Here is a 144,179-nt window from a genome sequence, read left to right as displayed (position 1 = left end):
AATTTACTTATTCAGTGCCATACCAATCAAACTACCAAAAACTTATTTTATAGAGTTAGAAAAAATAATAACGAGATTCATTTAGAAGAACAAAAGGTCCAGAATATCAAGGGAACTAATGAAAAGAAATGCAGGGGAAGGTGGCCTAGCAATTCCAGATCTTAAATTGTATTATAAAGCAGCAATCATCAAAACTGCTTGGTACTGGCTAAGAAATAGGGAGGTGGATCAGTGGAATAGGTTAAATATGCAAGACACAGTAGTCAATGACTATAGTAATCTATTATTTGATAAACCCAAAGACCCAGCTTCTGGGATAAGAACCCACTCTTTGAAAAAAACTGCTGGGAAAACTGGAAAAGAGTATGGCAGAAACTAGGCATAGACCCAAATCTCACACCATATACCAAAATAAAGTCAAAATGGGTTCATGATTAGATATAAAGGCTGATAACTTAAGTAAACTGGGAGAACAAGGAATAGTTTACCTATCAGATCTATGGAGAACAGAAGAATTCATGACCAAACAGGAGATAGAGAACATTATGAAAAGCAAAATGGATAATTTTGATTACATTAAATTGAAAAGTTTTTGCACAAACAAAGCCAATGCAACTAAGATTAGAAGGAAGGTAGAAAATTGGGAAAGAATTTTTACAACCAGTCTCTCTGATAAGGCCTCATTTCTAAAAATATAGAGAATTAAGACAAATTTATAAGAATACAAGCCATTCCCAATTGATAAATGGTCAAAGGATATGAACAGACAGTTCTCAGATGAAGAAATTAAAGCCATCTATAGTCATATGAAAAAATGCTCTAAATCATTATTGATTAGAGAAATGCAAATCAAAACAACTCTGAGGTACCACATCACACCTATCAGATTGGCCAACATGACAAAACAGGAAAATGATAAATGTTGGAGAAGATGTGGGAAAATTGGAACACTAATGCATTGTTGGTGGAGTTGTGAAATGATCCAACCATTTTGGAGAACAATTTGGAACTATGCCCAAAGGCTATAAAAATGTGCATACCCTTTGACCAGCAATAGCACTTCTAGGGCTATATCCCAAAGAGATCAAAAATGGGAAAAGGATCCACATGTACAAAAATATTCATAGCAGCTCTTTTTGTGGTGGCAAAGAATTGGAAATTGAGAGGATGCCCATCAATTGAGGAATGGCTGAGCAAGTTGTGGTATGTGAATGTAATGGAATACTATTGTGCTATAAGAAATGATGAACAGGCTGACTTCAGAAAAACCTGGAAAGACTTATATGGTCTGATGCTGAGTGAAATGAGCAGAACCAAGAGAACATTGTACACAATAACAGCCATGCTGTGTGATGACTAATATTGATAAACTTAACCCTTCCCAGCAATACAAGGATCTAAGACATCTCCAGAGGCCTCATGATGGAAAATGCTATCCACACCCAAAGAAAGAACTATGAAAGTTGAATTGCTATCTTTTTTCTCTTCTGTTGAGTTTTGTTTCCTCTTTCTGATGGTTCCTCCTATTGGTTTCAATTTTTACTTACAACACCACTAATATGAAAATACATTTAATAGGAATGTAAACGTATAGCCTATATCAGATTGTGCGCAGTCTTGGCGAGGGTGGTGAGGAGGAAGGGGGAGAAAAAATTTTAAACTCAAAAGCATATGGAAGTGATTGTTGATAAATCAAAATAAATTAATAAAATTAAAAAACAAAAACACAAAAACAGAAAAAACCCAAAAGATATTTACAAAAAGGCATGTATTTAGTGACTTTTTGTCCATAGTTCCAAATTGCTTTCCAGGATGACTTGGACCAATTAACATGCCCATCAAGTGTAACCTACATTAGTGTGCCTATTCTCCTACATACCTCCAGCAATTAATATTTTCATCTTTTGTAATATTGGATAATCTGATGGGTATGAGGGAAAACCTTAGAAATGTTTAATTTTCAGGGCAGCTAGATGGTGCAGTGAATAGAGTACCAGCCCTGGAATCAATAGGACCTGAATTCAAATCTGGCCTCAGACACATAACACTCACTAGCTATGTGACTCTGGGCAAGTCACTTAATCCCAACTGCCTCACCAAAAAAAAAAGTTAATTTTCATTTCTCTTATTTAGAGCATTTTTCCTTGTAATTATTGATAATTTGGATTTCTCCATTTAAAAGCTGCCTATTCATCTTTTGATCACTTATTTATTAGAGAATTACTCTTATTCTTACATATTTACCCTCTGGTGTTGGATGGACACAGCATCCTCTTGAAGTTAAATGACACATACAAAGATGAATATGAAACAAAATTATACATTACAAGTGCATAAGAAAAGAAAAAAGCAAAGTGTTACATAAAGTCTTGAGATTGGGAGAGGAGGTTATTACCAACTGAAGGGAATTAGGGAAGACTTCCTGGAAGAGGTGGCTTTAAAAGAATGAAAAGGAAGAATTCAGCAAATAGATGGGTAGAGGGGATTCTAGGCGTGGATACGAAGGCAGGAAAGTTTGGGAGTCTCTATGGGTAAATCTCTTACTCTATAGAGCAGTTCAGTTTGGCTACAGCACAGTGTGCATGGAGAGTAGTATAAGATAGGTAGTTAGCAGCATAAGATAAAGCCAGATAGATCAATTAGCACTAGATTGCGGAGAGCCTTAAACAACAATTTGAAAGAAGGTGAACATTGTGAAGTAGATAATATGAAGCCCTGGAACATTTTTGAGCAGATGAGTGACTTATCATATTTCTTCATGAGGCAATGGCATAAGGAATGGATTGGACAGTAGGGTGGAGTCTGATTGGAAATAAAAATTTGTGAGTCATCTGTGTAGAAAGAATATTTGAAGCCCCTGAAAGGGATGTAGTTTCTAAAGTTCTGGGAAGCTCTTGCATTAATAACTCCAGCCATGTCTTCCTACTGACATCCTCCAGATACCTCATTGTAGCATGGAGATGGCTCTGCATTCTCAAAGACCAAGCCAGCAGAGTACAAGTCTCAGCAGATCTTACCAGGCTGGAAAGGCTTCAAGTACAGACCTGGCAATAGTCTAGACATTTGAATTTAGAAGACCAGCCTAGGTAAATTTGGGGAATCTCACAATCAAAGGGTTGGCCTCCAGGAGCTGAATTTTCTCAACCACAGCTACTCATAAAACTGTTTCCTTAGGCATAATGGGATTGGGATCTGAACTTCAAGAGGGCATACCCACATCAGTGAAATCACATATTCATAATATTTCCCCACTAAACCCTTTCCCAAACTTCACCATTTCCTTTAGTGATACCACAGCCTTCCAGTCACTCAAGCTCATAAATTTGGAGTTGTTCTTGATTATTCTGTCTTTCCCAACCCCCAAACCAATCATTTGCCAAGCCTTATTGATTCTACCTCCAAAACATCTCTTTTATCCATCTCCTCTTCACTCATACAGTCTATACCCTGGTTCAGGCCCCTATCTCCCCTTTCCTAGACTGTTGCAGTAACTTCCTAATTGGTCTCCTTGTCTCTTGTCTCAGAAATCTATTCTCTACACTGTCAAATTGATGTTACTACAATATTTACTTGTTTCATGTCTTATTCTTCATGACTCCATTTGGGGTTTTCTTGGCAAAGATACTGGAGTGGTTTACCATTTCCTTCTCCAGCTTATTTTACAGATGGGGAAACTAAGCCAAACAGGGTTAAGTGATCTGCCCAGGGTCACACAGCTATAAATGTCTGAAGCCTGATTTGAACTCACAAACATGAATCTTCCTGACACTAAGCCCAGTACTCCATCCACTATACCATCTAGCTATCTTGTTACTAAAATATAGACCTGACTGTAATTACCCTACATATTCAAATGCCTTCCTATTAAAGGACAGGATAAAATACAAACTTCTCACCTTAAAATTTAAAGCCCTCTACAATCTGTCTTTCTTTCACCTATCTTCCTGGTTACATTTCTTACTGTTCTTCATGCGTGCTACTTTCTGATCAAACCAGTTTGCTCTCATAGACAATATACCATCTCCTAACATCTACTAGTCTTTGTACAAGTGGTTTTGCCCATGACTGGAATGGAGAGATTGGATTAGATTCAATTAAGCATTTATCAGTCCCTTGTTATGTGTCAAGCATAATGCTAAGTAACCACTTGGAATACAAATAAACACAAAAAGAAAGATGGCTCTACCCTTGAGGAGTTTACATTCTAATGGGAAAAGATAGCACATATAAGGTGGCAGGAAAGGGGTGGTAATCTTGAGGGGGCAAGATAGAAAAGAATAAGGAGCAGAGCTGAGGTAGAGCTGAGCATGGTTGGTATGGGTACTTCCTCAAATGGAGGTTCCAGGAGGCACTTCCCAGCAGGAGTGAAAACATAGGGACAGAGGTAGGGTGGTTAGAATGTATCAGCTCCTCCCCTCTACATCATAGAATCCCTAGCTTTCTTCCAAACACATGTTACAACCTACATGGAAACCTTTCCTCATTTCCACTGATATTAAAGCACATTCCCTTTTGAAATCATCTTGTATTGCTTTTATTTGATTTGCATTTAGTAACTTGTGTTTTATCCCTCCACTTTCCCTGAAAAAAAAATGCAATCTCTTTGAAGGGACTGGTTTGTATTTTGTCCTGGTTTCCCCAGAACTTAGCATGATTCTTGGCACACAGTCACTCCTTAAGAAATGTCTGTTGAACTGAATACTTGAAGTGTGGATAGGGACAAATGCATCCCAGAGAAATAAAAATAGTGTCACTTAAGTCCCAGAAGTAGGTAGGTGCTGTGGTAATAGATTCATTTGTCTCTATAGTTCCTGTCATCATAGTATCAGTCTAAGATGAGAATAGCCAAATGTCTTTCCTCCTTGTGGTAATCCAAGATACGCTCAGTTATCTTACATAGATCCGAAATGACCTCACTGCATTGAGGACCGTAGCCAAGAGCTTCACTTTCTGTTTCAAAGTCTTCTACTCAAGTTCCCTGAGGCTGCATCACTTCTCTTATCTTTTGCTACATTCCTGCCCATCCCCTGTGCTCCTCACGGGGCAAACATGTTCAATGCTCTCTTTGTCTAATCATCTAATTTCCAGCACTGAGCTTTTTCCCAAATTACATCTTAGCTTTGAAATGTATTGCCTTTCTCTGCTCACTTTCCAGAAGAAATGTTCAGCCGAATTCTGCCCAAACCCAGAACTCAGAGTACCTTTCCTTGAACCCTCATCCTTAAAATCTTCAATCTCTGGAATGCAAATTCAGGCTCATTTTGCAGTCCTGAAAAAAGTTGCATGCAAAGTAAATATTGGAATATTGAATCACATTTTCCCACTTATTTTGCTTATATTTGCAAATATGTCCTCAAAACAGTTTTAACCCCAACATTCTTCAGCCATCACATTTGAGAATATTAGTATTTACTATCCACTTTCAGTTGTGTAAGAATGGAGAAGTCACTTAATTTTTCAGTGTTCTCATCTGTAAAATGGGGCTAGGAATATCTATTCCCAGGGTTAATGGAGATGTGTATAGAATCCTTTGTAAAATTACTATTGATTTTATTTTGTCTTTTTCATTGCTTAGTCTAGATACACACATTTTTCCCACCAAATTTCTGTAAAAAGTCCATCAAATAGAAAATCAATCCCCATTTTTCACATACTAAATATAAGTACATACACATACATGAAAATGTACCACACAATTTATTAATTTCCTTGTTATTCATTTAATAAGCATTTATTAAGCAACTGCTATATATAAGGCACTGTGCTGGGTGCTAGGCATTATTGTCATTCAGTCATGTCAGACTCCTCATGACCATTGGGGGTTTCCTTGGCAGAGATACTAGAATGGATTGCCATTTCCTTCTCCAGCTCATTCTACAGATGAGGAAACTGAAGCAAACAGGGTAAAGTGACTTGCCCAGGATCACACAGCTAGTAAGTATCTGAAGCTGGATTTGAGCTAAAGTCTTTCTGATTGCAGACTCAGCGTTCTACCCACCTAGCAGACCTAGGTGCTAGGTATACAAAGTCAAAAACGAAAGAGTGCTTGTATTCCCCTGAAGTGATACAAAATTTACAGCAAAAAGTCAATATAATATGAAAGCTTAGAATTTCATTTAAGACTCTGTGTGTGTGTGTGTGTGTGTGTGTGTGTGTGCGCGCGCGCGCGAGCACACGCACGCAAAATAAACACAAAGGAGCACCAAAAACTCAATAGATCAGGAAAGGCCTTGTGCAGAAGATGGCACCCGAGCTGAGCTCTAAGTGGAGCCAGGGATGTCAAGAGGAAACATGCTAGACATGGGGAAACAGCCTTTGCAAAAGTATGGCGGGAGGAGATAGAATTCCAAGGAGCCTGACCAGCAGCCGGTGGGCTTGTTGGGGCTGGAGCTTAGCTCGCTGTTCTTGGAAATTCTCATTGTCTCCATGAGATTTGAACATTTGAACTGCCAGGATGAGTATTCAACTGCTTTACGGAACTCAGTAGCTCGAAGAGTTGAACCGAGTTCACTAATTTATTTAAAGCTCGATGACTCACAAAAGGATGCTACTGTCTCTTTAAGAGCCCCTGCTCACTTCCAAGCAGTCAGGGACTAGATTTTGTTGACTGATTTTCATCAGTTTAAGCACAATACGTATTAAAGCACATTAACATAGTTGCCATGGGTAGTGATGTTTTGAAGTCCTACCAGCAGCCCGGATTCCAGCAAACCCTGAAGTGGCTCGCCCGCGAGTATTTTTGTTTGTTTTGGCTCCTGCAGGCAGAGAAACCAAGATGACAGCCCTTGAAGACCGGGATCAAAAGGCAAAACTGGGTCACGGCCATCGTTTGGTAAACACGGGAAAGTGAAGTACATTAAATAAATATGTCAACGTCAGAATGATGTCTTACCGCTAAGAGGGAGGCGGTTAGATTGAATACAAAGGGCAATTACTATGATGGAAGGCAGGAGACTTAGGGTCTGGTCCTCATTCCGCCATCTATTAGCCTTGTGCCCAAAGGAAGCCATTTACACTCTCTGGGCCTCATCCGCTCATTTTCATGCTCAGAATACCTGGGTTTGAATCCTGACTCTGCTTTTGACCACGTGCCTGACTTTGAGGCACATCATTTACCATCTCTGAGTCTCAGTTTCCTCTTCTGAAAAACAAAGGGGTTGGATTATATGGCCTCTAAGTTCCTTTCTGGTGCTGTCTGTAATTCTGTGATAATATGATCTATAAAACAGATAATACTACTTTATCTTTGATTCTGTGAATCCCAGAATCTTAGAGGTGGACAGTGGATGAGGTCAGCTAGTTCAATCCTCTCCATGACACTCCCAGCAAGTGCTCATGTAGCCTGTGCTTGCATCTTCCACAAAGTAGCCTGTTTAATTTTTTCGACCATTCCCTTCAATTCCACCTTCTGACCACATTTGCCTTCTGGAGCCAAGAGAGTAAACTTGATCCCTCTCCCACAAGGCAGCCCTCCAAATACTTGTTTTCATTTTCTGCTGCTAGCTTTGTGACTTCATTTAAATCACTTTCCCCCTTGGGCTATAGTTTCCTCCTCTACAAGGAAAGGAAGATGGATTAGATGAACTCCAAGGTGACTTTACTGATCAAACATTGTGTGATTCTGAGGTTCTATAGAACCCCTCTGTTTTCTCTTTATATCGTAGACTTATTGTAGACTTAGTGATAGAAAGGACGTCAAAGGCCACCTAGTCCAATCCCTTCATTTTAAAAAGGAGGAAACTAGGGAAGCTAACTGATTTTTCCAAGGTCACACAGGTAGTGTGCATCACAGGCAGGATTTGAACCTAGAGTCTGTGCTCTTTCCCCTGCCTCCTTCTCTAGACTAAACATACCAGTTCCTCCAGGACTTAAAGCCTCATATGACCTGGTTTAGAGTCTCCATCAGCCTAAACATTCTTCATATAAATCATGTTATCAAGGAGAAACCAGATGCTAGAATAAAAAACAATGTAAGAGATCCTGTTCCTGGGACCTAACGACCATTGATTCTTTCTCTGTTGCCAATATCTTGCTGAATCCTCAAAGCAGAAAGACCAGAAGAAAATCAAGTCCTCTCAGTTCCTTCAAGAGCTTCCCTCAGACCATGGAAGAAGAGGGCCAAGTGATAGGTAAGAAATAAGACTAGGCTTATTCCAGAAGATCCCTCTCAAATTGAAGATTTGTGTTTTTGATCAATTTGGCACACATTCTTTGATTCTATAGTTTATATATAGGTACCACTCTTCCTTACTGTCTAATTAGAGGAGACCAGCCCAGTTTTCACAACCCTATGTTATCCTACTTAACTCAGTCACCTAATGCTCTGCGAACTCTATTCCTGGTTCTGTTTCCACTGAGCCCTGTGCCATCTTCCTACAGCTATTGTGACTGCTCAATCTGGAGGCCACATCCCTTTACTAGAAGCCCTGTAGTGAAAGGGAATCCACTACCTCCAAGGTAGACAATTCTACTTCTGGATAACCCTGATTGTTAAGAAGTTTGTTTGTTTGTTTTTTCCTGTGGAGCAGAATGATTCTGAAAAACCTGGAAAGACTTACATGAACTGATGTAGAGTGAAGTAAGCAGAACCAGAAGAATATTGTACATAGTAACAGCAACACTGAATGATGAACAACTATGAATTACCTAGCTATTCTCAGCAATACAATGATCCAAGATAGTCCCAAAGGATTCATGATGAAAAATACTATTCACCTCCAGAGAAAGAACTGATGGCATCTGAATACAGACCAAAGCATGCTATCTTTCTCTTCCTTCCTTCTTTTATTCCTTCCTTCCTTCCTTCCTTCCTTCCTTCCTTCCTTCCTTCCTTCCTTCCTTCCTTCCTTCCTATCTTTCTTTTTTTCCTGAGTTTTATTCCACAAAATGACTAATAGGGAAATATGTTTTACATGACTGGACATGTATGACCTGTATCAGGTTGCTTACTGTCTCAGGGAGGGAAGGGATAGAATTCAGAACTCAAAACTTTTGTTTTTACTTGTAATTGGGGGTAATAAGATATAATTTTTTTTAAAAAAAGATGAAGTTTTCCTTCCACATCAAGGAAATTTTACCTCTTTATACCTTTTACCTTTTACTCCTAGTCAGCCCCCTGGAGCCATTAATGTATAAACACTTTATTTTTTTTTCAAACTTAGATTTGAATGTCCTGAGTATCTTATAAAAATACTCTTTGTTCTTCTCTAAATAAAATCAGCTATTGCATTTCATAGAGTATTCTAGAAAATCACTCCAGATTTGCCAACACTGTAAACACTCTTTGCTGAGAGACAGCCTAAGGTGATTAAGTTGAAACTAAAGAAAAATGGGAAAAATCATGTGCAGAATCTTTCTCAGAACTCCATATTAGCCAGAATGTTAATGCCCCCATTGTCATGAAAACAAAATTCAGCCTCAGGTTTATAAAAGTCTCCTTTAATGTGTAATTATTCTGTTTGATGTATAATCTTTTGCACTGCTTTGATCTACTGGCTTCTGCAATTTGCCATCATTTTGATTAACAACACTTTATGGGTAAATTAGGCAAATATGGGTGAATTCTCTTGCTGTACCTAGTCCAGAAATCCTTGGGCTAGTAGAATGAGTACATGAGTGGTATTCACTAGGAAACAACATGCCAAAATAGAACAAAGAAGTAGAGGCCACACACAGGCAAGAAATATTTGGGCAACAGAACTACAGAATTTCAAAGTTGGAAGATTCCCCTCTCTTGAAATCATCTAAATAAATCAACTATACCTGAGAAGAAGCTTTCATCTAGTTAAAACCTTGAAGTCTGTTTCACAGCAGTACTAGTGCAATTAAATTTTTTGCCCCCAAGTATATTACTTTACATTTATTCTTATTGACTTTCACCTCAATAGCTTTAGCTCAACATTCCATACTCTGGATATCTTTTGACATTGTTTTTTAATCTATATTTAACTAGCTAGCTAGCTAGCTAGCTAGCTATTTGCTTATCTATCTACACATATACATCCATATAAATGTATATATAAATGCATACATATATATCCATGTGTGTATTATTGTTCAGTCATTTTTAGTCCTGTCTGACTCTTTGTAACCCCACTTGTGGTTTTCTTGGCAAGATATTGGAGTGGTTTGTCATTTCCTTCTCCAGTTCATTTTACAGATGAGAAACTGAGGCAAAAAGGGGTGAATAACTTGTCCAGGGTCACACAACTAGTAAGTCTAAGGCCGAATTTGAACTCAGGTCCTCTTGACTCTAGGCCCAGTACTTTATCCCTTGTACACAGAGGGTTCTATATAAATGTTAGCAATAATAATGATGATGAATGAAATGATACATAATAATTATGAAGAGATGCCTACACTAGGGGAAGAAAATCACTCAGGTACAATGTAAGTAGGCTGACTTCACTTTGAGACTTACAGATTGTATGTGAACTTTCAAACTAAAAGTAAACAGAGCTCTGAATACCTAAGCTTCATTATCATAATTTTAATAGTAATAAAATATAATTATTTTTTACTAAAACATGTCTGATGAACCAAGGACAGAGAGTATCAGTCAGACTTGGAAAACCTTGGGTTTCCATCTTGCCTTTGAGCAAGTTACTTAAACGGTTTCAGTCTGAGTTTCCTTATCAATAAAATGGAGATCTAAAAAATACTTGACTGACAGAAGCAGGGTACAGAGTGGATGGAAGGCTGGACTAAGTCACAAAGATCTGAGTTTGAATCCCGCATCCTATATTTATGCTCAGATTGACCAGGAAGTCACTTTATCTGAGTATTAGTTTCCTTTCCTATAAAAAGTCAGTAACAGAACTTTTAGTATCTAAGCTCATAGGGATGACACAAAATGCAAATGAGATGATGTACACGAAGTGTTTTGCAAACCCTGAGGCACAATGTAAATGGAATCAGTTGTGCCTTTTGGAATCTCCAACTGACTATTGTACATCTGGAACTGGATATCCCATAGACATTATTAGGAAATTATTAATAAGTAATTAACTTTGTCAGTAGTATTAATAAAACATCTTGTATTGAGAAGTCTCTTTGTACTATTTTCTTAACTATCATTTAACAATAATTCCTTTGTTGATTAAATTGAGTCTATTATTTCGTGAGTTTCATCTGAAAAAAAAAATGAAAGGCTTAGACTAGAAGATAGTAAACTCCCTTTAGCTTCTAACTTCACAGTAGGGAAGGTATTTGACAGGTAGGTGGCTCAGTGGATTGCATGCTGAGCCTGGAGTCAGGAAGACTCATCTTCTTGAGTTCGGATCTGGTCTCAGACACTTACTAGCTGTGTGACCCTGGACGAGTCACTTAACCATGCTTGTCTTAGTTTCCTCATCTGTAAAATGAGCTGGAGAAGGAAATGAATGGCAAACCACTCCAGCATCTCTGCCAAGGAAACCCCAAATGGGGTGATAGAGTGTCAGACACAAATGAACAACAATAAGAAAGGCATTTCTTTTGCGTTCATTTATTCATCCATCCATTCAGCAAGCACTTATTAATGCTTATTGTACTTACCTACTGTTGTAAAGTACTATGTAAGGTACTGAAAATACAAAGACAAAATTAAAAGGACAATCTCTACTTTCAAGAAGTAAGTGCAACATAATTTGAAGAGAAAGAGAACACTAATAATTAGGGTGATAAGGAAAGTCTCCTAGGAAGTGGAACATGAGTTGGAATTATTTCACCTAAAGTAAAAAAAATGTAATGAGGTTTTATTGCACATGACCAAATCACTTAATGGGGCACTAATGTAGGAGATGGCAGGAAAATGCTTCTGGAGGAAGACATCCTTGATTCTGCCACCACAGGGGTTAGAACAACCCCTTTCCATTGGCCCTGTGTAGCCAGAACAAACTGCATCTTTAAAGCTACCAGACCAGGACACACTCTCTCTCTCTCTCTCTCTCTCTCTCTCTCTCTCTCTCTCTCTCTCTCTCTCTCTCTCTCTCTCTCTCTCTCTTTCTCTCTCTCTGGCAACACTGTGGCTCTGTGAACTAAATTTGATGGAGGGAAAGACATACCTTCCCTGCTTCTCCTCCACTTTAGGCCATGTGGCCCTGAGAAATAGGTTTCAAATTCGGATCTGTTTCATTTGAACCTTTCAGTTCTGGGTGCAGGTGGTAGGAGATCATGTTTACCTTGGAGGCAGAAGCCCAGGCCAGATGTTGCTTCCAGTAAACTCTGAAAAGCCTGGGTGTGAGGTGCAAGTCCAGGGATACTTTGGACTTGGAATTTAGTGGGGCCATTCTATAAAGCTATAAACCTAATCCAACTCCCCTCCCCAGAGACTGAGATGGCATAAGGGGGAATCATGCCCCCCACATATTGATGGGAATGTTTGTATATTTATTCTTTTTATGCCTTTAAAGAATATATTCTTTTGTAAAAAGCTAATCTGATTGAAGTGGTTAAATGGGACTGGGGTGCAAGTAATCCCTAAAACTGGTGAAGGCTTGAGCCAATGGCAGAGATTAGATACCCCAAAACTCTTTTAAGGGGCTGGAAAGATGAAATGTGAGATACCTGGTCTTCAGGTAGTAGGGGAGGGAATGAAAGGGAAGGGGAGAGGAAGGGAAGGGAGGAGAGGGTGGGTGAAAAAGTAGAAAGGAGAAGAAAGGAAAGGAAGATTAGAAAGGAAAAGAGAAGAGAAAAGGAAACAAAAGGGAAGGGAAGAGAAGGAAAGGGAAGGGAAGGAAGGAAAGGAGAAAGGAAAACAAAGGAGACTTCCTGGTTTAGTATCTGTTTTCAAGTATTAAAGAACACAACCTCATTCGTCAGTGGTGATAATAAAAACCAGAGAAAATAGTTTAAATTACAGCTAAAGAGATTTTAGATTGGCTCTAAGGAATACTTTCTTGGCCTTCAAGATTATCAAATAGTCATTCCCCAGAAGATAAATGGTTAAAAGAGATGGAACAGGCAATCTCAGAAGAATAAATGCAAGGTATTAGCAAACATATGAAAATAATCCTGCAAATCACTAATAAGAAGATAAATGCCAATTAAAAGATGTCATCTCACACCTAACAGATTGATAAAGACAACAACAACAGAAAGAAAAACAATTGCTAGAAAGAATGTGGGAGAACAGATACACTACACTACTTTTGGTGGATCTGTGAATTGGTCTACCCATTCTGGAAAGCAATCTGGTGAGATCAAATGTAATGACTGAGACACTGAGAAAAAACCAAACAAATGATGGTATATGAATGCAATGAAATACTATTGTGCTACAGAGAAGTAAGCATAACTAGGAGAATAATTCATACAATGACAATATGATAAAAGAAAACTTTGAAAGATAAGAACTTTGATCAGACCAATCATGACTCCAAATGACTAATAATGAAGAATGTTCCCAGCTCTTTGCAGAATGGTGATGTCCTTTGGGTTTGGAATGAGACCTACATTTTCAGAGTTGACCAAGGTATGAATTTGTTTTGCTTGATTATATTATTTGTTACAAGGGAAGGCTTTTATTTGGGGAATGGGAAAGAGTTGGGGGGGGAGGAAGTGGAGTAATAGTGATATGAAAATAAATGAAAGAAAATGTGAGATTTGAAACTTTTAAAAATATATAAAAGAAAGCAGAACAAAATTTAGATGAAGATGTTACCAATAAGGGCACTGTGATCACTAAATTTAATATATACTTAACAAATTAACAAGATGTACATAATAGACTTTCACAGTTTCATATGCAATCCTCTTTTCTGTTCTTCACTGCATATGGATGTTCATGTTTGTTAATGTTTGGCAAGTTCATAATCAAAAAATAAAGTAAGATTCAACTATAAAAAGGATAGCAAAGGGGATGTTTCAGATAAAAGAACAGATAGGAATTTGAGATGGCAAGTTGAAATCTTGCCCAACTAGATGACTCCATGTTATAACAGCCTTATTATGATTCTCCAGATAATTAAATTTATGTAGAGATGGTTCTTTATATCTCAATATTTGGTAAATTTTTGGTTGTCATATGTTGCTATCTTTATAGCTTTAGAGAATGTTTTGCAAACAGCAGATGATTCAGGAGTATCTCTGAAGAACATAACTTTAGACATTTCGATTTATCATCTCTCTTTTTTTATTCCCATCTTTTTTCTTGAACTAATTTGAAGGAGGCATTCATTTTTATCTTTCCCTGAGCTTTCAGGTTTAAAACAGACCGTAATAGTCTGGAGTATATCATTTAATTCGATAACTACAGTCATCATTACAACTAAGATGTATTATATCTATCCATTATGACTTAAATTGTAGACTTCACAATGAAGACATTAAATTTTAAATTCTCTCAAGTGAGTTTATCTAAGCACGTTTTAACCTGCTCAACACAGTAGGAGGGCAAGAATGAGATTCTGTAAAGAGATATTAAAAGCTCTATAACTCAGTGCAAACAGTAATCCACATTTAGGGTTAAACCCTGTGTTTCCAAAAAGATTAAAAGGCATATATAGTTATACCCTCCCATTATGTCAATTACTCCCCCTATTTTTTCACTCTGTAAACTATTGCTGGGTTGGATGAAGGAGAAGTAAATTTCCAAGAAGACAAATACTTTGGGATATAAAGAATTATCTCTACACTATACCAGATGTGGAGAAACTTAGTGTTGTTGGTGAAATTAGGAGTCAACTAGTCAAACAAGGCTGTAAATAATTAGTATTTCCAGTACAGTCTGGACTAAAATAGTGATTCTCAAAGTATATGTCATTTGATACCATGTACACCACAAAACTTTGCATGTTATGCCACTGCAGATAAAAAGATATTTATAAACATTTTGTTTAATGTATTTTACTTACCACATATATTTTACTTACCATATATATATATATAAATATATGTAAACACAAGTTAAATAAAACTTTCTTGTTACATATACATACTAATCTCAAAATACATCAGATCTTGAACTTACAAAAAAGTCAATAAAAATGACGTTTCTTTTTGAAGGGAAAATGTGCATGTAAAAATCTCCTGATTCTCCTGTAGTGTTGCCAATGTAAGCATTTGGTGTTTTGGGATTCCTCACAGTAAGGAATACTCTTCTGAGAACAAAAAACATTTGAGAACCTCTGACTTCGTAGGTTCCTTCCAATTCTGCTATTTTAAGAGGCCATTCTATGGAAAGGACATTGATAAGCCAAGGACCTTTCCAGAGGGCAACTGGAAAAGTGAGTAGATGTTGTCATCTGAGAATCTGCTGAAGGAACTGAGAACATTTAGCATGGACACGAGAGAACTTCTATCACATAGAAGGGCAATTCCATTTTCTTCAGTTGGTCCTGAGAGGGAAGAATTAGGAAGAACAATTAAAAGTCACAAGGAAGGAGATTTAAGCTTGATTGGGGCAGCAAGATGGTAGACTGGAAGGAGCTCTGGCCCTAGATTCAGGAAGACCTCAGCTCAAATCTGGCCTCAGACACTTAGTAGCAGTGTGACCCTGGGCAAGTCACTTAACCCCAATTGCTGAGAGAGAGAGAGAGACAGAGAGACAGAGAGAGAGAGAGAGAGACAGACAGACAGACAGACAGACAGAGAAAGATTTAAGCTTGATTTAAGGAAGATCTTGCTAACAGCGGTGTCCTAAGGTAAAGTGTGCTGCCTCTTATGGTAGCAAGCTTCTCATCACTGACCATCTTTAAGCAGAGATCAAATGAGAACTTGTTGAGATGTAAAAGGGATTCCTGAGATCAGGTGGGGATTTCATGAGATGGACCCTGAGGTCCCTCCCAACTCTGATGCACTGTAAGTCTTAAGCTATATTTGACAGTTGCCATTAGAAAAGAGGTAAAATTGTTCCCAGCAAAAATGGGATGATCTGTTGACTGTAAAAAGAAATATTTTCTTTTTGTATGTGTGTATGTATGTTGTCATTACAAGTATTATTATTAAATGTCAATAAATCTGTTTATCTTCCCAGATCAGAGTATGGGTTGAGTTTGCTGCCCCACCTGGCTCACACTCTATGCTCATCTATGCTTCACAGTAATATAAAATAGATGACAAGAGTAGAACTTACAGCTAAATTTTGCTTATGTAAGGGCTTTTATATTCCACCTCCCTCCAAAAGAGTTTTCATATCACCCCCCCTCCAAAAAAAATATGTAGCACAATGCCTGTATGTAGTAGATTCTTAGTAAATACTTGTTCAGGGAATGAATTATGTGACCTCTGGAAGAAATGGATGGAGCTTCACATGAAAGCTTTCTTTTTACTCTGAGAAGTTGAGGTGGTGATGGTAGAGTACAATAGATATCTGAAGAATAAAATAGGGGATACTTCCATTTGAGATCATGTAAAAATCTGTGATATTGAGAACCATGGAATTTTGGAGGTAAAATTATTTAGAGATTATCATGTCCAATCCCTTCATTTTACAAATCTACACCTGGACTGTAGTTGACTCTCCTATTGGAAATGAGGTCCACAGAAATTTCAACATGACCAAAACTATACATGGAATGGAATCATAAAATAATAGAGGTAGTAGAATTACAGGGCTAGAATACACTTTAGAAATCACTTCATTCACCGTTGTCTTCATTTTACAGGTCAGAAAGCCAGGGTCCAGCAATAGTAAGTGACTGCCATGACTAGAACCCAAGTCTTTTCAGAAAACCACAATTTATAAATCTTACCACTAGGGGTACTTTTTTTTCAGGACAACATTTGGCATAAAAAATAATGACACGCTAATTCAATTTGAGGGTAGGTCTCTCCAAAAATATGAATTTGTCTTTAAGTGAATGAAAAAAAAATTTTTAAGAGCTTACTATGTGCCAAGCACTAACAATGCAAACAAACAAAAAACAAACAAAACAAAAAACCAATCTCTCTTCTCAAGGAGTTTACACTCTAATTGAAATATGTAACATATGTAGGAAGGTTGAACTGTATTGTGGATGACAAAGCCTAGTAGTTCTTAGGGTATATTGAAGTGTCTTCCCTTCACTGTGGGAAGCCTGGAGGGTACTGGCTTCCCACCAGTGGGAAGGTAACAGTGGGTCTAAAGGTTGAAGTCAATCAGGGATTCTGGCTCCAGAGTCTAGCTGACTAGTAACCCTTGTTTTTGTTCAGTCATTTTTCAGGCACTGTGATCCTATTTGAGGTTTTCTTGGCAAAGATACTAGAGTGGTTTTTCATTTCCTTCTCCAGCTCATTTTACAGATGAGGAAACTGAGGCAAACAGGGTTAAGTGACTTGCCCAGGGTCACACAGGAAGTATTTGAGTCCTGATTTGAACTCAGGAAGATGAGGCCCCACTCTCTATCCACTGTACCACTTAACTGCCCATCTAGTAGCCTGTTACTGGATCCCAGAAGTATATGCATTTTCCTCAAAAAACAAAAACAAAAAACAAAAAAGCTTGTTCTAACACATACAAATTAGTAAAAATTTTAGATAATGTAAAAAATAAATAAAATAAGATTCAGTCAGCATTTAGGAAGGCATTTGGGCAATGAGGGTCACCAATGTAGGCAGTCAACTGGAAGACACCTCCATGTCTTAGACCAGGGACTTTTATAGAGGCTGACAAAAATATTTGTGATGATTGTGCCAGGATAGAGCAGATTTCTTGAAACATGTGATTGAGGTATGTCACAAATCCAAGCCAGACCCAGAATATAAACACTTATACGTTAGAATAAATATTTTTGTTTCTGTTTTTTTGTGCTAAGCCAATTCTTTGGACACAGTTAAGAAAACTCTTTGCTTCATCAACTTCAGGAAGAGGGAAAGAGGGAAAAAATAACTTTTCTCATTTGATCACTGTTCTGAGAACTATCTCAAATACAGAGAAGATCACACAGAAGAAACAGGAGAGGAAATGAATGTTATGGTTGATGAACACAATACAGTTAAAATTCAACCAGACTGAAATCATTGCTGAAGCAACACAGAAAGGATGTCAAAATTAAAATCATTATAGCAAGAATAGAGAAAATTAGGTTACTGCATATGAAAAGTGCCTATAACCTCTACAATCATTTCCTCAACACCTAGGAAAACAGAATGGTTGGAGACTCAGTTCTTACTTAGCAAGCTGTATTTGATTTTCAAACAAACTTTTCTCCTCAAGGACAATAATACATGTCTGATGGAAGTATTCCTCTTCTTACTGGACACCTGGAATTGGGGACAAAGTGAGATTTAAGGTGGTGGTTACAGTGCAAAGTGTGTTAGAATAGGAGCCAGAGGACCTGTGTTAAATTCTTCTATCTGAGACTTAGTACTTGTAGGACAACCTCTCTGGACCTGAGTCTCATCTGTAAGATTAGGAGGTCAGACACAAAATTTCCTCCCAGTTCTAAATCCATGATCTTATGAGGTCTGATTAGTCAAGGCTCTGAGTAAAACAGTACAAACTCTTTTCTCCAAATTCCTTCAGTGGTTTCAATAATCTTTAATAAAGACAAACTTCTCAATCTTGAAATCCCCCTAATCCTGCAGCCTCCTGCCCCTGATTGGTCAGGTTTTTTTTTTCCCCCAGAAACTCCATTTTAACAAAGGACCCCAGGCTAGCCATGTTCACTGTTTCATTTTTCTCACTCTTGATTCTCCAGATTTCTTCTGTTACCTTGTCCGCTACATGCACACTTTTCAATTTCCTTTTATATGCTGTCTTCTCTCATTAGAATATAAGCTCCCTGAGAGAAGGAACTATCTTTCTTTTTCCCCCCTATTTGCATTCCCAACATTTAGCGTAGTGCCTGACATGCAGTAAGAGCTTAATAAATGTTTTTGATTGATAAAGAACACCATGGCCAACTACACATTTGCCCTTTCCAGTTTGAGAATCAACTCTCCTGAGCAGCAGACTCAGCAACTTCAGAAGTAATCTGTTTGCTCAGAGGAGTCAGTCATGCAGAGTATTGGACCTGCAGTCTGTGGTCTGTAATGGCTATTTCCTCTATGTTGCTGAGTCTAACTCAAGGAGGGTGATTTTAATCTACAAAGCTCTACATTGTCTGAGAAACAATTACCTTTGAGATTGTTTGGCTCTCTTTTACCCTGTCCATGTACTTAAGATCTTAAGCATGCTTCTGCTAATGATGATAAAGATTTAAATTTTAGGGATGCAGACACAGGAAGTTGCCTATGAAGTTAATATTTAAATTTGAAGACACTCTCATATAGGACCCACTCAGCATTATCTTGGAGATGTCAGATGGGAGTGTCTGCAAAACAGAAAAAATAGGAGGCTCTCTCTCTTTGGAATGATTTGAAATAGAAGGAGCCAATAAGTTAATAAATTTTGCAAGAGAAATTATGAGGCATTATAAAAAGCAGGCATGACAGGAAAACAATACAAAGGAATCCAGAGATGGAATAAAAATAGAGCCTACATATTACAAAATAACACTTTGGGGAAAAAATCAATCAATAAATATTTATTAAGTACCTACTGGGGCAGCTCGGTGGTGCAGTGGAAAAGAACTGGGCTTGGAATCAGATAGACTCGTTGTCATGAGTTCAGATCCAGCCTGGCACACTTCCTCACTGTGACCCTTAATCTTGTTTGCCTCCTCACCTGTAAAATGAGCTGGACAAGGAAATGGCAGTATCTTTGCCAAGAAAACTCCAAATGGGGTTATGAAGAGTCAGACACAATGGAAACGACTGAACAACAACAAAAAGCACCTACTACGTACCAGGCGCTGTAATAAGCAGTGGTGCTACAAAAGGAGTTAAAAGATTGTCTCTGCCCTCAAGGAGCTTACATGGAGACAGCAACAACAACAAAACTCAAATGTACACAAAACAAGCTATATACAGGAGCAATAGGATAATAATCAACAGAGGGAAAGAAATTAAGAAGGGTTAGGGAAGGCGTTGAGTAGAGGTTAGAATTTTAGTTGGGAGGTAAAGGAAGCCAGAGAGATCAATAGTTGGAGTGGAGTAAGGAGAGCATTCCAGGCATGGGGGATAGCCAGAGGAAATGCTGAGAGCCGAGTGATGGAGTGTCTTATTCATGGAACAGCCCGTGTTACTGGATCAAAGAGAAAATGTCAGGGAGTAAGGTATTAGAAGGCTGGAAAGGTAAGAGCAGGCTAGGTTATGAAGGGCTCTGAATGCTAAACATTCTAAATATAGAACATTCTGTATTTGCTCCTGGAAGTAATAGTGAGCCACTGGAATTCATTGAGTAGAGAGGTGACATGATTGGACCTGAATTTTAGGAAAACCACGTTAGTGTTAAATTCTTACTACATGCCAGGGAATACAAAGAAAGGCAAAAGAGAGGGAAAGCCCCTGCTCTCAGAGAGGATATATTCTATTCAGAGAAACAGCAAATTAGTAGGTGCATAGAAATGTGTTCAGAGTTGATATGGAAGTTAATTTTAAAGAGAGAAGTAATTATCAATTAGGAGAACTGGGAAAGACCTTCTGCAGAAGATGGGCTTTGATCTGAGTCTTGAGAGAAGATAGATAAACTAAGAGACGGAGGTGACAGGGGCAGAGCATTCCAGGAATGGGGGCCAGTTAGTACAGATGAATAAAGATGGGAACTGCAAATGTTGGAATAAAGTGTTTTGTCCCTGATCAAAGGAATTGAAAACAACAGTTGAAAATAGAAGACTTTGGTTGGAGGTTGGGGTGAAGAGTATGATGGATGGAAGGAGAAGTACAGGGAGCTTTTCCTGGCTCCCTGCAATTACTCCATTCATGAAGCTGCCCCTGTTAGGTGAGTGAAAAGGTCTAGCAAATTAACTATCACACTGAAATTTGATGCAATAGCTTGAGAGAAAAGTCCTAAGTTGGGTCAAATTCTCCAAGTAATTACATCATGAAACAGTAAAGGAACATTTTCTTTACTATCCACTTCTCCAGAGACCGGTTGGAATGCTCTGTTTTTATATCAGGACAATATCTGATAACAGAAGTAAGTTGACATATTTGAGAGGGTCCAGATCCCAGGCACCATAGTGATCAAAGGGAATGACTTAAGTAGTAAGATCAAAAGAGCTTGGTCAGGGTAGGGTGGCCAAGAAGTGGTGGAGAGGGGATATACGGGTACTGATAAGAGTCTACAAATATTTAAAAGGTGTTAACACCAATGAAGGAGAGTTTCCTGATTTTGCCTTCTTGGAGGGTACACAGCTGGGAACAGAAAAAGGCAATTAGGGGAAGGAACATTTAGCCTAAATAGCAGGAAATTTTTTCTTACAAATAAAGATTACTGCTGCTATTAAAAAATAAAGCCATATCATGCATGATTAGACCAGCCAATCAGTGTGAACTTTCCTTCTGTACAATTCTGGCATTCTCTAGCTGCTTTTTGTGTTGATCAATCTAATTCTATATTCAACCATACTTTTACTCCTATACCTCTCATTTCCTCCAAAAATAATGTACCTACTTTAGACTGCTTCTGTTTCATAGTGAATTTTGTCTTGGAAGAAAATATCTATATAATAACAATAATAATGATGAAACTAATAGCCACCATTTTAATAACACTTTAAGGTTTACAAACATTATCTTGTTTTGTCATCACAATAACCCTTGGAAGTAGATGCTGTTGGTACTCCTATTTTACAGCTGAGGAAACTGAGGCAGATTGTGGTTAAGTGACTTGGCCAGTGTCACACATCTAGTGAGTGTCTGAGGCTGGATTTGAACTCCAGGTCCACACTCTAGCCACTGTACCACCTAGCCACCTGTCTTGAAAAGTGAGACTCTGCAGACAAAGCATGTTCCTTGTTTTAACATAATGTATGTATTACATATTAAAATAACAAAGATATTTAGAGACCTTTGCCACTTCCGTGTATGTTTACTAACATTATACTCTTTATTAATCAACCAGCTTGCTATAACTAAGACTCTTAGACTTTTAGAGTTGAATGTGACCTCAGAGATAAGTTAGTCCCACTCTTTCAGTTTACAGTTTGGGAAACTGAGACTCAGATGAGAGAAGTGACACAGGTAGTGGCAAAGCAAGAATTAGAACTTGGTTTTCCTGACTCCCAGTCTGGCAGGCTCCTTACTACACTAGAATGGGTAAAAACATTTTGTGGTGGTTAGATGCATTTTGTTACAAAATGTTTTTGATTCTTCATCATAATAACTCAATAATGGAATGAATTATTCTGGACACTAATAACCACATCCAATGGCAATACCCTTTACCTTCAAGAATTAAAAGGCAATTTATCTTTGCATGTCATTCTAAAATGATTTGTCTACAGAAAGAATAATTAACTAATACTGGTAGTTGCCCTTTGTTTATGAGATTGTCCCATGACAATTTTTATTTGGTTTGTATGGATTCTACCTCAATGATAATAATAATAGCTGGCAAGTTGCAATTAGAAATAGGTTTCAGGGGCAGCGAGGTGGCACAGTGGATAGAGCACCAGACCTGGAGTCAGGAGGACCTGAGTTCAAATTTGGCCTCAGACACATAATGCTCACTAGCTGTGTGACCCTGTGCAAGTCATTTAACCCCATTGCCTAGCCAAAAAAAAAAAAAAGGGTTTCATTGTGTTATTTCATTTGATCCTCCAAACAACTTCATGAGACAATTAGTCAACAATCATTTATGAAGTGCATATATGTTGGCAAAGCATTATTATTAGCCGCATTTTCTAGACAAGGGAACCAAAGTGTAGAGAAGTTAAATGACTTGCCCAAGGTCACACAGCTTACCAGCCTGGATGCTGAGATTCAGAAAGATATTCTGATTCCAGGTTCAGCGCTCTTCTCACTAAGGCCTGCTGTCCCTATGAAAATTCATAGTGAAATTGGGCTCCCTGATGCTTTTCTCTTTATTACAAAGTTCTGATTTTAAGATTTTGGGTCTCTAAGAACTTAACCACTGACTGTAATGAGTTCTAGAAAATTACCCTCAATGAGAAGACACTTCGCAATTCTCTATACTTTAGAATGATGATCTTCTTACTACACAAAGGTAGTTCACTGGATAACCATTAACTGTGCACTACATGCTAAGCACCATGCTCCACTATGTGTGGAATAATGGAAAGGGCACTAGACTTTCATTCAAATGCCTAGGCTCTGCCAATTACTACCTATATGACCTTGGGCAAGTCACTTAAACCTTCTGGGTCTCAGTTTTCCCATCTGTAAAATGGGAGTAATGACACCTGCTCCATCTGCCTAGCAATTCAACAAGCATGTATTAAGCACTTACTATGTGCTAGGATTTCTATGAGGATTAAGTGAATTAGAAGGTGAAAACACTAGGCCAATTGTGATATTCTACATATTTATAAGTTATCACTATTACTGTTGTTCCTCAATGTTCATGCCTTTAGCTTCTGTCCTGAAAGAGCTGCTCCGATTCCTTACTGTGGCTTGGAGGTGACCTTGGGTTCTGAGAGGCTATGCCAACAGAGCACAAAAGCTGGCGGGTCCTATCAAGTTGGAAAAGTGACAAGTTCAGGCCAGCAACAGACTAGCATAGCTAACTATGAGGAGGCTTACAGTCAGAAGGTTGGCTATCAAGGATTTTTTTTTGGGGGGGGGTTTAGAAGGAAGATAACATAGTAATCCCTGAAGAGCCTCTACCTATAGCTAGGGGTTAAACAAGGCATATCCTGAGCCCTGATTCTGACTGACCATGTTTGCTGGCTCAGCATATGAGTCTCTTAGGGGTAAACAGTCCCTCACTACTTTTGGTTATATGTGACTCAGTCCTGAAGTGCTTGTATACTGAGATGACAAACCAATGATCTTATTAGCTACAGCGTGGGAAGAGCTAATAACTCTATGGATTATTTAATATCCTTGACCCCTTTTTAAAAATATGTTTTATGTTTTTCACCAATTGCATGTTAAATCAATCTTGTTAACATTTTGGGGTTTTTTTTAACATTTTGAGGTCCAAATTCTATCCCTTTCTCCCCTCTCCCCTCCTAAGATGGTAAGCAGTAAGATATAGGAAGTAGATATATCTATATAGATATATCTATAGATATATCTATATATGTATGTATATGTATATGTATATATGTATGTATGTGTATGTATATGTACATTCAAAGTTCTTCATCCTACAATGGTACTGTACTACAGTCTTCTGGTCCTGTTTACTTCTTTGCATCAGTCCATACAAGTCTTTCCAGGTTTTTCTGAAATCATACTGCTTGTTATTTTTCATAACACAATAATATTCTATTACATTCGTATACTACCACTTGTTCAGCCATTCCCCGGTTGATGGGTATCCCTTTAATTTCCAATTCTTAACCACTATAAATATTTTTGTACAAATAGGTCCTTTAGCCTTTTTTATGTATTTGGGATATAGACCTAGCAGTGGTGTGTTCTTGATGCTTTCTTCAGTTTTCCCATGTGGCAAGCAGCACCTTCTTACTAGGCTTTTTGTGAGGGGGTAGAGAAAGGTATAGCACCCTTTCTCCCACCACATGCCATATGGCAATCATTCTTATATGGCAGAACAGAAAGATTCAGTTAGATGAACTTAAGCCTGGGGCCTTAGCTGCCTCATTCATTTGTGTTTCCTTTCTTTGAACAGAAGGTGACCAAATACTGGTTTTGACGTGGGAACATCCAAGCTTAGTTTCACCCTACAGTTAGAGGTCCAATGGCTGTGGGTCCATAGGATGGAAATGGCTACTGTCAGCAGGGCAAGTGTCTGCACCAGAGAAGATGACTAGCATCAAGGAGGAGGAGCCCAAGTTCTGGTCTAGCATCAGAGGAGTAAGAAAAAGGTGAAAATGCAGCAATGTCCATTCAACAGCTCTGCAGATTGCTTTATGTTCTAATGAGGTTTATGCTAAGTAGAGTATAGCAATGGTTGTACTGCTACTTGTTTAATTTAGTTAAGACTTTCTGTGAATGTGTACGTTGGGTTTTGTATTTAGCAATTGTTTTGTACATAGGAAATAGATATCTGTCCTATATATGATTTATATTGTATGCTGAGGATTTTTTTTAATCTCTTCTCTGGGGAGACCCTATACATGAGCCAAACTAAGCCTAAAGCAATTTTTATAGAACATCAGCATAGGGGATATAATGAGCCAAAAAATATGAGAAAATGAAGACTAACCTCTTTTATTAGAAGCCAGACTCTTCTAAGACTGAACCTAATCTGGACCTCATTTGTAGGTCCAAAATAAATGAGGCCCGTAGAGTCAGGAAGATATGAGTTCAAATCTGTCCTCAGACACCTACTAGCCACATGACTCTGGGCAAGGCTCAATCCCTATTTGCCTCAGTTCCCATCTCTAAAATGGGGGGACATGCTGGAGAAGGAAATGGCAAACCACTCCAGTATCTGTGCCAATAAAACCCTATAGACATGAAGTCACATGGAGTAGGACACAACTGAACAGTAACAACAGTAGAAAAAAAGTAGGTACACTGCCCTGGCAGTGGTTCTATTTGTTATGCTGTAATAGTAATAACCAAATAGCAGACATTTATTAGGTGCAATACTTCTAAGCATTATCTTGATCTGTATCTGGCCACTGGACCCAGATGGCTCTGGAGAAGAAAGTGAGGCTGGTGACTTTGCACAACCCTCCTTCACTGTTATTTCAATTCCCTTGCAAGCCGTGGCATCATCTTCCTGACGTCATGGTCCTCTTCAAGACCAAAGGACAAACCACAACCTGCGAGCATTGGGACAGATACAATTTTAAAATTAGCTGCAGTCCTTGTCTTCACGCAGCTTGTAATCTAGTAGGAGGATAGCATGCCAACACAAAATCTATAATGCACAGTATTGCATGACAAATGTATTACAGAGTTACAGAGCAAAACTTGATGTGAGGTATGAAAAGGAAAGACATTAGTAATTGTTGGTGCTAAGGGTCTAGTTGGACATGGAAGGTTTCTTGCAGTAAGTTGAATTTGAGTTGTACTTTAAAAGATGGGGAAAATCTTAATAGGCAAATAAAGGAAGGAAAGGCATTACAGGAACAGGAATAGCCTAAGCAAAGGAATGGAGGCATGAGAGCCCAAAGTATGTTTAGGAGCAGAGTGACATAGTTTGGCTCGAGTATAGAGTACTTGGATGGCAGTAAAATGGAATAAGCCCAGAAAAGGAGTGTGATACCCAGTGCCAGAAGTCCTTGAATGCCATGAGAAGAGTTTGAACATTTCTTAGTAGGTAATGAGGAGGTACTGGAGGCATGATGGCTGAAACACCATCTGTTATTTTTGGAAGATTGCAAGTAAAGGATAAATTGCTGCAGACTAGGATAAGGGAAAATGAAGTCCTGGTGTTCAATAAAGGGAAGAGAGAAAGGTATGCAAACTATTAAGTAGTGAGTTTGGCTTCAATTACTCTCAGATTCTAGAACATAATAAAGATAAGGGAATAGAATAAGCATTTATATAGCACCTACTATGTGTCAGGTACTGTGCTGAGCGCTTTGTAATTTATTATCTCATTTGATCCTCACAAAAACCCTGCAGGGTGCTATTATTATCTTCATTTTACAGATGAGAAAACTGAAGCAAACAGAGATTTAAATGACTTGTCCAGGGTCACACAGATAGGAAATATCTGAGGCTGAATTTAAACTCAAATCTCCCTGACTCCAGGACCAGCTCTCTGTCCACTGTACAACCTGGAAGGTATAGTTATTGTGAACATGCAGAAAATGAATGGTTAACCACTGCAGGACAGCATGTTGCTAACACATACTGATCCTGATAAATTAATCTCATTTCCTAGACTCCAGTAAGCACTTGACTAAAACCTTTCATAGGTAAGATGAGAAGGTGTGGGCTAGAGGAAAACACAAGAAGGGAAATTCAGAACTAGTTGAATGACCAGACCCAAATGCTAGTGTTTAATGGCTAGCTGTCAGCTTGGAATGACGTCTCCAATGTTGAGGCCCTGAGGTCTGTGTTTGGCTATGTGATGGTTAACCTTTTGATTGATGACTTGGATAAAAGCACAGATACTCTGCTTATCAAGTTTGCAGATGATATAAACCTGGCAGGAAAAGCTAGCATGTTATATGACATACAAAGAATCCAATGAAATCTTAACAAGTTAGAAAAATAGACTAACAGCATGGAATTGAATACTGATATTAATAACAAGAAACTGAATAGGTATAAGTTAAAGTCAACACTAATAATAAAAAAAAATCAACTCTAGGGGCAAGATGGGGGACAGATAATTAGACAACATCTTGCAGAGATATCCAAGAAAGGGGTATCTAGTATACTGCAAGCTCACTGTAAGTCAACAGTGAGGCACAACAGCCCCAAAATTCACACCCTTCTAGACTACTTTGAGAGTCATCATAGACCTGTAGAACCCGGGATGTGATCATTTCATGTGCCTCTTCCCTGGTCAGAGCACATTTGGAGTGTTACGTTAAGGTCTTAGCACCATGCTTTAGGAAAGTCGTTGACAAACCAGAAAGACTCCAGAGAAGGGCAACCAGGATGGTGAAGGGCATTGAGTATGAGCCATGCAGGAGTCATTTGACAGAGAAACAGGACAAACAAGTATAGTATGGTCTTACAAAGATGTATATGACTGTGTATGTCTATATATGAGTATAATTATAGATATCTAAGTCTATGTATGTGTAAGTTCATATATATGTATTTATATATGGATATGATTGTATGTATATGCATATGTGAATATATACATGTATACATGTATTGTTATATATGTGTGTACATGTATGCACACACATATATCTACACTTAATTGTAGCTTTCTTGGGAAAGCAGAGGGAGGAAGGGAGAAAAAAGAACAAAGTAAAAAGAACACAGCAGAGAACAAAAGAAAACTTACAAGGAAGCAAAGAAAAGATAGGCAGCTCTGAACACAGTGTGTAGGTTTTCTTGAAATGGAAATTTATTGCCTTATATTTTGAATCCTCTCATGTTCTGCTGTGCACATGGCAATGCTTTTTTTTCTTTTCTTATTTTGTATTCAAGTTTTGACATTTAAGCTTATAAAACATTACTTATTTTCTTATTGTATATTTTAATATTTAAGTTTAAAATAAATTAATTTTTAAAAGGGGGCAGCTAGGTGGCACAGTAGATAGAGCACCCACCACCCTGGAATCAGGAGGACCTGAGTTCAAATACAACCTCAGACACGACACTTGCTAACTGTGTGACCCTGGCAAGTCACTTAACCCCAATTGCCTCGCTAAAAACAATAAATAAGTAAAAGAATCATTTGAAGGAGGTCATAATTTTTAACTCCAAGAAGAGAAGACTTAAGTGGAATATGATAGCTATCTGCAAGTGTTGGAAGGCTTCTCAGGAGGAAAATGATTAGACTTGTTCTGTTTGTCCCCAGAGGGCTGAACTAGGAATGATAGAAGTTGCAGAAAAACAGATATCTGTTCAATGTAAGGAAAAATTCCCTAACAGAACTACTGAAAATGAAATCTTCCTTGGGAAGTATTCAAGTAAAGGCCACTTGCTAGACATGATTTAGTGGAGATTTTTGTTCAGTTGAATGGATTAAATTGCCTCTGAGGTCCCTTCCAACTCTGAGATTACATGAAGGAGTTATGAACCAGTGACAGCAACAAAGAAGAATTCTTCTTCCTTGGATTTTGTCTCCCATGAACTTTTTGGGTGGCCCTATTACTATCTTTCCTACATTGCATCTATTCTTTATAACAGCAGTTCTCCAAGTGTGGTCTGCAAATTCCTGAAGGTCCCCAAGACACTTTCAGAGTGCACAAACAAAATAATTATCATGATTATACTAAGATATTATTTGCCTAGTAATATACTCCATCCTTTCCCAACTACAAATCTGTGTGAGGCTGGGTCCTCTTCATATGCTTCAACCAAAATAACATATCTCAACAGACTGAATATAGCAGCAGATATGAGAATCCCACTATCCATTATTAAGGCAGATATTAAAGAGATTTGCAAAAACATATAAAAGCATGCCATTCTTCCTATTCATTTTTTTGTTTAGGAAAATATTGTAATTTTTTCATAAATAAAATATGCCATTTATATTAACATATATAGGTATGTAATTGTTTTAAGTAAATTAAGAAATAGATATTTTAACTGATCAATTATAATTTCTCATTTGGTAATTATTGATACATATGACCTACATAAACAAGAACTCTTTGGGGTCTTCACTAATTTTTTGAGACTGTAAAGAGGCCAAGACCAAAAAGTTTGAGAATGGCTATTCTATGGCATCTGGTTTGATAGATTTACATAAACAATTAGGTATCAACTCTCATTCTTAGAAGCATCTATTCCTTCTGCTTCAAGTGCTGTTTGTTCTGTGTTATTCCTCACTCATATCTCATTCAGTTTATACCATTCTTTAATCTGAGACAAAGTGCTAATATCAAAATAATCAATTGGTTCATGGACCAGAGAGATTTTTAAAGTTGAATTGCCTCAACAATTCTTTGAAAGACTGTTTCTCATTCCACAATCTCTGAAGATTACAGCTGAAATGTGTATTTTCTTTCTCTGAGCCTTCTTTCCTAAAGCTTTGATAGTAACTTCCTCTTTGCAAAAGGCTCCTGGGTGATTTTAGTCTGCCCCAGCTTCACTGTATCCTTCAGCTTGGACAAAAAGATTAGGTTTGCCTGTAAGACCTCAGGAAATGTGCACCTAGTAAATAAGGCGTGCCTGTCTTTTGAACTCCCTTACTTATTTAACTCTCGCATGAAATGGGCAAATAAGACTTTTTTTTTTGGTCCAGACCTATGATGTCATGGAGTAGGGCAAAAGTATTAAACAAGCTGCCCTCATGCAGGTCTCAATACTCCCAAAGTGTTCCTGAACCAGATTAAAATGTAATTGAGAAATATTTAACAAAATAAACAAAAAAACAATAGGACATGAATAATATCACATTTTAAAACTAAGTTAACATGTAGCCAGCAGGGATCTTTATGAACAGATTAGTGATCCCCATTTCTGCACTACTGGTGTGCAGAATTCCCTCTTCCAGGTAACTCTAAGAAGACAAACTGCAGAAGACTTTCCCTTCCACATTGGAAGAGGGAATTCCCTACACCGGTGGTGCAGAACTCAACTCCAGTCCCTATTCCTTTTCCTATCCCTAATATCAATAGCAAATAAAATATTAACAGTAACCAATACAATAATAAAATAATATTTATCACTTCAAAGAGTATCTTTTGTCTAAAGAACTATGATTCCTTTCCAAGCATTTATTTATTAATGTTCAACTTCATGCTAAGAGAGACTGCAAGGGATGTCATCTTCATTTTATAGATAGATAAGTGAAGGTGATTACAGCTTAGCTCTAATTAGGATCAGAGCTGGGAAGGATCTCAGAAATCATCTACTTCAACTCCATAGACTTTCCTAATGATTCAGAAATGGAGAAACAAAGGAAGAAGGAAAGAAGGCCATGAGAAAGAAAGAAAAAAAGGAAGGAAGGAAGGAAGGAAGGAAGGAAGGAAGGAAGGAAGGAAGGAAGGAAGGAAGGAAGGAAGGAAGGAAGGAAGGAGGGAGAGAAGGAAGGAAGGAAGGAAAGAAAGAAAGAAAGAAAGAAAGAAAAGAAAGAAAGAGAGAGAGAGAGAGAGAGAGAGAGAGAGAGAGAGAGAAAGAAAGAAAGAAAAAGAAGAGAAGAGAAGAAAGAAAGAAAGAAAGAAAGAAAGAGGAAAGGAAGGAAGGAAGGAGAAGGAAGGAAGGAAGGAAGGAAGAGCAAGATTCTAGAAAATCCCTGCACCAGGCTTCTTTCTTTAAGTCAGATCTTTAAGGAGGAATTAGTGTAATATCCTATTCTAATTCCAACATAAAAGATCTTTTTCTTAGGGAACTCATTTGGAAACAGCCTCTTTTTTTTCTGTCTTTCTACCAGAGAACAAAGCTGTCCTCAGAAAGCAAAATAAAAGAACTCATTGTTAGTGTCTTTGATTATATAAAACTTTGCATATAGATACAATTGTTAGATAAGACAGCAGCAACATATTTCATGTTTTAAACATCACACATGGGTAGCACTGAAGATATGAAACATAAGGTTAAATAAATAAGGAGAAAAGGGAGAAAAGGCTTGGCAGAAGCCTTTATCTATTATCTATTTTCTCTGGACTGCATATGCCAGCAACAAAAATAGTAAGGGCAGTTTTCACAGATAGGAATGGCTAAGCTGCACATTTTGTATGCCCAGTTATTAATTTCCTCATTTTAAAACCACCTGAATGCCTCTGTTTTTTTCTTTCTTTCTTTTTTTCATCTTGGAGATGGTCACTTGGGATATCATAGAGGAGTTTTAAAAAGTAGGTTATCTTTCCAACAGGAGCCCTCCTAGGAACTCTACTGCACAGCATGATTCCATCTGAAACTCTCCCAACTCAGATGGGATTTGTTCATCCTGCAGATCTGCAATATGTCATATAGCAATACCTCCAAAAATAAATCAAACCTATCTTCTTGCAAATTCTATAAAACATAGATGTTGCCAAATTTTGATCTATCTTTTGGCTTTTTGCACAGATACTTACAAAAGACAGAGCAGCAGAAGATCCCCATATATATTTTCCTGTACCCAAATATAAACTCTGTCCTTTTTCACCTGCTATCATGCAAAATAAATCAGATTTATTTAAGTAAAGCCATAGAGGGAAAAACATAAATCTAAAGACTGTCATAAACAAAGCCAACTTCTACAAATAGCAGTTTCAGTAATAAACCAAAGGATAGTTTTCCTGCAATATAGTCATTCATTAGACTTTTTTAGAAACATCTACATAGACTTATTCAGTCTTCAAGTGGAAGGAGCCTTAGAGATCATGCAAAAAGGGCATGGGACAGGGCAGCCAAAAAAAAAACAAAACCCCAAAACTTATTTGGTCTTGAGCTGCATTAATAGACTCAGAATACGGCAGGTAATGCCCTTACTGCACCCTAGCCTGGTCAGACTGTATCTGGAATGTTGTGTTCAGTTCTAGGAACTGTATTTTAGGAAAGACATTGTTAACTTGGAGAGCATCTGTAGGAGGGGTATCAAGATGTTAAGAGGACTGGAGACTATACTGGTGAAGACCAGGATTCATTGAAGGAATTCTGGGTCTTGGGTTCCTCACTTTTTAAATAAAGAGGTTGGACTGGATGACCTCCAAGGTTTCTTTTAACTTTAAATCCTGTGATTTATTATTACAAAGTGGAAACAGCCTGAAGAATAGAAAGATTTGAATAGGACAAGGACACCAACTTCAAATATTTGAAGGGCCCTCATGTGAAAGAGAGATTACACTTGGTCAGCTTGGCCCCAGGAGCCAAACAAGGGACAGTGACTGGAAGATACAGAGAAGTTAACTTCAATTTAATATCAAGAAATACTTTCTAACAATTAGAGCTCTCCCAAAGAGGAATGGGCTGCTTACAAAAAATATTTTATTCTTCATTGCATCCTTAAGTAAATGGTAGAAGAGGCTGGAAATTTGGGGGAATGTTACATATACAGAGTGCTCCAAAAGTCGGTATCTTTAAGCTTTTAAAGCTTAAAATTACAGTAAGATTTGTACATGTAAAGGTTTGCTTTGCCAACCTTAAAACACTATATAAATATTTATTATTATTATCATTCTTTTTGGGGTTAGACTGGGCCTCTAATATCCCTTCCAGTGACTGATTCTGAATTGGGGTTAAGTGACTTGCCCAAAGTCACATAGCTAGCAAGTGTCAAGTGTCTGAGGCCAGATTTGAACTCAGGTCCTCCTGACTCCAGGGCCAGTGCTCTATCCACTGTACCACCTAGCTGACCTTCTGATTCTGTGATCTTGAAGTAATTTACTCATACCTTCCTCTGGATACGTGAATCTTTTCCACAAAATTTCTAACTCTGCTTGTATACATACAATGCTAGAGAACTTATTACTTTGTAAAGTAGACTGGATACTTATCAGGCCTTCTTCCATATACAAATGGCCAGTTTGTTCTAGATACTGATGCTTTAAGTAGAAAATTGTGGGAGTTGAATTAGATTTCACCATAAAAGCAATTGTATAATTGGTTATTCCTGAAAAAGGATTTTATGTATCCAAATATGTGAAGAATAGAGTACATTTATATAAATATAAATAACACAAAAATAGTATAAAGTTGTCTAAACACAACCAAATCAATTGAATGAGGCAACTATTTAAGTGATCTACAGCTAATCACATAAAATATATGTGTGTGTGTGTGTGTGTGTGTGTGTAGGTATATATGTATGTCATAGAAAGTCCTTTTCGACTTTTTGTAACTCCTGCCAATTTTCACTGCTACAAGTCTCAAGCCTTCAGCAAGGTTGTGAAATTCAGGAGGGTTTATTTTGGGAGCTTTAGACATTTGGGGATATCTTCTAAGGAGACAGAAACATCTGATGGGTTTTTGAGGATCTAATCCATAGATGTCAGTTTTGTTGCCTTCTCGCTGTCTTTAAAAACCTCCCTATAGCAAACAGACATCACACATCCAGTCATGGAGCCTTCTGCTGGCTTCAAACATGAAGGTTTTTCTGCTTTCTTAGGTTGCTCAACAGCCCTCACCACTTTCCCAGTACCTTGATGCTGTGCAAGGCATCTCTACCTTTAAAATACCTACACCAATTCATATTTGCATCGGATTTTCTATCCTTTGATTCTTCCCCACATTGCTACTTAATATAACAAAGCCTCAAAATTTTGGCTTGAACAATCTCTAAAACAAAGATAGAGAGCAGTGTGTCTGATCCTGGATCCACAAAGTAAAAAGTGTTTCCATTTCAGTTGTCTTTCACTTTATTTACTATTATGGATCACAACCGTTACTCAATCGCCATTTTTCTTTTTTCCCATAGACTTTAAATGACTCAATAAGGAAGATGACTTGGTAATGAGGTTTGCTTTTTAAACCAACATTCCAAAATGTGTATACCCAAATGAGTATTGTCTTCAAAGCAATCACTTAGCAAGACTCTATCATTATTCCAAGGATGCTCCTTAGAGCTGCTATCTCCTCACCCAGCTCTCTTCTGATCTTTCAAAGATCACAAAGTCATCCCAGACATATGTCAGCATGGGTGGGGGTAAGTAGCTGCCTCTCTCCCTACCTGAACGCTTACTGAAGGTGTTGCCTTGATCACCACCAGAAAAGAAAGTCATTTAGCTAATTATAAACTTTTAATATGCATACTCAGTCTGGCTTAGCAAACCAATTAAGTGTCTTTGCTTCACCAAGCAGTAAGTGGACAGGAAACACTTGCTCCCATTCAGGGAGGTCCCTCCACTGTACATCATGTACTTCCAGAAGTAAGCTCTCAGACCCCACTTATCGAGAGTCCACTGTGAATATTCTCAGAACTAGGCTTTGATTGGTTAGTTACCCCACCCCCTCACACACAGACAAGTAACAGGTAGAACCAATGGGTGGAAGTTATTTGGTAGCAGATTAGAACTGGAATGTCATGTAATTTGCAATGCTTCATTTCTCACTTGGGTTGTAAAAGGAATTAATGCCCTGGGTAGGAGTTTGAGATACAATGCTTTTTATGTCCATAAACAAAACTCTGCAGATGATGGTCATCAGATGATCTCCATCTCCACTGAAGTCAGAACAAGAGGAAATGGGCATAAGTTGCAGCTCGTAGAATACTAGTTAGGTCAAAGAAGAGTTCATGGGAGGGAAGTTGTCAAATAGGAGAATATGTTATCCAGAAAGACTGTAAACCTTCTCTGGAGTTCTCTAAAAATGAGAGAGCTCCTCATTTGACTTAGATCATTCATATGGATTCCTTTCTGGATGCTGACAGATCAAGTGTATGCTTAATCAAAGGAAATAAACATGATAATCTTTCTAATCACATAATTCTATGGTTCTGTGAAATTAATGTACCATGTTAGATTTAGGGAACTATCTTCAGATATACTATCCTTTTTACCAAATACCTTAGAACTGTGAATGGGGTGTCCAGGCAGGACTAGCACCTCTGGTGTGAGGGCTTGCTGAGCCCTTTTCAGGGCTCCTTTGGTGTCCACCTATCACCTAACTCTCACCTCGTGTCTCCAAGAAGCTGTAGCATGCACAGCAGCCACACCCTGGCAAAACCATTTTGGCACACGGGTTAAACCAGGTTGAAGTTAACCAAGAGACCTGAAATCTGTCAGTGAGTTAAGGGGATATCTACCCCAAGCATGTGAAGACCTCCCCCCAGGCAGGATGGGCAGATAAGAATAATTTGTCCCAGTGGCCCTGAAGACAGCTGAAGCAGGTTCTGTGGAGCACTTAGAGTTTGGTCAGACATCAAAGATGCCAAGGTCATCCACCGCATCCCGGACCATCACCAGTCATCCTGATTTTTGTCTTGCCATTGGACTTCGATGACTCTGGAAGAAAGAGTGAGGCTGAAAACTTTGCCCAACTCTGTCTCATTTAAATTCATGCACAAATCAAGATATTACACCATAATATTATTGGTCCTCTTCAAAAACCAAGATAAAACAACAATAACCACTTTAGAAATAAGGTAGTGTTTGCTTGTTGTTTTTTTTTAAATGTTCCCTGGATTGGAATCATGGAGTTTTGAGAAAGTCATGAATTTCCAGCTGACTTGTATAGTCCTTCTCTTCTCTGATAAAAAATTGAGCTCTCCCTTTTCTTATTCAACACTGATAAAGGTTTCAAAGCATATTGTCATTAAACTTCATCATCACAGAGAAAGGATTTTTGAGCCTCACATGAAAGTCAGTGATTTAACATTTACAGTTTTGTATACTTTTGAACTTCCACAGGAGACAAAAATGAATGAAGGGCCAAATTGGAAGGAGAAATGCTTATTTGTCAAGGCAAGAAAGAAACCTAGCAAAGCTCCAGGAAAAAAAAAAAGCTGTCCTCAAAATACTGTTATCTTGCTGGCCAAAAATGAAAGAAAAAATTGTCCCACTCTCCCCAGGAAAAGCACATACACATGCATAACTAAGTAGAGAGAAAAAAAAATTGAGCAGATATTATCATAATACTCCATTCCCCTCAACATGTCATAGTAAACGGCATTCAACTCATAGGGAATAAAAACTGTATTTTTATATTGTTACAATTAAGTAGCAAAACATCAATTTTTTTTTATCATGAATCTCAAATTCATTATTGGAAATATTAATGAGTTGCTCAAAACCAATGCACATTTTACATTTTCAGGAAATGTATATTTCTGTTTTGTATATTTACGTGCAATTTATACACTCCATAATTTATAATCACCAGTATAAATTATGATAATCTTATATTTTACATATATCATAATCTTTGTTAATTTCAATATTAATGTTAATATTATATTGAGACATAATTATAGTTATAACTCTGTATTTCTAAAACCATATGTTACAATAGGTGTATTTATAGAAATCTTGAGGATTGCAAAGTGCTTTGCCATCACACACAAATGCCTCTGCTCAGCATTTAAAGCCCTTCATAGCCTGACTCCATCCCACCTTTCCAACCAAATAATACATTAAACCCCTTTACAAATCCACAGTCCACTCAAAAGGGCCTACCTGCTGTTCCTCACATATGATATTCCATCTTCCATGTTTATGCTTTCATACAAACTGTCACCTGTGCCTGGCAATGATGGGAATGCACTTCCTTCTCACCTTATCTTTTGTAATGCTGAGTTTCTTCAAAGTTCAGTTAAGGCAACATTTTCTGCGTGAGACTTTTCCTCACCCCCTCCAGCTTATTAGTGCCCTTTTCTCAATTACCTTTATTATACTGTATCTTGCACTGTTCAATTGTTTCAGTCATGTTTGACTTTTTTTTTTTACCCCCATTTGGGATTTTCTTGACAAAGATACTTGAGTGTTTTAACATTTCCTTCTCCAGCTCATTTTTACAGATGAGGAAACTGAGGCAAACAGGGTTGAGTGACCTACCCAGGGTCACAAAGCTAGTAAGTGTCTGAGGTCAGGTTTGAATTCAGGTCTTCCTAACTCCAGGCCCAGTGATCTATCCATTGTGCCAGTTCAATATATGTATATACGGTTTCTCTTGATAGAAGGTAAGCTCCTTGAGAGTCCAGACTTTCATTTTTGTCTTTGTGTCCCCAGTGTCTAGTACAAAGTAGGGGATTAATAAATGCTCACTGATTATTTTATTTGAATTTCATAACAACTCTGTGAGGTAAGTACTAAAATGCATTATTGTTATCCACATTTTACAGATGCAAAAACTGAAACTCAGAGTGGTTAAGTGAGTTAGCCATGATCATAAAGCTAATAATGTCAGAGGCAGAATTTGCACTTAGATCTTCCTGACTCAAAGTCTTGCTCTCTTTCCACTATACTACATTGCTTCTTAACATAAAAGCAGTGCTTATACTTCTAGTAACAACTTGAAAATAAAATTTATTTTCAACTCAAAATGCTTTGAAAAATGTATACTTCTTATATTCCATATTAGGGCAAGGAGGTGGCACATTGGATAGAATACTGGGCCCGGTGTCAGGAAAAACTGGGTTCAAAGTCAATCTCAGACACTTACTAGCTATGTGACCCTGGGCAAGTCATTTAACCCTATTTGCCTCAGTTACCTCATCTATAAAATGAGCTGGAGAAGGAAATGGCAAACCACTCCAGTATCTTTGCCAAGAAAACCCCAAATGAGGTCACAAAGAGTTAGCAATGACGGAGCAAGAAGATTCTATATTGCTATGAATAAATAAATAAAGACAAATTTTTTATAGTATGGTATCGTCTCAGTTTTCTCAATTCTCTGTCTCCTGCTGCTGTAACTAAGTTCTTCAATGATCTAAATTAAGTTCATGTGACATCAGGAACTGAAGTATTAGAGACCAAGAATCCTCGAACAAGTTTGCGGGAAGATATTTTCAGAAAACATGATAAAACTTCTGGAATAAACCACTTCACGTAACAATAATAAAGGCCAACAATAGGTTTGTGCCATCAGATTTGTTGAATATAACTGAAATGGGTTTATCTACAGAAGGAGCCTATGAAATGGCTAATATCATAAAGTGAAAGCTAGGTGGTGCGGTGGATAGAGCATTGCCCATGGTGTCAGGAAGACCCAAGCTCAAATCTTCCCTCAGATATTTATTAGATGTCCGACCATGGGCAGGTCGCTTAACCTCTAACAGCATCTACCTCACCGGGTTTGTTGTGAGCATCAATAATATGTATATAAAGAGCTTTGTAAACTTTAAAATGTTAACTGTTATGAGGGGAATCAATAAGCTTTCAATGGGCAATATCCACATGAACTCAATCAAAAATGTATCAACAAAAAAGTGTTGGACAAATAGCTAGCTAGGCTATGCCAATTTGTTTACAGAACTAGAAGGGTTTATGATAATGATTTAAGATCATGTTATCAGAAATTATAGAACATATGGATCAATACTGATGATACCCAAAAAAAGGTAGGAACTGTACAATATATCACTGCAGGTGGCAAAAATTTAGCACCTATCAAATACCTAGTGAGAAACAAATGGGTAGCTAGAATGGTACACTAGAAACTTACCATTCAGTAAGTTGGGAGACTTACTCTCCCAACCTCCACTGGCATAGGCCAAGTGGGTGCCCAGAGGGTAACTACTACATCCCCATAGGGAATCCCCAACTCCCCTGCTCCCCATAATGATTACTGGTTAATTTTATTTAGTTACCCAGATTTAATCAGCTTTTATAAAGTGGCACTTACTGAGATGGTGTAGTAAGAACAACTAATACAAAACATTCTCCCCAAAAGTATGTGACCCATTCTCCCACAGTACAGATAGAGTCTAGAAAGAAGTAGGCTCAAGTTTAGAGAGCACATGGAGTGAAAGGGTAGCTTGCTGTTCTTGATTGCTGAAAATCCTCTTCTCTCCTCTGTGATGTACTCAAAATGTTCACCTTTGGCATGGTGCAGCTTCTTTGCTAGAGGCTTCTTGTGATGCCGCAAATCTGGCTTCTCACATCATGTTGTCTATTCTTGGCTCCTGAGGCTGACACTGCCTCCAGTCACTGCTATCCTGGAAAATGAGAGTTAGATGGATGTCAATGGGAAGTCTCAAGTCCTCTGAACCTTTCGCATCTTATAAGGTTCTCCCATAGCCGAGGAGTAGGCAGATGGAGACCAAGGTTCTGGACAAAGCTGAGGTGCTCGCCTCCTCATGCTCTCTCTTCTCTTGTTCAAATATCTTCCCCCCCATCAGAAATTCAAATAATTATTGTTATAAACTAATATTTTATCTTTTATATGACCCACAGGACATGACCAAATTTTCTTCAACCAATCTGGACATTGTTTCTATCAACATCATACCAATTTATCCAAGTACTTTTCATGCTGAAGCTAAAGTGATTGATTGATTGATTGATTGATTGAGACTTGTTCCTGCCTGATGAATGTATCGGGTATGTCATTGTATCACTTACTTTAAATGGGGTGGAGTATTAGACTGATTCACTTAATTGAGCCCCACCTTTACAGAGACCTCAAAATATCCATGAGAATAAAACTGTCCTAAAACCACAGCACTATCATATGAAAGCTGTTGCCCACAACTGGCCAGATAACATTGCTCCATAAAAACTGAAGAACATTTTTTAATAGATGTTAGTATTCCTAGTACTCATAATCTTCAAGCTACTTGGAATGAAAAACTTTCATAATATAAAGACCAATCAGAAGAAATCAAAACCATCTGGGAACAAGATGAAGTACATATCATCCCCATCATCCTGTCTGCTATTGCAGCTCTCCAAAGGACACTTTCAGTGAGCCTACAGAAGATGAAGTTATAGCCTTATTCAGTTGGGGAAAAAAGTCATTTTATCTACCTGTGCCACAATCCACAGAACATTAATCATAAATAAAAATAACAACAAAATAATAATCTCTCTCAAGACTTTTCCTATCTGAACACCATCAAACTAGATAATAATGAAGAAAAAACAACAATAATCATGGTAAACACAGATTTATGTGGCATAAAATTCTTTTACATATGCTGCCTCATTAGATCCTCACAACAACCCAGTGGGGGTAAGTAATGCATGTATGATTATTGACTCATTTTACAGGTGAGGAAACCGATGCTCTGAGATGTTAAGTGACTTGCCTAGCATAATCTAGTTTCAAATCTAATCTTTTTTCTACTATACCACATGATCAGAAAGTTATTTTCAGCAATTGTCTCTTTAATTTATTCATGAAGAATTGATCACAAATAATCATCCACATATCCAACCACCCTTTTTTTTGAGGAGTAGTTGTATTTAGAACAAGTTTTCAGTGATTTTCTTTTAATGTCTGCCCCGTTTTATCTCTGTTCACTATTTATTGTACATCAACAATATATTTCATGCTACCCCAACTAAACACTTTATTTCATCTTTAAATAATTTTAATTGAGGTCAGTACTTCTCAAAGTAGCTCATAATTAGCTACTTCAGATTCAACTTTCTAATAAAATAAAAATATTTCCAATGTATGTTAATAAGCTTCTCCTGAAGTTTCTTCATGCGCTCACAGTTCATGAATGTGATTAATTGGGTATTCCTTTTTTTTTTGTCTTGTTTTCCATCCCACAAATTGTTTTGGTTAGTACTGTCACATTCAGTTTCTAGTCAGTAAGAACATGATGTTTAGGGTCTTAAATACTGTTAGGACAAATAGTAATACACTTCTGGCACATTTGGGTGAAATGTTTTTTGGGGGGGGGTTATTGTTTTTTTTTTTTTGTGGGTTGGCCTGAGATTCTAACCACCATTTGAAAAACTTTTCTATGGGAAAATGTGGTGTTTCAAATAATCTATGTACAAAGGAACTGGAGGCATGTGAAAACTAGCAGGAATCTCTGTTTCCTGCCTTCCTGAAAGCAAGAGCAGAGAAAGGCAAGTGCTGAGCTGGAATCCCAAAGTGGGAAATGGGCCTCAGAGATCTGGTCCTACAAGTACCTGAACAGGAACCTCCTCTACAATATACAATATTCATCTGCCTTTGCTGGAATACCTCTAAGGAGGGGAAATCTACAACATCTTAAGGCAGCCCATTCCACTTTTCATAGGATCCAAGAACTAGAGATGGAAGAGATGGAAGAAGCTATATCTATTGTTGTTGTTGTTGAGTCATTTCAGTTATGTCCCACTCTTCATGATCCCATTTGAGGTTTTCTTGGTAAAGATATTGGAGTGGTTTGAAACCATTTCCTTCTTCAGCTCATTTTATGGATGAGGAAATTGAGGCAGACTTAAGTGACTTGCCCAAGGTCACACAGTATGTGTCTGAGGCCAGATTTGAACTCAGGAAGATGAGTCTTCCCAAGAAGCTGTCCCAAGTTGCCCCAAGAAGCTATTTAGTACCGTATAATGGAATGGAGACCCAGAGAGGTCAGAGAGGTTGTGACTATCTCCTAGATAGTGTTGGAGGGGAAATTTGAACCCTGGTCCATTGATTCTGGACTGACGATTAATTATCAGGATGTTTTTCCTTATTTCAAACCTAAATGTTCCTTCTACCCTTTGCTCTGAGGATGTTCCAGTGGATAATAATAATAGCTAGCATTTATACTGTGCTTAAAGGCCTGCAAAATGCTTTACAAATATTAGTGCATCCTCACAACAATCCAGGGAGGTAGGGGTTATTACTATCCTCATTTTACAGATGATGAAACCAAAGCAGAGGCTAAGTGACTTGCCCAAGGTCACAGAGCTCGTGTCTAAATCCACATTTGTTCTGCCTCCAAGTCTCACGCTTCATCCACTGTGGCACCCAACTGCCATAAAAGTGGTTTAAGGAACAGTGTGTGTTTCTCTAGTTGCAAAAATCCAGGGTAGTTTCAAGGCATGGGGCAAGAAAAGTTTAACTCTACTTTCGTCATAATCAGCTCTCCTTAATCAAGAGATAGGCTTCCTGAACTATCCCTTGAAAAGGGGAATGCATAATCCTATGGATAAACTCCAGTTAGAAATAAGAAAAAGATCTAACTATGCCCCATCTGATGCATCATAGGCCCTGTGTGTTGGGTTACATGAGACAGCAACAGCTACAGGGGAAACTTAGAGAGACAAAGGGAATGGCAACTATGGTGGTCTAGCAAGCATGGCCTGTGCTATTAATAAACACACATCAAGGATCAATCAGAGTCCCAAGCTGTGTAGCCCATGAGATTGAGACACTGAGAGAAAGAGTGGGAAGGCAGAACTGGAAGTTGCTGCCTATGACTGAGAAGCAGAGACATGGGGAAGCAGTCCTAGTTCCTAACTGATATGCAGGGACTTTCAGGAGGCTTTGAACGAGAAAATCAGATGGAGGTTGGGAGAAGCAGCAGAGTACATTTGACTATGTCAGCACTGGATACACTTCCTAGCTCCCAATGTGAGTGGACTGATGAGGAGCAGCTTGGTCTCCAAATATGAATTATGTCCAAGAATTCTTGCATTGGGGGTGTGCTATAAATGAGTTACATGCTGGCTAGCCCCACAGTTGCCATAGGTATAGTGGTGATGTTAATACATATTTGTTTCTATTACTTTTCCTTTACTTCTTCAGTCATGAGGAAAGAACTATCTCCAGTCAAACCATGATTGTGTGATCACCATTATATCATGTTCACATGATTCAGGTCCATTGAAACAAAGCACAAAGGGTAGAGGGTTGTTGCTTTCATTGGTGGAGGCTCAAGCCAAGAATTTAATTGGAAGAATCTACATTGATAACATCCTAAACTAATGAGAGAAGGAGCTGCCACCCACATTTACAGAAGAGTTGGGTTAGAGGCAGGAACTCTCTAAGAATCGTTAGAGAGTCCCCTATATTGGGTAGAACAAATAACTACTTTGGTGAATGTGGGATAACCCCCCAAAGTGTCTGTGAACAGGCTGGTCCTCATCATTGAAATGGGTCAAGTAACTCCGTAGTAGCTTACCCAAGTGGTTAAATTCACAAACATACATACAGTGCATTATGTGTACATACATCAATATACAATACATATATACATATCTGTAGATGTATATTATATTATGCTATACATAATTTATACATAATATACATATACATGTATGCATATACACACGTGTATAGCATACTATATATGTGTATGTATATATATATATATATAAATTTCTTTTACAAGATATTTTACAAAGCTTAATTTGGCACAACAACCAATTAGGTATTATAATTAGAATTAATGATTTGTATATGGTTGGACTAAACAACCTTGAGGATCCTTCTAACTTGGCAGTAAGAATCTGATTTTTGGATTCATGTAGTGTTATTCCCACTTGACTTGTCAGAGGACACAAAGTTCATAAAAGTTGGAGATAAAAATTAATATTGTCTGGAAATTTAGGAATTTTGTAAATGTGTATGTTCTCCAAAATCTGCTTCTCACTGAGTTGTTTAGTAAGCAAAATTTCATGTTGTTAGTGCAAAGTCATAGGACTTTAGATCTCCAAGGCATTAGCCTCTTCGTTTCTCAGTTTTCTTATCTCTAAGTTGAGAGTTTGGTCTCTCTAGAAGGCCTTTAAGTCTCTTTCCAGTTCCAAATCTATGATCCTATGAATTGTATATGCAAGTTTGACTTCCCTAATAAAATTCTGATAGTCTCTCTAATGTTCTTCTAATCTCATAAAAAAAGTTTGAACAGTGTAGCAAGTATAGCAAGTTCTCTCTGGTATGGCTATCCTCTTCCCTATGTAGCCAGGCAAGCTATAAGTCCCTTTCAGGATTCTAGGGTACACAGAGGGTTTTGTGGTATCTCTGCTTCCACTGGCTTTAGCACCCATTGGCTATGTTCTACTGACTATTAGGTGCCCGTAGGTAGCACCCCAGCTCCATTTAACACATTAATATCAATTAGTCTTTTTTAATTAGTCTTTATTAAAGAAAATTTACTTTGGAGATATAGCAATGACAAAAGTACAAATATTTCTTCCTATTACCTCAAGCATACTGTCTTCATCTCTCAATGATTTTTGGGGAAAATGATCAGTTTCTATATAGCATTGGTCCCACTGAGTTCGCATCAAAATATGGCATCACCAGATTCCTTGTCTCAGCTACCACTATGCTGGGTTGTGAAGTTACTCCCCTTGATCTTTGGGACATCAAAGTGGAGATGCTTGCATAACCCATTCTTCTTTCACCTAAAATGGAAAAGAACAAATTCTGAGGCCAACCAAGAACCCAAGCTTATATTCACAAGGCTAATTGGCCTCAGAAGAAGAAGTCCTGAGGCCTCTTCCCTTACAGCATCATCCTTCACTGAATGCCATGAGTGAAGGAATCAAAAACATCCACCAAGATGGAGGAGCCAAACAAAATGTCAAAGATACTGAGCTAAGATTGACTCAGGCCTTTTTGAATGTCTCCGCAGCATCAAAGAGCTTCATATTCACTGCAGGGTTCTCCAGCCAAAGTCAGTGACAGAATATCTGCACGTGTTCCCCTATCTCTCCAAAGCACTTCATTATATGTCATCATAACTCCCTCTAAAGTAAGCTCTCCAGCCTTTTCCGTGAGGGGGAAATCGCATCAGCTGACACTGATATACTCTGTACCTGTGGCAGTCTCCTATTATACAAGTATTTTGTCATGGAATCCATAAAAATAGAACCTCATATTATTCACATGTTGACACAGTGAGCTTAATGAACAATGAAACTCAATACCAAAACAACTTGTACAACCTGAACCAATAACTCATTGCCATCGTAATTCACGTTACCTACAACATATTAAAGTAAAGAAGGGGTAGAAGTGTGTTCCAGATACTGAAGAGAAATTAGCACAGAAGGTGGAGACACAGCAACCAAAGCACAACTATTGAAGGGAGAAAGAGAAGTTAATTTTGTATGACAAAGGAGAATTACAAGCAATCAATTTGAGACTGCATCTCAATCTTTAAAGGGGAGAACTTTTTGTATTCTGTATTTAAGTTGCTCCTGTCACTATACTATCCAACAGAATTTAGCTCATCTAAGGTACTTTGGGGCAAGTTTCTACCAAGGTCTTTACCGAAATGCATCGATCAAAAATAACAATGAGACCAGCAGCATCCCAATAGTGGGTGGGCTCAGTTGGCTTGGACTGTGGTACTGATGAGGCCAGCATAAACTCAATCCCTGCCTATGTGAAACAGACTTAATTTCACTCAATTTTATGCCAACATATTGTAGATCTAAACTTTACCACCATCTTGCAGATGCTTGTCATTGGTTGCAAGGGGCATTAGGTCACCAATGGCAGATGAATTAGCCATCAAACTATCATCATACATGAAAAGTGACTCCAAGAATACATGGAAAAGCTGGCTAGCTTTTCAAATTATTTTGAAAATGATTTCTTACATTACAGATAATACTGGGCTTCTCACTATGTCTTGAAATACTTCTTTCTCCTTTCTGGGGTGCATGTGTATATGTTTGTGTGTGTGTGCTCGTGTGCATGTGCACATGCACGCACACAGATCGAACATCCTATGTCTAGGTTTCATTTGGGTCCCTGTTCCCAAAAGACTGCTCTGAGCACGCTAAATGTTCTTGGTGGAACTTCAGGAATCCTGAGTTCATCTCATTGTAGACACACAGACAGAAGATGAAAGAAAGATTTTGCATGCACCAAAATACTTTTTTTTGTGGTAGAAGCAATGAATTGGAAGCAAAGTAGATGCCCATTTATTAAAAAAAAGTTACTGCTTCATAAGAAAACAATGAAGAACCCAGAGAAGTATGGGAAGATGTGTATGAACCAATTGCAAAATGAAGCAAGTAGAACCAGAAAAACAACATACACAATGACTACAATACTGTAAACGGAAACAATAACAACAATAAAGAAACTCACCTCTTTTTAATCATATTGCTCAAACATAGTCTTGAAAATGAGAAGAGAAAATGTACCTCCTCCCCTTTTTTATAGAGGTGAAGAATCATGATTAGTTTTTCTGAAATGTTTTTTTTCCTCTCTTTAATTTTTTTTTTTTTTGCTTATAAGAGGTGGCTCTCCAGGGAAGAGAGGAGGAGTGATAGATTTAGAAATGGAGTCAATGTAAAAACAAAGTATATCAGCAATTAAAAAAAGAAAAGATTGCATTTAAAGTTACGCAAATTTGGAACATTACCTTGTTAAAAAAATACATCTTCTAAAATGTATTACACAATGAAAGGGGTACCTTGTAAGGAAAAGAAAAGTCAGAGTATTTAGAGACCAGTTGACCTGAGTTTGAGTTCCAGTTCTACTACTTATCACCAATGTGACATTAGGCAAGTCACCTTACTTGTCTGGACCTCAGTTTCCTCATTTGTAGAAGAGAAGATTTATCTAGATCTCTTTCATTTCTAGATTCTATGAAGAAAAACTAGTCTATGAGGGAGGAAGGGCAGTCAGTGAATAAACACTTACTCAGCACTTAGTATGTGCCAAGCACTGTGGTAAACCCTGGAGATACTAGGAAAGACAAAAGACAGTTCTTGCTGTCAGAGAGGAAAGAATCAAATTCTACTTTTCCCTTTCAGTTTTGCACAAAAAAATCATTAATGATTTTTTTAAAGTTGGAATTTTTTTCTTTTGCAAACCAAAATAATTTCCCTTCCTTCCATGATTAAAAAAATAAAATAGCGACCTCAGACAAGTCACCTCTCTTGGTCTCCAGTTCCACACTGGTCAAATAAGAGAGTTGAACTAGATGACCTCTCCGGTCCCTTCCAGCTCTCAGGCTATGACCCTATGATCTTCCAACCACAATTTGCTGTGGCCTGGTACTGTGTTACAAAGGAAAATATGGCCCTGTAAAAATTAGATTCTCTGCAATACCACATTATCTTACTTCATATTTGACCACAAAAAGAAGTCAAATTAGGCCATCATGAGTTTTTGTTCATAGATCATAAGAAATAAACAAAAGGGGAAAAAATTTACTGTGCAAGCATTTTATATGCTCATTCAAGATTGGCAGTGAAGAATTGGACCAAAGTATGGCATTGAGTTAAATTTTTCATTTATTGAAGGTCTCTGATTATAAAATTCTAGGTGCAGTTTAGGAGAACTGTCAGCTAGGTGGTGCAGTAGATAAAAAGACCAGCCCTCAGAAAATCTGTGCTCAAATCCTGCCTCAGACTATTTTTAGTTGTGTCTGGCCAAGTCATTTACCTGCCTGCCTCAGTTTTCTCATCTATAAAACTGGGGATAATTATAGCAACCTACCACTTAGAGCAGTCATAAGGAAAAAATGAAATATTTGCAAAGTGCTTTGCAAACTTTAAAGCACTAAATAAACTGCATTTAAATAAATGAATATTAAATAATGGGCAGCTAGGTGGCACAGCAGCCTCAGACACTTACCAGCTGTGTGATCCTGGGCAAGTCACTTAACCCCATTTACTTTCCTTTCCTCATCTGTAAAATGATCTGGAGAAAGTAATGGCAAACTACTCCAGTACCTTTGCCAAGAAGAGTCTGACAGGACTCAACAATATTATTTTTTACCTATGTGTGGCTGTAACATCACCCCAGAAAGACCAATTAAAACATATTTTTGGACCATCATTGAACATGAAAGTACTCTCTCTTTCCATATCATATGAAAATCCTAAAATACTTAACAAGTATTAATGAATTAAGTCTAATAACAATGAGCATAAGGAGTTGTTATTAGATCTAATTTACAAAATCAGAAACTAAGGCAAAGACAAGCTTGAGTCCAAGCCAAAGGTCACCCTGGGAGTTGGTGGTGGCAGATCTGAGAACAGAATTCAAGAGACTGTTGTCTGCTGATTTAATTACTTGTTCAGACAGCCCCGTTTTAATTTTGAATGCCATTCTCTAATTGATAATGGGTTTCTTCCATTTTGACTTTCAAGAAGAGGATAATTTGCTTGAATTCTTAGAGATCTCTTTCTCATTCAGTTGGGTTGCTATTGATGCCATTCACCCAGTCCATCTGGCGATTTGGAGGCATGTTTGTTTCGTAATTGCTTGGCAGCTATATTAAATTGCTCTGAACCGTCGGATACCCTAGTCTTTGTGGGAACGGTGACTTTTGTCAAAGATAAGGTCTTAAATGCTCTTATTTGGCACTTATCAAGGATCTTATCACACATAAAAGCTCTGGCTGTATTCTCTCTCCCTTCTCCCTAGGAAGCAGATAACAGGAACTTTGAAATGAGCCCTGTGCTGGTTACAATGGACTAACCTGATTAGAAATCTTGCAAACTCTTGTTTCTCTCTCTCTCTCTCTCTCTCTCTCTCTCTCTCTCTCTCTCTCTCTCTCTCTCTCTCTCTCTCTCTCTCTCTCTCTCTCTCCTGCTCGCTGTATTCCCCCACAGGCTGAATTATAGCTCTCCTACCAGTCCCACAGCGTTGAATGATGTCATGGGATCTGCAGTTCGCCTAGATGAAAGGGATAAAGCACAACCCGCTGGCACTAGGAAAAACTCCCAACACACAATCCACAACACAGCTTGGGAACTGAAAAAGCTACAGATCCAGCCACTCAACTCGGGGGAGCCAGGAAGGAATCCTCCGCATTCTCCCGGCCCAGAAACGAGGGGAGAAGCCAAAGTGAGCAACATTTAACAAAGCCATTTAAGGACCCAGAAGGCAGGGAGGTAACAACCTGCCGAAAAGAGAATTTTCTTTTTAACACATATTTGAAAAGAAAAAAAGCCAAAACAACTTAGCACTGCCTTTGATGCAATGGCATCTGATCACTGATCAGATTACAGGCATTTGGTCTCCGTGCTCGTCTGCCTTTGATCTGCACGGTTAATTTTATTTTCCTGGATTTGGAGTTTCGTCCGGACTTGTGCTGACACACATTTTTGGGGGAGGAAGAAGCATTTGGTACAGAAGTGGTGCCAGTGTGAAACTAAATTACTGAAAGGGCGGAGACTGGAGAGATTTCAGCACGTTGCAGGTACTACATTTTATATCTTGTTGCAGGCTTTTTATTAGTAGTATTTATTATTACTATTATCCTCTGTGTGTATGTGTGTGTGTGTGTGTGTGTGTGTGTGTGTGTGTGTGTGTGTGTGTGTGTGTGTGTTGGGAGCAAATAAGTTTAACCCTCTCGATCCAGAATCTGCCCGTCGATGCAACGCCACCCTTCTAAGTATAAATGTCAGAGGAAATGTAATAGTTGATTTATGCAGCAGGCATTGTTTGCAGTGGTATGTTTGCACAGTTTGCTGTGAAAAATTTAGTTGCAAGCAACCAGAAGAGACAAGTTCAGCTAGCCAAAGTAAATGGCTGTGGCAACTTGAGCATGCAGCAGAAGTAGCAGAAAGAATACCTCACCCAAGGAGTAGATGTAGTTTTTAGTATATAGATACGTGTAGATTAAGTATGGAGATGTAAAGATTTTTGTTCGTTTTAGTTTTTTGTTTATAAATAGCTATATCTGATTTTTTTTAAAGGCAGGGGAAGTTTACCTAAAACAAATTTACTTCCTTATATAAAAGAGCAAAGTAAATCTCTTGCATAAACTGTATTTTGCTCGTGTGCTTTAATAAATAAATATATACACACACCATATGTAATATATGTTTAAGTAAATATTTATACATATGTACATATAAACACTACAACTGTATGTCCTCCTGCAGTTTGCTGAGAATCTTTGAAAAAATATATTATTCAAGCTTTTGATTTGTAAAACTAAATATCATTTTTTTCTCTTTTAAGTGAAGCCAAGTTGTCCTAAACTTGGTTGGAAGCCCTGTGCAGATACTGTGTGCCCTTTTGAAAGATCAAGACCCATTCAAAAGAAGACTCAAAAATGTTTTATACTAATTATCAAGTTAGCATTATACTAATTACCAGTGATAGCTGCTGCCAGTTAAAATCTGCCACTTGTGTTTATGAAAATTATCTAAATGTCAACACTCAGGATTTCACATAAAATAGAAGTTTGAGTTTCACTTCAAGTTCAGTTAAGGTACACACTGTGGCAAAGCACAGATCTAACCCACGCAGATGAACTGAATTTGAAAAGAGAAAGTTGATTATTAACAAAACAAGACAGTCTCAAGTACCTTATCAGTTCATTAAGTAGCAAAATAGTGAAATCTTTTCATTTTGAACATAATCACAAAAAGGCACTATGAAATGATGGAGAGATCAGTGTTTTTCACATTGATTCATTAAAAACATCTCCCCCATCCCACTCCTTGTTTTATTTGGGTAGAATATTCAGTTAACATACAATACTCTGTTTTGTGTTACCTAAAAGAAACCAAGATCATGTTAAATGGTGATAGGGCCAGTTACCATTTACCCTGGCATTCTGATGAAATAAGTATGGCCTAATGAGGCCTGATTTCATCTATCATTAATTTCCCCAAACCAATTAATTTGCATTCCTTTGTAAAGCAGCTGCCTGATATTAGGAGGAGGGCAATTATCACTGTAGGTCTGATTTTCCTACTTCGATAGTTGTCAGTGGAGGTTATTTAAGACCATGCCAAGCTGACTGTGATTTAAAGGGCTGTCAGTAAGAATTTAATCTTCCAGTCTTAACTGTTGCTTTTACTGGTGCCAGGAGAGGTATTTAAATTTTTATTCTCCTAACAATGCAACAAATTATGACCATGACCTCCCAGAGCATCACTTTTTATTTTTATGTAGTTTACTTAATGTACTTCAGACTACTCCAGGCTTACTGTACCAGGGTGCAAAGAAAACTCAAAGAAAGGGCTATGAAGTGACAATTGAGAAAGCAGCCTGTAGATATACTTTGCTCTGGCCCTCAGGATTGTCTCGGTCATTTTCCCCCTTTTAATTCGGTTTCACATAGTGATTTATCCTTTTGTTAATCTCATTATAACAAACTTGAGCTGTCTACACAGAACAAAATGGAAAAAAAAAAGTTGGCAAATATGTGGTTAATTCAGGCCAGAGGGCCAGAGCAGGCAATTCAGGTCTCCCCCTCCCCGATCCATTTTACCTGAATTAATTAAATTAAATAAATAACTGCTGACTTTGTATAGACACAGCCTCAGGCTGAGAAATTACACAAGTCACAATGTTTAAAAAAGAACAATTGGGTAGAGCTGTAATTATAGGTTTCCATGTCAATGAGCTAGCAATTCTCAATTTCAGAAGTACAGCGTGATTGATAACTACTCAAAGATTGCCCTGGCTGTGTGCTGTGGCGATGGTGGGGGTGAATGTACCAGATAGCATAGTGAGTAGCATAACTGTCTAACAACTGTTCTAACAAGTGTATTGTGTAGCCGACTGGGGAACAATGTTAGTCTTTGAGATACAAAGATAGCAACTTCCCCTGGTGTGCATTTTCTGCTACCAGACAGCTATGTCAAGCACTTTTGTCTATCAACATGGCAGCTCCAAATTACTTCTCAGCTATCCCCTTTTTGCATCTCTACCACATGAATCGGTTTCTACATTCCTACCGGAGAGTATCACATACACCAAGTTAGTAGGCTTAGCAAGGCAAGCAAAAGTATGCCTTCTAAAAATATTATCATTATGGTTATTTATCACCACATTTAAAATAGTTTTTGTGAATTTTCTAAATGCCACTGAGAAATTGTATTTAGCCAACTGTCTGGAGAATTTAAGGAGAATTTGGAGTTTTCCTAAATATTTCCAGTGAGCTCCCCAGACACTAGCTTAAAGCTTTGGCTGCATATGCTAAAACTCCCATTGATATTATTGTGAAACAACTGTGAACAAATCTCATTATCTGTTCCATATATGGAAGCACTTATGATTTTTTAAAATCTCTTTCCACATTACTGGGAATGCTTTTCAGTAGCCTTTCCTGCCTTTTTCTTTCTTGAAAACAAAATGCCTAAGCAGAAAAAGCAAATATTCCAGATAAGGAATGTATTAAGGTATTTGCCAGTGCCAATTAAAGTAATGTGGGTAATTTGCTTACCAACTCTAATATGTAAGACCTATATATACACAACATTTTCTAGGTAAAACAGCCATCATCCACAAGTTGTATTTGATTATTACAAAGGATCACATAGAACTCAAGAAAAATTCCAGATTGACAATAAATTATTTTTTATCAAAGGTGCTACAAAGAGGTAACAACCTTATTTTCAAAGCTTAGTGTGGTTCAGATCTTCTAACAATCTTCTCCTATAACACTTTTGCATATTATATTTGAACAGATAATTATGGGTGCCATAATTCTGCCAGTTATCACACAATCCAGAGACAGTGCAGTATAGTGGGCAGAGAGTGGGTCTCAAGGATGAAGGAAGGCCAAGGGTCCAAGTTCTTTCATGTACAAACCTGCTTCTTGACAATCTTTCAGTGCCCTCCAAGCAACTCTATAAACTGAAGAGCAGGTATAGGACACAAGTGAGGTCCAACAAATATCACAGAGTTATAGAGTTTAAACATGTATCCATTTGTCCTCTTTTTCAGGGTAGAACTAACCATATCTTGGTCAGCCACTCGGTTGGCCTGACTCTTTCCCCTCTGAGTAAGGAAAGAAAGATCCCCCAAGATGGCATGAAGATGCCACAGGCATCCACAAAGATATAAAAACACAAAGTTCATACCTGGGGCATTCTGATGGAGGAAGGGAAAGAAAAATTTTTGAAAGAATTCATTCAACCTAAAGTGAAACATGGAGAAACTGGTTTTATCAGAGTTGAAAGGAAGTTGGAACTTCCAGAGAGGACAATCTCTGTTCACATTCACAGCACAGACTTCTGCTGCTACCTCATACTTCTTCCTTTAAATAGATAGGGATTAGAAAAAGAGAAGCACGAAGGGAGAAAAATGAGAAAAAGAGGAAGCACAGGAAGCTTTTCTAGCCTCCAAACCAAAGATGACTCCAACCTATCTTTTTCAAAATTCTAACTTCTCTATCATGGAAAGAATAGAATAGACTGAGTTTGAATCTCCTTCTTTTCATATAAAAAGTACATGAGTTTAACCATCCAGGAATGCTTGGGGCAAAGATTTTTTTTTTAAAGGAGGTAGCTTCTCAGTAGCTAGGCGGCAGATGGATAGAATGCTAGGCCTAAAGTCAGAGCACTCATTTTCCTGAGTTCTAATCTGATCTCAGACACTTTACTAGCTGTGTGACCCTGGCCAAGTCACATAACTCTGTTTACCTCAGTTTCCTCATTTGTAAAAATGAGCTGGAGAAGGAAATGGCAAACCACTCCAGTGTCTTTGCCACGAAAACCCCAAATGGGGTCATAAAGAGTTAGACACAATGGAAATGACCAGACAAAAACAACAACAAAAGGTTCTCAGCACTACGCTCTAAATCATGACACATTTATTTGCATCATTTCATTTAGCAGACATCATATATGTAAAGTATGATGTCCAAGCAGCCTCCTTATCCACTATATGTTTATGTGTGTGCATAATGTACATGTGTACCTATACATATGTGTGCATGTGTGCACATATATATATGTCTACATGGCTATATGTCTGACCTCCAATGCATTGATTAAAGTCAGTATTTCTCCAGTCTGCCTTTCCAAGCTTATTATCTATTATTTCTTCTCATGCACTCTATCTATATTCCAGCCAAACTGTCCTAGTCACCAGTGCTTGATAACATTCCAACTCCAGATTCTGTGCACAGGCTGTGCCCCAAGGAACATTCTCCCTCATTTCTGCCTCTTTGAATCTCTATCCACCTCCTCCAGAAAGGCTTTCCTATTTTTTCCATTTGCTAGGCTCCTTCCTCAGGATTTACTCTGTGCATATTTTGCATTTATTTATAAGAAGATGTATTGCTTCCTTTAGAATCTAAGCTACTTTAGGCTAGATACTATTTTATTTTTACCTTTGTATTCATAGCACTTAGCAAAGTTTGGGGCACATAATAGGTACATAATAATAATAATAATAATAACATTTACATAGCAATGACTATGTGCCAGACACTGTGCTAAGTGCTTTATAATTATTATCTTATTTGGTCCTCAAAACCACTGTGCCCATTAGGTGCTATAATTATGTGCATTTTACAGTTGAGGAAACTGAGGCAAATAGGGTTAAGTGACTTGCCCAGGGTTACACAGCTAGGAAGTGTCTAAGGCCAAAGTTGAACTCAGATTATCCTGACTCTAGGCCTGGGGCTCTATCCACTGTGGCACAGTGTGTTCAGTAGTTTGTTGGATGAATGAATGGATTAGGTGAATCATCTATACATATATATGTATGTGTATACACATATATACACATATAAAACAATATTTAAATGCTAACTATATGTAGATATAATGTGCAAGATAATTTGATACAGAAGTATTGTCACTAATAACATGGCATTTCAAAATTATATAAGGCCAGTTATCTGCATGTAGCACAAAAATGCCCTTTTATTTGAAGGTATTTTATGAGTTTCATGATGAGTTCCAAATAATGTAGAAATTTTAACTTCATGTTACAAACTACCTTAAATTCAATTACATAATAAGTGTTGGGGCAGCTAGGTGGCACAGTGGATAGAGTGCCAGGCCTAGAGTCAGGAAGACTCATCTTCCTGAGGTCAAATCTGGCCTCAGATACTTCCTATTTGTGTGACCCTGGGCAAGTCACTTAATCCTGTTTGCCTTGGTTTCCTCATCTGTAAAAATGAGCTGAAAAAGGAAATGGCAAGAAATCTTTGCCAAGAAAACCCCAAATAGGGTGAGGAGTCAGACTACTGAAAAGACTGAACAACAAATATGCGTTGACTCAGCATCTATTTATATGTGCCTGGTATTATACTTGATGGTACTGTATATGAGACATGATCTGCCCTCAAGGAACTTCCAGTCTTCTAGGGAAAGACAAAATGAGCACATTTGAAACAGAGATTAATTGCTAAACTGTGTTTATAATTATAAATACAATGGAATTCAGAGATATCAATGAGAACTGAAAGATCAGACAGAAGTCATGAAGGAGGCAGGATCAAGATTTATTTCAAGTAGGGGAAACTATGAACCAAAAGGCACAGATGCAAAAATGATCATGGTCTGTTTATGGTTTGGAACAGGGAGGATAGCAGACCAAATGGGGCAAAGCATATGACTACAGACAAGGTCAGGTTTCCCTGTCCTAAAAGGGCCTTCCCTTGACATTTTTACCTTATGCAGTATCCATCCAGAATCTCTTCTCTCCTCCCCTGCAAAGTTCTTGAAAATATACGTATTTTCTATACCCATGTGTCTGTTCCCTCACTACCCACTCTCTCTTCACCCCTTTTCCATAAGGCTTCTGTACTCACAACTGACAAAACTTCCTCCTTATAATGAAATCCAATGGCATTCTCCTGTCCTCACCAGATTCTTCTTCCATGACTTCTTTGCAGTATTTTTTAACTCTTGATGATTCTCTCTTTCTGCATACTATCTTCTGTTTCTCCTCCTAATCCTCTGGCGATCTCATCTCCTTCGCTGCCTCCTCATTCTTAAGTTGGGTGTTCCCCAAAGCTCTGTCCTTATTTTTTCTTTCTGTTGACAGTTTCATTTGCTCTCATGTTTCAGCTATCACCCTCTATACAGATGGTTCCCCAATTTTATCTTCCTGAGTTTCGCATCTGCACTTCCAGCTGCCTACAGAACTTTTTTACCTTGATTCTATCACCAACAAACCTCAACTTCTCTATGTCCAAAACCCAACCTTATTATTTTCTCCTTCAAAGTGGTACCTCCTTCTGACTCCACTAGTGGCATTACCATTAATCCATCCAATCTCTCATGTTTACAAGCTTGGGGCTATCTTTGACTCATACTTCTCCTATTCATTTATTTTTAATCCAACTTGAGCTATATCCCTTGCATTTGTCCCTCCTCTATTCCCATTGCTACCACACTTAGTACTGATCCTCATTACCTCCCATCTGTAGTACTGCAATCACCTTCTTCCAGGTAGGCTTGCCTCCACTTGTTTTACATCAGCTAGACAGTGCAGCGGGTAGGGAGCTGGGGCTGTAGTCTGAAAGACCTGAATTCAAATAATGGCCTCAGATACTTATTAAATGACATAATTCTGGGCAAGTCATTTTCCCTCTGTCTGCCTCAGTTTCCTCATGTGTAAAATAGGGATAATAATAGCACCTACCTGTCAGGGCTGTTTTGAAGATTAAATTTGATAACATTTGTAAAGCTCTTTGCACAGTGCCTGGCACGGATTAGGCACTTAATAAATTCTTATTTCCTTCCTTAATCTGTCCTTCACACTTATGCTGGGCTAACACTCCCTATGCACATATTTGGACATATAGCTACTCTGACCAAAATGGAGAGTGAATATGGTAGAAAGGACAGTCAGAAGACCTAGCATGTAGGCCAGGCTTGGCCTATTATTATAACTTTGCTCAAGTTACCTGCCCACCCTGAAACTCAGTTTTCTCATCTGTAAACTGGTAGTAACAGTGTCTCTCCTCTCTTACAAGGTTGTTGTTGTAAGGATCAAATGAGGTCATGAGTAATGAGGAAGTGCGCCTTTGCCACTGGGGCAAGCTTGATGGCAATGGCTGCCAGCTTTGCTCCACTTCACCTTTTAGGTTCCTGGTTCTCTGTTCAGGCTTCTTCAAGTCTCTGGATAATGTGCATGGCTTGGGAGTTGGGGGACTGAGAAATGATGGGAATTGGAAAAGTAAATAAAGACAGTGTTCAAACCAGCCTCAAAGAGATTCATTTTCTTTGGAAAGGTGCTGATCTATTGGGGCACATTACTTGTACTCTGAGGCTGGGAAAAGTTGAGTGGAATTTATTCAATTTAGCTAAGAGTGAAGGCTCTGAATGAAGATCTTCATAGCTACCTGAGGGGTTTTTATGTGTACAGAAAGGGTGCAGCTGTAAGTCTGACTAACAAAGGGGATGGAGATTTCTTAACTAAACCAAAGGCATATTGGCCCAGGCTGTAACATTTTCCAGAGGGAAGGGAAACACTTGGCAATGGTGGAAGCAGCAATGTAAGGCGGCAGATTGAAGTGGTGAATGCAGAAGCAATGGAAAAGTGAGGAGTTCTTGGACAAAATCATTTGCTATAGGAACACAAGTTGACAGCAGCAGAGTAATAAAGGAGGGGGTTTTTTTGGTTTTTTTTGTTTTTTGTTTTTTATTAAACAGAAGAGTTTCTGGTTCACAACAGGGGCTAGAACTGAACTTGAACAAGGAAGAAAGATCACCCAGACAAGGATCACAGAAGGAGCTGAACAATGGGGCACACAGACATAAAGTGGAAAAACAAATTTAGATAATATCCTTAACTGGTACTGTGAGTGATATAGATTCTCAAGGTCTGGGAGGCTTCTTTCTGTGCTTTGGGGGGTGGAGTGGGAAGAGATTAACCATAGGGTGTCACCATAAGAGTAGAGCCATGATGTAGGTCCCTCGAGATCATGGAACTCACTAAAGGGGTTGTCTATGGACTCAGTACAAGTCCTTTTTGTTTTCATGATTGAATTAATAAATGTCTTTTATGTTTGATTCCTTGTTTAGTATGGAGTTTGAAAGAGAAATTAGCCCAATTCAGATGTTCTCTGAGCCCCAAGGGGCAGAGGCAAACTGATTATACTTATTGGAAAATCTCCGAGGTTGAACTCAGGTCCTCCATAATAGGAAGCTATAGTTCTGAGCTATGAGTACATATTTTAAACTGTTTAGTAAGCTATAAATGTAGGAGACGCAGTATGGTACAATGGAAAGAGCAGTGACGCTGGAGTCAGAGAATATGAGTTCAAAGCTCCCTTTTGATACTTGGTATCAGTGTTGCTTTGGAAAAATTGCTTAGCTTCCCTTAGCCCAATTTCCTCACATGTAAAATGAGGGCATTGGACTAGCTGACCTTTGAGTGGTCTATCTATATCATAAGACCATGGATCCAGAGCAGAAAGGGACCTCATAAGCCATTTAATTATGAAAGACTCTTCTGAATTCTCACCTTTTCCATGTATGGTAGTAGTAAGCCATCATCTTCAGTCAACCAGCCAGTGATTCAACAAATATTTGGACAGTTAGTAAACATTTATTAAGTGCCTACTATGCACCTGGCACTGTGCTAAGTACCCAGGGATACAAAGAAAGGTAAAAGACAGTCCATGTCCTCAAGGAACTCATAGTCTAATGGAAGAGACAACATTCAAACAACTATGTACAAACAGGCCCTTTAGACTATAATAAATTGTCAATAACCTAGAGAGAGAAGGCAGTAGAATTAAGGAGGACTGGAAAAGGCTTCCTGGAATAGGTAGGATTTTGCTAGTACTTGAAGGATGCCAGGAGACAGAGATGAGAAGGAAGAAGGTACCAAGTTTGCTGAGTCATGTGCTTCATAAGTAAAGAAGTATAAGGCACAGCCTTTTGATTTCAAAAGCCTAAAAAGTATCTGGAGAGCTTTAACTAGCACACACCAAACTGTAAGGAGCTAGAAGCGGTTTTACATGTGTGTTAGATTCCTTTGGGACTTTGGTGAAACCTTCTCAGAACAACATTTTTAAATACATAAAATAAAATGCATAAAATAAAAAGGAAACTTAGTATATTGAAATAGTTATCAAAAAAATCACCAAGGTCATATACCCCATCTTAAGAACCACTGACACTAGTCTTATTATTCAGCCATTTCTGACTCTTCTTGACCCCATTTGGGGTTTTCTTGTCAAAGATACTGAAGTGGTGTGCCATTCTCATTTCTTTCTCCAGCTCATTTTATAGATGAAGAAAGGAAGGCAACCAGGGTTAAGTGACTTCCCCAGGGTCACACAGCTAGGAAGTATCTAAGGTCAAATTTGAACTCAGCAAGATGAGTTTTCCTGTTTCCAGGCTCAGCACTCTATGCACTGCACCACTAAGCTACCAGACTAGATGCTAGTCCTACATGTCTTTGGATCACACCCAGGCACTAGCACACTGCAATGCATTTATAATAGGTGTTCAAAAATCTTTTTGAATGAACAGGGTGGGTAACAATGATCTCTCTGACCCACCATGCCAAGCGGCTTTCCTCAACCAAGGATATCCAAAAGCAATACTTGGGCTCTTGCTACTAGGGTAGGACCCACAGAGTAGTGAGATCTGAAGCCTGGCAAATGAAAATCTGAGTTTTTTCAGAAATAGCCTAGACATTGGGGAAAGAGCCCTTTTAACTATATTTAGTTATTTGTGTTTGTGTCTTATCCCCAATTAGATTATGAGCTTCATGAAGGTAGGAACTATTCCTTACCTCTTTATCTCCACCTGTGTCTAGTAGTTCTCTGCACACAGTACACACTTAATACATTTTTGTTTAATTAAATGGGGGAAATGCCAAGAGCAGAAGAGAAGCCTTCTACCTAGGGACAGTTAGGTGGCAGAAGTTGGATAGAGCCTAGTCTGGAGTCAGCAACACCTGAATTCAAATCCACCCTCAGACTCTTCCTAGCTGTGTGACCCTGGGCAAGTCACTTACCCTTTGTTTGCCTCAGTTTCCTCAACTAGATAATGAAGTTTGTGAGGTTCACCTAGCTCCCAGGGTTATTGTGAGGATCAAATGAGATGTTTGTAAAGGGCTTGGCACAGTGCCTGGCCCATAAGTGCTTAATAAATGCTTATTCCCTTGTTTCCCCTCACCCACTACAATCTTTCTCCCCCCCCATCCCACCATAAAAAGAGCGCAACAAGCCCACGTCAGGTTGCTGATTCTACCTCCTGTCTTTGGTTGCCTACTCCAGTGCCTCTCCAGAGTCCTAGGAGGAAGGTTATTGCTGTTCCCTCCTCAGACCACGGTGGTGAGCTGCTGCTAACGCCCCCAATAACGGTCAGTGAGCATGGAACTAGGTAGGACATCAGCCCAGGTGCGGGGCACAGATGAGGCTGTAAGGGCGAGGAGGGGGTGGCGCAGAGCGGGGCTAGCGCCCCTACAGGGAATGCTTGGTCTCTGGAGAAGCCAAGCTGGCTCTGAAGAAGGAGAAGAGGGCTGGGCCTGCAAAGGAGAGGAGGAGTAGGCAGGAGAGTACAGGAGAGGAGGGAGGGGCCGCGCAGAGTGAGCCTGCCTGGAAGGACTGGGGCGGCGGAGGCGGTGGCAGTGGCGGCTGCTGTTGCCCGGGCTACGGGAGGGCGCTGTGCGGAGGCTACCGCTTCGAGCAGCAGCTGCCAGAGCCAACCCCCCAGGACCCGCCGTCCCTTCCATCGCCGAGCCCCGCTGCCCCCTAGCCCAGAGCAGCTCAACCTGGCGCCGAGCTGCGTGGGGCTTGACCCTGGCGGGCTTCGGAGGGGAAGGAGGGAGCCAGGCTAGGAGTGCGCTCCGGGAGGGGCCTCCGAGGGACTGTAGAAGGTGAGCTGCCCCGGGATGGGCGCCTCGCTGCTGCCCAGCCTGCCCTGCGCTGTGCTATGTTCGCCCTCAGGCGACTCCACTGTGCAGGGGCCGGAGGAGGGGTTCTGCCTTGCCTGTGAGGGGCTGGAGCTGCCCGATGATCGCCTTGGGTGGGAGCGCATCCAGGGCAGCAGAAGGTGTGAGTGTGGCTGGCTTTGGAGAGACATAGAGCGCGCACTGGATGGTAGAGCGCTTTGGAAAGGGAGGAAGGCCGAGGTATCGCTGGGTCTTTCAGGGAAGGAGGAAAACTGAGGGATTTCAACTCCGGCAAGGGGAGTAAGCACCTATGAGCCAGAGAGAGGAATGGGAAAACTTTATTTATTCTCTTCTGGAAGGGAAGGTTACTTCAACTCTAAAATCATGGGCTTGTCCCAAGGACCTTTTGAATGCTCCAAGATTTGGGTAAGAGACAGAGAAAAGTTGAGAATATTGCCTAGTCTGTTTCCAAACGCGTGGTCTCTGCTGTGTTAGTGGTCACCTCGGAAATAACCCCAAATAACTGCACGCGAGAGCTGCCAGGGTACTTGTTCCTACGGGCATCCAGGATTCAGGACTGCTGAGCTGCTTACTGATTTTAGCAGCTGGAAACAGCCTCGCATATTAACAAGTTTAGTCTCTGCAATTACAGAAAAGAATTGTAGCCGGGGAGGGAGGTAGAAGGGGCTTTCAAAAGCCTCATAAATGTTACATAAACATGCTATCCTTTCTCTTGAAGGTTGACATTTATGAAGGACTTTAATGTTAAAAAAAAATGTGGTAGAAAGAGCTTAACAGATTTGTGGTTGCCCTTTCTTTCCTGTTTAAAGGGGGGAAAGTTTGATCCTCACAACCTGCAAGTCCTTTTACATTTGCCGTTGATGTTCTGTGGAGATAAATATAACATGAGTTAATTATGACTTTGGTAATAAAGGTTTGAATGAGTTGAAATGAGCGGACTGCCTTGATTATGGGACACTTTTTTATCATGTCTGTATTTAACATGTAAGAAATCTTTAATGGGATCACTTTTTTGAATGAACAAAAACGTCAATTTTGTAAACAAAAACCCCGACAGAATACAGTTTTTGTAATTCAGTAGTTCTGTGTAAGTTCACACATCCTCACCTTAGGACAGTGACAGGACACTTAATAAATGTATATTGACTAGCTGAGATGTATTCTTTTTCTTGTAACAGTCTTACTTGATTAAGATTCCACTATATTGACAGCAAATGTTATTGATAAACAGGATGTGCATAAACTGAAGAATTTATTTTACTGTAGTTATTCCATAATCAGATACTTTTTTGCAAGGGACAGATTATTTTGCATTAGGGAAGGATTTCTTCAGCATCTTTTATGTTGTGTAGGTAATTATACACCTTAGGCATTTTTGCTGCTACTTTATTTCTATATGCTTCTCAAGTAGGTGAGGTTTCACACGTCACTTACTGACCAGTTTACAGGTAGAATTTAGATTTGGCAATTGACAGTAATTGAGTCTTACTATCAAAAGCTGTCATCCTTCTCCAGCTTCATCAGTAGCTTGGTGCAAAGAACTAATTTAAAAAAAATGAAATGAATGTATAAGTGGGAGGTATAGATTGGAAAATAATGAGCATGTTATGAGACAGAAAAGGAAAATATTTGGTTGCTTAATGTCATAGTTCATTGTTGAATTAATTCCAGAAAGACACATGTGGTGTGACTTTAATCATTCATCATTAATGCAGAATATGAAACATTACAAGGCCATTCTTGGTATTCTATTCACCTATTTATGCTAAAAAAAATTTTTTTCAGTGACCCAAATTCCATTTTAATGTGAAATTTGTCTTTTTAAACTTGTCTTCAAAGTATTTTTTTCTTAGCCTTGAAGGATAATGTGAAATTATTACTATGTATGCAACAGTGGTCTGTTTCTTATAGCTATTTACTTATCCTTTAGTGAAAATATCTTGTTTACTATTTTGTTTCCATAAAGTACATAATTTGAGTTTATATTATTTTCTTTCCATACTAAGTGCTAGCTGATTTATTGTTAGTATGTTTCTGGATAACCATAGAAGTAATTTATTCTTTTAATTAAAGGGCCATATAGTAGGTTTTATAGAAATTTAAAATTAGTTTTGCACATGAATCTGAATTTTAGAACATAAAAATTTGTCTTTACTTTTTTAACCTGGTACGGTCCCTTTTACAAGGCATTTGCATTAGGACCATGGCTTTCATTTGCCTAGGGCTACATATCTATGAGACTTTAAAAAGAAAGAGATACATACACTTCAGATGCTTATGATCTATAGTTTACATAGACTGTGGAATCTGTAATTGCCACATACTGCCCATACAAGATGAATGTTACTTATCTCAGTTATAATTCTACTTCATGAACTTAGAGCTTACTAAGTAAACTTTTAACCAAAAGTCAAAAGTTCCATTCATACTCACAAATAGATTCAGAGGTAGATTTAGGGTTAAAATAGAATTTGACTCCTTATTTTCAAATTTATTTAAAGGATTGAACCTATACTCCTCATCATCTAATAACAAACAGCTTTTTTAATGTCTGGAAAAACTTAGCTGATTCCAAACCTAATGAACAAATACTGAAAGAAAAAAATTCAAAATTGTAGTAAAAAGTTCATTTAAAAAGTTTCATTTAATGAATTTTAAATAAGTATGCCTACTTAGAATAAGTGTACAATACCAAGTCAGTGAATTGATTGCCCCTTGATTCCACAAGACAATTATAGGATCATAAACTTAGAGCTGGAAAGAATTTTAGAGGTCATTTTGTCCAAATCCTTTTTACAGGTGGGGAAACTGAGGGCCAGAAAAAGGAAGCGAAATGCCCATAGTTGTTGTTGTTGTTCAGTTGTGTCTGACTCCTTGTGACCCTATTTGGGGTTTTCTTGGCAAAGATATTGGAGTGGTTTGCCATTTCCTTCTCCAGCTCATTTTACAGATGAGGAAACTGAGGCAAACAGAGTTCAATGACCTGCCCAGGATCACACAGATAGGAAGTATCTGAGGCCAGATTGGAACTCAGGAAGATGAGTCTTTCTGACTCCAGGCTGGGCATTCTATCCACTATGCTGCCCAAATATCCCAAGGTTACACAGGCAGTAAGTGACAGAAAGGAAGCTGGACTGTGATTCCAAATCCAGCCATTTTCCCACTGCATTGGCCTGCATTATAAAACCAGTTGAGAAAAGTTTGCCCAATGGCAATTTATTATTAAATAGTTAGAGACTTAAAAATAAACTTCAAAGCTGAAGACAAAAATCAAAAGCAGGCAGTTTATTCGATGTATTTTTTTCCCATGACAGTTCATTCACAGCTTGTTTTCTTTTGGGAGATTCTGACAGTAAAAATTAGGATAATTGAATGTAATCGTATTATGTTCTGTGAGCCTTAAAGGTATGCCTGTGGGTCTATATAGCCTTTTAAAAAGATTTCTTCTAGGAAGGTAGAAAATTGGGAAAGAATTTTTACAACAAGTCTTTCTGATAAAGGCCTCATTTCTAAAATATATAGAGAATTAAGACAAATTTATAAGAACACAAGCCATTCCCCAATTGATAAATGGTCAAAGGACATGAACAGGCAGTTCTCAGATGAAGAAATTAAAGCCATGTATAGTCATATGAAAAAATGCTCTAAATCATTATTGATTAGAGAAATGCAAATCAAAACAACTCTGAGGTACCACATCACACCTATCAGATTGGCCAACATGACAAAACAGGAAAATGATAAATGTCGGAGAGGATGTGGGAAAATTGGAACGCTAATACATTGTTGGTGGAGTTGTGAACTGATCCAACCATTTTAGAGAACAATTTGGAACTATGCCCAAAGGGCTACAAAAATGTGCATACCCTTTGATCCAGCAATAGCACTTCTAGGGCTATATCCCAAAGAGATCAAACAAATGGGAAAAGGACCCACATGTACAAAAATATTCATAGCAGCTCTTTTTGTGGTGGCAAAGAATTGGAAATTGAGAGGATGCCCATCAATTGGGGAATGGCTGAGCAACTTGTGGTATATGAATGTAATGGAATACTATTGTGCTATAAGAAATGATGAACAGGCTGACTTCAGAAAAACCTGGAAGACTATATGGTCTGATGCTGAGTGAAGTGAGCAGAACCAGAGGACTTTGTATACAATAGCAGCCACAGTTATGCAATGACTAAGAATGTTAAACTGAACCCTTCTCAGCATTATGAGGATCTAAGACATCTCCAGAGGCCTCGGGATGGAAAATGCTGTCCACATCCAAAGAAAGAACTATGGAAGTCAAATCTCACTTAATTTTACCTTAAGTTGAATTTTGTTTCATCTTTCTGATGGTTCCTCCTATTGGTTTTAATTTTTACTTACAACTTCACTAATGTGAAAATATGTTTAATGGGTATGTAAATGTAAAGCGTATGTCAGATTGTGCACCATCTTGGGGAGGGTGGGGGGGGAGAAAAAGGGAGAAAAATTTTCAACTCTAAATTCTGGTCCTCCAGATTTTTTGTTAATTACATAATAAATAATGAAGAGGGGAGAAAAATAAATGTGATGTATTTAGAAGAAACCACAGAAATCACGAGTGACCGGGGATCATACCATCGCCAGAGGGGCAGAATGTACTGTACTTGCCCTTAGCAAGAGCCATATTCAATGGCCAGTGTATAGTTATATACAGCTCAGTCTGGGCAAAAATCATACAGAGTTCAGTCTGGGCAAAAGCCAGTTCAATTCTACCTTGCCATTTCCTTGAACTAAAAATAATAAATGTAAACTCTAAAGGATTTAAAATAGACCAAGAGCACTGTCCCAGAAAACAACGTTAATATTGATTAAACAGTACACAGTACACAAAGGTGATCAAAATAAACAACTAGAGAAAAAAAAAAGATTTCTTCTACCTGAGTTAAAAAGCCCCAGCACTTATATGAAACAAAGTGGCATGAACACTCATCAGTCTGAGTGAGTATTCTTAAAGGGTTCCTCAATCAACTTGTCTAGGTATTAAAGGAATGGTGAGTATTTAGCCTGGAGAAAAGAAGGCTGCAGTGGGTTATGAAAGAAGGTATTGTCATCTCCTCAGGATATATTTTAAAAGAATAGTTTAGACAGCAATATTTGGAGGATGCAGGAGTAAGATTTCCTCCAAAAGAAGGGAAATGTGGTTTTTTAAAGCCCCTTTCACATTCAAATTGATATTTTTGTTCTGAATTTAGGATGCATAGGTCTATCTACAAGGCAGGTTCATAAATTTTTATGATATTTTAGTGACCACATCGTCATTGGGCAACAATTTTGAAAGCATCAGTATGTCTTATAATGTAAAAATGATATCCACCCATTGACCTGTGAAACTCATTCACCATTTGGGGATAGGGTTATAGGGAGGAGAGTCTAGACTTAAAAAACCTTGTACTGATTTGATTTTTTTTTCCAAATTGGCATGATTTTCAGAGCTTGACATTCGGTCTTAACGTTTTTGAACTTTGGGTGTTTGAAGATATTGCATTTGGCAGCAGAAAATTTTAAAGCTTGTAGAAAATATTTCATGATTGCAAAAAAGAAAATCATTTCCATCTCTAGGCCAACATCAATATGTGTAATACAGCACACCTCTATAAGAGTTCCTAGGCTGCACACAGATTTGCCAGTTACACAATGCCACAAGGAAATTTTTATAGCTGAATAGAGTGAAATTGAAAGCTAAAATATGAGAGTATAGACCATAGGAGATGCTGGTGGTTGTAATCCCTCCTGAAGATAGAAGTACTCTATATTTATGATTCATTTTGCATCATTTGACGTTCAAGACTGACATTTGTTTTTAATCCATTTATGATTACAGTCTAGGTATTAAAATACTAAAGTCTGCATTTATAGCACTGGCTTTACCTCAGCCCCGGTTTTTATAAATTGTGAGCATGCCAATTTACATTAAAGTTGATTTAAAAAAATATTTCAGGTTATTGCATATTGGAAAAAATGTAAAGGATGAATATGGCTTCATTATATAAAGTTAATATATGATTATTACATGAAAACGGTTACTTCTAACATGGGCTGCATCTAGTGGCTAATAAATCAAGTGGTTTTCATAGAAAGGATGGAAAATAAAACAAGTAAATGACTTGTTCTGAAAATTATCCAGGCTATTTGAAATACTCGTTTAAGATGTACATTTTGGGTCTTTGGCAAGATTATATATACAGCTCATTTTTGGAAATATGGAATCAAAGGAATATGAGGGAAAGAGTGCTGTCAAAATTTAAAAAAAAAAAACTTAAATGTTAAGCATCAAGACCCTTGCTCTCTTTTGAATAGTTTAGCTCTTCACACCTGAATTGGGAATCAGACAATAAACATGTATTAAGTCCCTTTACCATATCTTGGGTGGCTACCAGGGCTTTAAGGTATTTATATGTTTAGATAAGGGACTTGGAGATGAACCTTTTTAAAAATGTCTTGGGCTTTTCCCATTTAGAAGCTATGGAAATGGGAAATAGATACAATATCAACCCCACTTATCAAGATAGGCAGCCTGGATGACTTATTTAATAGGTATTTAACAGGTGGCACAATGCAGACAAATTCCAAAAGGCAGGAAGACCTGAGTTCAAATCCTGCTTCAGAAGCATTCCAACTCTGTTTGTTGTTGATGAATTGTTTCAGTTGTGTCCAACTCTTCCTGACTCCATTTGATATTTTCTTGGCCGAGATATTAGAGTGGTTGGCCATTTCCTTTTCCAGCTCATTTTACAGATGAGGAAACTGAGGCAAACAGGGTTAAGTGACTTGCCTAAGGTCACACAGCTAGTAAGTGTCTGAGGCCACATTTGAATTCAGAAAGATGTTTCCCTAACTCCAGGCCTATCCACTGTGCCAACTAGCTGACCTATGATCCTGGGTAAATGATTCGAGTATTTAAGGTCGTAAAAAACCCCTGAGTCTTAAACTCTCTGTCCACCTCAGTTTCCTTATTTGAAAATGAGCATAGTAATAGCAACCACCTCCCAAGGTTGTTGTGAGGATTGAATAAGATAATATATGTAAAGTACCACATAAACGATAGTTGTTAGTATGATTATATTCTGGCTTATGTAAATCAAGTCTTCTATTTACTCTCAATGGGTCTCTTTTTGATGTGGTTGCTTAGTACAATAGCAGACAAGTACATAGCAACAGCAACAAAGCATTTGTCAGAAGGATCTGCTTCAGGAAGGAAAAGGTTTTTCCAGTGACCAGCTGTATTCACTGCTGCTTCTGTTCCTCAGTCATAAATTAGAATAATAAATGCACAGGGTTTCAAGGAATTGCAGCATGTGTGACACCTACCAGTCATTGCCACATCCAGTCCCACCTGCCCATGTTCCTTGAATACAATTGACTTGTTAAGATGAGCCCACCCACTTTCCCTCATATGAATCATACTGGTTGCACACAAAGGTTATTATTGTTGTTGAATCATTTGTCTTGTCTTACTCTTTGTGACACCTTTTAGGGGTTTTCTTGGCAAGGATACTGGAGTGGTTTGCTATTTCCTTCTCCAGTCCATTTTACAGATGAGGAAACTGAGGGAAACAAGGTTAAATAACTTGCCCAGGGTCATACAGCTAGTGTCTGAGGCAGGATTTGCACTCAAGAAGATGAGTCTTGCTGATTCCAAACTCAGTACTCTATCCACTGTGCCACCTAGCAAAGGCTATGACCCTCCTTAACCCCCAAAAGAATCTAAACGGATGGTCAGGCATCATATAGGATGAATACGTATTAGCGAGGTACACCCACACAGCTGCATTTCTAACCAGCTGCCCAATTCCACATAATCACAATCATTCTTGAGCCTGACATTCTTCATAACTTCACATTTGATGTCATCAACTGAACAGTATAAAAAATTATTTTTAAAAGTTTTTGAGAAAGAGATGTCTAGCAGCTAAATGCCATTTCAGTAATTGAAATGTAATTTTTTGCTTCATTTTTAACTTTCGATATTATTACTTTAAATGCTTGACTTTTTTGCCCAGTTTTCCCCCTGTTTTAAATGCCAAAGAAATTCATACGGCATTTCTTTTTATTCCAGGAAATTCAAGTTCACACTCCTGACACTTCATCATAGCTGAATTACTTGCAAAATGTCCCTTGATTTTGGACTATCTTATGAAAACTCAATTACTCCTTTTATGTACATGCATTTGTTAAAATGCCCCTTTAATAAACCTATCTCATCCAAGGAAGGACAGTATAGAAACTCCAATCCAATCCCTTCATTTTATAAATATGAGGAAACTGAGAAACAAGGAAGTAGAGTGACTCATCTAAGCTCCCAAAGTCAGTTAAGTGGCAGAGCCCCACTTCATCCCATGTCCTTTCACCAAAATTCATTCTTAGAGTCTTTAGGTGAGCACATCACCTTTGAGATTCTGTTCTGCTTCCTACACCTTTGGGAGTAGAAATTATTTGGTTGCCTGCCAAATGGTGCTAATAATGATAATACCTTACATTTGCAGAGCACTTTACAATTTTCAGAATACTTTCACACGAATTATCTCTATTGATCCTCACTACAATCTAGTGAATTTAGGGATGATAAGTAGGACTGTCTCCCTTCTACTTAAAGGAGAGGAACTGAGGTATAGAGATGCTAAGTGATTTACCCAGGGTCACACAGTGAGTAGTATAGCTAGTAAAAGGATCAGAGAACAATAGGATAGGCTTGTTTTTGTTTTTGTTTTTCCCATTGCTATTACTGGAAAGATTTTCTTTCTTGGAAGAAATGCCTAACCCCTTAAAATGTCGAACATGAGACAGCTAGTTTTGAATTCTTCATTCAACTCTCTATTTTGGTCCAGTTTGGCTTGTGTTAATGAAATAAGAGAGGATGTCTCTTATGAGACTGGTATTTAAAAATTATTTTGTCTTGTTAAAGAAAAATCTCATCTAAAATAAGGCATCATCTGTGGATCCATGTAGTCTATCATTTCATTGAGTGAGAAATGTGTGTGTGTGTGTGTGTGTGTGTGTGTGTGTGTGTGTGTGTTTTGTTACCCCCATCAGCTTTCAAGGACTGAAGGGCCAAAGTCAGGTTTTTTTAACTGGATATAAATGCTCATGATTGTTAGTATTTAATTTTTTCTCCCACTGATGTTATCTTTCAACTAACTCCCCACAGAACTCAGTGTACTCTACACAAAGTGGATGCTCAAGTAATCAATTCTTTTCTCTCATTCTATGAAACTCAGCCCTTTGATGTTAGGACCTTTATATACAAATTTAAGATTTTTATTTGTAAAAGAATTTTCAAAATTAGAATGACAAATATTTTTTAATCGTTAAAAATCCATTATTTCATTAACTGTTGTTGGTACATTTTAATAATGTTGGGTTAGTGGAAGGAGTCAGAGGCCCTGAGTTCAAATCTCTGGATCTGCTACCTTACTTGTGTGACCTTGGACAAGTCAACCTCATTGGGCCTCAGTTTAGACCTCCAAGGTCCCTTTCATCTCTAAGTCTATAATCCTGTTATCCTGCATTCTAAAGAAATGTAAATAATCATGTAGGAGAGCTGTAAGGCATTGTGATTTAGTTTTGTTTGTATATTTGTATACCTGTGCATTCACAATTTAAGGGAGCTAGGTGATTAAGCAATCATTGCATTAATTTAAGTTATATAGATTTAAGTGCTGGATGCAAAAGATATAAAGGCTGGATGCCGATACATTTCTGTACACAATTACTAAAAGCCTCTTATGTGAAGCACTAGATTATTTTAAATAAATTTATCTCAACTTCTGATCAAAAAATTCCTGTCAACTAAGTAATCTCCCAATGGTTTTCCCACTCTATTTGACTTGTTTTTCCCCCACTTTTTTTCCAATTACATGTAAAGATAGTTTTCACATTCACTTTTATAAGATTTTGAGTTCCAAATTTTTCTCCCTCCCTCTCTAATATAGGTTATACATGTACATCTATTTCACTTGTTAAGACAGCCAATTTGATTTTGCCTTTTTCTCTGAATTTGTGCTGCCTTGTTGGTGTCCCTCTGGCTAACTAAACACTGCTAAAAGATTGGGTTTTCTTTATATGGGGGTGTAACTTGCTTTGTTTGGGGAGGGAGAGGACTAGAGAGGATGTTTTGCTTAAGGTAGTTGGAAGGAGACTGTGGACTTTATTGTTTTTTTGGAACACACAAGACCATCTTTTCTGGATGTATTTGTTTTAAAAGCCTCTGCTTCAAAGAAACCCTGGACTTTCTCAACTTACTTTTCAATAATGCAACTGGATGGACACCCTAGGAGCTACCCATTAAACAGTTACTTTTTTCTTTGGGAGATCTCTTCTTCCTTTGCCACTGTGTAGATGTGAAGAAAATGGCTTAATTGGCTTTTTAAATTATAATCTAAGCCTTCTAGGACAGAGAAAAAAATCCTTCATTCTTTTTTAAAATTTGATTGAGTTTTCTTTTCCTGAATTACCCAGATCAATCTCTCAACTTCAAGTTGTCTGTGGGAACACTCAGTTTACCATTTTTAAAAATGGCTTAATGATTTAACCTTCTGTGTCCCTTTATTTCTGCATCTGTAAAATAAAAAGGTTGAGTTGATCATCTCTCAGGTTCTCCTTCTAGCTCCAAATCCAATTATCCTATGATTCTTATTTTCCCTTAATTTCCATTATACTTAATTCACATACTTCTTGTGTGCATCAGATTTCACGAATGCCAAATATACAGATTTACCTCATTGACTGTTGTGTCCAAATGGACAAGTCAAACAAGTTGTTTGACTGTCTTTTTTTCACTAGTGAATTGACTGGTTGTTTGACTCCACTGACTTCATTAACTGATTGTTCTGACATCCCAGAGGCACAGCCTAAGTTCATCCTTGCATGGGGAATGAATTGCCTTTGAAGTCAGTAGTAGTTTTCATTGTTCTTGTTTGAGCTGTGATTGTCTACTGAGTGCACTATACTCAACTCAATAGTGATTTCAAATGGAAAATGGAAAAGGAAGGAGGTTAAAGCCAGTTAGAGTTTTAAATAAAATTTGTTGGTGGATTAAAGCCTTACTTTTTCACTCCTGTGTTTTAAAAATTAACTTTGGTCATTTGTCCAGGTTGATTTTTTTAAATGATCCCTTTTAAATAATGAGTAACAATCATGTAAGTACATTGTTGGATTTCAAATGGCAATTCAAAGTAAATCCATTCATGTTTAAAATTTTAAATGTATTTTCTTTATTTTCTTTGATTTTAGTTTTCACATTGGGAATATAATTCATCAAAGGAGATGGAACCTAAAAGATCGCCAAAAGAACTATTATTCACGATAGCATTTTTACTAGCACATTTGGTAAGTAAATCCTTCTCATTCTACTTTTTCATTTGAATGCAAGGAAAGAAATATAAATAATAGAATGTGGTCTAGAGTGTTTCTATAATTGTCTCAGACTCCTTTGTCTTTCTTTCAAATATTTTTTAAACTTCCGTACTACATATTAATGAATCAGAAATGGACAGAAATGTCCAATCTTGACTTTGGAAGGCATTATTTAAATTCTTTTCTTTGAAACATAGAGGAAATCAAATAAAAGGAGTAACAACATTTCTAGCCCCATGACAATGATAAATTATCTTGTGGCTCATAGAAATGTGCCATACTCAGCACGAGTCAGACCCTTCCTGACTAGAGTATTATTTCCAGTTCCGGACTGCATGGCTTATAAGGTTTGTGGAAAACTTGGAAAAGGTTCAAAGGAGAACTATTAAGATGATTAAAAGTGTTGGAAAATGGGCCCTATGAGGGAAGTTAAAAGGAACTGAAATTTATTTCATCTGGAGACATAATAAAGCAAAGCTTAATAATGATCTTTGAATATATGAAGGGTTATTATGCAGAGGATAGCAACTGTTCTCCATGGAGAACAGAGTATGAAGAAAGGGTGTTAGGCTACAATGAGAAATTCAGGTAGACGTATGGAAAATTTGCTTAAAGCTGTAAGTGTAAGCAGTTAAAAAGGGAGGCTGTGTGGAATTGTTCTTTCTGGATATCTTTGAGACATAGCCTTTTTCATCTAAGTTTAGATGTTTCTATCTCACTCTGGATTTTGACAGAATCAAAGCCCATCTGTTACAGGACCAGAGATTGAGAGAGAAGGTGAAGGTGATCTTGGCCAACCAGCTTATTTTTCAGATGAGAAAACTGAGGCCTGGAGGGTGATTTGCCCAAGATTTACAGAGGTTTTAAGTAGTAGAGTCAGGAGATGAACTCAGGTCACATGACTTCCAATCCAGTGGTGTTCCCACCCTGCCATGAGGGCTCTGCCTAAAAGCATTTATTAAGAGCCTTTCTCTACATAGCATTGTAGTAAGGCATTGTACCAAACCAGTCCACAGAGACAGCTCTTGCCATCTTCAAATTTCCCTGATTCTGTGTTAAAGAGAAAAATACATTTAAAAAAATGTTCTCTATATTAAATATAATTTGGCTTATTGGGGAGGAGGGGGTTAGAGAAGGAATATAAAAATTTAAAAATAATTATTGACTTTGCGGGAATGATTAATGTAAGTTCATTCATATCATAACTGAGTATTCTGTTGTCCTGGTTTTCTCTGAGTCCTTCAAATTTGGCTTAAATAATTTTTGATCATACACATTTAGAGCTAACAGAGACCTCTTTTGGAAAATGGCATAGAAACCTCATTGCCTTGACTGAAAGTTTCTTAATTTAAGACTTCCCCTCCCCAAACATATTGTTTACCTCAATAAAATGTTAAGAGGACTCAATAATAAGAATATAATTTCATATTTATGTAATATCTTCTGAAGAACTCAAAATATTTCAAAACCAATAATTTTTCTGCCAACTAGAACAGACAGGAGTAGTGGACAGTGCTGGAGTTGGAGTCAGAAAGACCTGAGCTCTTAATCTTGTCTCAGACACTTACTAGCTGTGGGACCCTGGGCAAGTCACTTAACCTTTTCTTAACCTCAGTTTCCTCACCTTTGGAAAGAGCATATTAATCACACCTACATCAAAGGGTTATTGTGAGATTTAAATGAGATTATATGGATAAAGCACTTTGCAAACTTTAAAACACTTTACAAATTTCAATTTTTTAATCCAGTAATTCTCAGAAATTATTTTCCAAAGCCTGTACCCAAATCAATAAGAGCAAGCATGTATTGTTCTTTCATGGGTTCTCAGTAAAATCTACACTTTGTACACTCAGAAAGGACTGAATTTGTTCCTGCAAAACTAATGGCAGTCACATTGAATCGACTTGGAAATTTCTAATGAGTCATTGCAAAATCCTGTGTAACTGGCCATCCAGATTCATTATATTTGCAAATGTATCCTCTTATTTGCAGATCAGAGAATAGACTGGTGTTAACTTGGAAGTTTACTAAGCAGAAGAATGCTGAAAACCCAGAGCCCGAGAAGAATAGCCCTCTCTGCATGCCCTTTCCTTTCCTAGACATTTCCTAGGCTCCAGACATTCTCCTCAGGCTACAGCAAGAGCCCTTAAGGGCATAATATATCACTTTTCACTCACATTGTCAGAAAATTGTCTCGGGGAAAGAAGCAATTCTGCCCTGGAGTTGAACAAACTTGGCTCCTAGGAGAGAAAATTTTCCTTCCTCTGTATTAAGGAGAAAGAATGGTGCTTCAAGTATCCTGAAGAATTAGGCTCATTGACTTTCAGCCCATCCTAAATTGGCCTCTTTTCAAAAAGTGAAAATGAGCTTTATTTCTTTCTCAATTAGCATTTCTGGGTGTGACAGTAGTTATTTCAGACAGCTTTATTAGAACAATACCTTGAATTTTTTTTTCAACTTTCTGTTCCAAAGAGCTCATTTTCACTTTGAATTTTGTGTGTATTTTTTTTTCTTTTAGCCACATAAAATAATGTCTGAAACAGGAGACTGCAGACAACAAGAATTTAGGGATCGCTCAGGAAACTGTATCCCTTGCAAACAATGTGGCCCAGGAATGGAGCTGTCTAAGGTACATCTATTAGATATATGATAGAATGATAGTTAAATGTTTTTTACTGTTGGGCAGTTTTCTTTCCCCAAAATGCAAATCTTCTGGAAATTTGTATTAATGTTATAATTTTATCCTGCTTCACAGTCTTTAAGAATAGTAATTATTTATTTGCAATCTGTGTGCATTAAACATATACAAGATATGAGTTTTAGTGGAAAAATTTTTTTAGTTCAATTTTCATTGAAAAATAGGCTCTTCCATCAAACAAAAGTTATAAGTATAAGAGACTACAAAGTAATGTTTTTAGGTAACATCATCTAATTGATATGCTATAAAACACAACCTTTAAAATAAACTCAAAATAAATAAAGATAAATATTGACATGTATTCAGTGACATAATTGTCAGCTTTTTCCTGGGGTGAATATTTTTGATGGTAGTAGAGATGAGAAATAAATATGTTCTACCTCGAGTGAGCTACAGGGTTCAACAATGAGCTACACATAGTAAATGATTATTATATTAGTGGAATTGAAGAAGTCCTTCAGGACTACTTCCCATCCAAACTGGATGGGGGTAAACATCTTTTTATTTAAAAAAAAAAGTCAACTGAACTCACCCAAGCTGTCTTATAGTATCATTTAAAATAAAAATATTTGCTGTCATTATTTTTATTAAAATTGAGTCTAAAGCATTTTTTAAATGAGACTTTTTGAAAATTTGGAAATGCAACAATACTTAGGGAAAATCTATACCAGTGAAGAATTTTGGTTCTCTGTTCTCCTGGATGCATCTTAAGAAAGGTAGGGCCTGGTTTCTTTTCTTTGACACTTTGGGAGTCTGACTTGGTAGTTGGGGAGCTTTTAAGTCATTGATGTATCTCCTTCAGCGGTAGAAAGCATCAAAGTCTTCTTGTTCAAAAAGGCAGAAACAATAGAGTTTTCCCTTTGTTTAAAGTGACTAAGTCTGGCTCCTCCAAAGAGAAGTGCTCTCTACCCACAGGCTTGACATTGTTCAAAGACTGGTTTTGTCATTCATAGATTTTTGATCAACGATCTACAAACAGCAGGAAACAAAGAATTATGCATTGAACTAGTAGTTTCATGGGAGGCAGCTTCTTTGGAATTGGTGTGTTAAATAAATGGAGTGATTTAAACATCCTGTGTTTTACATTTGGTTTTGAATTATCTGTTCTTTGAACTCTGTGTGAAATCTAGTAGCATTTCAACAGATAATTTTCAACTTCTGTTGTCAAAAATATGTTCAGATAAACATTTTGCTGTTGTATGTACAGTGATTTATATGTGAAGCTTAGTTTGTGGGATAAATTTGATCAAGAAGTGGCCTTGTTTTCTACCAGAAAGGGAGAGAAGATTTGAGAATTCAATTACTTAAGTTCTTCTTCAGGAAAACATTCCTTCCTGGGGGATCAGATTTTCATAAATTCTGGCTAAAAAAATATCGAAATATTTTGTAAAAATACAAAAATATATTTAAAATACATGAAATATTTGGGAGTCATCCTACCACAGCACATCCAATAACTGTATATTCATTACAAAATGTTCCTAGAAGTAACAAATGGTTACTTCTTATATGGTATTAAGTTCTTACCTATATTCAGTGCTTATTGCTGTGCTGTGCTGAGTAATAATAATAATATAGCCAATTCATTTACAAACTTAGCTATGCCAGTCAAACTTACCAAAGGGGTACTTAGTGGAATTAGATAAAATAGTAACAAAATTCATTTGGAGAAACAAAAGATCTAGAATATCAAGAGAAATAATGAAGAAGAGCAAAAATGAGGAGAGAATATCACTTCTAGACCTCTAAACCTCAAACTCAGTCATCAATTCTATTTGGTAATGGTTAAAAAATAAAAATGTAAATCACTGGAGCAGGATAGACAAAAAATAACTAGAAATAATTTAGCTCAATAACGTAGGGTTCAAAAAAACATATAAATTACTTAGAATAGAACTCCTTATTTGATAAGATCTACCGGGAAAACTGGAAACCAATTTGGCAAAAATTAGCTTTAAACCAAAATGTTATACCATATTCCACAATAAATTCAAAATGAATACATGATCTAAATTTTAAAGATTAAATCGTAAAAAAATTAAAAGAAAAGTAGATTGTTATGTACCTTTTGATTATTTCCTATTTATCCTATGCATAGCTTGTTTGTACTTACTGGTTTTCATGTTTTCTCTCCCAACAGATTGTGAGCTCCTCAAGAGCAGAGATTGTCTTTTGCCTGTCTTTGTACCTCTAGTGTTTAGCATAGTGCCTGGCACGTAGTAGGCAGTTAATAAATGCTTGACTGATTGACAGAGGATGGATTCTTAACTAAATGAGAAATGTAGGCCATTATGAAAAATGAAACATATTTTTGATTATATAAAATTGGAAAGGTTTTGCACAAACACAAAGTACTTAGGATAAGAAGGGAAGTAATTGACTGTGACAGACATCTTTTGTGTCAAATATGTCTGATAAGAATTTTATATCTAAAATAATAGAAATAGCTAACAGAAATGAAACCTAAATGATTCAAAGTCCACCTTTATAATCTGAATTAAGTTCACTAAATTTTACTTCTGAACATTTCTGGAAAACTTTGACATAAGACTTCTTTTTGTTGGTTTGTTTGTTTTTTGGTTGTTTGTTTTTGTTTTGGTGAGGGCAATTGGGGTTAAGTAACTTGCCCAGAATCACACAGCTAGTGAGTATTATGTGTCTGAGGCCGGATTTGAACTCAGGTCCTCCTGACTCTAGGGCCAGTGCTCTATCCACTGTGCCACCTAGCTGCCCTGACACAAGACTTTTTTTTTTTTGGCTAGGCAATGGGGTTAAGTGACTTGCCCAGGGTCACACAGCTAGTAAGTGTTTCATGTCTGAGGCCAGATTTGAACTCAGGTCCTCCTGAATCCGAGGCCAGTGCTCTATCCTCTGTGCCACCTAGCTGCCCCAGACACAAGACTTCTAAAGAAGCACAGTGAAATTTTGAAATCCCAGTAACTTTGTATTAGATCAGTTTTCATACTGAATAAATAATCACTTGAAAAATTACAATTCTGTATTTTATTAAATCTCATACTTATCCATGCTAAATGTTTCCTTTTATTTAAAATGAAAGCTCATTTAAACAGCAAGCACACTGTGTTGTGTAATATTTTTCGAGTAGAAATTGCATAAAGGGAAATCATTACAAATCTTGGGACTTTTATAATATCATATTTCTAGATAAAAGTTCTACTTCAATGCCTCATTATGGCAAAGAAGTGATCCTGGGTTCTTGAAGGCTGTACCCACAGAGCACAAGCCCTAACTGGCTCTACCATGTTGGCTGGAGAATCTTTGAGTCTGATCCAGGTCACGGACTCTATCTTCTTTCCAAGGACCAGAATAAGTAGGTATAGAGAAGCTTTTAACCATAGGCTGGCCACTAGGTGATGAGTTCTTCAGCCATATCAAACCATGGAATAAGAGAGAGAGAGAAAAGAGAGAGAGAGAGAGAGAGAGAGAGAGAGAGAGAGAGAGAGAGAGAGAGAGAGAGAGAATATTTATTAACATTTTCTATGTTTGGAAGCAACAGGATAAATTGGATGAGGAAGGTTTGGTTTTTCCATGTTCTATCACAACAATAATAACTTTAAAGACTTGAGTCTCAGGTTTCATTGGAATGTACAAGTATAATTCCATATGATCATTTGTGTTCCTTAGGATATAATGTCATATATTTCATAGAGAAGTGTCTTTTTTTAAGAGTCTCTATGGGTTTTGTCATCAATGTTATACTCCATGGGCTTCATCATCGACATTAAGCAATTAAAAAATATATATGTTAAGGTTAAAGGCCAAAGCTGAAGTAATTCATGAATACATACATTATTTTTATTTCATGCCTGCTCTTCAAAAAATAATTATTTAACTTTCTATCTTGGTTTCAGTTCTTAATAAATTAATATGGTGAGTGAGCCCAGCTTCCTGATGTTAATTGAAAAACCTGTGAAATTCAAAGACAGTTGAGAAAATGCAAAATACATTTTTATTTGCTAGTTGGCTAAAATCAAGGTAAAAGATTTTTCTTAATTACTCGAAGGAAGAGAAGTCTTAATTATAATGAATGAATTTGTTCATTTTTCTTCTCTGTTCCTCATATTAGGATTTTAACCACCATACATGACTTTCCTATGAAAGAAAAGTAAAGTATAAATATTTTTATGTAGGTGAAAACATTTAAAAGGTCAGTTCTATTTAATTTGGTTAATTATTACTTTCAGGCTTTATGTATAAAAGGATAAGTCCTCTTACTAAAAAATAAGCTTTATTTGCTTAGCAGTTTTATAACACCTCTTAAATTTATGATTAAAAAAATGACTTCATGGATAACATTCTAAAGGAGATTTTTACTTAGAAAACTAAATATGTAGTTATAAGAGAGGTCTTCTTATTTCCTTTTTATGAAGTACAAAAAGAGAAAACTCTTTTAACTTTTCGATTGAAGCTCAAGATTATGGTTAGGCTAAGTGTTTTGAATCTAAAAAGTACAGTAAACAGCAGCATCTTTAAGTAATTTATGGGAAAGTGGAAGTACTGGATCCAATTACTGAAGTCCCACAACTAAAGCTACTTTGACATGAAAAAGACAGCTCGTTTCAGACAACATGGAAAGCTTACAGAGTAAGCTATTTTCTTTGCCTCGTTTTCTTGTCCTAACCCTGTTTCTCTATCTATAGTAACATCAGCTTTTCTGCTTACAATTACTTATACTTTGATTATTTTTTAATTCAGAGTTTGTGCCTATCACTTAAAGATAGGTCATAAACATGTTGCAGGTGAGATCTAGGTACACTTAAAATTTCCATCTGTGGTTTTATTACTCTTAATTATTATTTTCTTTGGAAGCTTTTCAAGTCTTTATTTTCCTTCAAGGTGTCTAGGATTAAATGCTTATCTTGGGTCTCTCCCTTTAGGGTTCTCAGTAGCAGGGTTTTTTGTTTTGTTTTGTTTTAAATGCTACTGGTATACCTTCCTTCCCTGGAGGAAGTGGGAGCTTTGGTATCCCACTACCCTTCATGGTCAGTGGTTTTTCCCATACCTCTTCTCATTTCCTTTCAATTACTAGGTAGCAAGAAGCCTCAACAACAGTTCCTGATTCCAAAATTACTTTTTTTGTTTATTTAAATCATTAACCTTTACTACTTCTAATACATTTTTTAAATTATGAAAAAAGTACTTTGAGGAATGTTTATTCCAGCTTGCCCAGTTTTACAAGTTCAAAAGGTATCTCTTATCATTTAGCAAACCTTGTAGTTCTCCCAAAATTGGTTGGAGGTCTTCTTGTTTTGCCAAATAGTGATTACTTTGAGAAACATGTTAAGCTCCTTAAGCATTTTGCTTTGGGCAAATGATTTCTTCCCTCTTTTGGAATTTTCTAATTTTATCTTATTTTCTTTACTACCTCTTGCTAGAGTCTCTGTTTCTTAAAATGCTCCTAGACCTGGGGTTTCTAACCTTTTTGTGTGTCTTTAACCCCTTTGGCAGTCTGGTGAAGCTTTTAGACCCCTTTACAGAATGTTTTTTGAATGCATAAAATAAGAATACATAGGATTACAAAGAAAACAATTACGTTGATAAATGGTCAAGAAAAAACCCACAGCAACCAAGCTTACAGAACTCAGGTTAAAAACCCTTGCTCTCTCTCTAGACCATGCAGGTTGATGATGAAGAGCTGGAAGAAATCCAAAGTTTTGGGACCACTGTATGCCTTCATACTCTTGCTATTCTACCATTTGATGATATGATTTCAGTAAATTTTTTTTTCTTTTTGGTGAAGCAATCGGGGTTAAGTGACTTGCCCAGGGTCACACACCTAGTAAGTGTCAAGTGTTTGAGGCTGAATTTGAACTCGGGTCCTCCTGACTCCAAGGCCAGAGGTCTATCTACTGTGCCACCTAGCTGCCTCTCAGCAGATCTTTAAAGTTAATGGGTTGCTTCTGGTTCTCATGATGAGTCTTACTGAAGGCCTTTTCCCAAGAAACTAGCTCAGTGGGGGCAGCTAGGTGGCGCAGTAGATAGAGCACTGGCCCTGAAATCAGGAGGCCCTGAGTTCAAATGCGGCTTCAGACACATAACACTTACTAGCTGTGTGACCCTGGGCAAGTCACTTAACCCCAACTGCCTCACCAAAAAAAAGAAAGAAAGAAACAAGCTCAGTGACAACTCAGAATCAGTATTCTATACGAAAAAGACTTCCAAATCACAATAATGACATAATTAAATATCTTCCTATTTAAAGACTGTGTACACGTAATTCACTTAAACAACAGCACTTGAAGGTTCAGAGCACTTTCTTCACAATAACAATTTTTTTTTCTTGCTGGCATTATCCCCATTTTACAGACAAAACTGAGACTTAGATAAATGAAGAGGCTTGTCTAGGGTTATCCAGTTAGTTGGCATCAGAGCTGGATTAGAACCCAGTTTTTTCTCACTCCAGGTTCCACTTTCTTTGCCTTTCTTTGTATCCTCTGAGCTTAGCACAGGGTCTAGAACACAGTGCTTAATCAATGCTTATTGACTGGCTAACTGTACTATGCTGCCTCTTACAGAGACCAGGGTTTTCTAAGAAGTCAGTTCACTGCAATCTGTCTAGTTTCTAGATTCCAAAAAAATTGGCAGTGCTTTTTAAAAGTTGTAATCAAACCACACCATTTTAATAAGCCAAGTTAATTTGCCATTGTTACAAGAAAAATACATTACAGATTTTTGGCTCAGTGAAGTCTAGTTTAACTAATGTATTCCATATTAGGCCAGTGTTTCTCCACCTATTTGTAGTGTGAGTTGTTTTTCAGTCATGTCCGATTCTTTGTGACCTTATTTGGGGTTTTCTTGGCAAGGATACTGGAGTGGTTTGCCATTTCCTTTTCTAGCTCATTTTGCAGATGAGGAAACTGAGGCAAATAGGGATAAGTGACTCGCGCAGGGTCACACAGCTAGTAAGTGTCCAAGGCCAGATTTGAACTCAGAAAGAGGAGTCTGCCTGATTCCAGGCCCAGCACTCTATCCACCATGCCACCTAGCTGCCCTATAGTCTATTATAATTTATAGAACCAATAATTAAGACTTTTTTCTTTTTGATAAAAGTAGATCTGATGATTCTGTTTATCTAAAGATTAAGAATATGAAAAGATGTATAAATTGTTCCATAAACAGCATATAAATTTGAGAAAGCCATTGGACTTCCTTTCGATTCAAGAAAATAAACAAAACTTTGGGATTTGTGGGACAGCATGATAGTGTTTTCTTAAAGTAACCACATTAGACTTTTAATTTTCACTGTCTAGAATTTGCCCAGCCATGACTGTGCCTCTTCAGAAAGTATTCCATTTTAAGTCTTAAGTGCCAGCAGTGTGCTTTTAACATGAGCATCTCCCAGCTGTAAATCAGGAAACTCGTTTTTGCATGAACCACTGAAACAGTTGGGCTTTGAGTCTTTGGCACTGTTTTCAAAGTAAGCTTTTCTAACCAATTATTGGGATGGCTTTTGTTAATGTGGAAAATTAACTCTTATAAACAACAACATTTCTTCTCCCACAGAGGTGGATGTCTATCTCCATGCTTTTTCAGTTTACTTCTCTTGAAGGTAGCTTTAGTTCATGTGAAGAGATGCAAGAAAAATGTTAATGTAATTTGTAGGCATAAAAGCTATTTGTTCCCACCATTTAATTAAAGTGTTGTTCATTTTACTTGGGCTTAATTATACTTGATAGGGCCAAATGATATTCGGCAAATACTAACAAACTCCAGCTTTTAATTTTTCTAAAAACAATAGCAACAATAAAAAAAAATAACAACAACAACAAACTCCAGAATCTTACAAACTGGAAGCTGGAGAAAACTCCTTGGGCTGTTTCATTAAAAGGAAGTAAGAAGGCCAATTTCTAAATACCACTGACATGAATCTAATTTATGATTTTCATTTTGATATTCTAAAATCCATCCACAAATAACTCTTGCCAGGTTCAAATATGAAATTGATCGCTTAACATCGAAATTTTAAAAAAAAATTTTGTGAACAAACTTTACTTCAGGACATGCATAAATAAAGACTAGTTAAGACCACTTGCTGGTCCTGAAATTCTAGGCCATGGACTATTGCTGCTTGGTGAGAGGATCTTTCAGGTAGTCTGAGGCCTTATCTACAGTGAAAAGTGAAAGGCACATCTCTTGTGGTGGTAGAAAGAGCACTGAACTTAGGGTCATAGGATCCTAATTCAGCTGCTGACTTTTGCTACCTGTGTGACCTTGAGCAAATTACTTACCATCTCTGGGCCTCATTTTCTTCATCTGTGACATGAGTGTTGGAATAGATGGCCTGCAAGGTCCCTTCCAGCTCTGGATCATTTTTACTATGTATTAGCATTTGCTATATTTGCGGAGGGAGAAAAGACAAAAGGGTGATTGTGACTGGTTTACGATGAGTGATTTTACTGGGGGAAGCTCACCAACTGGGGCTTACAAGGGTTGGCTGGGGTTATGGGGTTGAGAATATAATGAGGTAGTTGGATTCCACCAACTCTTGAATCTATGTCAAGGTCAGAGGAAAGCTGCTCATAGGAAATTAGTCCAAAAGCATTTAATAAGCATGTACTACATGCCAGCTGAAAGGTGATATGGAAACAGAGAAAGATAAAAACGTTGGTTTTGTCTTCAATGAGGTCACATTCTAATGGAGTAGAAAACATGTAAATAACTATGTCAATTATAGGTAGATAGATATGTCGTTGAGTCATTTCAGTTGTGTCTGACTCTTTGTGACCCCAGTTAGATTTTCTTGGCAAAGATACTGGAGTGGTTTGCCATTTCCTTCTCTAGCTCATTTTACAGATGAGGAAACTGAGGTGAACAGGATTAAGTGACTTGCCCAGGGTCACACAGCCAGGAAGTATCTGAGGCTGGACTTGAACTGAGGTCCTCCAGACTCCAGGGCTGGCACTCTATCCACTGTATCACCTAGCTGCGAGAGAGAGAGAGAGAGAGAGAGAGAGAGAGAGAGAGAGAGAGACAGAGAGAGAGAGAGAGAGACAGAGAGAGAGAGAGAGAGAGGAGAGAGAGAGAGAGAGAGAGACAGAGACAGAGAGAGAGAGGGAGAGAGAGAGAGAGAGAGAGAGAGAGAGAGAAGAGAGAGAGAGAAAGAAAGAAAGAAAGAAAGAAAGAAAGAAAGAAAGAAAGAAAGAAAGAGAAAGAGAGAGACATGCACACACATGATCTCAGAAGAGAAGGATGGGGAAGACCTGTCGAATTTAAGCTGACTCTTGAAGGAAGCTAAGAAAAGGATGGGAAGGAGAAAGTATATATAGAAAACCTAACTGAGTAAGATGACTAAGAGTCTGCATCTCCAACCCTGCATCATGTTCTGCCTTCCATCTCTGCCAATATGAAATTATTTTACAGAAAAGCCAGCAGTGGGCTGGTGAAAAAGCACTTTTACCAAGAAGTATTGAGGTCCTGCCATGAGCCCAGCTTCCCAGAAGCAGGCCAGAAACTCAGATTCTTCAGAACAATTGATATGCCACTAAGAAAACCTACTGTTTTTCTAATTCAGAATAATAATTAGTCAATTTAGTAAAAGACAAATAGATGATTTGGTATCATGTAATCAGAGTCTCATACCAGACAATTTTAGATTGCATTCTCTGCTTAAAAGTTTTACTACCTTTGGAAGTCTAGCATCGAAATGGTGACCTGAAATCCAAAAGGGAGAGGTCATTTAAGGAGATCATGACATTTTGAAAGAAACCCTTTTCCAAGAATTGCACTTACTTATCTGTTAATTTTATATGGAAAAATTATGGATATGCTATTTAGAATGAGCTCCTTTGGTCTAAAGGGTAGAACACACTGCATTCTTTTTTCTTTTTGTACTCTATTTTTAAAATCTTGTTTTCCTACATATTTCCCTTCTGCTCTTGTGATTCACTTCTCCTAGCTACTTTTTGACCTACTGTGAACAATTTTAAAGCACCTTTAACCAATAGTTTTACCTAATTTAATGAGACTATATCAAAGAAGACATTGGAGTGTTTTAAATTTTTATATTGTAAGCAATTTAATATTTATATGCTGTTTACTAGAGGCATCTAAAGTAATTACAGTGACTGATGTTTATGACGCATCAGAAATGTGACAGATCAAGTCCATAAGTTTTAAATGCTTTGATAAGTTTTCTTTGTTGTGCCCGAAACAGTCATATTCTACACACTATAATTTACTTCTTTGGGTAATTGGAAACAACTTCTCTGAAATTCTAGTCTTTTCAAGATTTATGGGATTGGTTTGAACAGGCGCTACATAGAGTTCCCAGAATTTTATGATCTGCCAGCTGGATTATGTTTTTTAAAGTGGTAGTGGTGGTGGTGATGGTAGTGGTTGTGGTGGTACTTTAAATTACAATGGACTTCCAGTGTCATCTTCTTGAAATTTTTTTAAATACTCCCTGAAAATTAGTGGGTGCAAACAACCCTAGTCCTAGCCTCTGAAAAATAAATCCACTAACAAGCAACAAAAAGGCAAACTAAGCTTTGTCTGAAATATTAAGATTAATATTCGGATAGTAAAAGCCCAATGTGAGACATTCATGGCCCAGAAATCTAGAAATTGTTTGATGATTTTTTTAAAATTTGGCCAGTTTAAAACTGGCCAAAGTTACAAACATTATTTCTCCAATGTTTAATTGGCAAAAGTAATCAGCTAAAGATGGCATAGATAATTAACACCTCAGTTCTCCAAAAGTCATATCGTTATTTGCCTTAATAATGTGGAATTCAACTGATGATCTAAAAATGAGCAAGAAGGCTGCTGAAGATACTAAACTAGAGGTCACAAAGTTTAAGCACTAAAAGTCTTAGATTTTTGTTTTTAGGAGAATCCCTTAGGCCTTCATTCAAAGGTTATTTACTACAAATATTAACTTTACCTTCAACTGGAAGTTTCAGAACAGGTACCGATGGAAAGTGTATTGACTCTCCTGCTATTTATCACACATGACACCTGAGCTCTGGTCTCTGTGCCTTTGTGATGTCCATCTTCCATGCCTGGAAAGCATCTCTGTCTCTTAGAATCCCTTGTTTCTTTCAAACCCCTGTTCAATCAACGGCCTCTACATGAAGCCTTTCGTGATCCCTCCCAGCTCCTAGGGCCTCCTTGTAATTTACCATGTGTGTTCATCTTATATTTTATTTTTTTAATAGAAATTTCTCTTTTTTGTTTTTAAATTTTTTTATTTTAGACTTAAATACTAAAACTTATTATATATAATAAGAATAATAAGAAAAAGAAACATGAACTTAAATATTAAAACAAATACAAAATAAGAAAAGAAAAAAAGCTTTGCCATGTGCATAGCAGAACATAAGAGAGGATTCAAAACATACAACAATAAATTTCCATTCCATTTGAAATTTCCATTTTAAGAAAGCCTATATAATAAATACTTTGCATTGTGCTAAGAGCTGTTCATCTTTTCTTTACTTCCTTACAAGTTTTTTGTTCTCTGCTGTGTACTTTCACCTTATGTTTTATATCTTCTTTTTATGTACATGTTTTCTTCTCATAGAATGTAAGCTTTTTGAGGGCAGGAACTGTTTCATACATATATATATATATATATATATATATATATATATATATATATATATATATATATATATACACATATATATATATACACATATATATACACATATATATATATGTATATATATATGTATATATTTATATATATTTTAATCTCAATATATCCCCAGCATCTAGCACAGTGCTGAGCACATAGTAAGGATTTTAACAAGTTCTTGTTGAATTAAGCTGAAAGGAGTTCATCAAGTATGGCCAAGCATAGACTGAAAACGTGGGTATATAACTTTCTAACACATACATAGCAGATTAGAAGAGGATGAGAGATTTTTAGTGAAGAGTATAAGGAAGCAGTAAGATCTGAATCCTGGCAGGCTGGTAGGGAGGGTAGACAGAGAAACTATAAAAAGCAGACATGAGCACTCAAAAAAATAGAAGCAGTAGTAGAGTGGCAAATAGGCATTTGAAGGGACTTGTGAAAAATCTAAGGAAAAGAAGGAATTCAGCTGTTATCTGTCTTGAAAGAGTCTCATCCTGGTTCCCATAAAAATTAGATTGAAATAATCTTCCTCTAAATGAAACCAAGTGTAAAATATGCATCGTGTCCAAATGTGTTCCATTTTGGCCTGCTGTATACTCTTTTTGTTGGTAGTGGTTTTTTACTGGAACTATGATTTTATTTAGTACAGGAAGTTCCCAGTGAGGAAACTCCCTTCACCATTGCCAATTGACACTTGCTTCAAAATTTATAGTCTTGGAGTTGTTTGGGGCACAGAAAGGATAACTGCCTTACTCAGAGTCATGCCACACACTGTTATTCCCTGAACTCCTGACCGGTAGTTGCCTCAATCATCCACTACTTCTATACTTGGCTCCAGACGCCGTTTTCTTGCCCCACCCCCCACTCCACTCCCTATGCTTTCTTCTTCAGGAACTGCGATCAACTCAACTCTGCCATTGTCGACAAGTATTTACCAAACAGTTACTATGTGCCAAGTATTCTGCTAAGCAATTAAGATACAAAGAAAGACATAGACAGTCCCTGCCCCTCAATGAGCTCATATTCTGATAGGGAGACAAATATGGAGATAACTAAGGAGGTAAAAGACATAGAGAGAGTAATTGGAAAACCATCTCAGAGAGGAAGGCATGGAAGCCAGTGGACTAGGACAAGCTTCCCATAGAAGGTAGAATTTGAGCTGAGTGTTGAAAAAACTACTTTTGTAGCTGAGTGGAAGATGGATTGGAGTAGGGAAAAATCCGTATCAGTCACTTTGGAGAGGTCAATTTTAATTGAATGATGAGATCTGAAGTCAGATTGCAGAGGAGTAAGAAGAAAATGAGAGAAGTGAAGGTGCTCCATCTAGATGGCTTTCTAGATGATTATTAAGGGGGTGTTAGTCTATTCTTCTGTGACTCTGTTTACCCTCTCTATAATTCAATAGTTCTCAAATTATTGACCCAGGGAGCCCCCAAGACCCTTTCAAGGGGTCTGCAAGGTCAAAACTGTTTTCATACCAATACTAATACATTATTTGCCAATTAAAATTCTCCCTTTCCAACTAAGTATCTGTGTGAAGCTGGGTTTTCTTCATATACTTTAACCAAAACGATATCTTATAACAGATTGAATGCAGAAACAGAAACAAGAATCCAGCTCTCTTACAATAAGCCAGACATTAAAGATGGCAAAAATAAGTTTTTAAAAATGCCACTCTTCTCAGTTTCTTGTTTTTGAAAATGGTTATTTTTTTTTCATAAAAATCTATTATTTATGTTCCATGTAATGGGCTTATCACTGTTGTTTTAAATGAAATTAAATATTTTAAAATGTCAGTTTTAATTTCTAATATGGTTAATATCGCTAGATGTAACTCACATAAGCAAAAGTTCTTTGGGGTCCTTAGTATAAAGGAATCCTGAAATGAAAAAACTTGAGAACCACTGCTATGACTTTCCAAATGGGGTTATCCTTTCCTCGCTCCTAGTCCTAGCTATGTGTTGTTTCCCCCATAAGAATGTCAGTTCCTTGAGAACAGGGGCCCTCTTTGCCTTTGTATTGGTATTTCCATGCTTTAGCACACTGCTTGGCATGTAGTAAGCACTTAATGGATACTTTAAAATTCATTCATTTTAGATAACTTGATTTAGAAGATGTAAGAAAATATCAAATTGTATGCAATTAGTGAACAGGTAAATATGTGACATAGAATCATAGAATTTTCAAACTCCAAGGGACTGTAGACATCTGCCCCACCTCCTTTATTTTGCAGATAAAGGATCTAAGGCCTTGAGAGTTTAAATGAAAGCCCAACCCCACCCCCCCTTTAGATTGGCCACATATCTATGGCCACATTCTCAGCATAGTCCAGCTTGCAGCCCTTGGACCTCTTAAGATTATAATATGTAGCACAAATAAAACGCTTTTCTTCGCGTGCAACTCAGTTTTAAGAAGCTAGTTATAATACATTTTCATCATGAATTGCATAGTTTGGGTGATTTTAAGAAGTATATGAATACCTTATTAAATAAAATTTGAACTTATTAAGTAGCCAAATGTAATTAGGTAATAAAAACTTAAGTAACATTTTTTCAGTCATTAATTAACTTTACATTTGGTTATTTTCATAACCATGCAAATTTCGTGTGAAATTTTACATGGCATTATCTTCCTTCACTCAAGATATGAGTCCTAATATCAAAGTACTTGTTTTTATGCCTTTACCAGTGAATTACTGAATAGTCCATTCACTTTAGAATCTGAACATTCACATGACTGGTTTAATTAGAAAACAAGAAAGCTCAATAATTCTACCATAAGCTAGTAATAATGTACCAGTGGGAGTCCTTGCGGCTCTTTATTATTCAAATACTCAGTGGTTTCTTGAATAAAGTGGATGACTAAGTATACTTATAGAAGTAAGAGAGATTATTAGCAGTGGAAGACACATTTGAACTTGCTGAAAGAACTGCTTTTGTATCTAGGAAGGCCTACTCTCAGTAATTATAATACTAGGTCTTCATTTTATCCCAGCAGTCCCTCCTTATTCACGCTTGCAATGTCTGAATAGCTTTCTATTGCTTGTTAATCCCCACAGGAATGTGGCTTTGGTTATGGGGAGGATGCACAGTGCATGACATGCAGGCCGCACAGATTCAAGGAGGACTGGGGCTTTCAGAAATGCAAACCCTGTCTGGATTGTGCATTAGTGAACCGATTTCAGAAGGCCAACTGTTCTGTCATCAATGATGCTGTTTGTGGGGATTGCTTACCAGGGTAAGTTAAATTTTTCTCTTTTTTCATTGTTCTAAAAAACCTATTTCTCCCTTTTAAAAAAAACCCCAATTTTATATTTACCAATATTAAGTCTTAAATTATTTAAGATTATATTAACCATTAAATTAATATGCTAATATTAACTCAAATTATGTATTATGTAAATTATTAAATTAATATATTATTATAAATCTTGTTATTTGTTATATTAACTATTAAGTTAATACACTGATATTAACTCTTAGATTATTTAACATGTTAATTATTAAATTAACATGCTAATAGTAACTCTTAAATTATTTGTCCTGTTTTTGTGTCATTACAATATTGTGTAAACAGTACTAGATTGGGAATAGGAGGATCTATGGCCTTAGGCAAGTTACTTTACCTCTCTGGGTCTCATATAAAATGAGGGCATTGGACTAGGTAGCTAAGTTCCTCTCCAGCTCTAAATATGGCCCTGTGAATTAGATTATAGATTCCTTGAGTGTAGGGCCAATGGCTTGTACTTCTTCGAGTCCCCAACAGTGCCTTGCACATATGAGGTACTCAATCAGTATTTGGGGGTGGGGGGGCTAGGCAATGGGGTTAAGTGACTTGCCCAGGGTCACACAGCTAGTAAGTGGTATGTGTCTGAGGGTGGATTTGAACTCAGGTCCTCCAGAATCTAGGTCTGGTTCTGTATCCACTGCACCACCTAGCTGCCACTCAATCCATATCTGTTGATTTAATTGTCTGGATTTGCCATTCCATTGCTTTGTAATTTAGTCCTTCTGTGCTTTGATAGCTAAATCATTGCACATGGTGCTCTATGTCCAGAATGAACTTGCTCCTCACCTCTACTTCATAGAATCCTTAGCTTCCTCAAAAGCACTGCTCAGGTGCCACCTCCCGGATGAGGCCCTTTCTCATCCTACCAGACCTCATCTTAAACTGACCTTGCATTTCTTGGTGTCCTATAACATCATTCAGTTCCCCTTGCCCACTTGTAGTTTTCAAGGAGTTATTTTCTTCCTTAGGATTTTGTATCTCTTTTTCCCAATTGGTTAACTTTCTTTTGATAATTTTCTTGAATTGCTTTTAACTCAGGTATAGGTTGTATTCTGCCACACACTCCCTTTCCCCACCAATAAGCTCCTTATGAGGACATAATCTATGTCACTTTTGTCTTGGGTCCCCAGCACCTAGAACAGTGCCTTGCTTATAGGAGGCACTTAATCAACTTTTGATTTGAACTGAATTGTGTAGAGTTCAATTTGAAGGCAAGGTCCAAAGCTTTATGACCTGAATTTGTTTGCGTTTATCCTAATGTTTGCATTTTTACTTATATCAAAAGCTCAGAAACTGGAAGTTATGACATGGTGCATATGACTTGTAAATGAATGGATTCAGTCTGACTCGTAGATGTGAATATTAGAACTGGAGTGAATCTAATCTAACCTCTTCATTTTACATATAAGAAACTCGAGCCTAGATGGGGTAAAATGACCAAAACAACAGACAGGGAGAGTATAACAAGACAGGACGAAGGGTTGACATCTCCTAAACTCCCAGCCCCATGTTCTTTCTAATGTACCTGGACAATCATACAGTCACAACATCAACTTTAAACTAATTCTGTGAGTCAGAAGGGATCTCAGAAGTAACATGGTTCATTCTGTACCTGAATAGAAATATGGCTCTACATGTCTCTGAAAAGTGGTCATCTATGGGGGCAGCTAGGTGGCACAGTGGATAGAGCTCCGGCCTTGGTGTCAGGAGGACCTGAGTTCAAAGTGACCTCAGACACTTGATACTTGCTAGCTGTGTGACCTTGGGCAAATCTCTTAACCCCCATTGCCTCATCAATAAATAAATGGATGAATGAATGAATGAATAATTAAACAAATAAATAAATAAGTGAATGAATGAATTAATTAATAGATGAATGAATAAATAGATAGATAAATAGATGAATAAGAAAGTAACTAAATAAATAAATGAATAAGTAAGTAAATAAGGAAAAGTGGTCATCCAGACCTTGCTTGGACCTCTAATGAGGGAGAACTACCACCTCTTGAGGCAATTCATTCCATTTTTGGTGTTCTACACTTGTTATTTTTTTAGCTGTTTGCCTATCTGTACTCTTCTCTCTAGAGATACACAGAACAAGTTTAATACAGATTCTGTGTTATTTCCTTTTGGATACTTGAAAATGACTATCATGGCCCCTCTCTGTTCCACATTTTCTAGATTAAATACCTCTGGTTCTTTCCCTAATTTGAAAATTAAATTTTTTTCAATTAAGCATTTATTTTCTCTTCCTCCCACCTCCCATCCAACTGAAAAAAAGGAAGGGAAAAAAAAACTCCTTGTAACAAATGCATAATCAAGCAAAACAAATTTCCATATTGGCCTTGTCTGAGATTATATGTCTCATTCTATATATTTAATCTATCACCTCTGTCATTAAGTGGGTATCATTCTTCATCCATCAGTCCTCTGGAATCGTGGTTGATCATTGCATTAATCAGAGTTCTTCAGTTTTTCAGTCTTTTGTTTTCACAGTGTTGTGACTATATAAAGTATTCTCATAGTTCTGTTTACTCTGAATCAGTTCATATAAGTCTTCCCAGGTTTCTTCAAAACCTTACCCTTCATCATTTTGCACAGGACTGTAGCATAGTACTGTAGTGTTCCATCACCTTCATATACCCATAATTCCATATACCAGTTATTCTCTAGTTGATAGACACCTTCTTTCTTTCTGGTTCTTGTTCCTCATGCGATATGATTTCTGGATTACTCCCCATTTGGGATCTTTATTCCTCAGTGCAGACTCCTGCCAACTATCTATTCCTTTCTATTATCTACACTGTTATTTAGATACTCATTGAAGGATTATAGAAAAATACAACCTCCTTAAAAAGTGACTGAATTTAAGGATAAGTCCTCAAGTCCATGGCCCTGAGTATCTTTTTTAAAATGTAGATGTAGGTGGGGGCAGCTAGGTGGCGCAGTGTATAGAGCACTGGCCCTGGATTCAGGAGGACCTGAGTTCAAATCTGGTCTCAGACATGTAACACTTACTAGCAAGTCACTTAACCTCCATGGCCCAACCAAAAAAAAAAAGTAGACATAGAGTCTTACTCTTAATCATTTTAAAACTCGAGGTAGAATTTAGTGCAGATATGAAACGCTAGGTAGAGAATATGGTGACTCACACTGAAAGGAAGAGGAAGCTTTTCAGATGAGAGGGGTGAGTTATTGAATAGCTGGGAGGTGTTTTTAAAAAATTATGGAACAGATGTGATAGATAGGCTGAGGAAAAGTAGAGGGGGGAGTGAGCCAAATTGAAAAGCCTGAGAAAAAGAGGGCAATGAAGACACACAAAATTCCCCAGCTCATTCTTCTCCCTGCTTAAACCACAGGTTTTTTGCTTCAGTGAAGTGCTTAGCTGTAGCTTCATGGTTTAATTACATAATTATTTTTTAAAATTATGTCCTTTTCAAACTAGCATTAATGCATTGGGTAGGTCGTACTTACATAGTGGCTTTTATCCAAAGCTTTTTCAAAGTTTCTTACAAAAACATTTTCACTTTACTCCATCTCTGAAGAGGGTAATAGGCCTTAATCCCATTTTTTAGGTGGTAAAATTGAGGCACAGGAAATGACTTTCATGGTACCACCACCACCAGCCCTCCCAAAAAAAACAAACGTAGGAGTAAAACACTGGCCAGATTTTCATAGTGAAAATTGACTGTCAGAGAGAAGTATTTACCCATTTTAGGCCCAGACTTTAACCTTTATTCAAATAGCCATATTTTTGGTACATTGTCCAAATTCATCAGATAGTGCTTCTGACTTCGTTATAATTGATGCTATGGAGAATAACACTTAAATTCTGAATATTACAAAAGTTTCCTTCATAATAGGCTTGATATGAATTACAGTTGAGAGGTATGGAGCCATTAGCTTCTTTATTTTTTTTTCTTTTCTATTTAGGATTGGTTTAGAACGAATGGAGTCTGTATAAGCATTTTCAGCAAGCCTTATTGAAATCCTACAGTGTGGTCAGAACTATGTTTTCTTGATGGTATGATATCTGACATAGAATTGTGTTTTAATGTTTAAGTTACTTTTCATTTGGAATAGTAATAGAGGTAATAGTAATAAAAGCATCCAATATTTTCTAGCAGAAATCTGTTGTTACCTCTATTAGCTTAGGAGAAAGAGACAATAAAAATTAATTCTCCTTCCTTTTCTAGATTTTACAGGAAGACAAAGCTTGTCGGCTTTCAAGACATGGAGTGTGTACCTTGTGGAGATCCACCACCCCCATATGAGCCTCACTGTGAGTGAATTTTGCTTAAAATAGGACTGGAGCTCTCCTTGACCTTCTTACTTGCTTTCGTTAGTTGAGAAATGAAGTAAATTTTTCTCACCTGAAACTGAGTAGGGGCCATGAACTTTTATCAAGTTCCTTGCCAGGATATTAATGCTCATTTGTTAGTGTTTTAGGAAACAAAACCTCGATTCTCAAAGAAAATTATCAATATTTTGCTATTATTACGTACATGCACAAATTAAAAATAAAGGGCACATGAAGAAAGACGCTATCTACATCCAGAGAAAGAAATGATAAATAGAAGTATGTATAGAATACTTTTCCGTATATATACTGTGTCTAATAGTAGCCATCTCTAAGGCAGGGTGGAAGTGGGGAGGGAAGGGAAAAAAAAGAAATTTACATAACTTTTTATTATATATTTAAAAGGAATATCGAGTTGTACATAATAGACTTGCAGTAATGTGCAATTATCTTTTTTACTATATTATGTTATTAAATTAAATTAAATATAAAATTTTTTTAGAAAGAGATATTGTTCTATTACATTTCATTCAAGAGAGGCAGTATGGTATAGTAAGCCGGGAGTTAGAAAGACTTGGGTTCAGATTCTGTCTCTTATACTTTATGTATAATTCTGGATAAGTCACTTTGTGGATTGTGCATTGTATACTCTGTGCATTGCAAACAACATCCTAGAGCTCTGTTAAATTACAGATGGATTATGATCTGTGTTGTTGAAGAGAGATCCTATATTTGGGAAGAGAGCCTTCACACTGAGAGTTCCCCACACTGATACAATCACCACTACTTCTACATATTTGTATTTTGTTCATATTTTATATTTTGTTTTATGCTTACCATCAGTCATCTCTCATTTGGTGAACTAATCACAATTTATAACAGAATAAGGGTTATTTTGATATAACTTCTTAGAAAACTCTCTAGCCTCTAAAGAAGACATGACCAGGAATGAGACAGGGAGAAGGCCACCAAATGGGCTTACCAGTATGCTTGAAGAGCGCATATTGGCTTCTACATGCCTTTGGGTCTTTGGTGTGGGCCCAGAACAAAAAGGAGCAAAAACTGTTCTATTGTTGGCAGCTGGGAAGAAGATCACTAGCAACTGGAAAAGAATTTTAATCATTGGTCCTGATCAAAGGGAAGAATTTGAGAGAATCAAAAGAAAAGGTTTATTCCACTCATGTTTTGCTAATTCACTTCCAGATAGGAATAGGACAATTGGATAATATGTCCATTGATTTTAAAGTTCTGTATTAGTGTACTCTTTTATAATAATTTTTTAAAAACCCTTACATTTATCTAGCCCTTAAAAGACTACCTAACACTTTCTTTTCAATTGCCATATGAGGTGTAGGCAATATGTGTGTCTATGGTATCCATTTTGCAGATGAGGAAACTGAGACTCAAGGTCATAAAACTAAGAATTATCAGAGCTGAGATATGATCCCAGATGTTCTTGATTACCATTACTCTTTTCACTCTGTTATAATGCCTCTTTTATGTCATAGCGCATTGTTCCTGATTTTTATAAAATGAATATTTCATCTAATTAAATTCATTCATTCAATTAAAAAGCAATGTAACATTTAATAGATAAAGCCACATGCCACTTTTCATTTTTTTAGGGGACGTTTTGCAAAATGCAGCCTTTTAAATATTTTTGGTACTATCTTGTACAAAGGAAAATGGCACCTTGTATGCTCATTTATTATGATGAAAAAGCTAACCACAGGAGAACAGTTTCTAGTTTTCATAGTTCTTCATGTTTGCCCTTGTTTTTATAAAATATAGTTGCATACCAAAGAAAATCAGGCCACCTAATTCATCCTCTTCTGGAAAATATATTGCAATCATTTTTTTTTCCACTAGTATTTACAGGCTTAAGAATGTCAGAGATAAGGGCAGCTAGGTGGCTCAGTGGATAGAGCACTGGCCCTGGAGTCAGGAGGACCTGAGTTCAAATCTAGCCTCAGAAACATAACACTGTGTGACCCTGGGCAAGTCACTTAACCGTGATTGGCTTGCCCCCCCCCAAAAAAAAGAATGTCAGAGCTGGAAGGATTCTTAGAACATATCTAGCACTACCCTATTCATAATACGTGGAGGAAAGTAGGGTCCAAAGAAATGATTTTCCAAAGGTCATGTAGCTAGTAAGTTTCATGGCCAGAACTTAAACCTAGGTCTTCTGATTCTAAGACCACTGTTTACTTTAGAATTTGGTGTTTGACATAGATTTTCAGTAGTCTCTATGTAAATGCCATCAAAGTGCCTCTTTAAGATGTGTAATTAACAAGAGAATAGAATGTATTGGAGAGCAATAACGCATCTCTCCCAAATATTCTATCAGACTCCAAATTGACTCTGCTCTAACACAGAATGAAATATAAGGTATGACCCCTATGAGAAAGTTTATTAGTGGAAAGAGATAAAAAAATGAAGTGTAATCTATGCCTGCTGCATGTGGCTATTACTTATTAGCTACATAGAAAACATCTAGGTTGCAGCTGGAAAAAAGTTGATTTTTTTTTCCATTAATTTCATTTAAATTTTATGTTTTCTAGTCAAGGAGTCTCAAGCTAGGGAAATTTCTGCTATCAGAATTCTACCTAAGCATGAATAAATATCAGAAGCTCAAAGAGATTTGTGGTCCATCTCCATAGCTATATTGTATGAGATACATAATATATAGTACTCATTCTGTGTGTATATATACAAACACATACATATATGAAGATATGTATGGAGATTACATATATATATTTATATATATATACATGTATACATATATATGTATATATATATATATATATATATATACATATATATATACAGATACAGCATTTGAAAAAGTAAAATTTTGCTGTGTATGTTGGTGTATATCTGTAGTTTCTGCTCTTGGGGAGGCTGAAGTTCCCTTGAACTTGAGAACTGCAGTAGGGTTAAAGCCAATTGGGTGTCTCCATTAACTTTAGCACTTATACAGTGAGTCCTTGGAAGCAGAGGTTGATAAAAGGCTGATAAAAGAAGGGGAAAGCACAGTCCAAGTTGGAAAAGACAGGAGGTTGTTGTGAAAGAAGAAAAGAGAGAGATGGAGGGAGAAAAGAGGAGCAAAAAGAAAAGAAGAAGAGGAGAGAAGAGGAGAGTGGACAGGAGAGAAAATAAAAGAAGTAAAGAAAGGAAAGGGAAAGAGTGTAACAAGACCTTGATCTGAAAATGACATGTCCCTTTATAAAGGGGAATGATAATAGTATCCCAAATACTGACATCTTTTATAAAAGCTCTACAGATCCCTGTAGAGCACAAGTCAAGATTAGTCTCAAAAGGCCTTTTATGATTTATAACGTTGAAAATTAAAATGAGGGTAATTCATAATGTTTCCTAAATGACTTATACCTGGAACTCTTTATGTAGTAAAGAATAATTTATTTGGCAGAATCAAAATTGACACAATTTACTTAGTTATTGACCTTTCAAAGAAAATGTTCATCCCAACTAAGGTAATAGATTTAGCAGATTTCATGGTCTTGGAGAAGCAGTAGTCCTTACCTCCACATAGAAAAACGTGCTATCTTTGGCTTAGTCTGAGGAATAATTCTGTATCTAAACCAAGGATAACCCTGCCAATAAAATGTAGAGAGCTTTTGGGGGAAATGATGTGGCATAGCTTGAGTGATCATTTTTTACTTTATGCTTTGACATTCACCTACTGAGAGTGACCTCTTCAGTGCCCCCCTAATCCCCCAGCAGCTGGCTCTTCTTAGCTATCATATTAATTTTATGTACACAGAAGCTGTGTAAAGATCACTGGCCTTGGAATTGAGAGATTTGACTTTGAATCTGCCTATACCACTTACCTGTGTGGTTTTAAGCATTCTATTATCTCTCTGTGCCTCTCAGTTTCCTCATCTGTAAAGTAGAGCTAATACTAATGATGCCAACTTCCTAGAGCTGTTATGAGGATTAAACAAGATAAAGTATTTTGAGGCTATTTGATAACCTTAAGGAGCTATGTAAAGTTAACTATTATTATTAATGTATAAATCTCCAAGTACCAAGTAATTTGCCTGTTGCATAGTTTTCCTTTTTATTTTATTTATTTATTTATTTTTTTTGTGAGACAATTGGGGTTAAGTGACTTGCCCAGGATCATGAAGCTAATAAATGTTAAGTGTCTGAGACTGTATTTGAACTCAGGTCCTCCTGACTCCAGGGCCAGTGCTCTATCCACTGTGCATCCTAGCTGCCTCTTTATATTTTAATTAATTTAATTTATTTATTTAATATATTTCCTTTATGTTTTAATAACTGTGCTATTAAGAGGCATGACCAAAACTTCAACCCAAGTCTTCTGATTCTAAGACCTATGCTTATTTCAGAGTTTGGTATTTGATATAGATTTTGAATTGTCTCTTTGTGAATGGCATCAAAGAGCCTCTTTAAGATGAGGCATTCACAGGGCAGCTAGGCTGCACAGTGGACAGAGCACCAGCCCTGGAGTCAGGAGGATCTGAGTTCAAATCTGGCCTCAGACCAAATACTTGACACTTACTAGCTGTGTGACCGTGGGCAAGTCACTTAACCCCAATTGCCAAAAAAAAAAAAAAAGATTAGGCATTCACAAGAGAATAGAATGTGTTGTAGAGCAATATTACATCTCCCAAATTTCCTGTGATTCCTACTCAGACTTGTCATTTCCTAATTGCCTTAGGGAATTGTCTTAAAGATCAATGTTGGTTCTCAAGGGAACCAGGCATAAGAATGTGGATACATCTATTGTTAGTACAAATCCTAGGGTAAATAGTTCAAAGCCCATTTCTTGTGAATGGTAGGTCTATGGTATCATTATCACTTGTCCATGAAGGGCTTCACTTATACCTAATGAAATTTTTTTTGGGGGGGAGGGGTGAGGGTGGGAGAAGAGTTGGAGGACTGCATGGTCTGGACCTGTGAATTCCATTCAGAACAGGAAATTCCTAGAGTGGAAACTACCTTTACTCATGTAGATGAGCTGTCAGCTTCTAGTGTTAGAGAATTACCTGGGGGTTATGAGAGATTGGGTGACTTGCTGTCAGATATCTAATATGTGTCAGTCACAAGATTAGAACCCAGATCTCCCAAGACTAGCCTTTCATGCATTCTTCCACGTGGCCTCTCTTTGATGAGTATTAACAATTGTAAAAATAAATGTAGTTCCATTAAGAGAATTGAGAAGGAAAGAGAAGGACAAGTATTTGCAAACCTAAATCTCTGTATGATGTGAACAGTCATTAGAGTGGGTTTGATAAAAACATCCCTATTTGTTCTGGTTGTTGTTGAAGTTTTTGTATCATTTTTTCTAAGTACACAAACAAATTGTAGTGAAACAAAATAGGCTCTGAAAATATTAAAAACTTTATCTCTCACAGTCAGACATTATTCAAGTGTATTCAATTTAGATGTTTGCTTTTCTCTTGGGGCTTTTGTAAAACAAGTCATGTGATCCTAAATCGATAAGAAATAAGATAAAGCATATGTGTGGGAGGTAGAAGAGATGCTAGCTTTTAAACAAATACTTCAGAAAACAGCAATTCTTTGCATCAGAGAATGAATAGCCTTAACAGGAGGCTATAATAATCTTAGTAGGGAATTTGACAGCACTGTTCTTCATTCCATTTAAGGAACAAAAGCAATCAATTAAAAAGTAAACACTCTTTGAAAATTAAAGAGAGTTAGGCATATGTTAAGGCAAGGCTAATTTAAGATAGTGTGTTTTAGTAACCTTTAATAAATGATAACTCATAATAATATAGCAAATTATGGTTCCCAAAATGTATATATGTTAAATGAGAAAAATAGCAACTGACCCTTAAGCAATTAACAATAATAATAACTGATTGCTTTAAGATTTACAAAGCACATAATATGGGATAAGTGAGTTTCAGTCGACTGCAAAGAAAATGAACCTGTTTCGTATATTCCTTGTAACTGACTTGGTACTAAAGGTTGCACCTTCAATTTGGTGAAGGATTCTGTGTGATTAAATGAGTCTTACCTGAGAGCGTCATATAAAAATTGCACTTATGTCTAGCCACAAGCACTGACTCAGTCCCAAGTGTCCTGGTATCCATGGTACTTGCAGTTCTTAGGGCGAATGTGCTCTCTCTCAGGCACCCATCATGGGGTAGATTGCCTTGAGGACCACCATCAGTGTAGTGCAAATGGCAAACCTCTTGAGCAAAACTGCTTTTTTAAAATGAGTGCATCCATCTTTTTACTGGTATTAAAAAAGATATTGAGAGCATGGAATAAAGAGAGCAGGGGACAGTGCAGTTAGGTAGTCTAGAAGTCTAGAATCAACATTTCTTGAAAACTGGTCTCATGTTTTTTTTATGTTCTATCTAGCCTGAGGATAACTAGAAAAGGAGACCATGTTGCTTGATATAACAACAACAATAATTTCAAGTTGTTTCAGACTTCTTCGCCACCCCATTTGGAGTTTTCTTGGCAAAGATACTGGAATGACTTGTCATTTCCTTCTCCAGGTCTTTTTACACATGAGGAAACTGAGGCAAACAGGTTAAGTGACTTGCCTAGGGTCATACAGTTAGTAAGTGTCTGAGGCTGGATTTGAATTCAGGAAGATGAATCTCCCAATTTCCAGGCCCAGTACTTTATCTATTTCACCACTTTGCCATGCTGCTGCTGCTGCTGCTGCTGCTAACACCTAGCATTTTTATAGCCCTTTAAGGTTTGCAAAATACTTTACAAATATCTCATTTTATCCTTATAACAACCCTGAGAAGTAGGTGCTATTATTATCCACATCTTACAGATGAGGAAACTGAGGCAGACAGAGTTTAAGTGACTTGCTTGGGGTCATACAACTAATAAGCAGAGCTAGCAAGTGTCTGAGGCTGGATTTGAATTTAGTTCCTCTACACTATAATAGTAATTATTATGATTATGCAAATAATAGTATTTATGTAGTGCTTTAAGATTTGCAAAATGCTTTATATGTAATATCTCCTTCAATCCTCATAACCTCCCTGTAAGATATGTGCTGTTATTGATATCTCAAATGTAGTTATAGATTTTTTTTTTAGGCATTTGGGGTTAAGTGACTTGCCCAGGGTCACACAGCTAGTAAAGTGTCAAGTGTTTGGTCTGAGGTCAGATTTGAACTCAGGTCCTCCTCACTTCAGGGCCGGTGCTCTATCCACTGCGCCACTTAGCTGCCCCATAGTTATAGATTTTTAATGCTGTGTGTTCAACTCTTCCACCTCTTTGAAGGAAAGGGCACTCTAAATTAAATTACCAATGTCTGCAATCATTTATATTTCCAAACATATGATCCCTTACTTAGCATTACTGCCCATCACTTTTGGGGAAACCTGTAAAAATTCCAAAGAATGAAAAGAGTTACATCACATTCTTTGGACTGCTCTTCTTTATTTCCAGGATGAAATAGTATAAATATTTGCAGGCCATTAACTCTATTTGACTGTTACAGGTGAAAAGGAAAAGTTTAAACGTCTCAACTCAGTAAACTGACATTATCCTTTGTATCTGGGGGATGCTTTGGAAAGTGTTTGTTTGCCTGGGAGCATTAGCAGGAGGGCATGAACTTCCTTTGCTCATAGTGAGGCTTTGAAACTTTGATCAGGACCTCTGAGAACTAGCAACATTTGATTATTACCTGGTTTGCTATAAATCTAATTCTTCTGCCTTTTATCTTCTGTCTCTTGTAGACATTTAGAGCAGTGACCCAGTTTAAATATTTACTTATGAAGAAACAGGTTGTAGCTTATTAAAGGCCATCCCAGAATTTAAAATATTTTATATTGAGAAGTAGGGTAAGTTTGGAAAACAGAAAATTAAGTCCAATTGGCCTGTTTTTGTGGAATTTTACAAAAGGAAGGATGAATTACATTCACCTGTTTTAAACAGTTATAATAAATAAATACAAACAGTGATGAGGTAGGCAAACAATGCAAGTGGAGACCCTGTAATGGCAAGAAGAATCCTATTCTAAGTCAAAAGAGAGCCTTCTAAAGATTATTCTTTCCCTTACAGCCCAGCAAAAAGCCCAGGGAATGAAATATTTTAACTCCCATACTGTGCCTGGAGCCACACAGAACAACTGTAGAGAGGACCTCTGCCCTCTAGGGGTTCCCATTCTTTTATTTTTTTTTCAAGTTTAATTAATTTATTTTTAGTTTTCAACAATCACTTCCATAAGCTTTTGAGTTTTAAATTTTCTCCCCCTCCCTCTCTGCCTCCCTCCCCAAGATGGCATGCAATCTGATACAGGCTCTACATACACATTCCTGTTAAACATATTTTCACATTAGTCATGTTGTAAAGAAGAATTAGAACCACTAGGAGGAACCACAAGAAAGAGGAAACAAAAGAAAACAGAAGAAAAAAAAAGAGCAAATAGTAGGCTTCGATCTGCATTCAGATTCCATAGTTCTTTCTCTGGATTTGGATAGCATTTTCCATCATAAGACTTTTGGAGATGCCTTAGATCCTTGCATTGCTGAGAAGAGCTAAGTCTATCAAAGTAAGTCATCTCACCACGTGGCAGTTACTGTGTACAATGCTCTCCTGGTTCTGCTTATTTCACTCAGCATCAGTCCATACAAGTCTTTCCAGGTTTTTCTGAAATTAGGGGTTCCCATTCTAAGGCAAATGATGAGGTGGAGAGGGATTGGTTTTGATTGTCTCTTTGCATTAACGTGTGCTAAAAACGAGGGTGTGGCTGGCCTCCACTTTCATTTACTTGTGAAAAGATTTAGGACTTGAGGTAGACTTTAAAGAAAGAAATGACTTGGCAGAACTTAAGAAGGAATGTGTAGGAGAAGCATACTAAAAAGCTTGGAATCAGAAATGGAATGCCATTGACTTATTCTGCCTAGAAAATAACAGAAAATAATTGGTAAGGTAGAACAGACTTTCAGTGGATAGAGTATTAGGCCTGGAATCAAGGAAGACTCACCTTCATGAGTTCAAACCTAGCCTCAGACACTTACCACCCGTGTAACCAAACAACAAAAAAGAAAAGACATTAGGAAGGTATAATTTGAGATTGTACAAAGAAAAAAGATGGTTCGTTAAGGTCAACTTTAAAGGAGGTGTGGGACCTTTCATCCATGCTATTGGAACATTTCTAAATTGTAAGTTTCATTTGTGTCCTTGACCAACAGAAAGAAAAAAATTTATTAGCTAAACATGACAAATATTTTTCCTTCAGGAATTACAGAAGTGGAATAAGAGGGAGACAGTAATTTCCTTCAGCATTAACTAATGTTTAGTGACCTTGTAAAGGTTGTTTTAATGAAAAATCTGCAGGACCATAAAGTTATAGCTAATCTCTAAAGTCATATAGTCCTTTCGGGACTCTTTTTGTCCCATTTTTGTCTTTGACAGTATATTCCATGGATACTGTGGTTCTCAAGAATTCAAAAGGCTGTAGCATGAATTTATTTCTTTGGCAGCTAGGTGGCATAGTATATAAAGCTCTGGCCCTGGAATCAGCAAGACTCATCTTCCTGAGTTCAAATCTGGCCTCAGATGCTTATTTACTATGTGACCCTGGGCAAGTCACTTCACCCTGTTTGCCTCAGTTTCCTCATCTGTAAAATGAGCTGGAGAACGAAATGACAAACATCTCCAGTATCTTTGCCAAGAAAACCCAAAATGGGATCACAGAGAGTCAGATATGACTGGAAACAACTAAACAACAATAAATGCTTTCTTGCAAAATACAAGTGGTTTTGGTTTAAAATATCAGGTAATCATTGAAAGTCATAAATTCCTCCAACTCCATACTGAGATCTCCACCACCACCAAATGTGTCTAATTACATTTATTTTTTCGTGCTTAAGACTGAGATGTATAACAACCATTCATTCATTCATCCAAAATACATTTTAGTGAATGCCTGCTATGTATACAGACCTGAACTAGATACTATTTAGATATCTCTTATGGAAATTAAGAATTGGAAAGTAACTCTTAAATGTACTTAATTATCTACATGCTGTATGTGTTTTTTCCCCAATAATATTGTCAGCTGTTAGTCCAAAATATTCAAAATCTTTGAAAAGCAGAATTCCCACTATTATCTTAGGTTTTTATATCAACTATTAAAATGCTTTATTATAACTCATTCATATGATACTTTAATGTTTGTAAATGTTGGTATGTAAGTATTCTAATCCCCATATCACAGATAAAAAAGCTGAGACTTAGAGAGATAAAGTGACTTACCCAAGGTCACACAAGGAACAAACCTCAAAGGCAGGACTCCAATGCAACCTTTAGGTCTCCAAACCTAGCTGTTACAGCACACTTCTCTCCACTGCCTGTGGAGTCTCTAACAAGCAGCTTTCAGAAGTAACTGATTCTTGTTAATTCTATATGGATGCAATCAGTTTAAGCAAAGATTCAACATGTAGAAGTTTACTTCACAGATTTTATCGTATCATCAATTTGTTTTGTTATGATAGGCCCCAGAAAATTTGAAAACTATCTGAGCTAACCAAGGAAAATTTTAGCTTCTATGCCAGAGGAATCAAGTGAAATTAAATAGATGGTGGGACAGAGCCATCACTTTTCAAAGTTGATATGTACTAAGCTAACATAGGATATGCATATTGAGTCATTTTCTCTTAGTCTAGTCCATCTGCTCTATACCCCATTTCCATGTTTAAAATAAACAAAAACCTTCCTATGAGAATAAGTAAATTAAAAGGCATTTATTAAGGGCATACAATGTTCCAAGCACTAAGCTAAGAGCTAGAAACACTTTTTATAAAAAAAGATAATTACTTATTTAGGAGCTTACATAGGGGAAGGCAACACATATGGGGAGAGGTGGTTAGGGAAGGGAATTTTGTTCTGGAGAAGTAGAAAGCAGGGTGTTTACAAACTCTGAAGCAGGCAGGTAGGGAGATGGCCTGGGTACATGGTTTAATGGAATGGGAAACTGATGCATGATCTGGTGTCTTTAACTGGAGTACATATAGTTGGTTAAGCAGGCTAGTTTAGACATGTTCAGACACCAATCGAAGAAGGTCCGAGTGAAAGGGACATACGTGGCCTGAGCTTAGGGAACAGAACTGAAGATAACTCATGATCATGCAATGAATGGGGGAGTTGAATGTGTTACTATACACATTTGAGTCACTGTTCCTAACTGACCTGACCAAATTCTCAAAGAAATCAGAACACCCGTCTGGTTCATTTTGGTGGTTTGTCTTTTATTGAATCGAGCAGCCATTTCCCCTTCCCCCATGAAGCTGACTGGTCATTTTACTAAAATTAGCTGAATGAAAGCCAAGTGACTTAGAATGGGCAGATCAAAAATATGCTTTAGGCCTTTACTTCAAGGGATTGTTTCTCCCTCAGGTTCCTCCCAAAGTACTGCTGTCACCAGAGATTTAGTCAGCAGTGAAATAACACTTTCTTGAAGGGGCAGCATTAATTTTGAATAACAGGAAATTGAATAAAAATTGAGTTTAAATTTTTCTCTCATCTACTTCCAAAAATATGGTATAAAGTAGCGAATCTATATGATTTTAAATGCCAGTCCTTATTTTCTCAGAAAGAAGTTGTTAGACAATGATAATTATAGATTTATCATCTTATGAGAAGTCAGAAAAGATTAATCGATTACTCTCTGAGGTAAGTAAAAAATCATCTAATAGGGAACCTAAGAGTTATAAGTCTTTCCATCTTAAAGTTTGTGCTATGAAATAGTAGCACCTTCATTCCATCTCTGGATTACTATCAGCAAGGTCATTTGTCCATCGAGAGTATAAGATTGCAGCTGTGAGGGTTGGCTCTGGTATTCAAAAGGTTAAGGCGAGCCAGGACACAGAAATGTGAAGGGCAAAAGCCCAAGTTCCGTATCTTTGTTCTAACTCCCAGCTGGCAGTCTTGTCTGTTGGTCCCAGTGGATACACAAAAACTATTTTTTGAGCTAGCACATCCCTCAGCACAGATGTTGAAGAGGCCATAATGCTGGGGTTCTGTTAAATGGCCTTTTTAAGTTTATTGGTGTCAAATTTTAGAAGCTTCATTGCATCATGAGTCAGTAAACATCAGCAGTGTATCTTGTGAAGACTTTCACAAGAAAAAAGATGAAATAACCCTGGAACTAGAAAAGAATGCTTTTATAGTTCTCATCTTGCTGAAAAAAAACAACATGTGGGCAATATATTATATTAAGTACTAAGTATACAGTTCATTTCATTGACTTTATGCAAATCAAGTCCTTCGTATTTTGACATACCAAGTTTCCAGTTTTGACCATTTAGAACATTAAGAGAATAATTCCTTTTTTTTTTAAAGTGGCATTAAATCCTTTTCTCTCTGTTTTTTGTTTACAGCTTATGTAAAGTTGATCTTTCATCAGTTATATAGTCAATATTCTCAGCAAAGGCCTATCCTGTAGCCTTGCTATCTGGCATAGCCACTACTCGCTCTTGACAGTTGCTATTACTGTGTTCTACTTTCTACTCTTTCAAGAAAAAAAACCCTATGTGCCATGTATGACAGGGAATCCAGCATAGTGATTCATTATTTTAGCCAGACACCCAATTCAGCCTTGGGCCAAACAGTGCAAATGAAGGGCAGGTATAGGATAGCGTAAGAATAGAACCATCTAGATATCACTAATTAGGCAGGCAAAACATGCAAAAGATGCAGAAAAGTATGTGTGGGAGTTAATTTATGTGTATAAAATTCTAAACTCAATAAACACCAAATAAAATGAGCGTTTTCATATGCAAAGTGGAACTGAAAGAGAGGTATATACATAGAACCATGAATCTCTCTTATGTATGGCTTATTTTCCTTTCAAGCATATAATAATTTCAATATATAAATTTCAAAGGCATCCTACTTATCTGTGTTTCCTTCTAGCCCTCTTTTTTTCTTTTGTGCATTTTTTAATTGCTTCAATCACTGTCTTTTCTTACTTTCATTACATTTTCTTTCTTTCTTTTGACAACTGTAGTGTTTCCCCTCTCGTCCTGTATCTACCTCCTTGAAGGAAAAAAAAACAAGCTTGTAACACATACGTATAGTCAAGGAAATAAAATTCCCACATTGAACATGTCTAAAAGTATATGTACCTTGAGGCCATCACTTCTCTGTAAGAAAGTGGGTGGCATTAGTCCTTTGGAATCATGGTTGATCATTGCATTGGACATAGTTCTTATGTTTTTAAAAAGTTGATTTTAACAGTGCTGTTGTTAATGCATATAAATTGTTCTCTAAGTTTCACATCAGGTCATTTTAGTCTTCTCAGGTTTCTCTGAAACTGTCCATATCGTTATTTCTTAGAGTGAAATAATATTCTATTGTATTAACACGACAGTTTGTTCAGATGTTGGCCATTTAACAGACATCCCCTTAGTTTCCAGTTCTTTGCTATAATAAAAAGGCCTATCTTAACTAATCTTAATCTTAAAAGACGTGCCTTTCTTATACATATGGGTCCTTTTCCTCTCCCTTCATATTCTAAATGGTCAAAATTGGAAACTCTGTATATTAGAATATTAAGAAGGACTTGATTTTTTTCATAATGAAAATGAAATGGACACTGTACTTAGTATGTAACATTATAGGCCAAAATTAATAAATAGAAATATACTGTCTATATTTTTTTTTGCACTTTTACTTTTTTGATAATCTTCCCCACTCTGATTGGTATGGAGTGTTTAATATATTTAATATAATTTAATTTTATGTTGTTTTAATTTGCATTTCCCTAATTGTTAGTGATTTAGAGCATTTTTTAATATAACTGTTAGTAGTTTGGATTTCTTCCTTTGACAACCACTTGCTCACATCCTTTGACCATTTATATATTAAAGACGTGTTTTTGTGGATTGATTGTGAAAAAAAAAATGAGCAATGGGGAACAGAAAGCTTATTTCTCCTAAATTCTTACACATTTCCCAGGTCCCATATAATTTCTTAGAAGTCTGTTGTAACACTGGAAATAACCGATTTTGGTTATCTCCAGTCTAATGAAGTGAAAGCTGACCTGGAAATCAATCAATGAAACTCTCTAGAGGATTAAGGCAAACAGAGGTTAAGTGACTTGCCCAGGGTCATGTGTCTACTAAATATCTGAGGTCAAATTTGAACTCAGGTCTTTCTGACCAGGCCTGGCAATCTATCCGCTAAGCCATCTAGCTGCTTTTGTACTACTGTATGTGTCCTGTTGTCACATTTATTTATAGAATCAGAACAAGGGTCAGCTAGTCACAGGGAATAATGAGCATGTGACTAAATGGCTAAATTAGAAATCTAATCCTAATCCCATAACACTTACCTGTATATCCCATTATCTCAAGGGGTAACCCCCTAAAAATTAAAATTCTCAAAAAGGAATTAATTTAAATGTATTTTTAAAGCAGACTGAGATGGGATACCTGTCTCTCTCAACTATGAACTCCAAGATGCCAGTCAGTTCTAAAACCCCTAGATTCACTGTGGTTGGTGAGGGGGGGTGAGGTTATGTGAGTTCCAAGGTGGTGTCAGAGGAGAAGTAAGAAAGTTTCACAACTCCCATACTCTTTATCCTTTTCCAACTATGACCAAACTCTTAAAGTACCTAATTTAAAAAATGCTGGTGTGCTGTCCCACTATGTTTGGGGCTCTATCAAAAAATGTTTTAAGCCCTGTCAATGAGAAACAGCTCATTTCAATTCAATATTGTTGTGAGCAAAAGAAAAAGTGTTTTTAAATTGTTGATAAACCTGAGACATTAAAATCTCCTCCAGGTTTTGTTTTATGAATTCAAAGATCCAGAAAACAAGGCAAAATCCATATGGTTATATGAGCTCACCATATATAGAAGGATATCCTTTAATATTTCTTAGAAAACTGAAAATCAATCAACCTTACCAAATTTACCACAATAGAGCTAGCTCAATCTGAATAAACCATTTATTTAACATCACCAACTATGGACAAGGCTGTGCTGAGTGATGGGAGAAATATAAAAATGAATAGGATGTGGTTCAAAATTTCAAGGAGCTTTCCATATAGTAAGAGAGATTAAATATAGACACACAAATGCCTATAATACAAAATGAGTATGAGGAATGTTTAGGAGTGAGGGATCTGAGGAGAGCAAAGACATTCCTAGTCATGGGGCTTCAGGGACAGTTTTGAGAGGGACACAATTATTAATTTTTTTTAATTGAGAAATTTTGTTTTGACACAATACACAAACCAAAAAACACCTCATCATTAAACCTACCAAAGTATAGTCCTCTAAAATCATTAAGCAAAACAGCACAAGAGAGTTATTGTGTGTGATAACTAAGCTCATATTTTACTATGTCATTTATGGTTTGATAAAAAAAAAGGAAAGGCATACAGTTTAACTTTAATAAGGGTGTGCCAATATTGTCCATTCTATTTAACCAGAGTTTACTTGCCTTTCAATATTGACTTTTTCCATATATTTTTATTCATGGTGAATATTATGAATATTGTTTTTTGGTTTTGTTTTCTTCACCTGCTTACAAGTCTTCTCATATTTCTTTAAATTCTTCTTATTTTGCCATTTTTTTCTTAGTTAATTTCTTAAGATAGTATGTGAGGAGAGTATTGATGTCAGACCATCAATTAGCATCTGTTGTGCATCCTCTACATGCTCATCATTGCTGGGGATAAGAGAAGAGATTCAAAAGAAATGAGACCATTTCCAACCAAATGTTTATTCTTATTAAACAATCACCAAACACTTATTAAGTGCCTGTGATGCGCCAGGCACTGTGTTCGGTGCTAGGATTATAAATGTATAAGTGAGTCAGTTCCAGTCCTCACAGAGTTTAGATTCTATTACATTTTCAAAGCATCATAGACTGTTTGCTTTAGAAGGGTATTTAAAAATCACACTTGATTGTCCACTTAAGTTTAAAGCACTCCTAACTATAGACAGGAATGAATGATAATGATGTAGTTTGAGAGTTTGGGTTTTTTTTTTTTTTGGTGATCAATTGGGGTTAAGCAACTTGCCTAGGGTCACACAGCTAGTAAGTATCATGTGTCTGAGGTCAGATTTGAACTCAGGTTCTCCTGACTCCGGGCCAGTACTCTATCTACTGCACTACCTCGGTGCCCCTGGGTTTTTGTTTTTTAAGGCATAAATCCACACAGTTACAGCTACAGTGCTTTGGGTTGAAGTTATAGTTTCCAGTTTCTTTATGGTTTTAATTTTTATTTATGTTATACTACTGTTCTCTTTTTGTGAGGAGCCAAGTAGTCCTGGGTAGCACTGTCTCAGATGGGAAACCATTTTGATCAGCTAAGATTTTTTTGGTTAAGTGTGGTATGAAAGCTGGTGGCTTCTGAGAAGGCTTGCAGTGATAAATGGTGGTTTCCTTTTCGACTCCAAGACCTTTCCTGAAGTCCTGGGTTCTCATCACAGCTTTGCTACTAACTAGCAGAGTGACTTAGGACAAACCTTCTGTGGTCCACCCTTTCTTCATCAGAAAGTCTGTGAGTGTATGACATAAGGAATAAAGGAAATAGGGGAAGTAGAGACATAGTAGAAAACACTGCCTCCATAGATTGATGAGATGTTCCCTAGGTCCTGGGAACTTTTCATTCATAAGCCATGTACTGATCCATCATCCCTACCAGTCTCCTACCTTTCTCTTTCTTTTTTCTTCTTTCGACATAAGAATTTTAAAGATGGTAATCTAATATATAAGGTCTATATAAATATATAAAGTTCTATATAAAATCTAAAGTTATATATATGCATTATGTATATGTGTATATGTATATGTGTGTATATATATATATGTATAGGCCATAAAGCAAAATTCCTTGAAATATCAGTGGCTACTAGTAGTTAGTTATCTAGAAGTTGTTTTAAAAGCAACTCTGAGTGAATAAGTCATTTTGACTATTATACAGATTAAAAATAAAGGATATATGTAAAAGTTGTGATGTATTAGAAAGAATCTTGGTGTTGGAGTTAGGAGACCTGGGTTTGAACCTGGGCTTTACTACCCACTATTTGTATATTCCACAAGATAGGCTCATCACCAAAAGACTAGCAATTCAAGGAATCAGGGTTTTTTTGGTCAGAATAACTCATGAATACTCAGGCATGAATGGATTAGTATTTGCATTGCTAAAAGAAATACCTGCCCCATCAAAGTCATGGATCTTTTAAAGTATGAAATAATAATAACTCATATGTGTATAGTGTTTTACAAAGGACTTCCCTTCCAACAACCCTATAAGGTAGGTAATGCAAGCATTATTAGCCCCATTCTACAGCTGAGTAAACTGAGGCTTGTGTTTAGTAGCAAGCATCTGACCCCATACTCAAACATAGGTTCCCAAACTCTAGTCTTTCTGCTATGCCACTGCTGCTCTCACACTGTGCTATATGAAGACAGGGATTGGGTTGGTAAAAACCTTAGAGTCTTTGTATGTGACATGCTTTGTTAAGAAAAACTAGCAATCTGTCTAGAAGAAGTGGAATTTAACCTTCTCTGGAGAGAACCTTAATGTTTTTAGCCTGTTCGTTTCTATTTCAGTGTCAGATCACATGGAGATAGATTATAAGGACATTAGAATGAATGACCAAATTTAAATAATCAGTGCTCATTCATTCAAAAGCCTTTGGTTTCCCAAGCTGCCCTGTGATCACAGTATAGTTAAGATGTCTGCTGTTAAGATAATTTTAGCTGACTGAAGGAATATCCCAGACAAGTCTATATTTTTACTACACTTTTGAAAGTCAACCAAATGAACTGCATAGTAGAATAGTGGAGTGAGCCTCATATCACCAGACAATCAGACTGTTTGGATGTAATCATGTAGAGATATTTTTAAAGAATTCTTTATTGGACCAATGTAGGCATGCCTGTATCTCAAACTTCTGAAAATCAAATCTGCATGCCTTCAAAAAAAAAGTGAGAAAAATGATTATAAGTAATATTATGTATTAAAGGTGTCTTAGTTTATTTAGGCTGTGATAAACCAAAACCAAAGCAGAATGAGTCGATTCCACTTTTAAAAATCAGTTGCTAGGCGTATATAGATAAAATATCCATATGACTTGGTATTCTATATGACAGAACTTCCTTGGTTCTGATAGCTTCATGTAAACTCAACCTTAATTTATTTTCAGTACATAAGGAATTTATCATGCAGTCAATGCCATATAGAACTTATCCATTATATTCTGGTAGTGTATTAATATTAGATAAGCAGCAGTATTTTCTGTCTTCTCATGAATTAAAAGTAGAGTACAGATTATCCCTTTTACTATATAAACGGTATCACTACAGCATTCATATCTTTAAACTATTGATTTTCAGGAGTGTTCAGTCTGTACATATCCTATTATTAGTCAGTTACCACACTTGAATTTTGCCTTATCTCCCTTACTTTACAATGTGCTGTTCATTGAAAAAATGGGTCAGTTAAAACTATTGACTTTAGTTAAGGTTTTCTAACAGTATAGATAATGTGTCAGATAGAAAGTGACGATTAATAACTTGTCATTCATGAGAGAAATTACATATTTTTATAATAATTCATTTTGTCAGACATTCCTAATTTACTAGAAATTTTTAAAACACCAAAGATTTTTTATTAGAAAGCATGTTGAATTAGGGCTGTTCAGAAATAAAATATAAGGTTTTATTTTAAACATCCAGGATTTCAGCTTCAAAATGTGAACCTTTTAAAACATTGGAAGTGGCCTTTATAAAATCCTCCTGACACCTCCTTGGCTGTATAATATCTCTTTACATAATAGATTTACATTTTACATTTTAACATCTGTTTACATGTTACATATTTTGCTCATAGGTTCAAGATCTTAGATTTAGAACTAGAAGGACATTGAGACCCACCCCTTCATTTTACTGATAAGAGAACCAAGGCTAGGGAGATTAAGTAACTTGCCCTGTGTCACACAGCTAGTAGATGTCTGAAGCCAGATTTGTGATTGGGGTGACAAGGCTGATTCTAACATTGTGAACCCGGGTGACTAAAAGAGTAGCAGTGCCTTGGACAATAATAGGGAAGCTTGGAGAAGGACGGGGTTCCAAGGGAAAAGATAATGAGCTCTTTACATTGAGTCTGACATTATCTGCAAGACATCTAGTTCTATTTTTGATATGGACCTGGGTCTCAGGAGAGAGACTATGGCTTGATATAAGACTAAAGCATCTAGATGGAGCAGTGGATGGAATGCTGGAAAGAAGTCAGGAAAACTTGATTTCAAATATGGCCTCAGACATGTACTAACTTTTGACCCTGGGCAAGTCACTTAACCTCTGTCTCCCTCAGTTTCTTCATCTGTACTTCTCAAGATTCTTGTGAGGATAAAAGGATATAATATTTGTAGTGTTTTACAAACAATAAAGAGCTACATAAATGATATTATTATATGTGTATGTCTGGGAGTCATTTGCATAGATATGATCATTAAACCCATGGGAATGGATGAGGTCCCTAAGAAAGAGAATGGGGAGGGAAAAGAGAAGAGAGCCAAGATGTAGCCTTGGAGGATAGCCAGAGTTACATAGACATGGAAAAGAATGAAGATCTAGCAAAGGAGACTGAAGAGTGGTCAAAAAAGTAAGAGAAAGGGGCAGTTAGGTGGTTCAGTGGATAGAGCTCTGGCCTTGGAGTTATGAGGACCTGAGTTCAAATCTGGCCTCAGACACTTGGCACTTACAAGCTGTGTGACCCTGGACAAGTCACTTAACCCTTATTGCCTCACCAAAAACAAACAAAAAAAAAAAGAGAGGGAGAGAAACTAAGAGAGAGCTATGCAGTGAAAATGAGAAAGGAGATAATGTGCAGAAGACAATAGTGTCAACTGCAGCAGAAAGGTCAAGAAGCATAAGGATAAAGAAAAAAAATAGATATGGCAATTAAGACATCATTGCTAACTTCAGAGAAAGCATTTTAAGTTAAATGATGAGTTAAAAGACAATATAGACTATTTAGAAGAGAAGAAGGAGAGAAGAAGTAGAAACATCAATTGTAGGTGTTTTTTCTCAAGGACTTAGGAGAGATATGGCACAAAAGCTAGCAATAATGGCAGTATATAATGGGTTATTTTTTTAAGGCTAGAGAGACTTGGATATGTTTGTAGACAACAAGGAAGGAACCAATAGATAGGAAGAGATTGAAAATTAGAAAGTGAAGGAATAATAGTGGGGGCAATCTGTTGGAGAAGTTGGGAGGAGATGGGATCAAGGGTATGTATAGAAGTGTTGGCCTTGGCAAACAGAAGGGCCACCTTCAACAGAAAATGTAGGAAGGAAGACCATGAAGGATAATGCCAAGGAGCTGGAAGATGAGAAAACGGTAAAAAGAGGGAGGTCAAGATGAATTACCTCTATTTTCTTCGTATGGTATGAGTAGATGTCCTCAGCTGAGAAAATGTAGGAGTGGGCTCTATGGAAGGCCTGAGAAACAATTTGGAATAGTCCTTGTAGTGAGTAGGATAGAGAACCAATTAGAGAGAATATAAGGATTGCCTTTCAGTAGTGAGGGCCCAGTTGAAATTAGATAATATAAATTTGGAGTAGACGCAGTCACCATGGTTGTGTGACTTCTTCCAGTTCCTTATAGCACCATGTGAATAGGAGTAAAGGAAGTGAATGGTAGGAGTGATCCAGGGTTGTGGTTTGGTAAGATGTAGGTGGTGACAGTACAAGGAAACAAGGGATTTCAGTATAAACCATGGGTGTCAAACTCAAATAGAAATGGGAATCACTCATTCACACATAAGCATATGTTTTATTGTGTTTTTGCTTATTTTGTTAAATATTTCCCAATTAAAGTTTAATCTGGTTTGGACCATACTTGGTATTGTGGCAGGCTTCATGGGGTTTCACAAAGAGAATGCAGAATTGAACTGGTTCACTAAGGGATTGTGACTAGGAAGGGAGGACAATGTAGCCAGAGCTAGGGTAATGACTGAGAAAGTACTGAAAGGTAGAGGGGTTAGAGTTCCCAGTAAAGAAGTAGAAGAAGTTTGATGATAGCAAGGGTAACAGAGAGATGGTATGGTAGAAGATTGGAATCAGAGGAATTTTCTAGTTCTTGAACATGAAAATGAGAAAACTTGAGGGTGATGATGGTATCACCATCTAAGAAAGAAAGTACAGAATGTTGGGACCAAATCCATTCTAAGATCCTCCCTCCTTCATATTTGGCAGTTAGTTTATACCTCACAAACTATTTGCAGTATCAGGCCTGCCCTCAGAAAAATGGACAGTTGATAAATGGAACAATAGAGGCTACTGATACAGACTTGGGGGGACGGCTCAAGGATTCAGTCATTTGTTCAGTTTATAATATAGTGAATAACCTGAAGTTGCCTGCCACGTAATGGAGGTGTTTTCATTAATCTTTATGAATCATATCTTAAGTGAATATTTCCCCCCCAAGGATACTGCTTCAGTTTATTGAGTTAGTGTTTATCCTTAAGTGGTTGTTCAGTCATTTCAATTATGTCTGACTCATGACCCTATTTGGGGTTTTCTTGGCAAAGATGCTGGAGTGGTTTGCTATTTCCTTCTCTAGCTCATTTTTATAGATGAGGAAACTGAGGCAAATAGGGTTAAGTGACTTGCCCAGAGTCAAACAGCTAATAAGTGTCAGAGGCCAGATTTGAACTCAGGAAGATGAGTCTTCCTGACCCATCATTGCTAAGTGTTTTATCCACTGCACCACCTTGCTACTCAACCCTTAAGTAAGACATAATAAAACATGAGTGAATTTAACACTTCAAAGAGCTATGGTTTCATCAGATGGGTGCTCTCTTCAGTGACCACAATCATAACCCTTTTATAACTTGGTAGCTGCTCCTTGAAAGTTTCTGTGGCTGAAAAAATTCATTACCCTGTGGCCAACTTGGTGCTGAATCTCTCTAAGCCAGGCAGGCTCTCAGACAGCAGACCTACAATCTGTCACCAAGCCCAGACTTGAAGCCTTTCGCCCCTCGGTTGGACTTGTCAGAGCTTGCACACTTCCCTGGCACAATCTTCAAAAGGCCGGGGTCATCTCCTATCAGGGCAAGACTTTAAGAGAGGAAATGAATGATAAGCAAATTGAAGTTCAAATGGAAATCAAAGACATTGAAACGCACTCCCTGGGGAGTTTCTGCTTATAATAAAGTAACTGTCTGGATCTTCACTTTTAGTGTTAAAATAGTGAAAATTGAAGACTACCTCCAGGGTCTGAGGTGATTCACTTAAATTTAAACCATCAAAGTGCCAGTAATTATAACTATGTCAAAGTAGTGTACTTGAAAAGAAGAAACCAAGCTCTGAAGTCCTATATTTATAAACAAGTGTTGCAAGATTTTTAAACAAATGAAAAGATGCTTGCATAGCTGTACTTTAAAGAAAAAAAGTTCTACGTTTAAAAAAAAATCCTCCTGAAAACACTATAGGGCATTAACTTGGAAACTTAATGCTTCAAAGTCAGCACTTGGAACACATTTGAAAACTTTGGTCTGACATGATGAACTTTTGCTCTAGGCCATACACTCAATTGACTGTCTATTACAGATGTTGGGAGACAATATTTCCAGTGTTTACCACAGTGTAAGATAGCTTTTTACCTCCTATCAGCAAATGTCAGGATAAAAAGGAAAATCATTTATTTGGATTGTTAAAAAAATAGGGTCAAGATGGTAATGGATCACAGGCATTAGAGACTGAAATTATCCTAGGATCATAGGTTTAGGGTTGAAAAGTACTTTGTCCAATCCAGCACCATCCCCCAGCTTAACCCCCATCACCATTTTACCAATGTGGAAGCTAAAACACAGAAAGATTAAGTTACACAAGATACATTCAAGGTTATGCACTAAGTAACTGAGTTGAGATTGAATCCCAGATCCTCTGACTAAATCCAATGTGTTTTGTACTGACTACACTTGTTTTTTTCTTTAAAAAAAATTCTTATCCCAATACTATTACTATCTTTCTAAATTCTTTAGTCACTTGAAAAATACAATATTTTCCTATATTAAGTAATCTGGTTAAAATGATGAGTGCTGACAGGCAGTTTGCCAGTGCCTGATACTAAACTTCACCTCTCTTATCATAGTTTCTGGTTTTGCACTGCCAAATGCTGTACTGGGGTCATTGTAATTCATCATAAATTATTTAGTTTTAAGCTGAATTTTGTCATCCAGTCCTTTCAGTTGTGCCTGCATCTTCGTCACCCTATTTGGAGTTTTCTCGGTAAAAATATTGGAGTGGTTTGCCATTTCCTTCTCTACTTCATTTTTACAGATGAGGAAACTGAGGCAAACAGGGTTAAGTGACTTGCCCAGGATCAAACAGCTAATAAGTGTCAGAGGGCAGATTTGATCTCAAGTCTTCCTGATTCCAGGCCTGACTCTCTGTTCACTATGCCACCTAGCTACCCTTCTAAGCTGAATAGCGGTCACAATAGAAAACGTTTAGTGAATTCTTCCCTCTGTGTTAAAGTTGAATGTTGGTACCTAATCCCTACATAAAAATACATCATTGACTTTTTTCTACAATATTAAAAAAAAATCAGAAAACTCCTTTCTATTTATCAGTCCATTGGTGTTAATAGTAAGGCATCTGTTGTTGATGTGTGGAAAAGTAACTGAAATGGTTACATTTAGATAGACTATCCCTCAAAAAATCATTTTAGGCAAAGAGCTTCCAGAAGTTCTTAAACTGCAAAACACAATTTTACAACCAAAGTCTTGAGAAGATGCAGTAAATGAGGAAGGCATTCATTTTACATTTATCTGGTGTTAGCGCACTTGGTACAAATCGACTGAAAAAATCCAACTCTTTTGTTTATTGGCAGCTCTTTAGTGTCACATCTGGATTTCATATGTTCAGTGTTATCATAGATATTTTTGTTTAACCAGTATGGATTAACAAAAGGGTTCCTTCCACTCTAAAACTGTATCTTTGTCTCCTTTGATATTGCAAAGAGCTGTTCGTTAATATTTTTTACTTGAAAATGTCAGTAGAAATAGGTTCATTCAGTTTTCAGTCTTCTTAAGCTTTCATTAGCTGTAATTTTATGTAGGAAGAAGATTAAAAACCAAAGGATTGATTGCAATTTATATGAAACAGATTTAAGAGATAAAGAAAAGATTTATAAATTTTGCTTACATTTCTGTTCTCAAAGCTAATCATTGGTTATCCTTTCATAACCAAGAAAACATTTATTGATCACCTGCCACATGCAAGATACTGTGCTAGGTTTTGGAGGGGGGAAGGATTTAAACACATACAAAACATGATTACTGCCTTCAAGGAACTTAATAGGGAAGATAAGGCATGGCTACCATTTTCCAGGTACAAGGCTAGGTTCTAGGGAGACAGATATAAAAGTTTTTTTCCTTCAAAGAGCTAAAATTCTTTTTTCTCTTTTTTTTCTTTTTAATTAATTATTTTATTTTTAGTTTTCAGCATTCACTTCCATAAGATTTTGAGTTTTAAATTTTCTCTCCCTCCTTCCCCTTCTTCCTCCCCAAGATGGCATGCAATCTGATATAAGCTCTACATATACATTCCTATTAAACATATTTTTACCTTAGTTATGTTGTAAAGAAGAATTAGAACCAATAGGAGGAACCACGAGAAAAAAGAAACAAAACAAAACAAGAAAAAAAGAGCAAATAGTATGCTTCGATCTATATTCAGACACCATAGTTCTTTCTCTGGATTTGGATAGCATTTTCCATCATAAGTCTTTTGGAGATGTCTTTGATCCTTGCATTGCTGAGAAGAGCTAAGTATATCAAAATTATCCATTGCATAATGTGGCTGTTACTGTGTACAATGTTGTCCTGGTTCTGCTCACTTCACTCAGCATCAGTCCATACAAGTCTTTCCAGGTTTTTCTGAAGTCTGGCTGAAAGACCTTAAATTCTTTGGGAGTTGTAGAGGAGGGGGCCGAGAAATAACATGTACGTATATGTAAAGTATTTGGGTCAGGGGTGAAGGAGGATCTGCCATAGAACAACAAACATGAGCTTGGACAGCCTTTGGGAGATGGTGAAGGATAGAAAGGCCTGGTGAGGTTCATGAGGCCACGAAGAGTAGGGCATGACTGAACAATTGAACAACAGGAAGGAGTCCCAACTCAGGTGATGCTCCAGTTGAACTTTGAAAGTAACTGACCAAAGAGGCAGAGATGAGAAGAGTGTACAGGCCAGGCATGGGGCTCAGCCTGGGGCACTTACCAGTGCTGTGAGTGAAGAACAAAGTGTCATTCGTGAGCGTAGAGTTGGGAAAAGATACCTGGAAAAGCATCAGTTTCCAATTCTGTAAAATATGGGAATTAAACTAGAAAATCTCTTAAGATCTCTTTTAGCTCTACATCTGTGATCCTGTGATGCTATAGTTACTTACTTCTGCTTTGGACAATCAGACTAGCCTTTAAACTAACACATCTATATGGTGTTTCAAGGTTTAAGGAGGATGTAGCATTTTGGTCTTAAAGAATGGGTAAGATTTCAACAAGTGGAGACCTTCACTCATAATGACATTATCATACAAATCCCAGTATTAGGCAGACACATGCCTTGTTTGCCCCAAGCCACATTTTTCCAATTCTGTTTTGGTGGTCTATGTAACCAGGGATAAAAGGGAGTGAGAGTAAACATATGGTTGGCATGCCTGGACTTTTTTTTGATGGGCAAGAAAGAAGTAGGTTGAAGAGAGGGGCATATCTGTTATCTGGATTTCTGTGTCTTTTTAATCCCATGTACCAAATGGAAAAAATCTAACATCCAGGGAATTACTTGTATGTTGCCAGTTACTTCCAATTTATTTTTTTGCATTCATTCTACCTGCTCAAATGATTAGATCGTGAATTTGTGAGGGCATGAACTCTATTTATTGTTTATAAATATCTCCCCACATCCCCTGCTACAGTGCTCAGCACAACACAAGGCCTTCAGTTATTGCTTAATCAAGAGATTACTATCATTTGTGGTAAAGGTAAAACTTTCCAAAGGATGTACAAATTCCCACACCTCATCCCTTCAAAGCACCATCAGAACCCTAGTAAAACATAGTGGGGTTGGAGGTGGGATGGTAGAGACATGATTAGAGGTATCCAAGATGCCCTGTAAAATATTGATAGGGAACTTAGCAGAGGTGCGTGGCTGGTATCACTTAGGGTGAAAGAAATCTCAATTTCATTATAGCCTTAACAAAACCCACAGATGAGGAAAACAGTGCTTGATTTTTGCTGTAAATATGAGGCAGTCTCAAATCCATTTCCTAAAGGATTCTGATTAAAACCAACTGGACGCAACTAACACAAATCATCAGATAATCAGAATTCTGCATATACTCACTCTTCACCCATTAATAATAATAATAATAATAATAATAATAATAATAATAAATAACATTTATATGGTGCTTAGTATGTGCCAGGTACTGTGCTAGGTGCTTTATAATTATTATCTCATTTGAGCTTCACAACAACCCTGGAAAATAGGTGTTATTGTTATTCCCATTTTACAGATAAGGCAGACTAGGGTAAAGTTATTTGCCCAGGGTCACACAGCTAGTAAGTGTCTGAGGCTGAATTTGAACTCAGCCCCTCCTGACTCCAGGCTCTCTTCTTTCTATACTATCCCAGTACTTGACTTCCTGGGCAGTGCATGCCAAAAATTCAAGCTGATACTTAGGATTTATCCTAAGAAACCACTTTCTGGGTGTGTTCTGAGGTCAGTACACATTCAGTCCAATGTCTTCAGAATACCCTCCACGTGAAAAGAATTTTACAGTTAGGATTGATGTTCAGAATAATTAGCTGATAATTGTCACATGCGATCTCTGGGGCCACTGATTTTGCTTACCTCATTTTGTTTGGAATAATGGGAGGCTCAATGAGTCAGTGAGTTGGAGTATATCCAAAAATGATTTTGAAGTAAAAACAAAGAGTATAAATAAAACTTATTTTTCAGATGAGCCTAAAATACCATAAATTATCATGAAAGATGCATCAAATTATATCTATTAAATTTTACTTGAGAAAGAAAGTAAGCCAATAAATGTTTGATTTATAAATGTTAGATTTCCAACAAGGGTTGAAATAAAAAAGGGTTTTCTGGTAACCTTTGAATTAACACTGCTAGCTAGCCAGGACCCTGAGCCAATTACAACCTCTCTAAGGTCTCAGTTTTTTCATCTGTTGTTTTTCAGTCATTCAGTTGTGTACAGCTCTTTGTGACCCCATATGGGATTTTCTTCCAAAGATACTGGAGTGGTTTGCCATTTCCTTCTCCAATGAATTATTCAAGGCAAACAGAAGTTAAGTGACTTGCCCAAGCTAGTGAGTGCCTCAAGCTGGATTTGAACTCAGGTCTTCCTGACTCCAGGCCCAGCATTCTATCCACTGCATCACCTCGCTGCCTCTTTTCTCATCTGTTATATGAAGGAATTAGATATCTGAGGTCCCTTTTGGCACTAACATTCCATAATTAATAATATTCAAGATGAAAATTCAATTAGAACATTCCCATTCCCCATTGTGTTTCACTTAATTTCAATCTTACTGAATTTGTTACAGACGATCAGTGATCTTAACGTGAGAGTTAATACTGTGTCTACCCCTATGGAATATAAGCTCCTTGCGGTCAGAGACGATCTCATTTTTGTATTTGTATCTCCAGTGCCCAGCAGAGTACCTGGCACATTGTTGGCGCTTAATAAATATTTGATAACTAATTGATAGGACATAATTGCTGTCTTTGAGTTTGGCAACTAACAATATCAAAAATGTCCCGTTATATTCCCCCAAACCAGCTATTTCTAAGATGTTATATTTTCTTGGGTAAGATAGCTAGTTAAAGGTAGTTAATTTGGAGTAGAATTTACTTTCATTCAACAGAAATGAGAGTTGGGTGAACTCTACCAGCACCATTTGTGTCATTTGGACATTTCTTTTTTTTCTTTTTTTATGTTTGGCTAGGCAATGGGGTTAAGTGACTTGCCCAGAGTCACACAGCTAATAAGTATTATGTGTCTGAGGCCGGATTTGAACTCAGGATCCTCCTGAATCCAGGGCCAGTGCTCTATCCACTGAGCCACCCAGCTGCCCCTTCGTTTGGACATTTCCCCATTCACTTTCAACCCCATAACATAATTTGCTTTAATTGTATGTAAATTTTGGTTATTTCTTTTTTCCATGTTTGTGCAGCAGCCACAATGTCTACATATCTTTTTATTCATTTGTCCACATTGACGTAAGCCATCATAGATTTCTATCTCTGAGAGGTCAAGGACAACGCCTGCTTAATTTACACCATACAAAGATAAGCGTTTTAATAAGATTTTTTATTGATGATGTTATCTCCACAGGGTTTTAAGTGATAAAATGCTCTTGTAAATACCCAGCAAACTTGCAAATAAATGTTGTTTAAAATACTTGTTAGCAGTGTTACTGGATACCCAAGCCAGATTTGTCCAGATTATTCTAGGAATTATTGTCAATACAATTCCTTTCTACCACAGTAAGAGACATCAGATCTTGGGAAATGAGCATTCAGGTTCTAAAATGTCAAGTTCCTCAGGCTCTTTGTTACCTCATTGGCTTCTGTGGGCTTAATTTTCATCTCTATTTATATAACTTACAAATCTGTGTATCTAGCCCCAATCCCTTCCTTTGAGCTTCAGTCTCACATTATCAATTGCTCAGTATGTATGTCCAAAACATAACTTACTATCTGTTCCCCTGCCCCAAACCTTTCCCTCTTCCAAATGTTCCTACTTTGCTCGAAGATGAAGCCATCCTTCCAGTCTAATAGGCATTTTTCTTGATCTTGATCCCCACTGTCCTTAATGCCACATATCTAAACACCAAATCTCGCTGTTCCTACCTCTACAGCATTTCTAATATGACACCTTCTCTCTTTTCACAGCTACTGCCTTCTTTTAGCCCTATCATCTCTCACCAGGACTATTGCAACAGCCTTCCAATGGGTCTCCCTGCCCCAAACTACTCCCTCCCCCAGTCCATCCCTCACACTGAGGCCAAAGCATTTTTCCTTAAGATTTGTATCTGGCCGTGTGACTTCCCTACTCCATTGCCATCAGTTGCTCCCTAAATCCTCCAGGATAAAATGTAAACTCTTCTGTTTGGTCTTAAAAACCCTTCACAACCTGGCCCCAACCTGTCTTTTCATTGTCACTGTACATTACCCTTCTACCATATTCTACCATCCAGCCACGTAACCGTCTCCCATATTTTCTTTGTTTACTTCATATATGACACTCCAGCTCCCAACTCTAGAGCTTTGCATTGGCCATTTCCCATGCCTAGAATAAACTTGCTTCTCACTTTTGAGTCACAGAATCTCTTTGTTTCATCAAGATGTAACTCAAATACAACCTTCTTCGTGAAGGCTTTCTTAATCCCTAGTGCTAGTACTGTTCCTCCCAAATTATCTTCGCATTTATTTCCTTTATATTTATTCTGTATATACTTACATACCAGGGACACTGTGGTATAGTGGATGGAGACTTGGTCTCAGGGCCAGGGAAAGTTGAGGTCCAGTCCTGTCTTGGACATATGCTGACACTGGGTTGGTAAGTCACAATCTCTGAGTTCTATGCAACTAAAACTATACGTCACAGATTAGGTTATGACATTCCCCAGTGAAATCACCGGTTCAGACCCTATTAATATCTAGATTTACTCTGATACTTGTTTCTTCCATGATAATATAAGCTGCAAGTGAATAGGGTTTTTTCATTCTTTCTATTTGTATTCCCCTAGCCTTTAGTATAGTGCCTGGCACATAGTAGGAGCTTAATTGTAGGTGCAAGTAGATGCTTGTTGATTTATTGATCTTATCAGGTTTAAACTAATGAAACAGCCTTGTCTCTTGTGTTTCATCTGTAGAATTAGCCCAATGTTATGTAGAATACTAGGCCAAGAATCAAGAGGACTGGGCCCTAGTATAAGCTCTTCTACTAGCTTGATATGACTTTAGGTGGCACAGTGGATAAAGTGTTGGGCTTGCAATCAGGACACCTGAGCTCAAGTGTAGCCTCAGACATTTTCTAGCTGTGTGACCCTGGCTTAACCTTGTTTACCTCAGTTTCCTCATCTGTAAAATGAACTTGAGAAGGAAATGGCAAATCACTCTAGTATTTTTGCTAAGAAAACCCCAAATGGGTTCACAAAGAGTCAGATACAAGTAAAACAACTCACCGGCAAAATCATCTAACTCCTTGGTTCCTCTTCTGTAAATGAAAGGGCTGGACTAAGTCTTCTTTGTAGCTATAACATTTTGAGATTCTCTGCATAATGGGGGTGAGAAAAACAGAGCATTTGCCCAGCTTAAATAACAGATTTAATTTCTTGGTTTAAATACATTTCAAAGGTGAAGAAGCCTAATATATTTCCATCATTAATTAATATTGGTGGAAAATGAGGAAATTGAAGTAGATGAATTTATAAAGCATTAAAGAAAGTGATCTCTTCAGAGCCTTTTAAAAAAATCTATGATTTGATCATTGCAGATGAATGGAAGAGTATCTAAGGAATTGAAAGTGACAGCAAATTCCATGTTACAGAATTCTTAGGAATTCTCTGTTAAACACCTCTACAGTGTATTGACTGTGACAGTTGCTAGAAGTGCCTGGGTGGTACAATAAATAGAGCACTGGATCTACAGTCAGGAAGACCTGAGTTCAAATTTAGCTTTGGACAATTTCTAGCTGTATGATCCTGGGCTAGTCATTTAATCTCTGCCTCAGTTTCCTCATATCTAAAATGAAGGTAACAGTAGCACCTACCTCCAGGGTTGTTGTGAGGATTAAATGAGATAATAATGTAAAGCATTTAGCACAGTGACTGGCACATAGTAGGTGCTTGTTTCCTTCTTTTAAATACTCCTTTCCTTCCTTCACATGCTCAGCCAAAGTTCACTCAGCAAGCGATGTAAAATTATGTTCAGGATAGTTTTGGTGTCAAATACATTGTAAATCCTCTAGGAGCTTACAATCCATTCTCATAATGAGGCAGAGGAATGACATCCAGGAATAAATATAATACAAAATAGAATGTGGCAGAGGCAAAGGAGGAATACAGACGTTCCTTAGCTGAACTAGAAACAGTTTCTTTTACTTAATAATGTTGCTTACTTGGGTTTTATTATGGTGACCATTCTATGCTACGACAGTCTTTTTTCCAAAATTTAGCAAGTCAAGACATACCTGTAACTGACCAATGTAGCAGTTAGGATATCTGAGTCATTCAGATGCCATATTTAATCAAGAATGATCCAATAATTATTTCCTAGTTTTAAAATGTGTGTTTCTCTCAGCATAACCTGCAAAATTATGACAGTAGGGATTTTTCTGCTCCTTTTTAACCTTATTGTGTATGATGTACACTTGGAAATATGTAGTCTTCCTTTTTATTCATACATTGCTTACAATGGGTTAATTTCAGAATCACATACTCTCAGAGTTAGAAGGTACTTCAGAGAAGGCCCTTCTACATAGTAGCCCTTCCTATAATTAGGACAATAAGAACAGAGCTAAAGAGAACTTAAAGAGTTTTCTTATGCAGCATACCCATTTTATAGATGAAGAAAGTAAAGGCTAGAGAAGTCAAATGACTTGTTCAAGGTCACATAGTTAGCAAAGGACAAGCTGGGGTTAGAACTGAGATCTTTTGGCTCCCAACAACACATTATTATGCCCTTCCCTAAGTCTTCTCCAAGCTAAGCATCTCCATTTCCTTCAACCAATCCTCAGATGGCATTATCCTGAGGCCATTTGCCATTCTTGGTCTCTTTCCATCTGATTGTGCTCCAGCTCCTCAAATGTGGCACCCATAACTGAACCCAGTGTTCCAAATGTGGTCTGACCATGGCAAGGATCGGCAGTATGATTATTCACCATAGAGTCAGCAGCTTTGTTCTACTTGTTATAATATTAATACTGACAGTCTTTCCCCTCTGTTTCAGGTACAACTAAAGTAAACCTTGTGAAGATCCCATCCACCACTTCCAGTCCAAGAGACACGGCTCTGGCAGCTGTGATCTGTAGTGCACTTGCCACCGTTCTGTTGGCCCTGCTCATCCTTTGTGTCATCTACTGTAAGAGGCAGTTCATGGAAAAGAAGCCACGCTGTAAGTCTCTAACTATTTCTGTTTCTAAGTAAGAAACTGGAGAAGTGAATTATCACCAGGGCCATTAAAGGGCTTGACAGGAAACCTGCCTAAAATGAGAACCAGCGAACTGTTAAAGTAATCGGAGATTAATGAAAATAAACCCTATAGTCTTTTAGTCTCAGGGAGGCCCGAGGACAGGGAGAAGGAGGAGGTACAGAATGAATGGCATTTTTATAGAAATGTTGACAAGTATGAAACATCTTAATGCCACTAGATAAAAATGCACATTGAAATTCTTTGTAACCTGAGAGTCCTACCACTTTTGTAGATTTTTTGACGAATGGTTTTCCATGTTTAATGATCTCATTTTAAGATTAAACCTACCAGGAATTGAAAATGCTAGATGTCTCATCTTAAAAAAAACTAGAAAAGGTTAGTTTGGAATTTTCCACATTCTCATGTTAATTTGTGCTTAATAAAGGAAAGTGCAAAAACAAAGAGTTAGCTTGATGCATTCTTCTTCTTCCCTCTTTCCCAACAGGGTCTATGAGATCACAGGATATCCAGTACAATGGGTCAGAGCTGTCATGTTTTGACAGACCTCAGCTTAATGAATATCCTCACAGAACTTGTTGTCAATGCCATCAAGATTCAGCACAGACTTGTGGTAAGTAAGGCCTCATTACGAGCATATTAGAGGAATAAGAATAACTGAAAGGAAGTGGGAACAGAAAGAATCAGGCACACATACCTAGGAATTGAGATGCTCTGCTTTAACTCCTAGTTAAAAATGGTATTGTCATATTATCCCCCCTTTCTCTCTGACAGTTTGGTTCTCATTCTAAGTGTTAAAAGAAAATTGTCACCTCATTAAAATCCTAGAATGTCTGGGCGAGTTCCTCTTCATTGCTTGGGGTCAACGGAGCTTTCATTTAAACAACCTGACACCCTGCCTGTTTAGACAAGTGTTGGTTTCCTGCCTTTCCTATAAAGCAGTTCTGAGAGTTCAATCGTTGACAGTTAAATTGATGTGTGAGATCTGTTGGCCTTGAACCCAGGAATTGTGTACATGAGACTTCATCCTGGAAAACTTTGAAGAAACCAAATGATTTTTAGAAATGTCCACACAAAAATGTTTTCTCCCAAGAGTTTTCATCACCATATCAGTGGTAACCATCAGTAATACTAAGTGACACAACCAGAAGAAGCCTAGAGAAAAGATATAGTTCTCCAAAATCATATTAACATGACGAGGGAATCACCCAAGGGGCTGGTGGTTCCAAAATCTTGAGTTTTTACAGAAGACTGAGTTTTGCTCCCGTCAGAGAAACAAGTAGAAAGTCTTCTTATGGGCTCCCATCTAGGATTCAGAATGTGAAGCACAGAATTAAAAGATCTGTTTGAAATTCATGAGAGAACAAAGTTTACAGAATATACTTGTGTACAACAAAATTATATGCATAAAGCTGAAAATGTGAGAAAATATCTTTTCCTAAATATTTTAATTTATTCCTGCAAGAAGGTAATGCATCTGCTCACAAATGGAAATTAAATACATTTATCTTCAGTCCAAGACAATGAGTTTATTAAATGTATGCTGCATATAAAGCTAGGAATTTTGTTTGTCTTTGTATACTCTGTAGTGTCTGGTATAGCAGTGAGCATATGCTCAGTCATTTTTATATGATGACCGAATATGTGAATGAGTGGCAGGTGGACTCAGGAATGGCATGATATCAGTGCCACTACATTATATGAGCAGGTGACCACTCTAGGTGGAGGCAGAAAGGCAAGGTGGATAGGGAGATGGCCTCAAAATCAGGAAAACCTGGGTTCAAGTCCCACCTTCAATACATGATCACTGTGAGACCCTAAGCAGTCAGATATTTTAGCATCCTAGGCAACTCTCCAAGACTGTAAGTGAAGAGAAGGTACTAGCATGTATTAATAAAGGAAGTTTCTTTACCTGGAAATTCCCTATAATGATGAAATTACAGGTTAAGTCCCTATTCTATCCAGTGGCTCACCAAGTATAGTCTGGAGACCCTTGAGCATCTCTAAGATTCTTATCAAGGGAGTTTCCAAGGTCAAAACTATTTTCATAGCAATACTAAGATATTTTAATTTCTAGTAGAGTAAACATAGTTACAACTCACATAAACAAAAGCTCTTTTAGGGGTCCCCAATCATTTTTAAGAGTACAAAGGGCTGCTGGGACCAAAAAGTTTTAAGAACTGCTGCCTATTCTGAATGCTCTGATTTATGGACTAAGGAGGTGAAGAACTGGTGAGTGGCAACCTTAGTAGGGTGCACAAGTTTGCATTTGATTCTCAATGATTCAAGTTATTTTAAAGAAGACAAAAATTACTGTAAGAACCAAATAAGTCAGTAAACCAAGAAGCATTTATTAAGGGCCTGCTATGTATCAAGCTTTGTGCTAGGTGTTGCGGATACCAATGCAAAGGCAAGACAGTCCCAACCCTCAAGGGATTTATGTTTCATTGGGGAAATGCATGTTCAATTAATTGCAAGAGAATCAGGAAAAATCTGGGAAACTGAGTGGCCCTTAAACAATTCCTGCAAGGGAGCCAGGAGTTCTAAGAAACAAAGGCAAGGGAAGCACATTTCAAACATGGTAGCCAGCCTGTGCAAAGGCTGGGAAATAAGAGGTGGCATCTTGTGAGTGGAGAGGAGTCGAATTTGGCTGCCACCTAGACACAAGGATGCACTTACATTTCGAAATGACGGTGGGGAGGAGGAAAAAATCTGGAAGAAATAAAACCAAATTTTTAAGAAGAGCAAGGTTATTTTCCACACATGACAGTTCATCTCTTGTGATAATGTCTTTATATACGGGGTTCCCATATCTGGAATGCACTCCCTTCTAATCTTCTACCACATACGATCCATTGCTTCCTTTCTTGATGCTCTCAATTATTAGCCCTCTCTCCTTGAAATTGTATTATGCTGTATATCCTTTGTATTTACTTTCTTGTGTACGTGGTGAATCCCCTTCATACTTCCTGAGGGCAGAGACTATGTGGGTTTTGCTATTGTAACCCCAGTGCCCTAAGAAATGCATGTTGAATTGTTGAACTGAGTGATGTTGCAATGGGAGTTACGTGAAGGAATCTTGTGACCCTATTTTATTTTATTTCATTTTAAAATTTTATTTATTTGAGTTTTCAACATATACTTTTATAAGATTTTGAGTTCCTAATTCTTTTCTCCCTTCCCTCCCCCTCTCCTCAAGATGGCAAGCAATCTGATATAGGCTATACATGTACAATCATATTAAACATATTTCTACATTAGTCATAACCCCATTTTAAAAACCCTTGTATTCTTCATAGGGCCAGTCCACTTGATTCCTTCCTTGTGCTGTGATGAGACCTGTAGCATGGATCATGGCACTCGGGGCTGTGCTCTCCACTCCAGGAGCACCCTTCACGAAAGGTAAGTTTAGACATTCATGACATTTCACGTCTCAAAGGACAAGCAATGAATTGATTGACTTACCAATGCCAAAATAGACCTCTCTGTCTCCAAATGCTGAATTTAAGAAGAGAAGTCATGTCTTCTGATTACCTTTCTGTGAAACGCCCCCAAATTAGGCAAATTCACTTATAGCTGCTTTACAATCCAGCCTTCTTTCTAGTTTACCCTCCACTTGTACTGTTTCTGCTGTATTTTTATTATTTCTACCAACTGAATATACTTAATCCCTATGCAAGACTTTGAATCAAGTACAAATATGATTTTATTGGAGATGGATTTTTCAGTTGACTGTCTGGTTTGGGTAGTCTTATAGATATGCAATAGAATGTAAGCACCTTGAAGGCAGGGACTTTTTCACTTTTGTCTTTGTATCCTCAGGTCCTAGCACAGGCTCTTGCACATAATAGGCATTTCAAAGATGTTTGTTTCTCCACTGATCAGGTGACTGATCCATTTAAAAGCAAATGAACTATTTTAGCTTAAATTAGTGAGGTAAGTAAATTAGGATAGCAGGAAGTATAACATTGCGATTCAGAGACCTTCTAAGAGTTTGGTAATCATTGTTTTAATGTCTCCAGACATCAGTCTTTTATAAGTTTTCTCCCTTCAGCTTTTACCGATACTCTTTTTTAAATTTAATTTTACTTTTGCTTTGTTGCCCTCTCAGGAATGCAAGTTCAGTGGGGGAAATGCTTCCAACATTCTTTGGTTCCATTTCCCACTCTACCTGCGGTGAGCTCTCAGATGCCTGGCCACTCATGCAGAATCCCATTTGCAGTGACACACTCTCTTTCTCTGAATCTTACTTGGAACTGAATGGAGGAGAGAGAAATTCACTCAACCTGGAAGCCGAAAACTCAGCCACTTTGGATTCAAACAGTAGCCAGGACCTGGTTGGTACAGTGACTCCACTTCAATCTCATTCTGAAAACTTGGCAGAAACTACTGAATGGTCTCAACAAAACATACCAACAGACCCATCACTAACTCAGGAGACTTTATCTTTTAGAAACCAACTGGAGCAACAGAATGAGGATACCATGAATATGGTCCCCCAACCTTCCCTCCAGGTAAGAAAAGATGATTAATGTCAGTGTTTACTTAGCATCTGCATGTCATAGATCGACCTTGAAATGAAAACACTGGTTCTGGGTTGGTAATTGGGAAATGGGGTTTACCCAGATCTTAGAGTACACTTGATGAGAAATTTAATATTCTATTTCGGTTTTTAAAAGCAGCTAAGCGGTGCAGTGGATAGAGCACCGGCCCTGGAGCCAAGAGGACCTGAGTTTAAATCCAGCCTCAGACATATAACACTCACTAGCTGTGTGACTCTGGGCAAGTCACTTAACCTCAGTTGCTTCACAAAAAAAATAAAATAAAATAAAATAAAAGGAATAATGGGAATTGGCTTCTGGAAGGGTTCTGAATATATTAAATTCCTGTTTACAAAAATTCATAACATATTCCATAACCTCAGTGATCAGCCCTTCATTGCTAAAATTCTGTTTTGAACTAGAAAATCCTGTACTGGTCATAGATAGGGTTCTGGTTGTACTAAGAGGCTAATGTGTTATCCAGTATTTTGAGGTAGAATGGGGACAGAGCACTTTGGGACTAGAGTCCAGAAGGCTTGAGATTGAGTCCCAGCTCCTCTTGTGAGCAGCTCTGTGGCCTTGGGCAAGTCACTTTAACTCTCTGGGCCTTAGTTTCCTTGCTATAAAATGGAGATAACAGTTCCATGACATACTTCGTGGGGGTTTGGGGGAGACTCCAATGACATAACTATAGTTAAAGCCCTTTGGGCCCTGCACAAATATTGAAAAGTAAACCGATCTAGATGATCCCTTAACACCTCTTCTTGATCTAAAGCCTTTAATTTTTAAGGCATTTAACAAATGTTTGCTGAATGAAAATAGTTTATGAATTAGAATAACGTGTGTGTGTGTGTGTGTGTGTGTGTGTGTGTGTGTGTGTGTGTGTTCCTTTTCTGGGTGGGAAAGAGTATGGACTTTTGTCTTTGAATGGTCAACACATGGCAGAAGAGAACATATGTGCCCTTTCCCCAGCTGGGAAGCAGAGAAGGGAGTGGGGCCAGAAAGTGAGTTCATCCTACCTTCTCTGAGTTACGCCCAGTGGCTACTTGAGCCTGTTCATATAATGACTTCCCTGTATTCACCAAATGTGTGCTTTGAGAGAATCCAGCTAGTGATGACGGGTAGCGCATAATGATCAAAAAGGGCGGTCAGCATCCTATCTAACACACATTTTTTAGAGAGAAAATAGGACCCCTGGTGGCATATGTTAGTTAGGCTGAAGAACTATTTTCTCAGGCTTTTTATACTGAATCATGATACCCTGAAAATTAAATTTGAATAATAAATATACTATATTGGAATATCAGGAGGACTTAAAATCAAAATACCTATGTTTGAATTCTGGCTATTTTGTTTACTATCTGTATGACCTTGGGCAAGTCATTAGCCTCAATTTCTTCCTTTATAAAATGAGAAGACTGGGATAGACAGAAGGTCTTTAACATCCCCTACCTCTCTAAATGCTACAGTTCTATTTGTATCTCTATCAATTTCCATGGACTGAATTTTCAGCTATTTAAAGTATATTAAAATATATTGAATCTCCATTAGTGATTTCTTTTTAACCAATCGATTGTTTGGCATTAAGCAAGTCATTGGGCCTCTGTTCCTTCACCTATCCGATAAAGGGTTTCACTTAGATGTTTTCTAAAGTCCCTTCCAGCACTAAGTTCTATCAGTCTGTGATTCTTCCATTGACAGGTTTTGGTTATTCCCCTTGCTGTCAACTATTGTTGTGGGAGAGACGGAATAATTAGGAACAAGTATATGCTACCAACAGAACTCTTAAGCAGAGCTTTTTTTTTTTAATCTAGTGTATTGACAGTATATGAAATTATTAGTTATCAACTATTTTGTGGCCTTTTGTCAAATATTTTGATGTAATATTTGTGGGGATTCTCCATGTTCTAACCTCAACTTAATTCTATAAGAGTTCCAGGAAAGAAATATTTCAGTGAAAAGTCCTACCTCTTTGAGCTTCTTGTCTTATTTTTCTTTCATGTTATTTTCCTGGTGGTGGTATGAAAGAATTGTTGTCATGGCTTTGCGATTGTTAAGGGTATTTCTTTGTGTTTTTTTTTTGCAAGGCAGTCAGGGTTAAGTGACTTGCCCAGGGTCACACAGCTGGTGAGTATCATGTGTCTGAGGTCACATTTGAACTCAGGTACTCCTGACTCCAGGGCTGGTGCTCTATTCCCTGCACCACCTAGCTGCCCCCCGTTAAGGTTTGAATTTATAAAATTACCCTTAGACTGTGCAATTAATGGGGCAGTGTTTTTTGTTTTAATTTACCCCTACTCAAATAAGAAAATTATCAAAACCTGAGAGGAAGGAAGGAAGGAAGGAAGGAAGGAAGGAAGGAAGGAAGGAAGGAAAAAAGCATTTATTAAATGTCTACTATGTGCCAGCCACCATGCTAATCACTTTACAAATAGTATCTTATTTCATCCTCACAATAGTTCTTTGAGGTAGATGCTTGCTGTTATTATCCCCATTTTACATTTGAGGAAATTGAGGCAGACAGAGGTTAAGTGGCTTGCCCAGGGTCACTGGGCCGGATTTGAACTTACGTCTTCCTGTTTCCAGATCTAGTTCTCTGTGCTAGCTGCTTCCAGGAATTAGTACAAGAAGACAAAACTTGCAATACTAACAGACGTGATTATAATGATAACATTGTATCTTGTGTATAAATATTATGTTAGAGTCAGGTAATATGTATTATTAATGAAAAGCCTTTTACATATAATTTGTAAATATTTTAAGATCATAGACTGAAAACTAGAAGAGGCCTCAAGTCATCTTGTCCAATTCCTTCATTTTATAGATGAGGGAACTGAGTCACAGAGAGTTTTTAAGTGACTGTGTAATTCCAACCCAGGTCTTACCAATCCAAAGTTTGGCATTCAATCCTACTGCAGCATGTTACCTGGTAAAGAAAGCTCTGCCAGAATATTTGTTCTCCAAGAAGGTCTTAGTCTGTTGATCTTCTCGATATTGTTCCAGGCCCATCTATTCCCTTAAGGTTTACTTATGTAGTGCCTTACAAATAGAAACTTCTTCTTAATATTTGTTGATTGACTAGTAAATGCTTGTTGAATGATTGAGGAGATGCATGGATGGCTAATAGGAAGGAAGGTACCAATAGAGGGCACAATAAGGAAGAGCTGCATTTTTTGCATTTTTTTTTCAGTTTGATTCAGAGGCCTTAGAAAATCATACATTTGCTTTTGAAGAAACCAATAAAGAATATGGTCAGGTCAAACATCACTAATCTATGGCAATGGGATTATGGCAAACATAATGAGTTTGCCTTAATGACCAGAAAAACCCACACTTCATTTGAATTTAATGGTAGCCATTAAAAATATATTTAATATGAATGTATGTGTAGAGCCTGTATCAGACTGCACACTGTCTTGGGGAGGGTGAGAAAATTAAAACTTCAAAATCATGTGGAAGTGAATGTTGAAAACTAAAAATAAATTAATTTTTAAAAAATAGAACCCATTAGCAGTCAAACAATATAATAAAGTTCTTAAATATCTTTCCCTTAAACGGGCTTGGCATATCCCTTGGAATCTTGCTTACTGTGGTTAATATATTTAGCAAATTATTTTCTCTTTATATTAGTGTACTTGAGTCAAGCCCAGGTTAAGTTCTTTAAAATCCAAATTACGGGAGGCTGAATTTGATTGCAGAGTAAATTTCCTTCTCTAAGCTCTTTCTCCAGGGCCTCATCCTGGAGTGAAAGGTGACCCTGAGATCTGAAAGGCCATTGGCGGAGAGAGTACAAGCCTTGGCAAGTCTTACCAAACAGAAAAGGCCTTGGGTGGAAGAGATCTGCTAGCAGATTGGCCCCCTCAGGAGCAGGCCAGCTGAGTGCCCAGAGGCTCATCACCATCAGGGGATTCATCTTTTGGCCCTAGCAAATCATCTGATAAAGTGTGGAGGGGTCACCATCTGTGTCAGTGCATGGAGTGCTCCCCACTCCCACCAATGAAAGTAGATCTTTTGAAAATATTAATGATGTAAAATCTCACTGATCTGGGCTAATTTCAGAGAAAATCAGGGTTGTTGACTTGGTTATCAAGTTTATTAATTCATATGAATTAAAAATCAGAATTATAGAAAGTATTTCACCTTTTCCTCCCAGTATTTTGGTGGAGTGGATAGAGCCCTGGACCTAGAGTCAGGAAGGCCTAAATTCAAATCCTGCCTCAGACACTTACTAGTTGTGTAACTCTGGGCAAATTACTTTCTCTTCTTACTCTCAGTTTCCTCATCTGTAAAATGGGCATAACTATAGCACCTACTCCCTAGGGTTCTTGTGGGGACACAGTGAAATGATACTTTTAAAGACAGTTGCCAACCTTATAGCCTTATATAAATGCTCACTATTATTTTTATTAATTCATGTCCACATGGTAACTTAATCTACCAGTGTTGCTAGTTTATACCTCTAAGGATTTACCTTAATAAGCAGATAAAACTGGCTTATAATTACCCTGTCAATAACTTTAACTACTTAAGAAAAACTATTTCAGGATAACCACCAGTACTTTGAAAACACCAATTTCTATTTCCCTTTCATTCTTGTTTACAGTAATATTTTGCTCAGCAGATCTCTTTATAGATTGTAGAAAAGGTCATTTTCAGCCTAGGTCTTGTCTGAATCATCCTACATTCTACATTAGCAGTATCTGAACTAATGTGGTTTTACTATATTTAATTCAGCTTATTATATTTTTTTGCATGTTCTTCCTTTTGGCCTAAAGTACCCTTGCTTTGTGATTTCCGGGAGTCAATGTCCTATTTTGAGAGGGCCAAACATAATGCTTTCTTTCCGCCTCAAGTCCAATTCCTCAAACTGCCCTCAGGGGGTCAGAGGTTCCTTCCGGCTAGGAAGATCTGTCAGAGGCTGATTGTGCACATTCCCATGAGACATTTGGGAAAAAAAAGGTTTCATGCTCCCTCTCCCCCAGCTATCTGCAAACTTTCTCCTGTTGCTTAATTGATGACAGTATCTTCCAGCAATTCAATCAAAGGCATTGCATATGGACTCCTTTCTATTTCTATGGAGAATAAGCAATGTATAACCCTCCTTCCTTCCAATACAACCTATTTATACTTTAAGGGTCTACCATACGGGAATGATACCCCCTATTTGCAATGTTAGCAACGAGGTGGCATAATAGAAGTGGGTTAAGGAGTCTAGGTTAGAGCACTAGACCTCAAATCAGGGAGTCCCGAGGGCAAATTCTGCCTCAGATGACAGTAGACAAGTCTCTTCATCTCTGCCTACTTCAGCATCCTCAGCTTTAAAATGGGGATAATAATGGCACCTCCTTCCCAGTGTTGTTGTGAAGATAAAATTAGATATTTGTAAAGCACTTTGCAAATCTTAAAGCGCTGCATAAATATCATTATTATTATTATTAATGTTTCTCTCACCTTGACCAGACAATTAGACTAGAGTCTATGAGTTTATGGAATACTGCTCATGTCGTTTGTTTGGAGGGGGAGAGAAAATCCACACCCGTCTCTCACTGTGTATGAAGTAATAGTTAGAGTTTGCAAATATTAGATGTGCTTCAGGAGCTCTGAAAATGTTCACTTCATTCCCAGACTTCTATGGGAACAGCTTCAGTGTTTGAAGCTCTATCATCCAACCTCAGAGAACTAGCAATGGTCCTTTTGTTCATATAGTATGACACCAGCACAGAACGTTAGCAAAAAGGGATATTTGAAAATGAAATTGCTCTTCCTAAGTCTGTGTTTCCTTTAGTGTGCATTTAACAAACTTTTTTTTCCCCCTTCTGTCGTGGTTTCAGGAAGCCTAAAGGACTCTTTTCTACCAGGAATGGAAGTGTACATAACCCTAATGCCACTCTGCTAATACTGGGGAACCGAACCCCATCTGGACCTTGGATGGTTTTTGAGAAAGCTGAATTGAACTGGCTACGTTTCAAGTCTTTCAGCCAATTGTGCCTGAGCCAGACCAGCTGGGAGCTGAAACCCCAGGGCATAACTCGAGAAAAGACTAAAGGCAGATTCATGATACTTTGCATCTCTTCCAAATAAGCAGTTTCCATGCTACATGTGTGACTGAAAGGACTAAAGGATTGAGCTTGAAGATAAAGAGATTATATCCATGTAACTGGAAGCAGAATTGAGTTAGGACCTGTATTCCTCCACCAAACAGCTGCATGAGACTGAAGAGATGGGGCATTTGTGGAGTTCACGTTTTGTTTTCAAAAACAAATGGAGTAAATGGCATCATACTAGACATCAGCTTAGATTGTTTGGTTTTGATGTAGAAGGAACTCAAAAGTAAGTTCTTCTGCTTGTTCAAAGGCCCTTTTTTGATAGTTTAGGCTCCTGAGCCCAGGTGATTAGAGTATTAATGAGGCCAGAGGTTTGGGGTAATCTCTACCCAGGCTGGTTAGCTTCTCATATAAAGAAGAACTATACACAGACTGCATCCCCAGTGGTAACCAGGAATCTGACAGATGTATGCTCTTGGTCATAATGGAGAGTGCACAAGAGAGTGGATGGCTCAGTGTCATCTAGCACCATTACTGCCAAAAAAAAGTAACAATGCACACACATTACCAGCAGTGGATCATCTTTATGTACAACGGACAATGCGCAAATGTATGTATTGATGAGGAAGCTTTTTATTGTTACATCTGTTTCCAAGGTTGAGCTTCCAATGCTCAGAAATGTCTACATCATAGTTAACCAGTATTTCTAGGATAAAGAGCTTTTATTAAAGTAGTGCCTTTTGTATGGAAGGCTTAATAAGCTGTAACATAGCAGATTCATCCACCATTAGAGTGTAGAATTTGTTAGTAGCCTTTGACAAAACTCCACAGTACATCAAAACCAGAAGAGTATTTGAGGCTGGTAGTATGTAGTTACATTAGAAGGGGGTCCTTAACTAGTGCCACTATGTTATGGTACCGAAGCCTCTCCCTGCCCCCATCAGAATTACTAACTGCCTGTAGGAGCATAGGAGAATCATAAAAGCACTCACTCCATCCCCTATCACCTCTGGATTTGTGCACTGGATACCCTGAAGTGATTTGCTAGAAAGAAGAAAAAATAACCCTGGTGGGGTGAAAAAAGAGATGTGCCTGGTACGTTTGGGCAGTCTATTCCCTTTTCCTGTGGCTGAGGAAAAGTTTAAAAAGGGCTCCCCTTCTTACTGCTAGAGCCAACACAATCAGGTTTTTCCTGTGTCTTTTAACCAATTCCTCTTGTTAACTCTTGGCCACATTTGCACTTTTCAAACTTTGATTTTTATCTCATCAGCATTGTCTTTTTTTTCCAGTCCATTTATGTACTTAAGGTTTAAAGCTAATGTTCATTTTTTCCCCCAGTCTTGTTTAAGTCCAGCTTTTCAAGTGGATTTTGCCCGCTTATTTTTGTACATTGTGGTTTGATAACAGTGGAAAACATAATTTGTCCTCTTCCATATAGCCTTGCCTCTCTCCGGTCAGTGTGTGGTTGAGGTACATCTTTGTTAGCTTGTCTTGTTTTTTCTCCCATCTTATTACCTCACTTCCTTCCAGCTGAAAAAGGAAATTACGTGGTTTCTCATAGTCTATAATCTTCCATGTCTACCATGTGGACAAACAGAATTGAATTTTTTTTAGAGTATTAACACTACTATTAGTTAAGTACAAGAGCAATCGTGTACATTGCAGTATTAAGAAAAACATTATACCCACTAAAAAGAAACTCCAGTATGCATTATTGTGCAAGACACTTTGCTAACCAAGAGCTAACAGGAATGCTATTAGCACAGCCATAAGAAGAAACCTGGTTTTTGCGTTAAAGGAACGATAGATGGGGGGGGGTATTATGAAATTCATCATTGGGTCAAAAATCTAAGCTCATTTTACTCATGTAAACACCTTTGACCTTTATGAAAATCATTTTCAGGAAAACCTCTTTCATGGACAATTTCCACAGATTCTTTAAAAATACTTTTGAAAATGTAGCCAGTATCTCACCACAAGTCAGTCATACTGCATTTAGGTCAACAGAGAAAATTTCTCCAAGAAAGTATAGTAAGGAGCATCAATTTGAACGATTTACTGTAACTCAGACATATATGTAATTGATTCCAATTGTTTTCCGTCTACTCAGAGATTTAGAGATAGAAAGAACCTTAGAAATCATCTTGATCCAACCTCCTCATTATACAGTTGAGGAAACTGAGGCCCAGTGACTTTAAATAACTTGCCCAAGGTCACATGGCTAGCTAGTGACATAGGCAAGAGCAGGGTCCAGGTCTTCTGTCTCCCCATCCAGTATTTTTCTCCCTACACCTTGCTACTTTTGTTATGACAAAAGAGCAATGGAATGGTTTGCTTTTTTTAAATCACCCTTGTGTGATCTCAGTTTTTTTTTTATCACATAAAGAACTCTTACTAACTTCAAAGACAGATGCCTAAAAGAGAACACTCAATGATTATGAATGAGATTTTTGGCCTTGGCTCTCAAAACGTCATATCTGATCAGTAGAGAAATGCTCAGAGTTGCAAGGCCATTTCATTACCACCCGCTGGAGAGGCAAACGATAATGTTCTGCTGACTCTTTTAAGCTTGGTTAATATTTTAGAGAAATGCAGTACACACTTCAGATTCCTAAAGATATTTTTGGAATGTTGCATAGCGGTCAACAGATTGACCTTTCAGGGTATGTGTGCAACGAAATCAGATAATTCATGAGTTAAAGCACGTAGCCTGGTGGAGTTTACAGTCAGTGTGATCATTTTGGTTCAATGGCATTGGGGGTGTGCTGGAGCCAATTTGAACCAGTTCTCAAGAGCTGATTATTAAATTTTCAGTGTGAGCATTTACACCTTAGAAATCAGTAAATGCTACAATTCAGGACTTGATTTATTGTTTTGTTGATCGTCTAGACTTAATAAAGTGACGGGGAAAATGTTGACAATGCAGATTAAATTTAAAAGTGTGTCATGCATACTTTTTTTGTTTTGGAGAGCTGGTTGTTAAACATTTACTAGTATACCCCTGAACATTCTTATGTATGAAATTCATTCAAAGAATGAAGTGTCTATTGAGATTACTGAATTAAAGCACAGGATTTTCCCCTCCTCCCTTAATGTAAATTGTACATATTTTTTAAAAATAGATTTTTCTACTTTGAACTGCTATTGTTTATGTTGTTTAGGTCAAGCACTGTGGGCTGTGCCAGTAGAAAACATCCATTGCCACTTTGAGGGTGTCAGCTTGAATGAATTTAGTTTGCATCATTGCTTTTTTTTTTGCATACGAGACATTTTTTAAATTCCATAAGTTATAGTTTTCTTGTATAAATAGTTGTGTGATGCTTTTTTTATTTGTGAATAAAATTGTTACTTAAATTGTTCTTATTTGTGTGTCCAATGAAGAAGTCATTTCATGGAATGCTAAGATTTAAAGCTGGAAAAGTGGGAGATTTGTGGTTCTTAGAGTCATAGATTTAGAACTGAAAGGGCCCCTGGGGGTCATCTAGTCCAAGATGCAGGTAAAGAAACTGAGGCTTACAGAGGTGAGAGTCAATGCTGAAACCCCATCTATTGACTCCAAATATGTTACTCTACATTTCACCATACATGCATTTTTAGCTGGATGCAATATTTTTTTCTTCCTCTACATGCTATAAGGAGAATAAGGATGTTCTTCAGACCTGTAATCTCATCAATTTGGGTACTCTCTACCCTGTTCTTGCCATCCTGGAAAGTTTACCTATAAATATGCCACAAAGGGTCCACTCAAAGTGATGGGGCTCTTCCTCAAGCTCTCTTGAGGGCAGGTGATTTATCAATAGGGCATGTGAGCTTTCCATGCCCTCTTATGATGTACCCTTTTCATCCTTTCTTCTCATCATCCACTTCTATAAATGGCATCCTTTACCCCATACCACTTAATGACTCTTCATTTTCAACATGCAGTGGCTTGTACCTTTCATCACAGTCTGTTGACACTGCCCGTTGGGTGAGCCTCAACTTCAGCTCTCCAGAAATTGGAACATATTATGACCTGCAGGTGTACAACATCATGAGAAGAATATTAGTGTTAAAAATATAGGCCCTTTTTTGGAGAGAAGCTTGAGGACCTTAAAAGATCTCTGCAAATTCTTGGCTAAAAGCCAATTCACACTCCTGTTTATATTCAATTTTGGGCATAGCTCATTGTCCACAGAGATAATAAGCTTTATGGGTTATCCATACAAAACAATAGGCACTATTCATCCATTTGGTTCTTAGAGATAGTTAAGCCAAATACTTTTGACTGTTCATTGCTCTCTTTAGGAGGCTTTGCAATTTCTTGGGACTTTGTACAATCAGTATAATGTCATGTGAAAACAGAAATATCTAAAGGACCTCACTATCTATGGGGAAACCCTGAACCTGCTCCATGGCAGCAGCCAATACCTCTGGCAAGTATATATGTCTACCTGCTGTATGTCTCATTGGACATCAGTAATCATAGGTCATCAAAGTTATATCTGTTATGTCTTTAAAAAATTCCTTTAAGATTTTGATATATGTATTGGGGACTCCTTGTAGGAGAGCCTTTAAGGTGCTCTCTAATCAACTTTCTATTACATTGTTAGGCACTGGGAATCTGTCCTTTTTGGGGGGGGGGTTGGCAAAGATACTGGAGTGGTTTGCCATTTCCTTCTCCAGCTCATTTTACAGATGAGGATACTGAGGCAAACAGGGTTAAGTGACTTACCCAGGGTCACATAGCTACTAATCTAGGCACTGGGGATACAAATGTGTAAAACAACATTATCCCTCCCTTCAAGTTGCTTAGAATACAGAGTAACCTAAAAGTCTTAGTGCAACCTTAAGATTTAGCTTACAACTGCACATTTCAGGCACCCTGCAGAATAAAGGTTATATGATATACACAAAAAAAGTATGATAACAAGATAAAATGTGATAAAGGCAAAGGAGAGTTCTAAAGGAAGAGCTATAAAAATATAGGAAAGGAGAAATTGGTCTAAGCTGGAGGGATGAGGAAAGACTTCATGGTGGAAAGATGGACCTGGGCTGGGCCTTAAAGAAAGGATTTCAACAAAGGAAGACAGTGCATTCTGGGGATGGTGGAGCCTATTCAAATGCAAAGAGGAGGGAAACATGAAGGACAAGATCAAGAAGCAGCTGAAGTGTGGCACATGTGACAATGAACAAAGGGAAATAAAACTGGAAGGTTGCTCAGAACCAGATTGGATGGTGAAGGATCTCAAATGATTTTCTTAAATTCAGGATTTGAACCCTGAGTTCTCTAACTCCATAGTGACTGCTCTTTCTACAGCACCACTCTGGGATGCCAGAGTCAGGTGCTTTTCCAACCCAATATGCACACATACAACACACACACACACACACACACACACACACACACACACACACTCATTCCTTCTCTCTGTGCCCTTTGCTCCTACTGTCTGCATCTCCTCTCCCAAACATCTTTCACCTACCAGTAGTGTCTGGTACTTTGCTTCCATGTATCTAAAATCTATCCATTCTTCAAGGCCAGTTTGTGTCTTCTCTCCACCTTCACCAACATACTCTGACCTGTCTCCCTTCTACTGAGGGCCAATACCACAGAATTTAAAATTCTATTATTCTCTAACCAAATGTTTTAATCTTCTCCAACCAAATGATAATTCCTTTGAGAGTAGAAATCATGCGTAGTACTTACTGGGTATCCCTAGATGCCGCTGGGTGCAGTGCTGGGCACATAGGCACATGGTGAAATAAAGTGATGGACTTGGAGTTAGGAAGACTTAGGTCAATCCTGCCTCTGCCTAGTTATAATCATGGGCAAATCATTTAATAATCCCTCTAAGCCTTGGTTTCCTCATCTGAACATCAAGAGTTAAACAACACTTGCAGTATCTAATTATAGAGTTCATGTGAGGCTCAAATGAGATCATAGAACCATCATTCTTACAAATGAAGAAACTGAGGCCTAGAGAGATTAAGTATAGAGGTTGTAGGTGACAGAGCCCGGATAAAATACATAAGTGCATTCTGCAAACTTTAAAATAATAAATACATGTCAATTATTATTATTCTTAAAGTAGGTGCTCAAGAAATACTTGTTGATTGCTTGATTTCTATATTAATGACACCTAGATACACTTCGAGGTTCAAATGGTGGTTCATTCTGTCATCTTGAAACAAACTGGTGGCATACAAGCTTTTAAGTAGGCAAATCATCTTTAATTCTTAACTGATCTTGGTGGAATTCAGTATACAGTGACAGGTTACCATTAGTTAGCTCTGTAAATGCCCTGAACAGGGTCTTTGGTTTACAGCATCATTAGTTGGTAAGTCACTGATGGTGCCCATTTAGCCACAATTGGACCACAATCAGTGAACTCAGTTTCCACTGAAGATCATGAAGAGGCTACACTATATAACAATTTCTTAAACTGCCCCTGACATCCACATTTATTTCATTTTGGTCTGCTTTCTCAGGCAGGGGAAACAAACCAAGGGGTGAAACTCAGCTAAGAGAACCTTCACTTCAGAACCAATCAGGCAAGCAGACAGTTTTTCTGTGGAAACACGGGTGGTCTCCACAAGCAGCTTCCACTGTTTAGAAATCAAATTATTAGTGTATACACTGAGCTCTGAACTTAGAAACCTTCTTGTGGCATTAACCAGTCATCCCTACTTAAGACTGGAATGGCTGTGTTCTGTAGGGTGGGTTGGGATTGAAGTTAACTCTGGGCAGAACTGGGCAGAGGGATTTTCCTCCTAGGCCTCTGTTCTTTGTTGATGGTGTAAATGAAATAAAAGCCCTGAAATGCTGCCTTGGCACTCCCTCTGCTTCAGGTTTAAGAGCTTTGGGTCTCTCAGTCAATGCTGCCATGTGTTTAAGACCACTTCATGAATCTGAAGATTTTAAATTGATTCCCGTTCTCCCCAGACCATTCAATCTAGAAGGATTTAGGGGGAGGTGGAGAGATGATGGAAGGAAAAGGAAGAAGTGAAGGAAAAAAAAAGCATGATGATTTAATTAGGGGAGGAGGTTCTCCAAAGAAGAACCTCCCGCTATCAATGCAGCTCAACCACTGTTCCGCAATTCATAGTATAAGAAAGTTGTACGAGGTCAAGTGACTTGTTAAGAAGACTTGTCAAGAGGCCCACAGCCATTATGGGTGAAGGCAAGGCTTGTACTCCCCAACTCTTCTTCTTCTTCTTCTTCTTTTTAGGCAATTGGGGTTAAGTGACTTGCCCAGGGTCACACAGCTAGTAAGTATCCAGTGTTTGGTCTCAGGCTGGATTTGAACTCAGGTCCTCCCGACTTTAGGGCTAGTGCTCTATCCACTATGCCACCTACTTGCCCCTACTCCCCAACTCTTCTATCTCAGCCTCCCATCCTGCCATAGCCAAACTGTTGTATCCATTCCTCTCCACATTGCACTCCGGACTTTCCCTAAGAGGCCTCCAAGCTGGGTAGCTCTTCTCTCTCTGTCCCGTTCCAGTTTTCAGCTTCCCTTTATGCCTTGACTTTCCCCATTAGAATGTAAGCTCCTCGAGGATAGGGTCTGCCTTTCTCCTCATATTTGTATTCTCAGTGCTTAGCATAGTTCCTGTCACACTGTAAAAACTTAGTAAATACTTGTTGAATTGACTAACTGATCTCTCCTAGAAGCCCCCTTCTCCCCTCTGACACTGCCGCCATCTTGATGCAGGCCTTCATCCCTTCCCTCCTAGACTGTTGTCATCTGGTTCATCTCCCTGCCTCAAGTCTCTCTCTACTCCAGTTCATTCTCCACTCAATTATCAAGGGGATCTTCCTAAAGCACAGGGCTGACCTTGTAATGTCACTCCCCAATTCAATAACCTCCAGTAGGTCCCTATTCC

The 144,179-nt window shown here is 37.5% G+C and overlaps 1 protein-coding gene across 2 annotated transcripts; it reads left to right on the top strand.

Annotated features, from left to right (window-relative positions):
• The first annotated feature begins 48,097 nt into the window (after positions 1–48,097).
• On the top strand, positions 48,098–139,679 carry TNFRSF19 (TNF receptor superfamily member 19). 2 transcript variants are annotated; one of them, XM_020997201.2, is made up of 10 exons: positions 48,098–48,880; positions 71,521–71,616; positions 74,162–74,272; positions 88,999–89,177; positions 93,425–93,510; positions 125,531–125,695; positions 126,219–126,344; positions 129,031–129,133; positions 129,843–130,245; positions 136,104–139,679. In XM_020997201.2, exons 2-10 carry the CDS (start codon positions 71,554–71,556, stop codon positions 136,110–136,112), a joined length of 1,245 nt encoding a protein of 414 aa, XP_020852860.1. In that variant the 5' UTR covers positions 48,098–48,880; positions 71,521–71,553; the 3' UTR covers positions 136,113–139,679. The 2 variants fall into 2 exon arrangements, with proteins under 2 accessions (XP_020852860.1, XP_020852861.1); XM_020997202.2 differs by lacking the exon at positions 48,098–48,880 and adding an exon at positions 59,942–60,222.
• Positions 139,680–144,179: the final 4,500 nt, after the last annotated feature.

Source organism: Phascolarctos cinereus, unplaced genomic scaffold (genome assembly GCF_003287225.1).
Source record: "Phascolarctos cinereus isolate Bilbo 61053 unplaced genomic scaffold, phaCin_HiC Scaffold_726;HRSCAF=1367, whole genome shotgun sequence".
NCBI classification, from domain to species: domain Eukaryota; kingdom Metazoa; phylum Chordata; class Mammalia; order Diprotodontia; family Phascolarctidae; genus Phascolarctos; species Phascolarctos cinereus.
The sequence above is the reverse complement of the archived record's forward strand: the minus strand, read 5'-3'. Positions and strand labels throughout refer to the sequence as shown.

What these genes read in the sequence shown, in the direction of transcription:
- TNFRSF19 (XM_020997201.2), top strand. Translation starts at nt 71,554, where the DNA reads ATGGAACCTAAAAGATCGCCAAAAGAACTATTATTCACGATAGCATTT. An exon ending in ACCCCCATATGAGCCTCACT is followed by an intron (nt 93,511 to 125,530) that starts GTGAGTGAATTT and finishes CCTCTGTTTCAG; the next exon opens with GTACAACTAAAGTAAACCTT. An exon ending in AGATTCAGCACAGACTTGTG is followed by an intron (nt 126,345 to 129,030) that starts GTAAGTAAGGCC and finishes TATTCTTCATAG; the next exon opens with GGCCAGTCCACTTGATTCCT.